The 144,179-nt window shown below is 36.0% G+C and overlaps 4 protein-coding genes and 2 long non-coding RNA genes across 6 annotated transcripts; 3 read left to right on the top strand and 3 right to left on the bottom strand.

Annotated features, from left to right (window-relative positions):
* Positions 1 to 40,793: 40,793 nt before the first annotated feature.
* LOC129267046 (uncharacterized) lies at positions 40,794 to 83,679 on the bottom strand. The gene is made up of 16 exons (XM_064103752.1): positions 83,467 to 83,679; positions 81,736 to 82,146; positions 80,645 to 80,686; positions 80,131 to 80,205; positions 79,448 to 79,687; positions 69,380 to 69,671; positions 68,948 to 69,186; positions 68,324 to 68,578; positions 63,376 to 63,480; positions 60,422 to 60,535; positions 57,782 to 58,054; positions 56,958 to 57,257; positions 51,063 to 51,314; positions 49,705 to 49,956; positions 48,254 to 48,355; positions 40,794 to 44,596 (listed from the first exon to the last, which is right to left on the bottom strand). Exons 5-16 carry the CDS (start codon positions 79,647 to 79,649, stop codon positions 44,445 to 44,447), a joined length of 2,538 nt encoding a protein of 845 aa, XP_063959822.1. The 5' UTR covers positions 79,650 to 79,687; positions 80,131 to 80,205; positions 80,645 to 80,686; positions 81,736 to 82,146; positions 83,467 to 83,679; the 3' UTR covers positions 40,794 to 44,444.
* Positions 83,680 to 84,306: 627 nt separating this feature from the next.
* LOC135155246 (putative nuclease HARBI1) lies at positions 84,307 to 93,896 on the top strand. The gene is made up of 4 exons (XM_064104157.1): positions 84,307 to 84,666; positions 92,157 to 92,423; positions 92,927 to 93,063; positions 93,752 to 93,896. Exons 1-4 carry the CDS (start codon positions 84,307 to 84,309, stop codon positions 93,894 to 93,896), a joined length of 909 nt encoding a protein of 302 aa, XP_063960227.1.
* Positions 92,062 to 98,269, bottom strand: LOC135155245 (uncharacterized). Its single transcript, XM_064104156.1, has 4 exons — positions 98,210 to 98,269; positions 97,892 to 98,039; positions 96,551 to 96,666; positions 92,062 to 95,455 (listed from the first exon to the last, which is right to left on the bottom strand). Exons 1-4 carry the CDS (start codon positions 98,267 to 98,269, stop codon positions 95,051 to 95,053), a joined length of 729 nt encoding a protein of 242 aa, XP_063960226.1. The 3' UTR covers positions 92,062 to 95,050.
* Positions 98,270 to 104,426: 6,157 nt separating this feature from the next.
* LOC135154892 (uncharacterized) lies at positions 104,427 to 110,825 on the bottom strand. The gene is made up of 3 exons (XR_010294304.1): positions 110,708 to 110,825; positions 107,297 to 107,396; positions 104,427 to 104,535 (listed from the first exon to the last, which is right to left on the bottom strand). It is a non-coding gene; the product is annotated as an uncharacterized LOC135154892 (long non-coding RNA).
* Positions 110,826 to 119,526: 8,701 nt separating this feature from the next.
* On the top strand, positions 119,527 to 130,244 carry LOC129267051 (uncharacterized). The gene is made up of 8 exons (XM_064103751.1): positions 119,527 to 119,649; positions 121,501 to 121,634; positions 122,809 to 123,005; positions 123,490 to 123,583; positions 123,940 to 124,117; positions 125,238 to 125,412; positions 126,774 to 126,938; positions 127,642 to 130,244. Exons 1-8 carry the CDS (start codon positions 119,639 to 119,641, stop codon positions 127,978 to 127,980), a joined length of 1,293 nt encoding a protein of 430 aa, XP_063959821.1. The 5' UTR covers positions 119,527 to 119,638; the 3' UTR covers positions 127,981 to 130,244.
* Positions 130,245 to 137,072: 6,828 nt separating this feature from the next.
* LOC129284117 (uncharacterized) lies at positions 137,073 to 141,781 on the top strand. Its single transcript, XR_010294449.1, has 3 exons — positions 137,073 to 137,319; positions 140,759 to 140,861; positions 141,417 to 141,781. It is a non-coding gene; the product is annotated as an uncharacterized LOC129284117 (long non-coding RNA).
* Positions 141,782 to 144,179: the final 2,398 nt, after the last annotated feature.

Here is a 144,179-nt window from a genome sequence, read left to right as displayed (position 1 = left end):
TACGCCTATAGACAGAAATACAATACAAAATACAATACAAAAGAAAGGGCAGAGAAAAGAAGAGAAGGAAATGGAACGAGAGAGGGAGACGTGAGCGGGAGGCCGGCATGAATTACAGTATAAAATAGAATGCTCAACAAATGTATCAGTGGGGGCAAAAATATAAATGCCGCAACAAAACTTGTCCATGGTTCATGTTAACTTAAAGTCAAAAGGAAACGTAAGTTGAAAAATATTCATATATAAAATGACAGAAGAAGTTTTTTCATTTTATACTTAAAGCTACTTGACGATGGAGATTGTTTTATGTAATCCGGTATTTCGTTCCATATTTTGGGGCCAGTATAACGAATGTTGTGTTGAAAGATTATTTTTCTATGTTTGGGAATGAATATTTGATTATTTGAGCGGGTATCAAAATTATGTATGTTGGAAACATGCGTAAACAAATCACGAAATTTGTGTGGAATTTGAGAATTTAAACACCTGTAGAGAAACTGACATTGTCGAAGTTTATTGATGTCGTCTAATTTCAACAATTTTAGGGAATGAAACAAATTTTCAGTATTTGCTAGTGGTATATTGTAATCTGGAGAAATAATACGCACAATTTTATTTTGAAGGGAACATAATTTCTTAAGATGTGTTTGGTATGTGTTCGCCCAGACCAAATTACAGTAATAAAAATATGGCAAGATTAAAGAGCAATATAATGTACGCAATACAGTTTTAGGCAAGTAAAAACTTAGGCGATGTATTATTCCAATATTTTTTGCAACTTTGTTCTCAATTTCATTTATGTGATGTATCCATGTTAAATTACTATCAATAATCACGCCAAGAAACCTTGTATTTTCAACTCTTGGAATAATTTGGTTGTTAAGTTTCACCACTACATGATTAAAATCAATACGCCTTGTGGAGTTACGGAATATAATGTAATTGCATTTTTTATAGTTAATGGTAAGCTTGTTTGCACAAAACCATTTACAAACATTTGTTAGTTCAGTATTTACAGTTTCACACAAGTGATGAAGATTTCTATCAGAATAAACAATATTGGTATCGTCGGCGTACATGATAAAGGAAAGGAGATTAGACGAACGATAAATGTCATTAATAAATATAATAAACAAAAGTGGGCCAAGCAATGACCCTTGTGGTACTCCACATTTAATTGTCTTAAATTCAGACTGAACGGAGTTATAAACGGTGCATTGTTTCCGATTTGAGAGGTAACTAGAAAAAAGGTCGAGGGCAGTTCCACGAATACCATAGTTAGTTAGTTTTGATAAAAGTATATTATGATTAATTGTGTCAAACGCCTTTGACAAGTCAATAAATATCCCTATTGCGAATGAGTCGTGCTCAAAGGAGTCAATTATGGTATTTGTTAATTCGAGAAGAGCTAGTTCTGTTGAGTGGTCACTACGAAATCCGTATTGAGATTCAAAAAGACACTTGTTATTTTCAAGAAAATTATAGGCCCTTTTATAAATAATCTTTTCCAATATTTTAGAAAATATAGAGAGCACTGATATGGGTCTATAATTACCGATCTGCTCTTTGTCACCAGCTTTAAAAATTGGAGAAACTCGCGCAATTTTCATTTTTTCAGGAAACACCCCAGAGGTTAACGATAGATTGAATATATGACATAAAGGTTCGCTAATTAGTTCGATTACAAGTTTAACAATCTTAGGTGAGCATTCATCAAGACCTGGGGCTTTATTGTTATCGAAACGCATGACAATGTTACATATTTCACGTTGGCTTAATAAAAACAAAGATTTTGAATTTGGTTCAGATAGATAAGTTCTGAAATCTGTATTATTTTGAGGAGTGATATTAGCTAGCTTTGGACCGATTTCAACGAAAAAATTATTAAAAGCATTTGCTATTTGGAACGGGTCTGACGACCGACCTTCGTCACAAACTATGGTGTTGGAGGTTGATTTTTTTCTTTTATTTAATATTGATTTGATCATTTGCCATGTACGATTTATATTATTTTTATATTCTTCAAATTTAGATTTATAATAATGTTTTTTAGCCTGCCGTTTCAAACAGTTAACTAGTTTAAGAGAATCTTTGTATTTAAGTTCGTTTCTAACTGTTGGTTTATGGATATATTTTTTATATAGATTGTTTTTATGTCGAATAGATTGAAGCAAACCATCGGTCATCCAGCATTTCAGTTTAATTTTCTTACTAGGTGTTTTTTTTAATGGAAAATTGTTATTATACAATGTAGTAAATTTGGTTATGAATATATCATATGATTCATTAGCATCCTGCATATTAAAAATATCATCCCAATTTGAATTTTCGATTTCGCTTTTAAATTTCGCAATATTTTGTGATGTAAAAGACCTACGGAGTACGTTATGATTTGTCGATTTAATTTTACTAACATTCATGTAAGTTATATGAAATATTGGTAAGTGATCTGACACGTCAGAGTATATCACTCCACCTTTACTATCTAAGTCAAATTGATTTGTCAAAAAATTATCTAAAAGGGTGGCACTTGTCTTAGTAATTCTTGTGGGCCTGTGAATTAAAGGGAGAAAAAAATTACTGAAAAGACAGTTCACAAAGTTCTTACTTTGAGAATTTGAGTTGTGTTTTAAAATATCTATATTTAAGTCGCCCGTCAAAAATACCCTTTTATTTTCCCTGGAAAGACGGATCAAAAGGCTATCAAACTCTTCAATAAATGAATTAATGTCCAACGATGGGGCTCTATACAGGGTTCCTACAATGATATTTTTCCCTGAGCACTGTTCCAGTTCGATGAATAAAGAATCGCATGTTGCTTCGCTTAAATTAAGGTCACTGCGTACTACGAAATTAAAAGAGTCATGGATATACATTCCAACTCCACCACCTCTAGAATATTTCCTATTATTGCAAACAAGCGAGTAGTTAGGCATATAAACAAGGGGACTTTCGAATCTTAGCCAGGTTTCGGATATGGCAATTATATCAAATGTAAATTTCAAAGAGTTAAGACAGCTTGAAATGTCATCAAAAGAATTTAAAAGACTTCTAGCATTAAAGTGAATGCTTGAAAATTTACCGCTGCTCGGGACACCAATATTTTCAAAGTTTGTATTAAATTCTTCATAACAATAGTACCGAGAGTCATTTGAACTCTCAGTATAGAATTGGAAGTCTGGGTCAACATCGTCATTTTGGACAATGCTTTCATGTGCTAAAAAAGGATCAAAATGTAAATGAGAAATTCTATCAAAATTGTCTTCTAAGGGTTCATCAGCCGATATTACATCATCGAGCTCGTTATCATTCAACTGGTTGAAAGGAAATAAGTGTTCAAGACAGTGTTTACAACAAGAAAAATATTCGTTCCAGTCATGGTTCCGACACATTTGCTTACACATGTAACAATATATGCGATTTAGGTCACTGAATTCTTGTATAGGTTCACTCGTCATCAAAGTAAAAATTTGTCGCTTTATCATGTAGGAATTTCAATCCAGACTGATACCTAATTTGACAAATGTCATTAAAATATATTAGGTTACATACTATGTGTATTGTAGCTTTGGCTTTGGGAAAGATAACAAAACCTATGCAAATTGTTGTTGCAAATGGAATGAGTGCGAACCAAATAAATACATATTGAACGTTAATTGCACGTCGTTTGGTATACACGGTAAAGTCATGCCCACAAGAAGGTTGGAGGAAGAGAATAAAGTTAGTAGAAAAGGAAATATGTGAAGAAGAAGAATTTGCCCTTATAATTAAGCTAATTTGGTACAAAATTATAAACATCGTGGATATAAAATCAGTAGAAAAATTCATCGTATAACCACTAATAACCACTATAAGGAGCCAATTATAAGGCAAAAGAATGATTAAGTGGATGCGTCTGCATCAAAAAGTAATATGCATTACGACATGAATTATTCAAAATAAATTGCTATGAATGCTATCATATATCTTTCCTTATACACATTTTGTGAGTAAAAATAAATACCATAAATCTGATTTTTTTTTTTAAATACATTTTTCGTGGTCTTGTCATAATTAAAGACATGAGTTCTTCTTGAGAAATTAAGAATAGTTGTACAAGATAAACTTCAGACAATCAAAACTATAAAAAATAGATTGAATCAAAAGACGAGACTACCTGCATACACCATAGTTTGATGATTTTTTTTTTTAATATATAAAGACAATGAGACAAGTATAAAACGCAAATGCATGCAGTTACCTTTCCATTCATATCTTTTTTTACATAACTGATATGTGCATCTATATTCTGTAATCAAGTAAATTTCCAAAAATCTTGACAGTGCAATGTTGCTATATAGAATTAAATACTTCATATTCTTCAAAATTGTGATAAAGAAACTTCGTCTAATATTAAAATGACCCTTCAGCAGATTCTTGTTTTATCTAATTCTTTTTGTTTACAAGCTATAGGTACATCAATTTGTTTACAATAGTTTTGTTTCATAGATCAAAGTTGCACATCTGAGCAGAAAAAAAAAATCATCAAACTCCGTTTAGTCAGGTGTGTTTACATAAGCCTTTATATATATATATATACATAATTATGTAAATCATTCAAAAACTCATTAGGCCTGAATATTGCTCAAAAACAATATTATAATACATGGGCATTAAATATCAGTCAGTACAGTCAATTAAATATCATTATTAAAGTGGATTGATATGTATTTACAAAAAATGAACCTATAGAAACCATAATAAAATCTTGATCATGGGAATGCATATAGGCCTTTTAATAATAATGTAAACATTTTCATTCAGAGTGATGTAACAAGATTTCTTACATCTAAAAGACAGGGCACACATTGTACATACAATATCTCACTATCTGAGATCAAAGCCAACATCATGATTCGAGACACCCTCAATCTCAATCCTGACAGAATAACAAATAGAGGCCAATGTTCATCACTCGCCAGAATGGAAATGATACTCCAAGTGTCCAAGGTTTACTTAGATGATGTTGTTATGATTATTATCAGCAAGAAATAAATAAACATTGTACAAAGAGGCAGAACCATGGGTACAATTACTAATCACCGTGCTTACTTAATTGACTTAATCAAACAATGGCTTAAGTTATACTTTTTTTTTTTTTAGATACATATTCCTCAGAATTGTTAATCAAAAGGTCATTTTACTATATATAATACAATATAAATCTTACAGGTCAACAATCATGAGAAATAATCACCATAGAGCAACGGCCATAGCTGTACAAGTAGTAAGATTCTGTTCAGATATGTGTATAACATGGAGTTCTACCTGAGATGTACAGTCTTAGCACTAAAGAAAATTGTTCATCCTTATTTCATATAGATGTGATAAATACTGTAATGGTGGTGATCTCTTTTCCTCTTTAAAAAAAATCAGAGGTAATTATCAAGATACAGAAGAGTCATGTCAAGGATTGATCTCAATACCAGGTATTATTCAATGTAAATGCCCAAGGACAGGATGGAGCTGACGTATCAATCAATAAACAAAGATCTTAGTTTAAAAAAAATACTTATTGAAAGACAGTAAAGAGAGCATATAGGCAATGACCTTATATGGTACTTGTTCTATCTTTTCTTGATTATCATATAGAGTCATTAATACAAGACTAAGTAAATATGCGTATTATTATAAAGGTATCATAATATAGGGCAGAGCCCACGCTCTCTGTGCACTTATCTTATTTTTTATTATTTTTAATATAATACTGTGCATTATCGGATCTTACTGAGTAAAGGTTAGAATAAAAATATATCAAAATTGCAAATAGGCAAGTGACAGCCTGACTGATATTGATGTGATGAATTACTAGAATGCATTTACTAGCAACAGACTATAGAGATGATAAAGTTAGTAAATTGCATTAGGACAAGTATTCAACATGTTCAATGAAAGGAATATTTGGACGCCAACGTCAGTAACATGGCCAAAGGGGGGGGGGGGGAAATCAATATTGGGATCAAGTTTTAGGCCTATGCTAAAAAGGTACACCTACTGAAGTGAATCAATTGGAAAAAAATGAGTTCTCACTCATTTGTATAAAATAGATTGGTTTAAGGCAAGCTTCATAGAATGTTGAATAATTATGATAGTCATATAAGCAAAGCCAGTGAGATGTGGTGTAGCTTTTAGCTTTTTAAATGAAAGAATCTCAATTTGATATACCATTTCACATGCTCAAATGAAAACAAATATTATTGACAACTAAAGTCTAGTTGGTGATGCATAATAATTTTAAAAAGCAAAGGTCTAGTGTATAAAGGATGTAGGTTTACCCAGCAAAATGTTGAAGTATCAAAAGTTCTAAAATACAAGAGTGATACATAATTATCATAAGTTAGTGACCAACATCCAAAAAAGGCATGGTCACTGGCGGGGTTGTCACGTACGGTATGTGGTGGGCTAAGAAGTAGAAAAATGTACATTTTCATATGCCGTTACATTGATTAGTGCGTAAATCTACCTTATTAGCAAATTTCATGTAATAACAAGCTGTAAACATGAACGAGACCATTACTACTCCTGAGTCTAAGGTATATTTAATATAATTGTTTAAAGATGCCTATATAAAGTATGTCAACTAGGAGCTTGTTTCGCTTAGTTTGATTTATATCTTTGCTTATTAAAGGGTTTTCTTTAAAATGAAGGAAGAGTTTTCTCATGGACCTAGGTCCATGGTGTTACCCTATTAAATATATTATGCATTGGGTTATTGAAAAAGAAAGCAAAAGTGTATTAATTGGAAAAGACAGATTCAACTCCTGCAATTAGAAGGCCATAACCTTTGACGATCCCATATAGGTGACAGGTCAAGAATCCACTGAATAAATGCAATGCTAAGGAGGTTTGTAATTACCACACATATCATGCATACCATGGTTCAAACATTTTTGTTGAATCAATGCGTTATGCTAAATGGCCAGTATACATCTTTTGAGTTCAGATATTCAGTTTACATAACATCCTATGTTATGAAAAGACTCATCAAAATATAGGCTTAGTGTTTGAAAAATATCACTTGATTAGCTTATGAGAGACTAAGATTGATGACAAAAGGTATTCAAGAGCACCAAATGCACTGATATTGAAAATAACGCAAAAGCACTGATTTAGGCCAACTTATGAATCAGAGATATGTGAAGTAGGGATTCATATTCACTAATTTGGCAAAGAGTCAAATTACAGAGCAAATAAAATGCCATCATGGTATAGTTTATGTTCTGTAAGTAATGTTTTATACATAAAGTGTCATACGGAATATGAAAGTAGATACGTTAATCGGAGAGAAAGCGTTGACTTCTCACCAGTTGTTATTATAAAGCAAAGACAAGTGCCATCATGAAATATTTCTGTACTTTAACTTATAGTTTATACATTTGCAGATGGACACACACGGCATAGTGGTGAGTAAAATACAATATAGTGATTGAAAGCATAGATTTCTCACCAGTTTCACGGGGTTTACTCTGTGTATATGTCCCAGGGAGCTCCGGCTTTACCCTTGTCCCGTGTTTCTAGTTGAAGCTTTGTACCGATGAGGCGAACTCTGGTAGATTTACCCTTGTCTTTACGTAGTGAATAAGCCAATTTCTCAAGTTGAAATCGCTTGGCCTTGAGATGTGGGGGGAGATCCGTGCGGATAGTGAATCCAGGACGAGAATTTTTGTCGCGAACCTTGCTCTCGAAAGCTTGTAGGACTTCGTCGCGGTCAAACATTGATCCAAACCTAGCAATTATCGGGTCCGGCGTTTGGCGTTCTTGGCTGCTTCCTGGGTAGGGCCTGCGTGGGAGCTGATGCGCGTTCACAAAATACATTGCATTCACCTTCTCTGGAGAGAATCCTAGGGTAGAAATGGCGACGCGAATATCCTGTAAAGCATTCTTTGATGTCTTGGGCGCTCCGGGTGTTGATTTGATTCCGTAGAACAACAAGTTGAGTTTCCGCTCATGTATTTCAAGACTAGTAATTGCATCTGTTAGCTTGGTCTCCGACTCATGGGCGTTCTCATCCATTTTAGGTAGCACCACATTCTCCAAATGCGCAATTCGCGCCGTCGTATCCTCTGCAAATTTTTGTAGATCCGTGGTAGTTTTTTCGCACAGCTCCTATTTCTGCTCTCAAGTTAGAAATTCCGTCATTCATAATATTCAATTTTTCCATGATTTTATTCATTGACCCGTCAAAGTCGTTACGTAGCTTATCAATGGACTCCTCTGTTGCATACTCACGACGGCCACTTTGTTCGTTGATTTCATCGTCGGAAGAAGGCTTATTCCGCAAGGAATATGCCTTAGCATTAGTAGATTTGGTGTTATTAGATACTTTGCTCATGATTCTGTTGTGAAAAAGCGTTATTTGAAGAAGATGCAGACGGATTTTGTTGTGTATTTTCTAAGCTCCTAAAATTTCGTGCTACATGCTCAGTGCGCCCTCTCTCTCTTGCAGAAAATGCTCAAGCTTACACGAGTGGCATCATTCAGATTCGGAATCAGCACCCTCGAATTGACAAGAAACCATCAAAAAACATTGTATATATAAAAAAAACAAGGTTCGACCCCTTCTATCCTGGACTAATTTCAGGGAATACTTGCCAAGAGTATCGTTTTGTTTCCAATAATTGTTAAGGGTAGGGTTTCACACGCCAATACGTGTTAAGGGGTGCATTTTCAGAATATGGAAAATACGTGTTTAGGGTGCTTTTTGAGACCCCGCATGGTATCCACTCGCCAATGGAAGTCCCCCCGGGGCAAATACCCTGTTGCAAATTATCATCGATATGTAAATACTGGATTATGCTGCCGTACACGCGATGTTGAAGCTACAGCAAAAGTACACCGCTGATGACACAATTATACCAACCGTAAGAACAACACGCTCACGAATATGGAAAAGAAAATAAAGCGCGCTGCTTTTTGCGCGCTTGAGTATCTCCCGATGGCAAATTATCTAGATAAGTAGTACATGCCCGTTACATTTTATGTAGATTTTATTGAGTTTTTTTTTTCTTTTTTGGGCCTCAACACTCCGATGGATTCCTTCATTCTACATCTTTGACTTCCCAAGCATTGAATATCGAACTAACCACGGAGTAAGCATGGACAGGATAATGCTCGAGAAAGTTATTTCCAGTAAGGAGTCTAATAACATGTAGATATTTACCCAAACAAAGAATTGTATGTCCAATATAGTAAACAAATAAAAACAGCATTTCTACAGAACTTAGTAAACAAATTCAATCAACATAGTAATAAACTGTACAGAGGGAGAGTGTGAATGAGGTGGAATAAGCCAGATAAGAAATTATATAAAAATGGCAGAAATAAAAATCATTTCAATAATCTCAACAGTATATACAACATAGCAAGTTGGGAGCGACATGAATTAAAGTGGTCAGTAATCACGGTAAACTGCCAATTCGTCCACTCACCACATGGTTGACCTTCATTTAGTCTAATGCCATTCTGTCCATCAACATTTTGTCTAACAACCATTTGGTTCAATCATCACCTCGTCTCATAACCACTTGGTCTAATATTCGTTTTATTTTCATTCATTTCGCCCAATAAACACATAATCTAATTAGACCACATGGTTTAAGGACTAAATGTGTATTGGACCAACTGGTTATTAGACGAACTGGGGAGTGGAAGAATGGCAATTAGATCATGTGGATATTGGATGAACTGATGGTAGACCAAATGAAAGCAGATGAGTTGGCATTTGGACGAATTGGCATTCAATTGATTATAAATATGCAACCGATAGTGTGGTATAGTTTACGCAAGTGGTACAATACCTGTTTTTTTTATTATTTGGTTGACTTCAAGAAAATTCAGAGTTCACAAAATCTTTTGTTCTAAATTTAAGAAAGATAGATAAAAGTCTTCTTTATTTCAAAAAAAAGCAGAAAATTCCATTTATCCAGGTCTGTTGCCAGTGCAAATGAAGAAATTCTACTTCTCTGCCAATTGTGCAGGGTTTTACAATGATGATATAAAAATATATATAACTAGACATACATGTATATTTATAAATAGTGATATCAAGGGCTCTGACAAATAAAAAATATGGTATAATTATGGTATTACGGTATGTGTGGATGTCGTGGTTTAGCGGTTACGACTCTCGTTTTCAATTAGAGTGGGGGGGGGGGGGGGTCGAACCCCAGCAATGGCGTGTTTTTCTTCGGCAAGGAATTTACCCACATTGTGCTTAACTCAACTCAGGTGAGGTCAGGGGGTACCCAGCTGGAACAAGTCCTTGAAATGATATCAAGGGCTCTGACAAATAAAAAATACGGTATAACTAATCTCGACGTGCTGCTAAAATAACATTAAAGAGTTTTCACAAGACGAAACAGAACGCTTCCAAGAAGATTTTTAAAAAAATCTACTGTCAAATGCCCTTCATAACAAAGAGTAACCATCAAGATGTTGTCGAAAATTGGTGAATCAAAACAGCCGTTTCGTCCTGGACATGTCAAGCGACAGATTTGCCATTTTTCGTCAGATCTGAAACTTTTTTTGTTTGTTTTTCACCAACCGGTTTTTTTTTCTTTCATAGAAAGATTTTATTCAAAATCAAACACGAAAGCAATTCAATTTACAAACAAAAATCATGAAGCGAACATGTTTACAACAACTATACATGTGTACTATTATCTAATGATAAAACAAAATTATGATGTTTTTGACTGAGAACCTTCTTTAATTTCACAGTAGTGTTTCAATACGTTCTTAAAAGAGCTAAAATACAACCGATCGCCCTTACAACGTGTTGAAAAAATAAAATATTTAGCGTAAAGAATATAACGGTTTACAAAAGAGTATTGAGCGTCAGGGAAACCAAACAAAAATAAATTCTTATTCAAATACACGTCATTGTTCAAATAAGAGGTTTGAAAGTTTTGAATAAATTGTTGAGTTACAGGGCAGTCCCAAAACAGATGTGAAATACTTTCAACAGAGGAAGAACAAAATGTACATAAATTAGATTCAGACAAGCCAATATCGTAAAGATGTTTGTTCACTCCCATTATCCGATTGAAAAGTTTATATTGAAAGTAGCGGAGTTTTGTTGAAAGACAGCATTTAAAGGGAATCATATACAATCTGTTCCAATTATTAACCGGTTCATTTAAAATGGATGCCCATTTTGATTGCGAAGTAGGAGACTTTAAGATTTTATCAAAAGAAATTCTATGGATAAACTTGCATGCCTTAAAAAACATTATTTAAATTATACAACAAATCTTCTTGAGTTGTTCTACTCTCAACAAGATGTTGACTAAAATGTTTCCATTTATTGATTATTGCAGAAATCAATGAATAATATTCAAGAAAATTACAATTAATTTTGTATTTTTTTTTTAAGTTGTATGTGGAAGAAAATTGTTTTGTTCATCCATTAAATGTTTAATACTGATGATCCCATTTTTAAGCAAAATATATATATAATTTATAATTATATAAATATGTAATTTTCCCATCTACTTTGATCAATGAGTTATTCCATAACACTTGATTCTTTATATTTAAATCAGATAAATTAGGAAAGAATGTTAAACAACTCCAAGTAATTAAAATTTCTCGAATGAATTGATTTTTTATTTGTAATATTTTGGGATCATCGTATTTTAAATTACATGTCCAAAACAATTTTCCTCCAAAGGTGACCAAGTTGTGTGCGAAAAAACATTTCCATTTTCCTTTATTTTCTGTGCACATATAACGTTTAACCCATGCTATTTTCAAGCCAGAAATTACAGAAGGTAAATGTAACATTTTTAATCCACCTTGACTATAGTCTCCAATAATTGTAAGACGACTGATTTTATCCGGTTTTTCATTCCAAATAAAAGAGTACATTAAATGTTCTAATTCTTTCAAAAAATCTTCTGGAGGTTTTGGTAATACAGACAATAGAAATATGATTTGAGAAAGGCCGAGTGACTTCAAAATAGTTATCTTTCCTATTGGGGTTAAATTTCTCATTTTCCTTACTCTTAAAATATTCTTTATTTCATTAAGCTTTGGAATAAAATTCAATTCAAATATGTCTTTTGAGTCAGGTGAAAAATATACTCCCAATAATCTAAATGGGCCATTAGAAAATCTTAATCCGGAAAAGGATATGTCTGGAGGATGTGCTTTATAATAACCAAGTGCCACAATTTCAGATTTATTTCGATTAATGCAAAGCCCTGAAAAAACCTTAAATTCATCCAAAATATACATAATGATTTTAAGAGAGGAAGCTAAGACGTTCCTGTCAATCGTTCCTTGTCTGCTCCCGCTCATCTTAAAAGAGAACGATACCCTCTAAACGACCCCAAAGTCTGATGCTGTTCAGCTGGATGAATTCAGCGGGCGAATCAGATCTCATCATTCAATGCATGTTGGTAACCATGATTTACTCCCTTTTCTCATTTTTCATGCCTACTCTCATGTCAAATCATTGTCGATTTTTTCTTTTTTTAATAAAACTATCCATGGAATAAACTATAGAAATAAATCGTACTGTGTAACGACATTTGTTTTTTTTTATTTCCTTTTGTTTCTGGGTATTCCCGACGGGGAATTTGGTGCTGTTGCGAAATACTTGATTGTATGTGGTTTTTGTCATGGCGAAAAAACACCCACGCACACGCACACAAACCCTACAATATCCTCATGCATAGACGATAAAACATTTTTTTACGCCATTATTATTTAGCTGTATGTGTGTTTAATACAGGAAATTCAACTGTTTTCATGGGCCAAATAAAAAAGAGAATGAATTGCGATCATTTCACTATCATAACATATGTATCGCTTGATTACCAGTTCATCAAATGTCTCCTTGGAACATGCATCACCATAAAAATTAGCTCTGAAAATATGGAGCAAAAATACCAGTTCTTCACATGCAATCCAAACACATCGGCCCGTGTTCCAAAGTCCAGTTTATCTTAGGTCACGGTTAGCTTTGTGCTAATTATTGGAAGCCCAAAATGCATAAACTTTGCATCGTATTTACATGTATATTGTGTTTACTATGCTTCCTCCCCACGATTTAATGATAAACAAAACTATTTTAGTCATTATTCTAAGACATTAATTACTCGAGTGAAAAATGATCTGGTTAATTGAACCTGACGTGGTAGAGATTTGTGACACAAGTGGCTATCCATAGTCAAAGTGCAACCTCAGACCAGAATTCGCAATATACAAGAGTTCCGAATACGGGCCATTAGGCACAATTAAGAAGTATGTAAATGACAGAAATACGTCAGGTAATATATCTGCACTTTTATTAGCATTAAAAAATTGCATGATATAATTATCTGTTTTCAAACATGACAGTAAACTATTTTCAATTCTATAGCATTTTCCAGAAGCTCTCTTAATTATAGATCCGGCCCACGTTCAAGGTGTGTCCATTCGAAGCGCAGTAGAAACATCACACCTTCTAATTTCATGAATTTTGCAGTATTTTCTAAAGAACAATAGTATTATTAGCATGATCGTTCACACATACATATATAAGTACGATATCTGGGAAATATCAAAAATAAAAGTTCATACTCAATGTCAGTAAATTACCACAACTTACTTCAACAAAGGAAAAAAAATCAAAGCTATTTACTTGCACATTCTTTTCTAACCAACCAATAACTGTAAACGACTATACAATTTGTTTTACTAAAATTTTCATGCTCGTTGGTCAATGCCCCAAATTTTCTCCCCAGCTTGATCATGGTGCGATCGATACATTCGCAATCAATTTTGCATTGAGCCAGAGTTTTCCCTTCTGACAAAAACCACCAACTACATTGTACTACGCCAACTCGTCTGCAAAGCATTAATTGCATTGTCATTTTATTCTACACGTATATTACTCCAGACCCTCTGAGTGTTAGCAATGCAGACGAATTATCTATTCTATGATTTAAAAAATGTTACCCTTTCTATCTGTCCAACACTGATATTTTAGTTCTTTTCTCACGAGACAAAATTTTCTTATCATATCCATGCACATGTCGGGGCTTTTTTACAATTATTAATTGCATGGGGGGGGGGTTAAGAGAGGTAATCTTTACCTTTGCCATTTTTACCTCTTTTACGTATGCCGTTTTTATCTTTGCCATTATTACCTCTGTCATCATGGTCATTTTTACAGCTGCCATTTTTACCTTGCCATTTATACCTCTGGCATTTTTACCACTGCCATTTTTACCTCTGCCTTTTTTAGCCCTGCCATTTTCACCACTTCCATTTTTACACCAAACCGATAGTACCATAATCCCAGATAACACAATGAAACTCCCCTAAAATACACATTTTGAGATGAATGTGCATGCAAGCAGATGCTGAATACACAAAATATCAAAACATTCGATTTATGTTGCTTGTTATGATTACCACCCATTTAACCCTTTTAAAAGAAGAAATAATACAAAATGCTTAGAAAACTAAACATTAATTAATTTTCATAAATCTAATCTCTTTTGAAATATAAGCAAACCTAACCTTTCCCTAATATATTAATTATCAATTTTCTATATTTATCAATTTCTGTTAAATAAACTCGAAAGAAATCGTGATATGTTGAACCATACAACGGCAAATCGTCTTTTATTTCTTTTGTTCTTTGTGGGGATTTCCAATGGGGAATTCTGCTGACATTGCGAAAGAGTTTTATTTGTACTTGATACGTGCACACGGCACCATCATAACACTGCGAAAAAACTCGTCTAAAACGGAAACTCCTACACATGATCCCTATACCACGCCCACCTTTTGCTGTTTTGAAAGGTATAAAAAGGAGGATTTTCCTTCACTTGTTTATTATGATTGCCACATATATATACGCTGATATTGAAAGCCTGATATGGCCTGGGTTGTGTAAACGTGAATACGCGTGCTTGCTCTCTATTGAACTAAATATATATATATATATATATACATATCTTCCTGATGGACGAACCAATGGATGTAGATTATCCAGATGTATACGTAGCTGAATCTCAAAGCCTCTTGCCTGAACCAATGGAGCTAGAGGAAGAGATAGAGAGAATGGACACATCTACAAACTTTGCAAAGGAGCTCTATCAAGAAACGCAATCTACACCGTGTAGACCATGCATACGCATTTCTGTGACTGTTAAGATATATCGTCGAATAGTTCGTAGAGAGCAAGCGCAAGATCCACGTCGCCCAGACGGCGATTACCCGATCACCGAGCATATTTAGTACGAAAAGAAATTCGCATCCAGAGTTCTGGCATACTCCGTGTTTGTTTCTTTGTTATATCCATATAAAAATTAAATATATACATGCTCAATTAACATCCTATAGAGACATACAGATCATATAGAGGATGGCCCACTTCAGCGGTATTAATAAAATACCACTGTTCTTCCATGTTAATTCTTGAGCAGCAACCGAGCGATAGAGAAAGAGAAAAAAAGACACCAAATAAGAAAGTGTCTGCAACCGAGCTATAGAGAAAGAGAAAAAAACAGACACTGTAGCTGAATATCTCGGTCACCGAGCATATTTAGTACGAAACTAAATTCGCATCCAGAGTTGTGGAACTGATACAAAAAATGGGAATTCATCGGTTGTATAAATATATACATGGGTTATACCGATCGATATAGAGAGGAACAGCTAGATATGTAGCTGAATCACTCCTGTCGCAGAAGGCAGAAGTGATAAAAATGATAGAAATATCGACAAACCTTCAAGAAACTGATACAAAAAATGTAGCTGAATCTCTCGGTCACCGAGCATATTTAGTACGAAACTAAATTCGCATCCAGAGTTGTGGAACTGATACAAAAAATGGGAATTCATCAGTTGTATTAATATATACATGGGTTTTACCGATCGATATAGAGAGGAACAGCTAGATATGTAGCTGAATCACTCCTGTCGCAGAAGGCAGAAGTGATAAAAATGATAGAAATATCGAAAAACCTTCAAGAAACTGATACAAAGAATTTAGCTGAATATGTAGCTGAATCTCTCGGTCACCGAGCATAGTAAGTACGAAACTAAATTCGCATCCAGAGTTGTGGAACTGATACAAAAAATGGGAATTCATCAGTTGTATAAATATATACATGGGTTATACCGATCGATATAGAGAGGAACAGCTAGATATGTAGCTGTATCACTCCTGTCGCAGAAGGCAGAAGTGATAAAAATGATAGAAATATCGACAAACCTTCAAGAAACTGATACAAAAAATGTAGCTGAATCTCTCGGTCACCGAGCATATTTAGTACGAAACTAAATTCGCATCCAGAGTTGTGGAACTGATACAAAAAATGAGAATTCATCAGTTGTATAAATATATACATGGGTTATACCGATCGATATAGAGAGGAAGAGCTAGATATGTAGCTGTATCACTCCTGTCGCAGAAGGCAGAAGTGATCAAAATGATAGAAATATCGACAAACCTTCAAGAAACTGATACAAAAAATGTAGCTGAATCTCTCGGTCACCGAGCATATTTAGTACGAAACTAAATTCGCATCCAGAGTTGTGGAACTGATACAAAAAATGAGAATTCATCAGTTGTATAAATATATACATGGGTTATACCGATCGATATAGAGAGGAACAGCTAGATATGTAGCTGAATCACTCCTGTCGCTGAAGGCAGAAGTGATAAAAATGATAGAAATATCGACAAACCTTCAAGAAAGTGATACAAAAAATGTAGCTGAATATCTCGGTCACCGAGCATATTTAGTACGAAACTAAATTCGCATCCAGAGTTGTGGAACTGATACAAAAAATGGGAATTCATCGGTTGTATAAATATATACATGGGTTATGCCGATCGATATAGAGAGGAACAGCTAGATATGTAGCTGAATCACTCCTGTCGCAGAAGGCAGAAGTGATAAAAATGATAGAAATATCGACAAACCTTCAAGAAACTGATACAAAAAATGTAGCTGAATCTCTCGGTCACCGAGCATATTTAGTACGAAACTAAATTCGCATCCAGAGTTGTGGAACTGATACAAAAAATGAGAATTCATCAGTTGTATAAATATATACATGGGTTATACCGATCGATATAGAGAGGAAGAGCTAGATATGTAGCTGTATCAATCCTGTCGCAGAAGGCAGAAGTGATAAAAATGATAGAAATATCGACAAACCTTCAAGAAACTGATACAAAAAATGTAGCTGAATCTCTCGGTCACCGAGCATATTTAGTACGAAACTAAATTCGCATCCAGAGTTGTGGAACTGATACAAAAAATGAGAATTCATCAGTTGTATAAATATATACATGGGTTATACCGATCGATATAGAGAGGAACAGCTAGATATGTAGCTGAATCACTCCTGTCGCAGAAGGCAGAAGTGATAAAAATGATAGAAATATCGACAAACCTTCAAGAAACTGATACAAAAAATGTAGCTGAATCTCTCGGTCACCGAGCATATTTAGTACGAAACTAAATTCGCATCCAGAGTTGTGGAACTGATACAAAAAATGAGAATTCATCAGTTGTATAAATATATACATGGGTTATACCGATCGATATAGAGAGGAACAGCTAGATATGTAGCTGAATCTCTCCTGTCGCTATAGAAATATCGACAAACCTTCATTAAAATGTATAATTGATAAGCATACCCCACTTAAACGTACTCGAGTAAAGAAGATTGAATCACCGTGGATTAATGAAGATATAATTCAAACTATTCGTAACCGTAATGAAATAAAAAATAAAGCAAAGCATACCAAATCAGAACATGATTGGGCATCGCATCGACGATTGAGAAATAATGTCACAGCAAAGATCCGTAAAGCAAAGAAGGATTATATTTCTACCTCAATTAGTAGTAGCAATGGTCAATCTACAAATGTATGGAAATCTTTAAAGTATCTTATGCCTCAGAAAAAAAAATGGATCTAAAATTGTAGAAATAAAAAATGATGGTATAGAACTTCAAAACAAAACATCAATCTCGGAGGGTTTTAACCACTACTTCTCAAGCATAGGAAAATGCACACAAAATGAGATAACTGTAGATAATACTGGAAACGGTGATTTTGAGTCGAATAATGTATTTCCAAACAACGTAAGTCTTTCAGATTTTAAAATAGTTACTGAAGAAGAAATTAAAAAGGTAATTAATAATCTTGATTGTAAGAAGATGGGGGGACTTGATGACATACCAACATCACTAATCATTACGAACTGGTGAAATACCTCCCCAATTGAAGATTTCTCGGGTCACGCCTGTGTTCAAAGGTGGTGACAAAACTGACATGGGAAACTATAGACCCATCTCTGTATTGTCTGTTTTCGCTAAAATCATAGAGAAGATTGTATTCAGTCATGTATAAATATCATGTTCAGTGGTATGAAAATTTGAATAAGCACTCTCTACTTTGTACACAGCAGTCGGGTTTTCGACCCAAACATTCGACTATGACACCTTTACTCAATGTTACAGAAAGCGTTCTTGATAGACATTAAAAGATTGATAGAAAGAAGAAATGTACGCACCTTACAAACAATGTACAGGATAATGCATGGTATGTTACCAGAGAGCATTCGTAAACAATTTATTTTAAGTGATTGTAATTACATGCTAAGATCATCGTCTCTAAACATCAAATTACCCTTAGTTAAAAGCAATTATAAGAAAAGAAGTCTACAGTACAGGGGGGCCAGAAGCTGGAACGCACTACCTAATGACTTAAAAGTACATGTAACTAGTTTCAACATATTTAGATTGGAAGCCAGAGTGATGTAAACTTGTTTGTTCTGTTTGTTTGTTTTTCTTTGTAATATTGATGATATTCTAATTGTATATTTATTTCGTATTATGTATCTTAATTGTATATACATGTAATGTGATTTTAATATGTACGCACGGACGTTCAGAAGAACAGCCATTGGCTGAAGTTGGTTTACCGTGTTGAAATAAAATAAATGAAATGAAATAACAATGATCATATATATAAAATACTCATTTTACCCCGGCATTTTACGTTTTAAACTCTTGTTTGTATGTGGTTTTTGTCAATAGGTGTGCACACGTCACTATCATGATATGGCGAAAAAACTCCCACGTACACAAACACACATCGTACAATAACCTCATGCTTAGACGACAAAACATTTTTTACGCCATTATTAGCTGTATTTTCGTTTAATACAGGAAATTCAATTGCTTCAATTACCAACTTACCTCATAAAAGGAAAACATACAAAGCTATTTACGTAAATTCACAATAAAGACTTAAATGACACTGGATAACCGAAACACACATTGTCCTCCATCTAAAGTCGCATTCAATGTAAAAAAATAGAAGTCCCTAATATCTTCGAGATATGATGGCAGTAAGAGTAAGCATGGACAGGATAATGCTCGAGAAAGTTATTTCCAGTAAGGAGTCTAATAACATGTAGATATTTACCCAAACAAAGAATTGTATGTACAATATAGTAAACAAGTAAAAACAGCATTTCTACAGAGCATAGTAAACAAATTCAATCAACATAGTAATAAACTGCACAGAGGGAGAGTGTGAATGAGGTGGAATAAGCCAGATAAGAAATTATATAAAAATGGCAGAAATAAAAATCATTTCAATAATCTCAACAGTATATACAACATAGCAAGTTGGGAGCGACATGAATTAAAGTGGTCAGTAATCACGGTAAACTGCCAATTCGTCCACTCACCACATGGTTGACCTTCATTTAGTCTAATGCCATTCTGTCCATCAACATTTTGTCTAACAACCATTTGGTTCAATCATCACCTCGTCTCATAACCACTTGGTCTAATATTCGTTTTATTTTCATTCATTTCGCCCAATAAACACATAATCTAATTAGACCACATGGTTTAAGGACTAAATGTGTATTGGACCAACTGGTTATTAGACGAACTGGGGAGTGGAAGAAATGGCAATTAGATCATGTGGATATTGGATGAACTGATGGTAGACCAAATGAAAGCAGATGAGTTGGCATTTGGACGAATTGGCATTCAATTGATTATAAATATGTAACCGATAGTGTGGTATAGTTTACGCAAGTGGTACAATACCTGTTTATTTTATTATTTGGTTGACTTCAAGAAAATTCAGAGTTCACAAAATCTTTTGTTCTAAATTTAAGAAAGATAGATAAAAGTCTTCTTTATTTAAAAAAAAAGCAGAAAATTCCATTTATCCAGGTCTGTTGCCAGTGCAAATGAAGAAATTCTACTTCTCTGCCAATTGTGCAGGGTTTTACAATGATGATATAAAAATATATATAACTAGACATACATGTATATTTATAAATAGTGATATCAAGGGCTCTGACAAATAAAAAATATGGTATAATTATGGTATTACGGTATGTGGGGATGTCGTGGTTTAGCGGTTACGACTCTCGTTTTCAATTAGAGTGGGGGGGGGGGGGGGGTCGAACCCCAGCAATGGCGTGTTTTTCTTCGGCAAGGAATTTACCCACATTGTGCTTAACTCAACTCAGGTGAGGTCAGGGGGTACCCAGCTGGAACAAGTCCTTGAAATGATATCAAGGGCTCTGACAAATAAAAAATACGGTATAACTAATCTCGACGTGCTGCTAAAATAACATTAAAGAGTTTTCACAAGACGAAACAGAACGCTTCCAAGAAGATTTTAAAAAAAATCTACTGTCAAATGCCCTTCATAACAAAGAGTAACCATCAAGATGTTGTCGAAAATTGGTGAATCAAAACAGCCGTTTCGTCCTGGACATGTCAAGCGACAGATTTGCCATTTTTCGTCAGATCTGAAACTTTTTTTGTTTGTTTTTCACCAACCGGTTTTTTTTTCTTTCATAGAAAGATTTTATTCAAAATCAAACACGAAAGCAATTCAATTTACAAACAAAAATCATGAAGCGAACATGTTTACAACAACTATACATGTGTACTATTATCTAATGATAAAACAAAATTATGATGTTTTTGACTGAGAACCTTCTTTAATTTCACAGTAGTGTTTCAATACGTTCTTAAAAGAGCTAAAATACAACCGATCGCCCTTACAACGTGTTGAAAAAATAAAATATTTAGCGTAAAGAATATAACGGTTTACAAAAGAGTATTGAGCGTCAGGGAAACCAAACAAAAATAAATTCTTATTCAAATACACGTCATTGTTCAAATAAGAGGTTTGAAAGTTTTGAATAAATTGTTGAGTTACAGGGCAGTCCCAAAACAGATGTGAAATACTTTCAACAGAGGAAGAACAAAATGTACATAAATTAGATTCAGACAAGCCAATATCGTAAAGATGTTTGTTCACTCCCATTATCCGATTGAAAAGTTTATATTGAAAGTAGCGGAGTTTTGTTGAAAGACAGCATTTAAAGGGAATCATATACAATCTGTTCCAATTATTAACCGGTTCATTTAAAATGGATGCCCATTTTGATTGCGAAGTAGGAGACTTTAAGATTTTATCAAAAGAAATTCTATGGATAAACTTGCATGCCTTAAAAAACATTATTTAAATTATACAACAAATCTTCTTGAGTTGTTCTACTCTCAACAAGATGTTGACTAAAATGTTTCCATTTATTGATTATTGCAGAAATCAATGAATAATATTCAAGAAAATTACAATTAATTTTGTATTTTTTTTTTAAGTTGTATGTGGAAGAAAATTGTTTTGTTCATCCATTAAATGTTTAATACTGATGATCCCATTTTTAAGCCAAATATATATATAATTTATAATTATATAAATATGTAATTTTCCCATCTACTTTGATCAATGAGTTATTCCATAACACTTGATTCTTTATATTTAAATCAGATAAATTAGGAAAGAATGTTAAACAACTCCAAGTAATTAAAATTTCTCGAATGAATTGATTTTTTATTTGTAATATTTTGGGATCATCGTATTTTAAATTACATGTCCAAAACAATTTTCCTCCAAAGGTGACCAAGTTGTGTGCGAAAAAACATTTCCATTTTCCTTTATTTTCTGTGCACATATAACGTTTAACCCATGCTATTTTCAAGCCAGAAATTACAGAAGGTAAATGTAACATTTTTAATCCACCTTGACTATAGTCTCCAATAATTGTAAGACGACTGATTTTATCCGGTTTTTCATTCCAAATAAAAGAGTACATTAAATGTTCTAATTCTTTCAAAAAATCTTCTGGAGGTTTTGGTAATACAGACAATAGAAATATGATTTGAGAAAGGCCGAGTGACTTCAAAATAGTTATCTTTCCTATTGGGGTTAAATTTCTCATTTTCCTTACTCTTAAAATATTCTTTATTTCATTAAGCTTTGGAATAAAATTCAATTCAAATATGTCTTTTGAGTCAGGTGAAAAATATACTCCCAATAATCTAAATGGGCCATTAGAAAATCTTAATCCGGAAAAGGATATGTCTGGAGGATGTGCTTTATAATAACCAAGTGCCACAATTTCAGATTTATTTCGATTAATGCAAAGCCCTGAAAAAACCTTAAATTCATCCAAAATATACATAATGATTTTAAGAGAGGAAGCTAAGACGTTCCTGTCAATCGTTCCTTGTCTGCTCCCGCTCATCTTAAAAGAGAACGATACCCTCTAAACGACCCCAAAGTCTGATGCTGTTCAGCTGGATGAATTCAGCGGGCGAATCCGATCTCATCATTCAATGCATGTTGGTAACCATGATTTACTCCCTTTTCTCATTTTTCATGCCTACTCTCATGTCAAATCATTGTCGATTTTTTCTTTTTTTAATAAAACTATCCATGGAATAAACTATAGAAATAAATCGTACTGTGTAACGACATTTGTTTTTTTTTTATTTCCTTTTGTTTCTGGGTATTCCCGACGGGGAATTTGGTGCTGTTGCGAAATACTTGATTGTATGTGGTTTTTGTCATGGCGAAAAAACACCCACGCACACGCACACAAACCCTACAATATCCTCATGCATAGACGATAAAACATTTTTTTACGCCATTATTATTTAGCTGTATGTGTGTTTAATACAGGAAATTCAACTGTTTTCATGGGCCAAATAAAAAAGAGAATGAATTGCGATCATTTCACTATCATAACATATGTATCGCTTGATTACCAGTTCATCAAATGTCTCCTTGGAACATGCATCACCATAAAAATTAGCTCTGAAAATATGGAGCAAAAATACCAGTTCTTCACATGCAATCCAAACACATCGGCCCGTGTTCCAAAGTCCAGTTTATCTTAGGTCACGGTTAGCTTTGTGCTAATTATTGGAAGCCCAAAATGCATAAACTTTGCATCGTATTTACATGTATATTGTGTTTACTATGCTTCCTCCCCACGATTTAATGATAAACAAAACTATTTTAGTCATTATTCTAAGACATTAATTACTCGAGTGAAAAATGATCTGGTTAATTGAACCTGACGTGGTAGAGATTTGTGACACAAGTGGCTATCCATAGTCAAAGTGCAACCTCAGACCAGAATTCGCAATATACAAGAGTTCCGAATACGGGCCATTAGGCACAATTAAGAAGTATGTAAATGACAGAAATACGTCAGGTGATATATCTGCACTTTTATTAGCATAAAAAAATTGCATGATATAATTATCTGTTTTCAAACATGACAGTAAACTATTTTCAATTCTATAGCATTTTCCAGAAGCTCTCTTAATTATAGATCCGGCCCACGTTCAAGGTGTGTCCATTCGAAGCGCAGTAGAAACATCACACCTTCTAATTTCATGAATTTTGCAGTATTTTCTAAAGAACAATAGTATTATTAGCATGATCGTTCACACATACATATATAAGTACGATATCTGGGAAATATCAAAAATAAAAGTTCATACTCAATGTCAGTAAATTACCACAACTTACTTCAACAAAGGAAAAAAAATCAAAGCTATTTACTTGCACATTCTTTTCTAACCAACCAATAACTGTAAACGACTATACAATTTGTTTTACTAAAATTTTCATGCTCGTTGGTCAATGCCCCAAATTTTCTCCCCAGCTTGATCATGGTGCGATCGATACATTCGCAATCAATTTTGCATTGAGCCAGAGTTTTCCCTTCTGACAAAAACCACCAACTACATTGTACTACGCCAACTCGTCTGCAAAGCATTAATTGCATTGTCATTTTTATTACTCCAGACCCTCTGAGTGTTAGCAATGCAGACGAATTATCTATTCTATGATTTAAAAAATGTTACCCTTTCTATCTGTCCAACACTGATATTTTAGTTCTTTTCTCACGAGACAAAATTTTCTTATCATATCCATGCACATGTCGGGGCTTTTTTACAATTATTAATTGCATGGGGGGGTTAAGAGAGGTAATCTTTACCTTTGCCATTTTTACCTCTTTTACGTATGCCGTTTTTATCTTTGCCATTATTACCTCTGTCATCATGGTCATTTTTACAGCTGCCATTTTTACCTTGCCATTTATACCTCTGGCATTTTTACCACTGCCATTTTTACCTCTGCCTTTTTTAGCCCTGCCATTTTCACCACTTCCATTTTTACACCAAACCGATAGTACCATAATCCCAGATAACACAATGAAACTCCCCTAAAATACACATTTTGAGATGAATGTGCATGCAAGCAGATGCTGAATACACAAAATATCAAAACATTCGATTTATGTTGCTTGTTATGATTACCACCCATTTAACCCTTTTAAAAGAAGAAATAATACAAAATGCTTAGAAAACTAAACATTAATTAATTTTCATAAATCTAATCTCTTTTGAAATATAAGCAAACCTAACCTTTCCCTAATATATTAATTATCAATTTTCTATATTTATCAATTTCTGTTAAATAAACTCGAAAGAAATCGTGATATGTTGAACCATACAACGGCAAATCGTCTTTTATTTCTTTTGTTCTTTGTGGGGATTTCCAATGGGGAATTCTGCTGACATTGCGAAAGAGTTTTATTTGTACTTGATACGTGCACACGGCACCATCATAACACTGCGAAAAAACTCGTCTAAAACGGAAACTCCTACACATGATCCCTATACCACGCCCACCTTTTGCTGTTTTGAAAGGTATAAAAAGGAGGATTTTCCTTCACTTGTTTATTATGATTGCCACATATATATACGCTGATATTGAAAGCCTGATATGGCCTGGGTTGTGTAAACGTGAATACGCGTGCTTGCTCTCTATTGAACTAAATATATATATATATATATATACATATCTTCCTGATGGACGAACCAATGGATGTAGATTATCCAGATGTATACGTAGCTGAATCTCAAAGCCTCTTGCCTGAACCAATGGAGCTAGAGGAAGAGATAGAGAGAATGGACACATCTACAAACTTTGCAAAGGAGCTCTATCAAGAAACGCAATCTACACCGTGTAGACCATGCATACGCATTTCTGTGACTGTTAAGATATATCGTCGAATAGTTCGTAGAGAGCAAGCGCAAGATCCACGTCGCCCAGACGGCGATTACCCGATCACCGAGCATATTTAGTACGAAAAGAAATTCGCATCCAGAGTTCTGGCATACTCCGTGTTTGTTTCTTTGTTATATCCATATAAAAATTAAATATATACATGCTCAATTAACATCCTATAGAGACATACAGATCATATAGAGGATGGCCCACTTCAGCGGTATTAATAAAATACCACTGTTCTTCCATGTTAATTCTTGAGCAGCAACCGAGCGATAGAGAAAGAGAAAAAAAGACACCAAATAAGAAAGTGTCTGCAACCGAGCTATAGAGAAAGAGAAAAAAACAGACACTGTAGCTGAATATCTCGGTCACCGAGCATATTTAGTACGAAACTAAATTCGCATCCAGAGTTGTGGAACTGATACAAAAAATGGGAATTCATCGGTTGTATAAATATATACATGGGTTATACCGATCGATATAGAGAGGAACAGCTAGATATGTAGCTGAATCACTCCTGTCGCAGAAGGCAGAAGTGATAAAAATGATAGAAATATCGACAAACCTTCAAGAAACTGATACAAAAAATGTAGCTGAATCTCTCGGTCACCGAGCATATTTAGTACGAAACTAAATTCGCATCCAGAGTTGTGGAACTGATACAAAAAATGGGAATTCATCAGTTGTATTAATATATACATGGGTTTTACCGATCGATATAGAGAGGAACAGCTAGATATGTAGCTGAATCACTCCTGTCGCAGAAGGCAGAAGTGATAAAAATGATAGAAATATCGAAAAACCTTCAAGAAACTGATACAAAGAATTTAGCTGAATATGTAGCTGAATCTCTCGGTCACCGAGCATAGTTAGTACGAAACTAAATTCGCATCCAGAGTTGTGGAACTGATACAAAAAATGGGAATTCATCAGTTGTATAAATATATACATGGGTTATACCGATCGATATAGAGAGGAACAGCTAGATATGTAGCTGTATCACTCCTGTCGCAGAAGGCAGAAGTGATAAAAATTATAGAAATATCGACAAACCTTCAAGAAACTGATACAAAAAATGTAGCTGAATCTCTCGGTCACCGAGCATATTTAGTACGAAACTAAATTCGCATCCAGAGTTGTGGAACTGATACAAAAAATGAGAATTCATCAGTTGTATAAATATATACATGGGTTATACCGATCGATATAGAGAGGAAGAGCTAGATATGTAGCTGTATCACTCCTGTCGCAGAAGGCAGAAGTGATCAAAATGATAGAAATATCGACAAACCTTCAAGAAACTGATACAAAAAATGTAGCTGAATCTCTCGGTCACCGAGCATATTTAGTACGAAACTAAATTCGCATCCAGAGTTGTGGAACTGATACAAAAAATGAGAATTCATCAGTTGTATAAATATATACATGGGTTATACCGATCGATATAGAGAGGAACAGCTAGATATGTAGCTGAATCACTCCTGTCGCTGAAGGCAGAAGTGATAAAAATGATAGAAATATCGACAAACCTTCAAGAAAGTGATACAAAAAATGTAGCTGAATATCTCGGTCACCGAGCATATTTAGTACGAAACTAAATTCGCATCCAGAGTTGTGGAACTGATACAAAAAATGGGAATTCATCGGTTGTATAAATATATACATGGGTTATACCGATCGATATAGAGAGGAACAGCTAGATATGTAGCTGAATCACTCCTGTCGCAGAAGGCAGAAGTGATAAAAATGATAGAAATATCGACAAACCTTCAAGAAACTGATACAAAAAATGTAGCTGAATCTCTCGGTCACCGAGCATATTTAGTACGAAACTAAATTCGCATCCAGAGTTGTGGAACTGATACAAAAAATGGGAATTCATCAGTTGTATTAATATATACATGGGTTATACCGATCGATATAGAGAGGAACAGCTAGATATGTAGCTGAATCACTCCTGTCGCAGAAGGCAGAAGTGATAAAAATGATAGAAATATCGAAAAACCTTCAAGAAACTGATACAAAGAATTTAGCTGAATATGTAGCTGAATCTCTCGGTCACCGAGCATAGTTAGTACGAAACTAAATTCGCATCCAGAGTTGTGGAACTGATACAAAAAATGGGAATTCATCAGTTGTATAAATATATACATGGGTTATACCGATCGATATAGAGAGGAACAGCTAGATATGTAGCTGTATCACTCCTGTCGCAGAAGGCAGAAGTGATAAAAATGATAGAAATATCGACAAACCTTCAAGAAACTGATACAAAAAATGTAGCTGAATCTCTCGGTCACCGAGCATATTTAGTACGAAACTAAATTCGCATCCAGAGTTGTGGAACTGATACAAAAAATGAGAATTCATCAGTTGTATAAATATATACATGGGTTATACCGATCGATATAGAGAGGAAGAGCTAGATATGTAGCTGAATCACTCCTGTCGCAGAAGGCAGAAGTGATAAAAATGATAGAAATATCGACAAACCTTCAAGAAACTGATACAAAAAATGTAGCTGAATCTCTCGGTCACCGAGCATATTTAGTACGAAACTAAATTCGCATCCAGAGTTGTGGAACTGATACAAAAAATGAGAATTCATCAGTTGTATTAATATATACATGGGTTATACCGATCGATATAGAGAGGAACAGCTAGATATGTAGCTGAATCACTCCTGTCGCAGAAGGCAGAAGTGATAAAAATGATAGAAATATCGAAAAACCTTCAAGAAACTGATACAAAGAATTTAGCTGAATATGTAGCTGAATCTCTCGGTCACCGAGCATAGTTAGTACGAAACTAAATTCGCATCCAGAGTTGTGGAACTGATACAAAAAATGGGAATTCATCAGTTGTATAAATATATACATGGGTTATACCGATCGATATAGAGAGGAACAGCTAGATATGTAGCTGAATCACTCCTGTCGCAGAAGGCAGAAGTGATAAAAATGATAGAAATATCGACAAACCTTCAAGAAACTGATACAAAAAATGTAGCTGAATCTCTCGGTCACCGAGCATATTTAGTACGAAACTAAATTCGCATCCAGAGTTGTGGAACTGATACAAAAAATGAGAATTCATCAGTTGTATTAATATATACATGGGTTATACCGATCGATATAGAGAGGAACAGCTAGATATGTAGCTGAATCACTCCTGTCGCAGAAGGCAGAAGTGATAAAAATGATAGAAATATCGAAAAACCTTCAAGAAACTGATACAAAGAATTTAGCTGAATATGTAGCTGAATATCTCGGTCACCGAGCATAGTTAGTACGAAACTAAATTCGCATCCAGAGTTGTGGAACTGATACAAAAAATGGGAATTCATCAGTTGTATAAATATATACATGGGTTATACCGATCGATATAGAGAGGAACAGCTAGATATGTAGCTGTATCACTCCTGTCGCAGAAGGCAGAAGTGATAAAAATTATAGAAATATCGACAAACCTTCAAGAAACTGATACAAAAAATGTAGCTGAATCTCTCGGTCACCGAGCATATTTAGTACGAAACTAAATTCGCATCCAGAGTTGTGGAACTGATACAAAAAATGAGAATTCATCAGTTGTATAAATATATACATGGGTTATACCGATCGATATAGAGAGGAAGAGCTAGATATGTAGCTGTATCAATCCTGTCGCAGAAGGCAGAAGTGATAAAAATGATAGAAATATCGACAAACCTTCAAGAAACTGATACAAAAAATGTAGCTGAATCTCTCGGTCACCGAGCATATTTAGTACGAAACTAAATTCGCATCCAGAGTTGTGGAACTGATACAAAAAATGAGAATTCATCAGTTGTATAAATATATACATGGGTTATACCGATCGATATAGAGAGGAACAGCTAGATATGTAGCTGAATCACTCCTGTCGCAGAAGGCAGAAGTGATAAAAATGATAGAAATATCGACAAACCTTCAAGAAACTGATACAAAAAATGTAGCTGAATCTCTCGGTCACCGAGCATATTTAGTACGAAACTAAATTCGCATCCAGAGTTGTGGAACTGATACAAAAAATGAGAATTCATCAGTTGTATAAATATATACATGGGTTATACCGATCGATATAGAGAGGAACAGCTAGATATGTAGCTGAATCTCTCCTGTCGCTATAGAAATATCGACAAACCTTCATTAAAATGTATAATTGATAAGCATACCCCACTTAAACGTACTCGAGTAAAGAAGATTGAATCACCGTGGATTAATGAAGATATAATTCAAACTATTCGTAACCGTAATGAAATAAAAAATAAAGCAAAGCATACCAAATCAGAACATGATTGGGCATCGTATCGACGATTGAGAAATAATGTCACAGCAAAGATCCGTAAAGCAAAGAAGGATTATATTTCTACCTCAATTAGTAGTAGCAATGGTCAATCTACAAATGTATGGAAATCTTTAAAGTATCTTATGCCTCAGAAAAAAAAATGGATCTAAAATTGTAGAAATAAAAAATGATGGTATAGAACTTCAAAACAAAACATCAATCTCGGAGGGTTTTAACCACTACTTCTCAAGCATAGGAAAATGCACACAAAATGAGATAACTGTAGATAATACTGGAAACGGTGATTTTGAGTCGAATAATGTATTTCCAAACAACGTAAGTCTTTCAGATTTTAAAATAGTTACTGAAGAAGAAATTAAAAAGGTAATTAATAATCTTGATTGTAAGAAGATGGGGGGACTTGATGACATACCAACATCACTAATCATTACGAACTGGTGAAATACCTCCCCAATTGAAGATTTCTCGGGTCACGCCTGTGTTCAAAGGTGGTGACAAAACTGACATGGGAAACTATAGACCCATCTCTGTATTGTCTGTTTTCGCTAAAATCATAGAGAAGATTGTATTCAGTCATGTATAAATATCATGTTCAGTGGTATGAAAATTTGAATAAGCACTCTCTACTTTGTACACAGCAGTCGGGTTTTCGACCCAAACATTCGACTATGACACCTTTACTCAATGTTACAGAAAGCGTTCTTGATAGACATTAAAAGATTGATAGAAAGAAGAAATGTACGCACCTTACAAACAATGTACAGGATAATGCATGGTATGTTACCAGAGAGCATTCGTAAACAATTTATTTTAAGTGATTGTAATTACATGCTAAGATCATCGTCTCTAAACATCAAATTACCCTTAGTTAAAAGCAATTATAAGAAAAGAAGTCTACAGTACAGGGGGGCCAGAAGCTGGAACGCACTACCTAATGACTTAAAAGTACATGTAACTAGTTTCAACATATTTAGATTGGAAGCCAGAGTGATGTAAACTTGTTTGTTCTGTTTGTTTGTTTTTCTTTGTAATATTGATGATATTCTAATTGTATATTTATTTCGTATTATGTATCTTAATTGTATATACATGTAATGTGATTTTAATATGTACGCACGGACGTTCAGAAGAACAGCCATTGGCTGAAGTTGGTTTACCGTGTTGAAATAAAATAAATGAAATGAAATAACAATGATCATATATATAAAATACTCATTTTACCCCGGCATTTTACGTTTTAAACTCTTGTTTGTATGTGGTTTTTGTCAATAGGTGTGCACACGTCACTATCATGATATGGCGAAAAAACTCCCACGTACACAAACACACATCGTACAATAACCTCATGCTTAGACGACAAAACATTTTTTACGCCATTATTAGCTGTATTTTCGTTTAATACAGGAAATTCAATTGCTTCAATTACCAACTTACCTCATAAAAGGAAAACATACAAAGCTATTTACGTAAATTCACAATAAAGACTTAAATGACACTGGATAACCGAAACACACATTGTCCTCCATCTAAAGTCGCATTCAATGTAAAAAAATAGAAGTCCCTAATATCTTCGAGATATGATGGCAGTAAGAGTAAGCATGGACAGGATAATGCTCGAGAAAGTTATTTCCAGTAAGGAGTCTAATAACATGTAGATATTTACCCAAACAAAGAATTGTATGTACAATATAGTAAACAAATAATAACAGCATTTCTACAGAACATAGTAAACAAATTCAATCAACATAGTAATAAACTGCACAGAGGGAGAGTGTGAATGAGGTGGAATAAGCCAGATAAGAAATTATATAAAAATGGCAGAAATAAAAATCATTTCAATAATCTCAACAGTATATACAACATAGCAAGTTGGGAGCGACATGAATTAAAGTGGTCAGTAATCACGGTAAACTGCCAATTCGTCCACTCACCACATGGTTGACCTTCATTTAGTCTAATGCCATTCTGTCCATCAACATTTTGTCTAACAACCATTTGGTTCAATCATCACCTCGTCTCATAACCACTTGGTCTAATATTCGTTTTATTTTCATTCATTTCGCCCAATAAACACATAATCTAATTAGACCACATGGTTTAAGGACTAAATGTGTATTGGACCAACTGGTTATTAGACGAACTGGGGAGTGGAAGAAATGGCAATTAGATCATGTGGATATTGGATGAACTGATGGTAGACCAAATGAAAGCAGATGAGTTGGCATTTGGACGAATTGGCATTCAATTGATTATAAATATGTAACCGATAGTGTGGTATAGTTTACGCAAGTGGTACAATACCTGTTTTTTTTATTATTTGGTTGACTTCAAGAAAATTCAGAGTTCACAAAATCTTTTGTTCTAAATTTAAGAAAGATAGATAAAAGTCTTCTTTATTTAAAAAAAAAAGCAGAAAATTCCATTTATCCAGGTCTGTTGCCAGTGCAAATGAAGAAATTCTACTTCTCTGCCAATTGTGCAGGGTTTTACAATGATGATATAAAAATATATATAACTAGACATACATGTATATTTATAAATAGTGATATCAAGGGCTCTGACAAATAAAAAATATGGTATAATTATGGTATTACGGTATGTGTGGATGTCGTGGTTTAGCGGTTACGACTCTCGTTTTCAATTAGAGTGGGGGGGGGGGGGGTCGAACCCCAGCAATGGCGTGTTTTTCTTCGGCAAGGAATTTACCCACATTGTGCTTAACTCAACTCAGGTGAGGTCAGGGGGTACCCAGCTGGAACAAGTCCTTGAAATGATATCAAGGGCTCTGACAAATAAAAAATACGGTATAATTAATCTCGACGTGCTGCTAAAATAACATTAAAGAGTTTTCACAAGAAGAAACAGAACGCTTCCAAGAAGATTTTTAAAAAATCTACTGTCAAATGCCCTTCATAACAAAGAGTAACCATCAAGATGTTGTCGAAAATTGGTGAATCAAAACAGCCGTTTCGTCCTGGACATGTCAAGCGACAGATTTGCCATTTTTCGTCAGATCTGAAACTTTTTTTTTTGTTTTTCACCAACCGGTTTTTTTTTCTTTCATAGAAAGATTTTATTCAAAATCAAACACGAAAGCAATTCAATTTACAAACAAAAATCATGAAGCGAACATGTTTACAACAACTATACATGTGTACTATTATCTAATGATAAAACAAAATTATGATGTTTTTGACTGAGAACCTTCTTTAATTTCACAGTAGTGTTTCAATACGTTCTTAAAAGAGCTAAAATACAACCGATCGCCCTTACAACGTGTTGAAAAAATAAAATATTTAGCGTAAAGAATATAACGGTTTACAAAAGAGTATTGAGCGTCAGGGAAACCAAACAAAAATAAATTCTTATTCAAATACACGTCATTGTTCAAATAAGAGGTTTGAAAGTTTTGAATAAATTGTTGAGTTACAGGGCAGTCCCAAAACAGATGTGAAATACTTTCAACAGAGGAAGAACAAAATGTACATAAATTAGATTCAGACAAGCCAATATCGTAAAGATGTTTGTTCACTCCCATTATCCGATTGAAAAGTTTATATTGAAAGTAGCGGAGTTTTGTTGAAAGACAGCATTTAAAGGGAATCATATACAATCTGTTCCAATTATTAACCGGTTCATTTAAAATGGATGCCCATTTTGATTGCGAAGTAGGAGACTTTAAGATTTTATCAAAAGAAATTCTATGGATAAACTTGCATGCCTTAAAAAACATTATTTAAATTATACAACAAATCTTCTTGAGTTGTTCTACTCTCAACAAGATGTTGACTAAAATGTTTCCATTCATTGATTATTGCAGAAATCAATGAATAATATTCAAGAAAATTACAATTAATTTTGTATTTTTTTTTTAAGTTGTATGTGGAAGAAAATTGTTTTGTTCATCCATTAAATGTTTAATACTGATGATCCCATTTTTAAGCCAAATATATATATAATTTATAATTATATAAATATGTAATTTTCCCATCTACTTTGATCAATGAGTTATTCCATAACACTTGATTATTTATATTTAAATCAGATAAATTAGGAGAGAATGTTAAACAACTCCAAGTAATTAAAATTTCTCGAATGAATTGATTTTTTATTTGTAATATTTTGGGATCATCGTATTTTAAATTACATGTCCAAAACAATTTTCCTCCAAAGGTGACCAAGTTGTGTGCGAAAAAACATTTCCATTTTCCTTTATTTTCTGTGCACATATAACGTTTAACCCACGCTATTTTCAAGCCAGAAATTACAGAAGGTAAATGTAACATTTTTAATCCACCTTGACTATAGTCTCCAATAATTGTAAGACGACTGATTTTATCCGGTTTTTCATTCCAAATAAAAGAGTACATTAAATGTTCTAATTCTTTCAAAAAATCTTCTGGAGGTTTTGGTAATACAGACAATAGAAATATGATTTGAGAAAGGCCGAGTGACTTCAAAATAGTTATCTTTCCTATTGGGGTTAAATTTCTCATTTTCCTTACTCTTAAAATATTCTTTATTTCATTAAGCTTTGGAATAAAATTCAATTCAAATATGTCTTTTGAGTCAGGTGAAAAATATACTCCCAATAATCTAAATGGGCCATTAGAAAATCTTAATCCGGAAAAGGATATGTCTGGAGGATGTGCTTTATAATAACCAAGTGCCACAATTTCAGATTTATTTCGATTAATGCAAAGCCCTGAAAAAACCTTAAATTCATCCAAAATATACATAATGATTTTAAGAGAGGAAGCTAAGACGTTCCTGTCAATCGTTCCTTGTCTGCTCCCGCTCATCTTAAAAGAGAACAATACCCTCTAAACGACCCCAAAGTCTGATGCTGTTCAGCTGGATGAATTCAGCGGGCGAATCCGATCTCATCATTCAATGCATGTTGGTAACCATGATTTACTCCCTTTTCTCATTTTTTCATGCCTACTCTCATGTCAAATCATTGTCGATTTTTTCTTTTTTTAATAAAACTATCCATGGAATAAACTATAAATAAATCGTACTGTGTAACGACATTTGTTTTTTTTTTATTTCCTTTTGTTTCTGGGTATTCCCGACGGGGAATTTGGTGCTGTTGCGAAATACTTGTTTGTATGTGGTTTTTGTCATGGCGAAAAAACACCCACGCACACGCACACAAACCCTACAATATCCTCATGCATAGACGATAAAACATTTTTTTACGCCATTATTATTTAGCTGTATGTGTGTTTAATACAGGAAATTCAACTGTTTTCATGGGCCAAATAAAAAAGAGAATGAATTGCGATCATTTCACTATCATAACATATGTATCGCTTGATTACCAGTTCATCAAATGTCTCCTTGGAACATGCATCACCATAAAAATTAGCTCTGAAAATATGGAGCAAAAATACCAGTTCTTCACATGCAATCCAAACACATCGGCCCGTGTTCCAAAGTCCAGTTTATCTTAGGTCACGGGTTAGCTTTGTGCTAATTATTGGAAGCCCAAAATGCATAAACTTTGCATCGTATTTACATGTATATTGTGTTTACTATGCTTCCTCCCCACGATTTAATGATAAACAAAACTATTTTAGTCATTATTCTAAGACATTAATTACTCGAGTGAAAAATGATCTAGTTAATTGAACCTGACGTGGTAGAGATTTGTGACACAAGTGGCTATCCATAGTCTAAGTGCAACCTCAGACCAGAATTCGCAATATACGAGAGTTCCGAATACGGGCCATTAGGCACAATTAAGAAGTATGTAAATGACAGAAATACGTCAGGAATATATATATATATATCTGCACTTTTATAAGCATTAAAAAAATGCATGATATAATTATCTGTATTCCAACAAGACGGTGAACTTACAATACCATAGCGTTTTCCAGAACCTCTCCTTATATGTGTATACATATATAGGCCCACGTTCAAAGTGTGTCCATTTAAAACGCAGTAAAAACAACCCAAATTCAAATTTTGCAGTATTCTATTAAGTACAATAGTATTATCAACATGATCGTCCAAAAATAAAGTACAATATCTGTTAAAAATAAATGTTCATACTAAAAGTGAGTAAATTACCATCTTGCCTCATAAAAGAAAAACATACAAAGCTATTTACGTAAATTCACAACAAAGACTTAACTGACACTGAATAACCGAAACACACATTGTCTTCCATCTAAAGTCGCATTCAATGTCACAACATTGATGCCCCTAATATCTTCGAGATATGATCGCAGTATGTTTAATTAACTCTTGTAATAAGAATTCGCTGAATTCAAAATTTCATATTATTAATCACTTTAAACCAGCATGGACTTTAGGCAAATGTTGTTGAAACAACGCTGAACAAAGGATTTTTTCACACGAAAGACTGAAATGGGGGCTCTATCATTTTTTTTATCGTGCAGTGTTTCGACATCATGAATCATGAACACTTAAAAATATAGTCCTTATACGAAATGTGTCGCACACGTATAGCATGCTATATCTGTTGACATCTATTTCGTAGCCTTCTGTTTATACACTGTAAAAACTGTGGTGTTAAAATTGACACCAGTTGGTGTTAATAGAGGACCACATCCTGAGGTGTTAAAATTACACCCTAGAGATTGAACATAACACCAGAGAGTGTAAATGTAACAACCAAAGGTGTTGTAATAACACCTATGGGTGTAAAACTAACACCACTCATTCAACACCGGTGTAAAAAAAAACTGGTGTGGTCCTCTATGTACACCAGTTAACACCACAGTTTTTGCTGTGTATGTTACATAAAACAATGATGAGGTTGAAAAAATACATATCAATCATACAAATATTGAAACCTCTTTCCACTAGAGATTTTCGTAATATAAATGTCATTGTGTGACACATTGTGTGACATGAAATGATAAGACATATCTCACATATTGAATAATATGTCAATAATTAATCAATACGTTGAGAAACAGTGAATATATGTTATCTGAACATGCTTATCCTGTATAAAGATTTTTTTTAATGTATAAATATTTCTACGGGTAGTATAATAGGAAACTGTATGTTTCCTATAAAACTCCAATCAAACATTATACATGTATTTTCAAAATCTACAAAAAAATACTATATAAATTTGTGTTTTAAGAATATAATGGTGAAAAAAATTATGCTTACACACCCTACTATGATTATGATAACCATGAGAACCCTCATTATTATTGGCTGTTGAGCCATGTACCATTGTTCCCCGAGTACAACCAATTTCGAGCATGTACGCGGTAACAAGGCTTGATTTCATTGCGCTCTTTACACTGCAAGCTGCCATTGAACTGAATACCACTCTGATTTTAATCATTGGCAAATTACATTACAAAACGAAACAATTCTGATATTTACATAATACATCATGTCGGAAATAAGTATTCAACTCCACTGGTTGCGTGAAATCACTTTTTATGCAAAGAACTAGTTCCCAATCGTATTCTTCTTGGGGTGAGATCAGTGGCGTAGACAGGTTCGTACACATGGGGGGGATGACTGGGCTGCCAAGGCTAGTGAGGGCGCGAAGCGCCCGAGCGAGGGAGCGAAGCGACCGAGCGGGGGGAGGGTGTGGGAGGGGGGTGTCCCCCGTCCCACGGTAGGGAGCTTTTGCAATTTTGAACTTGAAATCGTGCAATCTGATGCATATTTAATGAGGTAAAATAACACACACAAGCGCGCACGCACACACACAATACTCACACACACACACACGGGTGCGCGCACCACACACATACTACGCCTTGAATGGACAGACATACATCGACAAGATCTACACACCGTGGCATACGAATACAGAATGGACTGACACATAGTATTGCATATTGAACCACACTACGTATTTATTTATCTCTGTGAATTTTGCTGTTACACCTCTTCAAAAAAAAACCAATGTCAACTGTGTACACGCAGGTATAGTCTTTGTTGTCTTGATATGGGTATGTGGTTATGAATGAAAACAGCCTCTGTGGCCATTTGTGAATAGAACACATTAACAACAAACAAATAACAATATGTCTGTTCATTATAAAGCATAATGAATACGTACATACTATGCTTTTTTTACCTCAAAGAAACAGGCATAGTATCCATAGATGGTTATTGGCTGGCGGCTCATTAACATACAGATACAAAAACATAAACAGTATCACTATGATCCATGGAGTAACAATACTGCTTTGTAAGTTTGTGAAGAAATCGGAACCATAACGGCATTGCATCGTTTCAAATTAGGGCATTATTTACTTCTATTTGATCTCAGTCTTATAATAGTAATAATAATAATAATAATAATAATAATGATAATAATAATACAAATAAAAAATAATACTAATACCAATAATAATGCTATTAAATACTAATAGGTTCCTTTTATCTCGCATTTCAAGACAGGGTAAATTCACACTGCGCTTTACATGAAACAAACTTCTTTAAACATTTCAAACTTATGTGGTTATCTTGTGATTTCCAAACCACAAGATAACCACAAAATACTTGTACGATTTTCTTTTTCACCGTCTGAATTGGCTTACACCTTGTGAATGCGGCTAATAACAATAAACACAATTACAATAATGATGAGGATTATTATTATCATCATCATAATTATTATTATTATTAATATTATAATTGTTATCATTATTATTACTATTATTATCATCATTATGACTTATTAAGTAACCAAATATCATTCCCAAAACCTGGGGGGATGATTGTACATGCCATCCCCCCACCTTGTGAGGTGGGGGGGATGCATCCCCCTCAGCCCCCCCCCCGTTGTCTACGCCCCTGGGTGACATAATGCATCTTTTGGCAGATAATTTTACCAATTTCTGTGAAAATGTCTAAAGATATACACAATTCATTCCGCGAGGAGTTCAGTTCACTCCGAAGGGATTGGTCCCAGCAAGTATCACTCTGAGAATGATTGTGACTAGAGATTAGATTAGCTCTTTCAGTGAGCAAATACCGGGGAGGGGGGCACTTACATTGACGAGTGGATACCATGCGCGACCAAAAAAGCACATAAAAAAAGATGTCTTTTTCAAGATAGGGCACGTCACGTAGGTATAGTGATAAAGGTGTCAAAAACACAAAAATAATGAAAAAAGGTATCTATTGTGCTAGGAAATTTACGTGATTAGGGTCAAATTTGCGTGGATGATAATACAAAAAATGTTTTTTGTTATAAAGAATGTCATATATTTGCCCCAACGTACACTGCGTGTTTAGAGTCTGATTTGCGCGAGATGTGGAAGCGAGGTGGGGCCGTACTAAAGCAAATGATGTGTTAAGCCTTGTAAAACCGACGCACAGTGGGCCGGGGTGAAACAAAAGTGCGCCAAAATTTTTTGGCAATTTCAGATTTTTAATTTTTGTCATGCCCAGCTGAAAGACAACACTTTGAAGAATACTTCAGCAAAATATTTCATTCTGGAATTTGCATAAAGGTTGTTAATTACCTACCCCAAATCGTAAAATGTGACATTTTGCGAAATGTCGCGTATATGACAACCTAGTTGAAAAACGGGCCATTTCACAGGAGGTTTTTCATGTAGGAATCTGAAAGGGCTCCCACATAATCCTGATATATTAATTTTTAGTGTGAAAGGGTTCAAAGTAGATAAAAGACACATTTCAGGTGGTTAATAGGATGATTATTCATCGAAAGGCTGAAATCCATGTTTTTTAATTTACATTAGAAACGTTTAGATTTCCGTGGATTTCCGTCTAAATTCTATAAGCATCATTTTTCCCGATGTCTAAGCTTTAAATCGATACCAAATTTTGCTGCCCGTTTTTGCCCGTTTTCATGTTAGAGCCGATTTTACCTGACACAACACCCATTTTTATACCGCGCAGTCATCGTAGCGCACCGTATGGGTGTACATTGCCGTTCGCTTTTGCACAGCGAGGACGATTCCCCTTCCATTCCATGAAAATTTCATGAATTCCGAGCATAATGTAAACAAAATAAAGGTTGCCAACGCAAAAAAGGGCTATATCCACAACTCCCCCAGAGGTAAAACTTACTTGTAGAATAATTTCAGCCAAAAACACTCATCATAGTGATACATTCGTGGTGTTACATACTCTGTGTTTTTCACAAGTCAACACAACTCGATACAGCACGGTTGATAGTTTCAGATTTTAAAGATTTTTTTTAATATAAATCTAATTAATTATCGTTTTGATGCCATAAAATTATTTTCGGCATCTCATACACACTTTTTAGGAATGTGAGAAGCATAAACCAACATTCACACTGGTCAATCTTAAAGTAGCACATAACACAAAGTTTATATACTACACATTGTTTAGCGTAATTTGTCTTTTCACAGCTAGGTTTTAAATAGCCAATCAAAATTTGGTATCAAGGTGACGTCATATCGGCTTTAAATTATGTTCAGTCGATTCTACGCCCCAAATTACCCATTATCAACATGTTAAAATAAAAATCTAATACGGAATATAATTTTGGCGCACTTTCAACTCATTCTGGCCCATTCTGGCCCATTCTGCGACGGACCCGTGGCACAACAATAAAATATCGCTGTTCTTGCTTGGGGGTTCATTTCAGGGAATACTTGCCAAGAGTATCGTTTTGTTTCCAATAATTGTTAAGGGTAGGGTTTCACACGCCAATACGTTTTTGAGACCCCATGGTCGCGCATGGTATCCACTCGTCAATGGAAGCCCCCCCCCCCCCCCGGGGCGAATACCCTGTTGCAAATTATCATCGATATGAAAATACTGGATTATGCTGCCGTACACGCGATGTTGAAGCTACAGCAAAAGTACACCGCTGATGACACAATTATACCAACCGTAAGAACAACACGCTCACGAATATGGAAAATAAAATAAAGCGCGCTGCTTTTTGCGCGCTTGAGTATCTCACGATGGCAAATTATCTAGATAAGTAGTACATGCCCGTTACATTTTAGGTAGATTTTATAGAGGTTTTTTTTTTGGCCTCAACACTTCGATGGATTCCTTCATTCTACATCTTTGACTTCCCAAGCATTGAATATCGAACTAACCATGAGTAAGCATGGACAGGATAATGCTTGAGAAATAACATGTAGATATTTACCCAAACAAAGGATTGTATGTACAATATAGTAAACAAATAAAAACAGCATTTCTACAGAACATAGTAAACAAATTCAATCAACATAGTAATAAACTGTACAGAGGGAGAGTGTGAATGAGGTGGAAGAAGCCAGATAAGAAATTATATAAAAATGGCAGAAATAAAAATAATTTCAATAATCTCAACAGTATATACAACATAGCAAGTTGGGAGCGACATGAATTAAAGTGGTCAGTAATCACGGTAAATTGCCAATTCGTCCACTGCCAACTCGTCCACTCACCACATGGTCGACCTTCATTTAGTCTAATGCCATTCTGTCCATCAACATTTTGTCTAGCAACCATTTGGTTCAATCATCACCTCGTCTCATAACCACTTGGTCTAATATTCGTTTTTTTTTTCATTCATTTCGGTATAATAAAATACGGTATAATTATGGTATTACGGTATGTGGGGATGTCGTGGTTTAGCGGTTACGACTCTCGCTTTTCAATTCGAGGGGGGGGGGGGGGCGGGTCGAATCCCAGCAATGGCGTGTTTTTCTTCGGCAAGGAATTTACCCACATTGTGCTTAACTCAACTCAGGTGAGGTGAGGGGTACCCAGCTGGAACAAGTCCTTGAAATGCACTGAGCGCCGAGGTTAGGGCATGGGGAGATGTGACATGGTTTGTAGAATTGAACAGTCAAATTAATGCTGTCATCAGTCATCACTACTTTTCATGTGGAATTTGTATATGCCCATTTCTGTGCAAAACTTGCATGTTTCCTATGTCATGTATGTAGCTTGTAGCCAAGGAGTACATGTAGCTGTTATTTTTACGCAGCTTGTCATGACGATGGTTTCGGCATTATTCCGATTTGAAATTATTCTCATACTTCACAAAATATATATCAACATAATACAAAAAAGTTGATACATTAGATTATCATACAGAATATAGAAGATTATGACAATGGCAATATATACAAACTTAAAAAATGAAGGAACTTGCATAAAAAACAGAACTTGCAAAGTCTGAAGGTTCCTTTAAAAGAATTATGAAATTAGCATTCAAGGAGATCGGACACATACAAAAAAACCCGACAAACAAACAAAGCAGGGGCCCGTTACAGAAAGAGTTGCGGTCAATCTAAAAATGTAAAAATCAAAAAATCATGCGCAACTTGATTTTCAACCAATCAACAGCGCGCATTTGGGACTTGCGATTGATTTTTTGACTTGCGTTTAAACGCAACTCTTTCTGCACCGGACCCCAGAAGAACCAAAGATAAGGTTAACATTTATACACTGTGCGTAACTTACACATATCAATCATATGGGGTGTTGCAAGAAACTTGCGATCAATTGCAAGTCAATTTTTGGTCCCTAAATCAATTATATGTCTTGCAGTTAATTGCAAATTAGTGATTGATTGCTAATTTGCTCCTTGAAACAAGAAGTTTAATCTGATTTGCTACAGCTAACGTTGATCTATCTGTTGTAAAATTGCAACCGAATATTTGCAATTGATTGCAAATATTTTCTTGCAACACCCCCATAGTCACATAAGGAAGTTTTGCAAGGGTTTGGACAAGGACACGTCTAGCAGTCTCGCCTGCATTACGCGATTCGATATAGCATCAGTAATGACTTTGAAAACATTTATTGAATAATTATTCACAAAAGAAAACATTCATATGATAATAAAATAGTATGTCAAATGACCAAAAATGACCTTTGACCGTGATCATGTGATCTAAGATGTGTGTGAAATAATCATTCATACTTGATTACCCTTATGTCTATGTTTCATGAACTAGAACTTATAGACTTTCTAAGTAATGATGCCATTTCAGCAAATATCACCAACATGACCAAAGTTCACTGACCCTAAATAACCTTTGGCCTTAGTCATGTGACTTGAAACTCGCACAGGATGTTAAGTGATACTTGAGTACTCTTATGTCTAATTTGTATGAACTAGATTCATAAAATTTCAAAGTTGTAATGGCAATTGAACAAATACCTAGACCATTGCTAAAGTTCATTGACCCTAAATGACCTTGGTCATGTGACCTGAAACTCGCAAAGGATGTTCAGTGATACTTGATTACTCTGTCCACGTCACTAGTTCAATAAAAAAGTTAAAGTTACGATGGAAATTAAACAAATTCCCCTAACGTGTTCAAAGTTCATTAAACCTAAATGACCTTTGACCTTGGTCATTTGATCTGAAACTCTGGCAGAATGTTTAGTAATACGTCATTATCCTTATTGTGTAAGTTTCATGAACTAGGCCCATATACTACTTTAAGTTATGATGTCATTTTTTTATGTTGACGCCACCGCCGCCGTAGGAAAAGCGGCACCTGTAAACAAAACCTAGATTTATATTTTTCATTCGGTTGCATGTCGCAACAGGCTGCCATTTACTGATCTACGTATATAAGGAAGGGCAAAAGTGACTTTTCGCATTTACTACGGGGATACTCTCTACAACGCATCGACTCCTTTGAAAATGGAAAATAAAATCACAATGAAGAGGTGAGAGGCTTTTGTAGACAATCGGTGAACTGGAGCAGCAGATCATTAGAAGATTTGCATCGGACGAACAATAGCAAATAATGTCGCTCCAGCGTCAAGGGATTCCCATCCTGTCCCCGTCTGCCATCTTTCGGCAAACGTCCCTCAGCTCTCCATTGTGATTTGACTTGCATTTTCAAAGGAACTGGTGCGTTTTAGAGAGTGTTTCCGTAGTAGATGCGAAAGGTCCGAATGCCTGATAAAGGACAGATTATCTATTTTCGTTGACCTTAGCCAACCTTTCTCTGGTTTAATTTGGGATCTCTGCCAGGCAGGGTCATATCGCATTTATTCCGTATATAGGAAAGTCTGTAGGCCGATGAAGTACGGTAGATTCCCCACATTCAGCTTGACTGACAAGAACATCATGGCATTCTGCAGCAGAACAGCAATGCGCAGTGCAAGTGCCGTAAGTGTTCATGCACTGGCTCCCCAGGCATGCCAGGATGAATTTGTCAGTAATTCGGAAGGATGTTGTCATACACCTCACTTTCTCGACGTGCTGCTAAAAATAACATTATAGAGTTTTCACAAGACGAAACAGAACGCTTCCAAGAAGATTAAAAAAAAATATACTGTCAAATGCCCTTCATAACAAAGAGAAACCATCAAGATGTTGTCGAAAATTGGTGAATCAAAACAGCCGTTTCGTCCTGGACATGTCAAGCGACAGATTTGCCATCTTTCGTCAGATCTGAAACTTAGAGAAGAATTGCTGTTCCGGTTCATCAATTTCGACGAAGACATCCCAGTTGTTCATTATCATTTGACGGGCGTTTTCAATACATTTACCTTGTTCTTGAATCCGTTCTGCTTACCGGTGTGACAACACGCTAACGACCGATTAAAGGCTACACCAAGCTAAGTATACCACGTGGTCACAGTGCTAAAGGGCAATGCTCTGCCCTTCCAGTTTCGGAGCATCTACCTGGTCATCCAACATGTCCAACATCTGTCAAATTTAATAGTTAAAATTGAAATTTGCTCTGGCCTCCCAGCAGGCAAACAATTCATCATCTGGGTCTCCGAATGGGTCTAGCGATTCCGAATACGAGAGAGATTGTTCCGAATTCTCCTTTATCCCGTTATCGTCTGTTTCTTTTTGTTCATCACCTGTTGAATGAAAACCATAAAGTTTAAATGGGGGCAATATATTTTGATGTCAGATTGGGATGTCATTATTATCAATATTGCTATTATCTCATTTGCCGAATGATCACATAATATACAAACATCCTAAATCCAGTTGAAATCAACTATAGCGGGTGCATCCTATTGAGCTGACCGGGCATGAAAAATGTTATCCTAATATCTAAGGTCCACATACACCCACTATTAAATAAAACCTTTCTTAAATTCAGCGCCCCCCCCCCCCACAAAAAAGAAATCATTATTACAGTTTATAACTACAACGTAATGTGCCTTGAGTTGTTATCAGTGGCGTAATGATCGAAAATTTATGAGGGGCCAGATATTGCATATCATGTAGAATTTATAAAAAGTTGCGAGCGAGCAAAAATTTCGATTTGTTCATTACAAAATTCAAATTTCGTGAAAGATTTTGATATGATATTCCGTGAAAATTATTAGATTTAATTATATGCCATCTAAAATGCGAATGGTTCCGTACTTTTGCCCCAAACATTCAAAATCAATGTCATTTTCATCATACTCTCTAGATTTGTAGAGGAATTCTGAAGACGTTAAAATGTTAAAAATATGGGGTCCATGTGCTCGTTATCAATCTATCAGTGTCTAAAGTGTTGCGAGTTGGCTTAAAACAGTTTATAATGCACCTAAAATGTCCAAAAGTCTAATACCGCCCAAAATGTCTAAAATACGAATAGTTCCTTATTTCTGTTCCCAAACATTCAAAATCCATGTCATTTTCATCATACTCTCTAGATTTGTAGAGGAATATATTTTGAAGAAGTTAAGACATTTAAAGTATGGGGTCCATATGCTCGTTTTATCCAAAGTATTGCGAGTTGGCTTAAAACAGCCCAAAATGCCCTTAAAACGTGCAAAAGTCTGATGCTACCGTCTAAAATGCGAATGGTTCCATATTCCTGCTCCCGAACTTTGAAAATTCATGTCATTTTCATCATACTTTGCGCGCACGTAGATACTTTAGCACCTGATTATTCCAAATATGCAAAAATTAACATGGGTCCATGTGCTTGAATTTTTGGAATATGAGCTTCAAAGTTAACCCAAAATGGATGATGTTCTCAAGCATGTTAAGAATTGCGCATCTAGAAGAATTTGGCATTTTTAGACTTCACAAGATCACAGATCAAAAACTCAAACTTCCAATAACTTTCTTAATCTCTGATGGGGTTTCCGCAAGCCTTTACCATTATATTTTTTCTGCTATTTTCACAGTAAACCTTTTGTCATGGTGAATTTCCCCTTCAAAACAGGGGTCGATAGAACGGTACCTAAGAAACGCCTATAAATTCAAATCCCTGATTGGCTACACATTTCAAAATTCACGAGTCAACCGTTACCATAGAAACTAGTTAAGGAACCTGGGGACAAATTCTTTCATGAAACGCTACCCTGATATCCATTTGGACTAGTTGCAATAAGGTATTACTCTGAAACACTAGTTGCTATTATTATATCATACATTAAACTATATACGTATCATATCAATATCTATTCGGATCCATTGTGATATTGAAATATGAAAAATTACTTTTATTACAGAACATTTTGTTATTTTTATGTTATCCAAGTTATGTAAGTGGTTCAAAGAAATCCCGAACTCGTCTATTTCAGTGTAGTGTTTACATTACAATTCGTTTGGTATGTATGTGTTGAAGTGCTGTTTTACTATACGGACTAGCCAAGATAAATCCTTTCATCACTCACTAATAGAAATCATTTTGGCATGAAAATGTTTGAGTTTAATCATATCAACGATAAAGTATAGACCTAAATGAAAACAAAACAAAAATCAGTTCATAATTATACTCATTTTGTCGATAGGAGTCCATTCAAGGTCAATAATTATGACTGATATTAACTGGAAAGGCTCTATCTTTTCCTTGCTGATGTAGCATGTCATGATCTTTCACTTTTACTCTGCCATTGTCACCTCCTGCCATTTTTACCTCTGCCATTTTTACCTTTGCCAATTTTACCTCTGCCATTTTTACATCTGCCATCTTTACACCGAGCCTATCCTTCTGCCTGATTTTTACCCGGCATCGTTACTATAAGGCGGCAAAGGGCACATTTGCCATGTTTAATAATGGCGGCCGGTTTACATTGTCGGCATAGCGCAGCTCCGTGCGCGCTATTATGACTCAGCGCTCTAGATACACTTTATCCAAAGTATTGACTTCAAAACTTGAAATTTCGAGCTCCAAATTAGCCTATCCCGATGAACATGCAATGCGAGCGCGAAGCGCGAGCGAAAATTTCTGTTCCTGTTTATGGTAACTCCCGAATCAGTCATAGTGACTGACCTTATGGACGACAGATATAACTCTCGGGCCTTTTTATCAAAGTGGAGACAATGGCAGAGTAGGTATTCGAACTCACAACATCGCGATCCAAAATTTTATGTAGTGACATGAAATAATTTTTTATTTTCCATGTCTTCCCCTCACTTTATATTTTTCACTTGTCTTTCTCTTTTTTCGTCTTCTTTAACCCTTTTTCTTTTTTTCTTTTTTTTCCTCTTTTTTCCTCGCCAATGAAATACAAATGCAAAAAAATTATCAACTCCGGCCTCATTAGTCTACTGTAGTTATATAATTCTGAATGTATACATGAGCGTTTGGCAATAAATTAAGTTGGATTCAAATTGGCTTCCTGATTCCGATCTTAAGGTATTACTTTTCAGTTCTCTTCTTTGTTTCATGCTGTAAAATTATGACATAATTTACAATTATATTTTCATTTGCCAAAAAAAAACCACTATAGATGCCGGAAAAAAAAAGAAGTAAATATCTGGGCCTCGTCTGACAAAGAATTATATTTGATCCACTCAATTTTGACTATGGAAATCCAACAATGTCATATTTCCCATCTAATTGAAATTTGACATTGTCTGTTAATTAAGATATACAAAAACACATATATTAGTATGCATGCAATACTATCATTCCCAGCTATAAGATATTTTAACAGATATGCATTGTAAATGTGGGCGATACTGGCTTGCCATAGGTGTGACTGGACAGATCAATCAGAACTATTTGTAAGACAAAGCCAGCAATGAAATCCATTAGCAATACTGCATTTTGACATACTCTGCCATCTCAATCCAGATCTGTTTACAAACATAGAGCCAGTTTCATTCCTAAGTAAAGTTTACACAATTTTCCGTTTAAAGTGATTGTTTAACATTGGTTTGAATTTTAAAAAATCTGAGTTAGAATGTCGCACATGTCACCAGTGTCTTTCATATGTTACAAAAATGAAGCCCAGAAAAAATTGCATTCGAAAATAATTATTTAGTGCTTCAAAAATTGAAATATAAAATGACCGGAAACACCACCTTAATGTCATCCCATACACTTATGTGTACTATTTAGGTGTCTAGTAGACGCCTATTTACAAAATCGGGGTTTGCCTTGTAGTTTTAGCTTTTCTTTCTCAATAATGGTTGTTTTCAGGGTTTGTTAGTTCTAATAAATGCCCTTGTACACATGTTTTATCTTGGTTTAAGAATTTTTTAAATCGGCTGCTCACATAAGAATTAATTTATCATCCCTGAATATAAAGAGAAAATGATGTAAATCAATTCACGTATACCTTGATCTTCCTGATCACAACTCATGCTGTCGTCATTCTTCTCATCCCCGGCCTCTACTGCCAGAGTTTCTACTCTTATCACTTCCTTTCCTTTCCATCCACCTATAAGGATTATAATATCAGATTAAAGTAAAAATATCAAGTTCGGCCTTTCAGCCCCATCATCTTTCTCGTCGTGTCATTAGGAAATAACTGTTTGGATCTTGATTTTCAGTTTCTTCTTCCGTGTTTTGTTTTATTTTTGTGCGCGTTACTGTAAAAGTATTTTAGAATAATTAAATAATTTAAATGAACAGTCAATGAAAAATGGCATAGTTTATTTATGTATTTGAAGAGCTGGTATAATCAGAATGTCTATTTGTAATAAAATTATTTGCGTTTAAGAAGTACTCCAAGGTGAATCATAATGCGATTTGATTGATAAAGAAAAAAGAAATAAACAAAACATTGTAAATCGGACAAGGAGAAGAAGGTTATGCCATTTTAAAGATTTTCATTATTTGGTGAAATAATGAATATTTTATGGGTGATTTTTAAGTCTGGTGTTGGTGTTAAAAGCACATTTTGGATTGCTTCTGTAACATATTCTGAGTTTGTAAAAAAACTAATTCCAGCTAATATTATTGACATCTCAACAATTAGTGAATGACTTTTCAGGACGATCTTCATTTTACATTTGCTTTTATACTCATGTAAAAACCCAAAACCCAATGTGTTCTTTGGTATTTTATTTTATGATAGTATATTTACATGTAATATTTTTTCCTCCGATAATTAAAAAGATTGGACAAGCATCTAATGCATTCGGTATTGAATTATTCATTGCTTTAACATAGTTCATTATAATGGAGAAATATCATTCAAAAATGTATAGAAATATGAAATTAATATGATATCATGTGATAACATAAGGTAGAGTGCACTGTAAAAACTGTGGTGTTAAAACTGACACCAATTGGTGTTAATAGAGGACCACACCTTGAGGTGTTAAAATAGCACCCTAGAGATTGAACATAACACTGAAGAGTGTAAATGTAACAACCATAGGTGTTGTAATAACACCTATATGTGTAAAACTAACACCACCAATTTAACACCGGTGTAAAATAATTGGTGTGGTCCTCTATGTACACTGGTTAACACCACACTTTTTGCTGTGTGGGAACATGACATCATTAGCGTATAGTCATGACGACGTGCATATAACCGTTTTTCACTAAACGTCGCAAAAGTTCAATAACGCTCACGGCAGCTGAAACGGGGGTTGAGCTGCAAAGGGCTCCAGCCCTCGCCCGTGCACTTTTTTGGGGTAGACATTCCCCCAAAACGTACGAAAACAACAGACAATTTGTCATTTTATGATTGTTCATCTCGCACCCCCTTGTAACATTTAAAAGCATTCATGGTCCCTGACATTCAATTAAAATTCCACGAGATGATTTTAAATTTACCTGTCATAATCTCATGAGCAAATGGATAGAATCCTGCTTTGAGAAGTTCGTTGCTCAATGTTATTGGACTCTTCTGAAGAAACCCGAAATACTTATTTTCAGTCACCCAGGCGTTTATAACATCATAAGGGGTTAGATCTTTTTTCAACTTCTTGCCAAGGACTAAAGCCAGTTTATCCACTTCTCCGTCTGAAATGGTTTGTGCTAGCATTTTTGATACTCGGCTGTTTATGACGTTCTTCCGAAACTTTCCTGACCAAGAAAAATGAGAATAGTGGTTTAAAAAATGCCTTTATTACGAGTGATTGAGTGAGTTATTGATTCATTTATTTATCGATGATTTGAGTAATTAATGCATTAACGGACTGTTTAATTCATTACCTGAATACACTGATTTCTTTGCAGACAATGGAACAAATGGCTAATGTCAACATGTTCAATACAAGTCCTATATTTAATCATTTTTATTCATTTTGCTGTTTAAACAGTTATTAAAAACAGTAAAAATTTACGTTATTCAAAGTTACAATACAACAGAATATTGCACTTGAAGGAAATGGTAAGGGAGTAGGGCTCGTTATACGAAAGGAGATATCACCTCTATCATGTCTCTGAAGTGACATCTCCTTGCTATAAGTAACAAACAAGAAATAATCAAAAAAGTCAATTAGTAAGAGTGTGAACAAATATGTCAAATATGAAAATACAAATCCACTAAATTGCCTTAGAATAAAGAGGAATACGTTAGAAAGAAAGAAATATTTATAGTAAAAGACAGAAAGAAATACGTAGTGAGAATTATGGTTTATATGAAAGAGAATTGTTCGTTCTTTCCTGAATTAAGGATGAAAGAACGCATTTCCAGTAAACACTGATTTCACAAGAAGGTCTGTAAAACTAAAATATAGGTCTCAATATCATCTACGATATCATCTAGATTTATTAAAGTATATTGAACTGAACTTTGTCAAATCATGAAAGCAAAGCCGGAGAAAAGGCACTGTAAATCGCCCAAAACAGATAAGCACATCGCTCGAATCTTGTGCATATTTTCCAAATTTATCAACAATCACACTATTTCTACAACATTACTTTTTCATAATTTTCTTATTTGATAGATTTCTGTACGAACTCACTTTGAAATCGTTACAAGTGGCATTCATCTATAGGGTAATCTAATCATAACAATAATGACTATGACATGAGTCAAACTTTTTTATCAATGTATAACTGAGTTCTCTCATTTTAAGGGGGCTATTTTGGTGATACACTTCAGGGAATTCAACCGTTAACATCTCAATTAAGAATAAGCAAATAATGAGTAAAAACACATAATCATGATTTTGATTCTCTGTTACCTGAGATAATATCGAGTGCAAGTTCCTTCTCGCCGAGATTGTGAAGAGCATCAGCCAAAACTATGCGATGATTGAATGATGTAGGACGGACAATGTTTCTCCATCTTTGAAGTACAGATTGACAGCTCTCTTCTCTTTCATCAGGATCCATTGGCTTGGCATCATCAGAAACACCGAGCTCCTTTGCCAATTTCGCAGGATCGATTCGCTTCTCCTCTATTTTTGCTTGATCTGCTAGGCTGATTTCAAATCCTTTCAAATGAAAATAGGAATAGAGTAAAAAAGAAACGCCTGTTAATAAATGCAATTGTCAATTTACTGTCAGCGGTAGATTTCGCAAGTGATATCATGGGGTGACATCATTGTAGATGGAATCTGTAAAAAAGACTGTTCTTTGCGATTTATCTATATGGAAAAGCGCGAATTTAATGTTTTCCCCAAAGATTTCATGAAAGGGAGGCAGGTTATAACTATTTTTTTTAGTTTGTGAAAAAAATCACTTATTTTGTTTTTGTTAGTGTAAAAATTACTTTGTTTTTGTTTTATAGAAATAATGATGGTAGATGATAAGCTGAGTCTAACCATAGAGCTAATAGCTTTATGGTCTAACTGAACTAAAAGTTTTTGGGCGGGGGGTCGAACGATCGTAGTGTTGAAAATTTAATCGGTAGAAAAACGAGGAGAAAGTGTAAGAGGGGGAGACATTCAATAATAAAGAATGGATTGGAAAGAGAGTTAGAGCCGTACCGGCACACATGTTTATGATAACTGTGTGTGCCGGTACGGAGGTGTTTCCTTATACAACTCATACAAAGAATCTTGTAATTTCATTGGTTGTAAGCCATTCAATATTAATTCCATTTTGTGCTGCATGCAAATTTGATTTTCCAATGCACGACGACCGTGCATTTTTATTTTTCCATTGCACGGTTGAGCTCTCTCCTTCAGAATGTACATGTAACAATTACCGTGTTTACAATTAATCGGCTTTTGCATCGGCTCGCGGTTCTGAACCGATGCAGCATCGGCTTTTTCATAGCGTGTAAACGAGACTAACTTGCATCGGCTCGCAGTTCAGAACCGACAATAGGCCCTTTCGCAATCCTCTACAACGCGAGTTTAGAGTCGGGTAACTCAAAAGTTAACGATTAATCATAGACTCGATTTTCAGATTGATTATACATTACAGTCAATACAATCAACCGTAGAAAACTGTTCTACAATCATTGCTAAGCTTTGTGTTACAGGCCCTATAGATCTTGCTTTTCGTGTGCAAAGCTCTTTCATACGATACCATCATGGAGCTATAATAGCTCTATGATAACAGCATGCCATGCCATGCCATTTGCCTGCCTGAGCTCGCGGCGGGACTGTACCTGTATCATGGCTATGACTCCAGCTGGCTGGAGACATGCGAAATGTCGATTATGACATGGATAAGAAAGTGTTTTTTTCAGACAAATCGAGTACATATTGAGTAAGGAAAAACTTATCGAATTAAGGCTTAGATATAGATCATTACAGTCCATCGAATCGATATTGCATTTAATGTGCATTATTGGTGGATCCCTGGCAATTGATTCCATGAGTCAGATCACCTCTCCAGCCGGAACCATTTTCGCATGCGTTGACATGTACACAGCATGCAATAGGCCATAAACCGTCTGAAAAAAAAAAAACATCTAAATTTGCGGGGTTTTCTTCATTTACCTGCTCCTTATACGCAAACGATATGCCTCTAGCACACAATGTAATGGGCAGTATGTTCTTTCCGCAGAAATGGGGGATTTCCCGGGGGTACACTTCCATTGATGAGTGGATACCAGGTGCGACCATGGGGTTTTGAAAAGCATCCTAAACAAGGGAAATAAGTCTTTTCCAGATTATGAAAATACATCTCTTAAGTATTTGGGTTGTGACACCCTACAAGTATTGGAAATATATCCCGTTTTTCAGTATTTTAATCATCGTTTTTGACACCCTTATAACGCTACATAGGCTTATACGTAACGTACTTACCCACTTGTTCCCTTTTTACGTATGTTCGCGCCTGGTATCCACAATTCAATGGGAGTGGGCCCCCGGGCGGCTTCTCGAGCTCTGGGAGGAACCAAAAGTGGATTTGGAAAGTCGTCCTAAATTGGATAAATCGCTGTTACCATAGTAGCAACCAGAATTTTGCACACGAAACGCATATTGAATGTTTCCGTCGCAGATGCGAAACGGAAAAAAATATCATGTCACACAATTTGCATTGCAGGACAGAATTTTACAACCATAATAACGGGCCCAAAAATTATCTTCCAAAATCAACTACCGTCGTAAATAAGCGTGCGCGTCCTCAAACGAAAGGTCGGGAATTTCGCACCACCAAAGTAGTAGGTTCTGAACCGCGAGCCGATGCAGAGTCGGCCTTTTTACTACGTGTAAACTGAAAGCCGATTCTGCATCGGCAATTTGTGCGCATTTCCTAAACTTTACCATTGTGACGTAATTGTAAGCGCACGGATCCAGCGTTGTCTTTATTAAGATGTATATTGTTGGTGTGCGTATCATTTTAGGTTTTTGCATCAGCTCGCGGTTCTGAACCGCGAGCTGTAACAGCGTGTAAATGCAGTTCAAGATAAACCAAAAGCCGGTTCTGCATCGGTTTTTGGTTCAGAACCAAAAGCCGATCAAGTGTAAACATGGTAACTAATAACATGAATAATGTGTGTATACGTTCATTGAGTATGTGTGTGTGTTTGCACGCATCGAATTAAGCGATTGCGCAGTCAGATCCACTAATCAAAGTGCGTCACATAAGAACAAAAACAATTAACAGCTTTCATATACCAGGGAAATATAATATTTTAAGAGAAAACGAATTGTCAGACAAAGGCAAAATAAGTCTTATTTCCATCTTTTTTCTCTTCTCTAAAATCTAGAAAATTAGTTGTATAAACCAAATAATGCATGTCTTCATTCGTCCATTATGCGACCTACAGAGTATCCACTCTCGTTCAGGCTGTGTTCACACCATTGCACTAGCCACTCAGCCTAACGACTTCGTGCAATGGATTGAGCAGTGCCTCAACTCGCGTGAGGATAGGTCGCCTAATGAGCTCATGTGCATGCATCATTTGTATAATGACTTTAATATGAAATGTGTATGTGCGTGTGCGGGGTGTACCGTATTTATGCCGGTGCGTGTGTAAAATAACATTACATTGAGCATGGTGACAGACATGGGTGGAAATCTCTCCTTGAAGGTAGGGGGACACAATTGAGTTCTCCGTTTTCATGTTCTACAGAATTACTAACTTAAACTCACACTTACACACACACACACACCCACACACCCACACACCCACACACACACACACACACACACACACACACACACACATATATATATATATATATATACATGTATATATATATATATATATATATATCTAAATCATGAACAGAATAGGAATTCAATTAAATAATAGATGCGAGTGCGGGCTGAAATTTTTTGATTTTTCAACCTAAAAAACTGGACATTCTTAACATCTTTATGAAAATTATGAACAGGATAGGAATCTAATAAAATAATGCTAGCGCGAAGCGCGAGCTGAAGGTTTTTGATTTTCCAACCTAAAAACTAGAATTCGTAACATTTTTTCAAATCATGAACAGGATAGGAATTTAACTATATTACAGATGCGAGCTCAAGCTGAAAATTTGTGATTTTCCAACCTAAATACTGGACATTCATAGCACTTTAAAAAGAATATGAACAGGATGTGAATCTAAACAATTAATGCGAGCGTGAAGCGCGAGCTGAAAGTTTTTTATTTTCCAACCTAAAAACTGGACATTCTTAGCACCTTAGAAAGATTATCAACAGGATAGGAATCTAATAAAATAATGCTAGCGCGAAGCGCGAGCTGAAGGTTTTTGATTTTCCAACCTAAAAACTAGAATTCGTAACATTTTTTCAAATCATGAACAGGATAGGAATTTAACTATATTACAGATGCGAGCTCAAGCTGAAAATTTGTGATTTTCCAACCTAAATACTGGACATTCATAGCACTTTAAAAAGAATATGAACAGGATGTGAATCTAAACAATTAATGCGAGCGTGAAGCGCGAGCTGAAAGTTTTTTATTTTCCAACCTAAAAACTGGACATTCTTAGCACCTTAGAAAGATTATCAACAGGATAGGAATCTAAACATTTAAAGCGGGCGCGAAGTGCGAGCTTAAAGTGTTTGATTTTCCAAAATGGTAGGGGGGGACTGTTACACCCGCAAATGTAATAATCGCCCGCAAATGGAATTATAACGTTCACAAATGTAATAACACTTTACCCACAAGTGCAATAACGCCCACAAATGTAATAACTTTACCCACAAATGTAATAATTTCACCCACAAATGTAATAATGCACTTTACCCACAAATGTAATAATTTTTGTTCGCCCACAAATGTAATAATGACTTTACCAACAAATGAAATAAATTTGAAAGGATTTTTGGCGAATCCGTTTTAAACTAAAATCCTGTAGTAATGCGTTCATATAGCGATGGACCTTTTGTAGTAGGTCCATGATATAGCACAAAAGTGCAAAGTCTTTTTTCCAGACCTGGTTAATAAAAAAATATAAAGTAAGTCCAAAGTCTTTTCCAGACCCGGTTGTTTCAAAATTTATAATATAAGTCCAAAGTCTTTTTTCCAGACCCGGTTGATAAATAAATTATAATATAAGTCCAAAGTCTTTTTTTCCAGACCCGGTTATTAAAAAATTATAAAATAAGAAAAAAAGTCTTTTTTCCAGACCTGGTTGTTAAAAAAATTATGATATAAGTCCATAGTCTTATTTCAAAACCCGGTTGTTTTTTAGAAATTATAATATAAGTCCAAAGTCTTTTTTCCAGACCCGGTTATTTCAAAAATGATAATATAAGTCCAAAGTCTTTTTTCCCGGTTGTTTAAAAATTTTTGTTAATGAATAGTTATTCATAATTTTGGAATTACAGGGTTTGAAGACTATGCTCGATTTTCATTTCTTTTCCACTGGAATAACATCATGGTATCTTAGTTTCGACTTAGATCATAATTTCTTAAATAACCGGGTCAGGAAAAAAGAATGGACTTATAGTATAATTTTTGAAACAACCTGGCCTGGAAAAAGACTTTGGACTTACATTATAATTTTTGAAACAACCGGGTATGGAAAAAAGACTGCACTTTTATGTTACATGAACGCATTACTATAGGGTTTTAGTTTTAAGTAACAGGGTCTGGAGAAAAGAATACGCTTGGTTCTGAATTTCCTCTTAGCGAATGTATTCACAATACGCGCCCTATAAGTTGAAACAACAACAAAGACATTTATTCCACCAGCTTTAATTAACTGGGTCTGGAGAAGACAAAGCTCGATCCTCATTTTTATTCCACTGGAATATCATTGTCATATCGTAGTTTGGACTTATATTATAATTTTTGAAATAACCGGGTCTGGAAAATAAATTTGGACTTACATTATAACTTTTTAAACAACCGGGTCTGGTTAAAAGACTTTGCACTTTTGTGCTATATCATGGACATTTTAAAAATAGGTCCATGGCTATATGAACGCTTTACTATAGGATTTTAGTTTGAACGGATTCGCCAAAAACCCCTTCAAATTTATTACATTTGTGGGTAAAGTGCATTATTACATTTGTGGCAGAAATTATTAAATTTGTGAGTAAACTGTTATTACATTTGTGGGTAAAGTGTAATTACATTTGTGGGCGTTATTACATTTGTGGGTGCAACAGGGAGGCGTCCCTCTGCCCCCCCTGTGATTTCCGCCCATGGTGAGAAGAGAGGGAGGTGGGAGAGAAATTAACAATCAAGTTAATAAAAATTCGTGACTCACCAAACACTATCGTCTTCGCTTCTTTAAGATATCCCGCCTGTTTCAAATCATTCACCATTACCAGTCTCTCTTCAATGCCAGTTGCGGATCCGTCTGCATGTTTCATCTCGAGTAGCAACTTTCCTGTACCTTGTTGTATAATTTTAGGTCCAAGTTTATGTTTGTAGCGAGTAAGCTCTTCGTCACTGATGTTGAGTGCTTTGGCAAAGGGATAAACGTCTGATAGGACGAGGCGATAGGCTAATTCAACGAGTTCTACATCGAATATTTTGTCATCTCTCCCTTTTGCAAGAAGACAGGCTAGAAAAGTTTGAGTAAAATTGAACAAGGAAAGAAGAATCGTATTTTAAGTCCGACATAAGTAATTTTATCGAGATCCTCTCATTGTCAATACGAACATGATATGTGACGTAACGCATGTACAACGCTCTCCTTTCGGACACTGAAAATATAACAAAAAGGCAAATGAAGAGTTTTTTTAACAAAGGGTGTTAGGTCCAATTTAATGACCTTGGATCATTCCGAGAAACGATTATTGCAATATTCTTATGAGAAATTAAATTGTCATGATGTACTACCCTATCATGTGAACAAAGAATTAGGTATAAAAGCTATCTACCTGTCTTCATAAAGATTCTTTGTGGACCTAACCCCTTTTGAAAGAAAGTGATATTTCTTTGCCATCTTAGATCACTTTTTAATGGGATTTTCACTTTTTAGAGCTACTAAAAAGCCTATACATTGAGACCCCCCCCCAAAAAAAAAATGATGAAAAATTGACCAAACCCATTTTGCAACTAAGCTTTTCAAATAATGTTCCTTACCATAGCGGGGTGTTTCCTCTTGCAGATACTGTCGTAGAATATTTCTTGGGGTTTGTTTATCCTGTACAAGCTGCTTTATAAACCTTAGGGGGTTTTCATCTCTCTTTATTATAAATTGTTTCAGTAAACAGCTGATTTCGTGGTCGGAAAACTTCTCTCCTTTTAGTTCTTCACATCTTTCATCACTGAATTTCTCAGGCAAATATGCTAAAAGAGCTTCTCTTCCCCCATAACGACAGATACGCTTGAGTTCATCTAGGGAAATATCTGTAACTGTACGAAAATGAAATACATAGACGAAAATTCCGGATAAGTTTCATTGCTCATTGTTTTCCCCGTGCTTTTGTGATATCACTCTTAGTTACTTCTTATCAATGGCTATCACGTGTCTCTTTATTTGGTGGTACTCCTAGATCTGTTGGCCGCGTTTGACACCGTAGACCACGCCTTACTAATCAACACTCTGACTAGATTACGTGTTCAAGGCCCTACAAAGCCTTAAATCTTATCTTTCATTCATTTCAAAGTCAGTCCTTCTAAATGGTGTTACCTCTTCATCCAGGCAATTGGTCTGCTGTGTCCTCTAGGGCTCTGTTGGAGGACCAATTTGTTTTCCATTTTTAAACAGGGCTTCAAGATATTTTCTAACGTCACTCTGTTCACTACAGTGAAATATGAATATCATCTGCATATAAACGATATATCGTTTATATGCAGATGATCTTCAGATTTTTGTTTAATTTTTACCCAAGCATACAAGTGCCACACAAGCTGCTAAATCTTGAAAGGTGAATAATGGACATTGTTACTTAGTTTAAGTCAAACTCGTTATTTCTGAACCATAGTAAATGTATTGTATTGTATTGTATTTATTTTCCATTCATAAAACCATGCAAAATACAAACAAAATACATCAGATATGATTACAAAATAAAATGAATACATATGAATGGCTGGATTGCCCATTCAGAGTGGTAATTTTTACCACTCTGTTCTGCCTAGGGGTCCAGAACATAATAAAATAGATCAGATTGTATTATAAACATCATTAACAATAGAAAAGAACGACATTAAACAAAATGTTATTTTTTTAGTTTTTGGCTCAGTGTCAACAAATTCGACATTGATTCCATTTCTATCGCAGTCAATAACCCTTTGTCAAAATAATGTGGCAATCTTGGAGTTATTTTTATTCCAACATGTCCATGTCCAATAAGATTAGGCCTATATGAATCTACATACAGTGTATCGATCAGTTCGTTATCAATTGCACAATATTAGCTTTAAAAGAAGATATCTCATTCGCACAGCAACAGAGAAACTGGTACATTCACTCATTTCTTATTCAATTTCGGTAATAGCCTTCTTATAAATTACTTGAATCTCACCTGAGGAAATTGGAGAGGTTGCAAAATGCGGCTGTGCGTATTGTAACTCCGTCTAGTAAGCGCAGCAACATTCACCCCGATATTCAAAACTCTTCACTGGTTGCCCCTGAAGGACCGCTTTAAAATCCTTCTTTTGATCTTTCACATAGTCAATGAAACTTCCCCCAGTTAAAATAAGTCTTTGATACATAATTACAAACCCTCAAGAACTTTACGATCCCAATCATCTTACCTCTTACAAATTCCAGTTTTTTTCCCCGAGATTGGGGGGGGGGGGGGGGGGGGCACTCAAATGTATTGCTGTACACATGCGTAACAAAATTATTTCCAAACACCGATAAAAACGAGTTTCTGTTTATGTGCAAAATAACCCCCTAAACAGGTTTTTTTTTGCGGGCTTTATTTATACATTTTTGGGCCCTAAACAAGTTGTCGCCAGAATATGACCACGAGGAAAAAGCTTGGGGGAAAAACATACCCTAAACACGTTTGCCTAGTCTTTAAAAAAGAGCTTTCGAAAAATACATACCCTAAATACGTTTGACCCCGAGATTGACCATTGACCAGTCTTTCAAAACCACCTTTTTTTAAAAAGATCGGTGGTTTTCACGAATACATGCGTCCAAAACTGACAAGAACACCCCTTTAAACGCGGTTATTTTGGGGGGTCACGCATGTGTACAGCGATATGACTGCCCTCCCCAGATCAGTTTTGGGGAAATCAGGGGGAACGAATCTTCGCTAAAGCAGGGCCTAACCTGTGGAAATATCTTCCACAGAGTTTGAAAATCCAGACTTCAGTGACCACCTTCAGGAGCTACCTGAAAATATGCCCGTGTAAGAGTGCTATTTGACGAACATCGACCTATTATTGAATTATATGTAATTTGTCTTTGGTGTTCTGCTCTGAAGCGCTTTGAGCAACTACTCAAGATGGAAAGTGCGCTATACAAGTCGTATAATATTATTATTACCACGTGCTTCTGCGGTATTTACTCCTGTCTCAGAGGGCAAAGGGTTAGAGGGGGTTAGAGGGGGATTGAGGGGGGGGGGGGGGTTATTCAGAATAATATGAAGGGTTACGGCTTCATGTCTTGCTTAACGTGCAGATTTGCCATAGGAGCAAACGTCATGGAAACCTTTCTTACCCATCTTTCTCACATCCCGCTTTTTAAAGCACATTAATTGCGGTCCGCTCCCGTAGTTACGTCATTGCTCTTAGCTGTATAGGTTTTGATGAATTTTCACCTACCAGATTTCTCTGCTGATGTTGTTTCAGGCATTCTTGGCATCCCCTTTGTCCCTCTTGCTAGGTTTTCGTAGTTTGCAGATTGCTGAGCCTGAGGAGTGTCATTTCCAGATTTCTCTTTGATATAGTTAAAGTTGATTAGAAGAGTTAATTACACACATTCATTAAATAAAGCAAATTAAGGTTTGTAACTCTTATTAGGTTCTAAAAAGTCACACAAAAAAACGCTTTTGAGAACGTATGGCCCTTGTCAAATGTCCTTCATGAAAATGAGCAACCAAGAATTCCGTATGGAGCCGGAACATGGTGAATGAAACAAAGGACAACATTTTGCAATTTGAAGTGCTTTCCCGGTTCAACTATTCTCGACAAATGGACCCCCTAGCTGTTCATTGTCATTTGATCGGCATTTTCAATACATTTTCTGTGTTCTAGAATACGTTCTGCGGGCTGTGTGAAAACCCGCTACCTACCTCAAACTTAAAACGTTTTACCAGGAAGCACAACATATGTCAAACGGACGTTGACCAAAATTACGTCATTGATCTACTGAAGTACAGGTGGGGGGTTGGGGTACATGTCCCTCAACTCCCCCCCCCCCAAAAAAAAAAAATCTTGGTTGGAGCCTATATGGGCAGGAATATATACACACAACAAAAAAGTAAGTCCCCCTTTAACAAACATCAATAATTTCCGAACCAATGCGAGTTTTTAATATATTTTACATGAGCTAGCCGTGTAGGTAATTTTATAAGCTACCATGTGAGTAAATGTATGAACGTATTTTACGTCATCCTTCAGTGAAGACCGACAGAAGGCAAAAATGTAACTTTTCAAAAGTCACAAGCCAAATATCATGACTTTGATTTCATTTTATTGGAACTAATTCCACATTCTCATCATGAAAAATAGTCAGAAGGATCGTAAAAGGTACTTTCTAAAAGACGATACAACTTTTTTGGCTAAATTTTACGGTTGAATAAACACAGGTCCAAATTTGCTATAATTGGATTTTCTACACATTTCTATTTATAAAAATGATAGAATATGATGACAGTTATTTTTGGGAAGAGTTTCTTCAACAATATTCATCGTTTCACGGTTAAATGAACATTTATTGAAAACAAAAATACGATTTTCAAATACATGTATCATAGGCAAGCATTGTTTCATTTTGGTAACTGAAAATGATCATTTCTCAACTTTGTCGTTATGTTCATGACCAATCAACATGCTTCAATGATTCAAGGCGTTTAATTAAATATCTACGCTTGAATAAGCATGTGGAATGTGATTAGTTTTTTTTACGTTACTGGAAAAAGTGCAATTTGAAACTATGGATATCTGTCACAAACCTCCTTGCATAGTTGATTTGATTTGATTTTTAAGAAAATCCCGATGTTTAATGCATCAGTGAGCACAGAATATTCGAAAATTATGCAAATGAGAAGAAAGTTCAAGGCCTTGGCCCCACTCTGTGCCGTATCGAATGGTTATTTTGGTGTGCGCGCCTTTTGGATAGTGTTACTCTGAAGCCATGTGCGAAGTTTCATGAAATAACTGTTGGCAAAAGTAACAAAAATCTCCATGAAATAAACCCTCATTTCATATTTGTTAAAATTTTGACTTCGTCTTTCATAGACTTGTGTGCATTATAGGTGCATATGTTTAAGAATAAGTAACCCCTTATTCAATAAATTTTTCAAGTCAAAGTGGGAAAATTGGTATTTCAATGTCACAGACTCATTTAAAATGGTAATAAAGTGAATCTTGGGGGCAAATTCGGTTTCAAATATGACTGAATTGCTGTTGTTTTTATCATCCATCATTTCTATCATCACACACTTTCCGAACTTTAAACATTTTCATGGTTGAGCGAGCACATTCGAAAACTTAGGACAAATCAGTGGTGGATCCAGAAATTTAAAATGGGGGAAGGGCCTATAATCGGAGGAGCCACCAACATTTTCAAATTTTAACATGATCTAACAAGTTGTAGAGGACACTACCATAAACCCCTATGATGATGCATCGCAATACATGGATTGGGGAAGGGTTTTCATAGTGGGGGGGGGGGGGGGCTGAAAAAAAACACAATCGTATGGTCATTTTTACATTTTTGTACATGCTTTTTGAAATAAAGTTGGGGGGACTGAAGCCCCCCCCCCCCCCGCTTCCGCGGCCCCTGCCATACATTGTGCTCACTCAACTATGAATAAACGATATCAAAATTGTGTGTGGAGTGGCTAAATGATGGATAGTAAAACTACTCATGCATGACTCAACCGATCAATCTGATTTTTCCCCAGGAGTTGTTTAATGAGTGTAGAAAACCACCTACGAAATATAATTTCTCAAAATAATTCCGTTCGAAAGTTACAGGAATTTGATTTAGGGGTGACTTACTTTTTTGTTGTGTATAGTTTACCATTTACTCTCTTTTGGGGGAAACTGATAAGGAACCTTGACAAAAATATACAGTCCACGACTCGGTGCAGTGTTTGAAACGAATTATCTTTAGTACGAAAACAATGAGGGAAAAATAAGATCGAGGGTGGGATTGTGATATGTGCGAAAGTTTAAAACAGCAACGAACCAGCATCCCTATTATCGCCACGTCAAGTCTTCAACTACCTGGCTAGCATAATCATGATAATGAAGCATTCTGAGCGGTGTAATCGCGTAATGCAGTATTCACCTAAATGATAACATACCACTCAAAACATTCAAACAACACTAATCGTATGAACAAGTAGCAAAACAATTACTTTCATTTCAAAAACATTATAGTTTCTATAAAATTGTATGCTAACTGATTCTCTGTATTATTTGTTAATCTCAAAATGATTATATATTTCCAAGACTAGTCATGTATAACACATAGTCAATAAGAGACCAAACAAAAAGAGCGTAAGTATACGCACCCCAAAAGTACAAAAATAAGTGTATGTACTTACCACGTTTTGTTTCACTATCACCCTTGCGTTGCTCATTTGTAATTGTCACGGAAGCTTGGAGTGTTGGTGCCATTAATTCGCTCTGTTCTTTGGTTATGAAAATATCTGTGGAAACACGTAAACTTTTTTGTCAAATATTTCATTTATTTCGAGGGAAGCACTACTATTGGCTTTGAAACTTGAAGATCGAATAAATTATTTCAACGTTTCTTATAATGATCATTGATTGTGTGTAGTGGAATGCGTGCACGTGGTTGAGTGAGGTGTGCGCGTATGTGCAGTGATTCTTCTTGGGGAAAAATAACAACTCATTTAACGTCAATCACCCAGGTCATTGTCTTACAATGATAAATAATTTCTTTCACACCGTCAAGGAAAAGATATAATGGAGATTTCAAACATCATAACCCTCTATCAAAAAAAACTGTAGCCTTGCAAGTGGGCGAAGACACTGCTCTGGCTAGTAGGAGATAGGAGGCGTCCTGTATAAAAATAATGTTCAAACTATTACCCTCAATCGTGGTCATGAGACCTTATACATATAAAGTCATAATTCTCAAAGCGGCCTCCCCCAGAGGAGGAATACGCATAAACAAGATAAACAATCAGGGTACTAATGGATAATTCGTTTTTCATTCCCGATTTTCGTAGCGCAAAAACGGAAGTCAACCTCATGGATTGGTCTGTGAAAACACAAAAACGAAATCACAACGAGAAAAACCCCGTTGTGATTTCATTTTTGGAGATCAAAAACAGAAGAATGAAATCAGGAATACTTTTGGTCCTCTCTGATACCTCATTCTATACCTGTGTTTGTTATATATCAAAAACAAAATCAGAACACGCTTTCTACCCCCTGATTCTGTTTGGAAAAACGCAGACAGCGAAAACGAAATCCGGTACCGCTTTCCACTTCCTGCTCTGTGATTTTGTCTTTCGCACAGCCAACAGCCACAACGGCAGGAAGTAGTCTGCTATGCAGACTCTGAACTCGACTCGGGCAATCAGATAAACACGAGCTTGACCCGGCGCATGCACATTTAGGGGGCTCAAATTAACAAAATTAAAGGGAATAAAGGGCTATTTATCGCATTTTTAAAATTAAAATAAAGTAATTTTTCAAGGGGCCCCAGGGATATCCCGACGGCCTATCCGGGGAAACCGCGTATCCAAACTTATGCAACCTGTCTTAGGCAAAAAGATAGCCACTAGCTTGACCCGGTGCATGCACCTTTAGAGGGCTCAAATTAACAAAATTAAATTAATATTGGGCTATTTCAAGCATTTTTCAATTTAAAAAAAAAGTATTTTTAATGGGGCCCCCAGAGATATCCTGACGGCCTAGCCGGGGTAACCACGTATCCTCACTTGTAGTACTCGACTCGGGCAACCAGATACACACTAGCTTGACCCGTTGCATGCAGTGGCGTAACAGGGGTCGGTGGCTGGGGGGGGGGGGGGGGCAAGAACCGAGAATTTCCCGGTCACATCATAAAGCAGGCAATGGAGTCAAAAGGCAAAAATTTTGAGGGGGCGATATTATGGAGTATTGGACAAAAATATATATATGCGAGAGAGCGGAGCGATCGAGCAAAAATTTTTACATTTTAATGGCAAAAATCCAATTTTGTGATAGATTTTGACAAAGTGTTAAAGATAATATAATATATTTTGTACGCCATGGTGAAAAGGATTTTTGTTATGATTGTGCTCATCAGGGCGAAGCCCTAATGCTCGAGAGTGCCCAGTATGGCGCTTATGGCAAGAAGTAGCTTAATATAAGTCCGGAGCGAGCGAAGCGAGCGAGATAGAAAAAATACCTTTTCATGAGAATCTAACATGAAGATAGATTTTGACGTGATATTCAGAAAAATATTAAACACTTTTCCTTTGCTTTTCTTTCTTTCCTCTTTTTTTGTTTGGTTGTAGAACTTCTGGGGGCCATGGTCCAAACTCATACAACAATGCTTTATGAGTGGGGTCCGGGGTGGAGCCCCGGAACCTCTTGATATTAAAGCCATTTTAAACCTTACAGATGGCCACTTGAATTTTAATCAAATTGCGTGTATATTTATACAGCTTTCACACTACACATAAATTCAGTGCTGCAGTTGTGTACCGTAATCATCCAAATATTTTGAGGGGGCCTACCATAGCAAATGTGGGAAATTTTTTAAAAAGTCGCCAGCGAGCGGAACGAGCCAGAAGCCAGAAAAATGGCCTTTTGAAATAAAATTCAATTGTGTGATAGATTTTTACATCATAGCAAATATCATGTCTTATATTTTTTTATTTCATTCATCTCATTTCGCTGCCTCCTTCATATTCTTTTATTTCCCCTTGGCTGTGGAACCAATCCCCGCCCCCGTACGCCAGTGCTTCAACGCAAAGGTTAATGCAGGAAGGGTCCATATAGGGGGCCGTTATAGAGCCCTTTAAAAGTTACAGGTTAAGAGCCTCCACTGCACGGGTCTTGACTCTTGGACAGAGCCCCCGGTAGCTTTGAATATTTAGCAGCTTTATAATAGACTTTCATACGAAATTATGCTATATACCATCCATCTTTTTCCCGCTCGTTATCTTCAATCCTCAGCAGCCCGGTAGTAATATATTGTCTCTTTTTTTTTCAAATTTAGATTTTGCCTCATTCCATTCTACCTTCACTCGCTTTTGTTTGCCTTTTTTAATCTTTAATTTATTTCCCTGTCTTTTAAAATGATTTTGAAATTAAATTATAATTATGTGATAGTCGTTTTGGAAATTTAGTCGATCAATCAATCAATCAATCAATCAATCAATGCAGTTGAGTACCGTAATCATCTAACTATTTTGAGGGGGCACACCATAGCATATGTGGGAAAATTTGTATTAAAAAAAGTCGCCAGCAAGCGAAGCGAGCCAGAAGAAAAATGGCATTTTGAAATAAAATTATAATTATGTGATAGATTTTTACATCATAGCAAATATCATGTCTTTTTTCATGTATCCATGTATTTTAAAAAATATTTTATTCATCTCATTTCGCTGCCTCCTTCATTTTCTTTTATTTCCCCTTGCCCCCCCCCCCCCCGGGAAAAAATCCTAGCTACGCCAATGTCTGTGAAGGTCCGAAAACGCTGGAAAAAGCCATGTTAACGTAAATTTTTGTTGCATCATGCATGCACCATGAAGCTTCATGCATGCAATGTAATGCGTGCACGTGTGTATAACGTATTTCGATATACTTTATTTTAATTTTAAAAATGCGATAAATATCCCTTTATTCCCTTTAATTTTGTTAATTTGAGCCCCCTAAATGTGCATGCACCGGGTCAAGCTAGTGTCTATCTTGTTGCCTAAGACAGGTTCCATAAGTTTGGATACGCGGTTTCCCCGGCGAGGCCGTCGGGATATCCCTGGGGCCCCTTGAAAAATACTTTATTTTACAAATAATTTTAAAAATGCGATAAATAGCCCTTTATTCCCTTTCATTTTGTTAATTTGAGCCCCCCAAATGTGCATGCGCCGGGTCAAGCTAGTGTTTATCTGATTGCCCGAGTCGTATTCTCTACAAGTTAGGATACGCGTGGTTACCCTGGCTAGGCCGTCGGGATATCCCTGGGGCCCCTTGAAAAATTACTTCATTTTAATTTTAAAAATGCGATAAATAGCCCTTTATTCCCTTTAATTTTGTTAATTTGAGCCCCCTAAATGTGCATGCGCCGGGTCAAGCTAGTGTTTATCTGATTGCCCGAGTCGAGTTCAGAGTCTGCATAGCAGACTACTTCCTGCCGTTGTGGCTGTTGGCTGTGCGAAAGACAAAATCACAGAGCAGGAAGTGGAAAGCGGTACCGGATTTCGTTTTCGCTGTCTGCGTTTTTCCAAACAGAATCAGGAGGTAGAAAGCGTGTTCTGATTTTGTTTTTGATATATAACAAACACAGGTATAGAATGAGGTATCAGAGAGGACCAAAAGTATTCCTGATTTCATTCTACTGTTTTTGATCTCCAAAAATGAAATCACAATGGGGTTTTTCTCGTTGTGATTTCGTTTTTGTGTTTTCACAGACCAATCCATGAGGTTGACTTCCGTTTTTGCTCTACGAAAATCGGGAATGAAAAACGAATTATCCATTAGTACCCTGATTATAAACAGAGTTGTCAGAGATCATAGCGGCAGATGACCAACGCATATGCAAGACAATGGCTTCAAAATAGCTCAGATGGCGACGAGTTGACGTCAATGCATAAGCTCTATTTACACCTTCAACACGTGATACCGCAAAAGGAGGGACGGTGTAGAATATCAATCCAGAGTGAAAAAGGCAAGCCGCCCTAAGGTGAAGTCATTTTCTTACTTGAAGAAAAGGCCAAAGGGGAGTACATTGTTACACAAGAATGTCTGAATTTCTGTTTTATCATTTCTTCCATTTGTTTTGCTTCTTTATTTCTTTAACTATTTGAGAATCACACGGGTAGTAGGTAGCCCTGACATAGCGCTCCCCTTGAGAGCAATGAAAGTGAGGCTATACACGATCCGAGCTTGGAAAAAATACATCCTAAGCTTTAAAATGATACAGCAGTTGTCATTTTATCAAATGATATATAAAACCAAACAATATTTTATTGAATGTCGACGAATGCACTGAGAGCTCCTAGGAATAAAGAGAAAACAAGGTTCGTGGTTCGCGGGTTCATTCATGCGTGAGATGAGCACACTGTACAATCTTAACAATCTCAGCGAAACGTCCAAACAGTCAGGGGAAAATGGTGTCTTGGGAAACCCTTCCATCTCAACTTTATTGATCTTATCAACTTCCTTTTTTACCGAATGAAGAACAAACTCTTTCAGATTATCTAATCTTTTCGGGTTTTTTTCTTTTCAAGGCCGAATTGCTTCTTGGGTTATTTAAAAAGAACCTTTCCCTGGCAACTTATGATTGGTTTGGGGATGGCGGGTCAACTGTACCTGCAATGTCTTGACGACTGCATTGTTCTGCTGCTTGCCTCAGTCTACACCTGACTTCGAAATTACTGCATTTTTGCTCCTGTACCCATCCTTCAAGCATAGTGCCTGTTTCGAACACCGCTTTGAGGTCTTCAACATTTCTTTTGGCAATGGAGTCCGCTGCTTTTGCAAGATTCTTGTAGTGTTGTAGGGTGATACTCAGAGCAAACTCCGTGATGACCTCATTGTCCAATTCCCTCTTGTACTCATCTTTAACTGTGCATTTGAATAGAAAAACGCACATGAATCTGTTATACTTCAATATTATAAGAACTGGACATTATATAAAAGTACATAATAATTAAGTTGATCATTTGCCCCGATACATTTCTATCTTTTCACTTCGGTGATAAAGACAGATTTAAATACTACCCTTCAAGGGATTTCTAAATGGTTAAATGTTTGAAAACTATAGTTACCAAGTAATTCAAATGCATCCAAAATCACTGCAATGTAATTTTGGTTTTGCTATTCTTTTAAGATTCCAACAATAAATCCATTTTATAACGCCAATGCCGATACCCATTTAACAACAACCCCACCCCCCCTCCCTTACGACAATGGCTGGTGTACAATTAAACATACTTAGGAAGAAAGTTTTGGCCAGTTGAATATAGACTTCCTTATCAGGTCCATGTACGTCCTTTCCTGCTCTTTCTAACGCTAGGCAAAGTTGAATCATTTGGTTTGGTGACGATCTTTCTACTCCCAGTTCTACCTCTTCGGACTGTGCAGAAAACATCGGATGTTGCTCATTCTTGTCATCACCATGCCGATATTTAGGTTGTTTATGGCAGCAGCAAATCCCTCTGGAAGTTGGTTGTCTGGTAAGAATAATTGTTATAAGTAAATGAATAGTAAAGACACCTCCAATCAAAAGTCATAATGGCTGCAAGGTTTCTCAATTTATATGTATACAAGTGTATATTTTGTTGGAAATTTTGCTTCGAACACTATCGTGGGAGAGATAATATATGGCACACGTAAAAACTTTAACCATGCAATTACAGTTCTTACCTCATATGTACCATTTCCCCTTCTTTGTGATCCTCCATAGGTTCCTGGTATCCAGGTTTCGTTGTCATTGAATGTTCCTTCCATGTCTTCATTAACTGCAGGTCATCGTTGATTTCGGCGTTTCTTGGTTTACCATGATCGCAGGATTCATCTTTGCAGTTTGGGATTCCTTCATGGCGAGGGTATAATGCTCGCAGTATGGGCCTTACTGTCTTCCTGCAGCCGCGGACGTGCCAGCAAATGTGTTCCAGATCTTCAAGAGAGATTTCCTTTGACGTACGATCACGGACATCTGAAAAAGAAAGCGCAACACTCGGGGACGTTTGCTGCACCAGAACATTCTGAACAGGAGTTTGAGGTGGCCGGACCATCGTTTAAGTTACGATAGTTCGGCCCATAAGCTTTGCAAAGGTCCATTAAGATTATCAAATTACTGACGTCAAACAGCACAATCACAAAATGAGTACGTATCTTCGACTTTTTAAATAAGTTATCCTTTTGTTTGCTGACTTTCACACTTGCGTATTTTTACAACACTACGCAGAAGCTTTTTAAAACGCACTAGTGGCTTTGAAAATACCCGTCAAATCACGATGAACAGATCAGATGCCATTGTCGAAAGTTGGTTGACCGGGAGAGCACATCGTCGTATTATTCGAACCGAACGTTATATTGCAAATATGTCATTTGTCTAGAGTCCACGACGGCACTGCTGTTTTGATTCAATGATTAATAAAGGGGTTTTTGGCCAAAGACTCTCTTCGTTATTTAATTTGATTACGAAAATTCCGTCTTACATAAAAGTTGACACGAATCAACCAATTTTAAACGTTGAACAAGTGAAAATTAGTTTTGCGGCCGCTAAACACAGTCCGATGCAGATGTTAATATGCTTTAGGACCTTTTCATCATTGTATTGATGATTGCAATTTGTCCGATCATCGGACCTTTCATACGCTCACTCGAAAACTGTGATTTGAATTCGAATTCCCGAACGAAGGCGGTATGTGTCCTCAGGGCCGTAGCTAGAGGGGGGGTATGGGGGGGTGTGACACCCCCCCAACATTCATGGCAGTCGGCAAAATCATGTACCAGTTGGCAAAATGGAGGATAGGGGAGAAAAAGAAAGGAAGAGAAAAAAGAAAGGAGAGAGGGGGAGAGAAAGAAAGAGAGAGGGGGGGAGAAAGAAAGAAAAAAAAAGGAAAGAAAAATAGGGGTACTAACTTCGAAGAAGGTTACGACTTTTAGAGTAAAGACAACCAGTTGGCAAATCCAAGTCCATGTAGCCAGGCTTAGAACCCCTACTAGTCAGCAAAATACAAAGCCAAAGGACAAAATAGATGGAGCTATAATAACACACAAAGAAAGCCCCCGGTCCTCCCCCAATATAAACAAGCTTGTGAGTTATCAAATATTATTATACCACAATTATTGACGATTTAACAAACACATTAGTTTTGTAAAATTAGAGGCAAGACTAGGTAAATAAATATGGGGCGGGATGAATTTCCAAGGTTTAAGTTGAATAATCAAAGCCAAAGTATAGTTGGCAAATTATAAAGTGGGCCTATTAAAGTGGCAGAACACTATACGCTCTACCAGTCAGCAAAGTGATGTACAAGTACTGCCCCGTTTCAGATCTGAAAAGAACAGAACACAAGACTTAAAAAACTGGTAACTCTGCAGTTGGCAAATTCATGAAGACAAGTCTACAACTTGTAGACTTGTCTACAAGTTTGCAGTTAGCAAAAAACACTAAAATGTTCTAAGTTATTTTTACTAAATTCTGTCGCCGAAGATTTTTTTTAATTTATGGTGTCAGAATATGCTTGGGGTGGGGATGGGTGGGAGTGGGGGCAGGTTGGGGTTGCATCATTCCTGGTGCTCGCATTGTCTGACTAATGAGATATATAGTCCTGTTGTATTTTAAGTCCATAAAGATTATGCACCAAATTATCTCCTCGCACTTCAAGTTATTATTGTTTTATGTAGTGACATATGTTTTTTTCATGACTATATATTTAAAGTGATTGCCCCCTTTTAAGTCCTTAATATAAAACATTTCCAGTCTGTGCTAACGTTCGCATTGGTGTGGACCGATATAGATACCGGGCTGGTGTTAAATCGACACCGGCGTTTTTGCAGTGCACGAATTCCTAAAGACAGTCCTTAAAATGTCCCTTTTCTGATCTAATTATAACAAATTTTCAGCTCGTGCTTCGCGCTCGCATCACTTAATTAGTGAAATAGTAAATTCCTACAAACAAGCCATAGAATGCCCCTCTTCAGGTCCGAATTTCAAAAATTGTCAGCTCGCACTTCTCGCCCGCAATATTTCATTAGTGAAATACGTATCATGTTCATGATACAATGACCACAAAAAGTGCTTCATGTACCAGTGTAATTCTAACAAAATCAGCAAGCGCTTGGCGCTCGCATTAGATGACTATGATGAGATACGTAGGCACTTCATAAATTCCAAAAGATAGTCCTTAAAATGTCCCTTTTTATGGTTAAGTTATACAAAAAATTTCAGCTCGCGCTTTGCGCTCGCATTGTTTGTTTTGTGAGACAGGTACGTATAGTGTATCATGATTACAAAACTTTGCTTATAATGTCCCTTTTTAGGACTGAATATCAAACATTTTCAGCTCGCGCTTCGCGCTCGCATTATTTGATCACTAAGATACATATCCGTTTAATGGCACAGTCCTTAAAATGTCTCTATTAGGTCAGTATACCTGGCAATTGAGCGCGCTTCGCGCGCCCACTTAGTGACTCAAAATTTTTGCTGGTGCCCCCCCCTCCAATGCCGTGACCCACGATACGCCACTGTTAGCAGTAGCACTCTTGAAATTTTAGTTGAGACATCTTGCACAGAAGGTCAATTAAAAATTAACAAATCTTCGATTTTGATATTATTAATGCATATAGGGCATTATACTGCAAGTTAGCAACTATGACACAGTAGCCTTTCTATTTTGATCAAAAATATTTATTTTTACAGTGCAACAAATATCTTTGTATATCTTTGTATAATTTACCTTAAAGTATTCACCAAATGCCACTAATTCAATTCTAAAAATTCAAAATCTTTTAGCATGTGATTATTGTAGGGGGGGGGCACATCCCCCAACAGACTCCCCCTGTGCTCACGTTGGCGCTGTCACGCCAAATTTAGTTGGCAAATTTAGCTGGTACACCCCCCCAACAAAATGCTTCTGGCTACGGCCCTGTGTGTCCTTGACTTGTCAATCAAAGCACTGCGTCGATACGGTGAGTGCATGGCGATTGTTTTATCTACGGAAGTGCTTGAAAGGACACGTAAGCTCCGCCCCCAATTTTTTTTTTCTTTCATAGAAAGATTTATTCAAAATCAAACTGGAAAGCAATTCAACTAACAGAAAAATCATGAAGCGAACGTGTTTACAACTGTACATGCGTACTATTATCTAATGATAAAACAAAATTATGTTTTTGACTGAGAACCCTTTCAATTTCACAATAGCATTTCAATACGCTCTTAAAAGAGCTTAAACATAACCAATCACCCTTACAACGTGTCGAAAAAATAAAATATTTCGCGTAAAGAATATAACGGTTTACAGTAGAGTACTGAGCGTCAGGGCAACCAAACAAACGTATATTTTTATTCAATACACGTCATTGTTCAAATAAGAGGTTTGGAAGTTTTGAATTAATTGTTGAGTTACACGGTAGTCCCAAAACAGATGTGAAATACTTTCAACACAGGAAGTACAAAGTGAACATAAATTAGATTCAGACAAGCCAATATCATAGAGATGTTGTTCATCCCCATTATCCGATTGAAAAGTTTATATTGAAAGTAGCGGAGTTTTGTTGAAAGACAGCATTTAAAGGGAATCATATACAATCTATTTCAATCATTAACCGGATCATTTAAAATGGATGCCCATTTTGTTTGCAAACTCGGGGACTTTAAGACTTTATCAACATAAATTATATAGATAAACTTGTATACCTTAAAAACATTATTTAAAATACACAACAAATCTTCTCGAGTTGTTCTACTCTCAACAAGATGTTGAAGAAAATGTTTCCATTCATTGGGTACGCATACATTCGTAATTCCGAAGCTTCGTTATTCCGAAGGTTCGGATATTCCGAAGGTTCGTTATTCCGAAGGTTCATATTTCCGAAGGTTCGTAATTCCGAAGGTTCGTTAGTCCGAAAACGAAGTGAGGTTCGTAATTCCGAAGGTTCGTTAATCCGAAAACAAAATGAGGTTCGAAATTCCGAAGGTTCGTTAGTCCGATAACGAAATGATTAACAAACCTTATTTCGTTTTCGGACTAACGAACCTTTGGAACAACGAACCTTATTTTGTTTTCGGATTAACAAACCTTCTGAACAACGAACCTTATTTCGTTTTTGGATTATCGAACCTTCGGAATAACGAACCTTCGGAAGAACGCCACAAATGTTCGGATTAACGAGCCCTTTTACGTTTTCGGATTAACGAACATCGAGGTATAGGCAATTTACGTGTTTCGGAATTATGAACCTTCGGAATAAAGAACCTTCGGAATTACGAAGTGTAACCCATTTATATTGCAGTAATCAATGAGTAATAGTCAAGAAAATTACAATTAAGTTGAAAGACAGCATTTAAAGGGAATCATATACAATCTATTTCAATCATTAACCGGATCATTTAAAATGGATGCCCATTTTGTTTGCAAACTCGGGGACTTTAAGACTTTATCAACATAAATTATATAGATAAACTTGTATACCTTAAAAACATTATTTAAAATACACAACAAATCTTCTCGAGTTGTTCTACTCTCAACAAGATGTTGAAGAAAATGTTTCCATTCATTGGGTACGCATACATTCGTAATTCCGAAGCTTCGTTATTCCGAAGGTTCGGATATTCCGAAGGTTCGTTATTCCGAAGGTTCATATTTCCGAAGGTTCGTAATTCCGAAGGTTCGTTAGTCCGAAAACGAAGTGTGGTTCGTAATTCCGAAGGTTCGTTAATCCGAAAACAAAATGAGGTTCGAAATTCCGAAGGTTCGTTAGTCCGATAACGAAATGATTAACAAACCTTATTTCGTTTTCGGACTAACGAACCTTTGGAACAACGAACCTTATTTTGTTTTCGGATTAACAAACCTTCTGAACAACGAACCTTATTTCGTTTTTGGATTATCGAACCTTCGGAATGACGAACCTTCGGAAGAACGCCACAAATGTTCGGATTAACGAGCCCTTTTACGTTTTCTGATTAACGAACATTGAGGTATAGGCAATTTACGTGTTTCGGAATTATGAACCTTCGGAATAAAGAACCTTCGGAATTACGAAGTGTAACCCATTTATATTGCAGTAATCAATGAGTAATAGTCAAGAAAATTACAATTAAGTTGAAAGACAGCATTTAAGGGGAATCATATACAATCTATTTCAATCATTAACCGGATCATTTAAAATGGATGCCCATTTTGTTTGCAAAGTCGGGGACTTTAAGACTTTATCAACATAAATTATATAGATAAACTTGTATACCTTAAAAACATTATTTAAAATACACAACAAATCTTCTCGAGTTGTTCTACTCTCAACAAGATGTTGAAGAAAATGTTTCCATTCATTGGGTACGCATACATTCGTAATTCCGAAGCTTCGTTATTCCGAAGGTTCGGATATTCCGAAGGTTCATATTTCCGAAGGTTCGTAATTCCGAAGGTTCGTTAGTCCGAAAACGAAGTGAGGTTCGTAATTCCGAAGGTTCGTTAATCCGAAAACAAAATGAGGTTCGAAATTCCGAAGGTTCGTTAGTCCGATAACGAAATGATTAACAAACCTTATTTCGTTTTCGGACTAACGAACCTTTGGAACAACGAACCTTATTTTGTTTTCGGATTAACAAACCTTCTGAACAACGAACCTTATTTCGTTTTTGGATTATCGAACCTTCGGAATAACGAACCTTCGGAAGAACGCCACAAATGTTCGGATTAACGAGCCCTTTTACGTTTTCGGATTAACGAACATCGAGGTATAGGCAATTTACGTGTTTCGGAATTATGAACCTTCGGAATAAAGAACCTTCGGAATTACGAAGTGTAACCCATTTATATTGCAGTAATCAATGAGTAATAGTCAAGAAAATTACAATTAAGTTGAAAGACAGCATTTAAAGGGAATCATATACAATCTATTTCAATCATTAACCGGATCATTTAAAATGGATGCCCATTTTGTTTGCAAACTCGGGGACTTTAAGACTTTATCAACATAAATTATATAGATAAACTTGTATACCTTAAAAACATTATTTAAAATACACAACAAATCTTCTCGAGTTGTTCTACTCTCAACAAGATGTTGAAGAAAATGTTTCCATTCATTGGGTACGCATACATTCGTAATTCCGAAGCTTCGTTATTCCGAAGGTTCGGATATTCCGAAGGTTCGTTATTCCGAAGGTTCATATTTCCGAAGGTTCGTAATTCCGAAGGTTCGTTAGTCCGAAAACGAAGTGAGGTTCGTAATTCCGAAGGTTCGTTAATCCGAAAACAAAATGAGGTTCGAAATTCCGAAGGTTCGTTAGTCCGATAACGAAATGATTAACAAACCTTATTTCGTTTTCGGACTAACGAACCTTTGGAACAACGAACCTTATTTTGTTTTCGGATTAACAAACCTTCTGAACAACGAACCTTATTTCGTTTTTGGATTATCGAACCTTCGGAATGACGAACCTTCGGAAGAACGCCACAAATGTTCGGATTAACGAGCCCTTTTACGTTTTCTGATTAACGAACATTGAGGTATAGGCAATTTACGTGTTTCGGAATTATGAACCTTCGGAATAAAGAACCTTCGGAATTACGAAGTGTAACCCATTTATATTGCAGTAATCAATGAGTAATAGTCAAGAAAATTACAATTAAGTTGAAAGACAGCATTTAAGGGGAATCATATACAATCTATTTCAATCATTAACCGGATCATTTAAAATGGATGCCCATTTTGTTTGCAAAGTCGGGGACTTTAAGACTTTATCAACATAAATTATATAGATAAACTTGTATACCTTAAAAACATTATTTAAAATACACAACAAATCTTCTCGAGTTGTTCTACTCTCAACAAGATGTTGAAGAAAATGTTTCCATTCATTGGGTACGCATACATTCGTAATTCCGAAGCTTCGTTATTCCGAAGGTTCGGATATTCCGAAGGTTCATATTTCCGAAGGTTCGTAATTCCGAAGGTTCGTTAGTCCGAAAACGAAGTGAGGTTCGTAATTCCGAAGGTTCGTTAATCCGAAAACAAAATGAGGTTCGAAATTCCGAAGGTTCGTTAGTCCGATAACGAAATGATTAACAAACCTTATTTCGTTTTCGGACTAACGAACCTTTGGAACAACGAACCTTATTTTGTTTTCGGATTAACAAACCTTCTGAACAACGAACCTTATTTCGTTTTTGGATTATCGAACCTTCGGAATAACGAACCTTCGGAAGAACGCCACAAATGTTCGGATTAACGAGCCCTTTTACGTTTTCGGATTAACGAACATCGAGGTATAGGCAATTTACGTGTTTCGGAATTATGAACCTTCGGAATAAAGAACCTTCGGAATTACGAAGTGTAACCCATTTATATTGCAGTAATCAATGAGTAATAGTCAAGAAAATTACAATTAAGTTGAAAGACAGCATTTAAAGGGAATCATATACAATCTATTTCAATCATTAACCGGATCATTTAAAATGGATGCCCATTTTGTTTGCAAACTCGGGGACTTTAAGACTTTATCAACATAAATTATATAGATAAACTTGTATACCTTAAAAACATTATTTAAAATACACAACAAATCTTCTCGAGTTGTTCTACTCTCAACAAGATGTTGAAGAAAATGTTTCCATTCATTGGGTACGCATACATTCGTAATTCCGAAGCTTCGTTATTCCGAAGGTTCGGATATTCCGAAGGTTCGTTATTCCGAAGGTTCATATTTCCGAAGGTTCGTAATTCCGAAGGTTCGTTAGTCCGAAAACGAAGTGAGGTTCGTAATTCCGAAGGTTCGTTAATCCGAAAACAAAATGAGGTTCGAAATTCCGAAGGTTCGTTAGTCCGATAACGAAATGATTAACAAACCTTATTTCGTTTTCGGACTAACGAACCTTTGGAACAACGAACCTTATTTTGTTTTCGGATTAACAAACCTTCTGAACAACGAACCTTATTTCGTTTTTGGATTATCGAACCTTCGGAATGACGAACCTTCGGAAGAACGCCACAAATGTTCGGATTAACGAGCCCTTTTACGTTTTCTGATTAACGAACATTGAGGTATAGGCAATTTACGTGTTTCGGAATTATGAACCTTCGGAATAAAGAACCTTCGGAATTACGAAGTGTAACCCATTTATATTGCAGTAATCAATGAGTAATAGTCAAGAAAATTACAATTAAGTTGAAAGACAGCATTTAAGGGGAATCATATACAATCTATTTCAATCATTAACCGGATCATTTAAAATGGATGCCCATTTTGTTTGCAAAGTCGGGGACTTTAAGACTTTATCAACATAAATTATATAGATAAACTTGTATACCTTAAAAACATTATTTAAAATACACAACAAATCTTCTCGAGTTGTTCTACTCTCAACAAGATGTTGAAGAAAATGTTTCCATTCATTGGGTACGCATACATTCGTAATTCCGAAGCTTCGTTATTCCGAAGGTTCGGATATTCCGAAGGTTCATATTTCCGAAGGTTCGTAATTCCGAAGGTTCGTTAGTCCGAAAACGAAGTGAGGTTCGTAATTCCGAAGGTTCGTTAATCCGAAAACAAAATGAGGTTCGAAATTCCGAAGGTTCGTTAGTCCGATAACGAAATGATTAACAAACCTTATTTCGTTTTCGGACTAACGAACCTTTGGAACAACGAACCTTATTTTGTTTTCGGATTAACAAACCTTCTGAACAACGAACCTTATTTCGTTTTTGGATTATCGAACCTTCGGAATAACGAACCTTCGGAAGAACGCCACAAATGTTCGGATTAACGAGCCCTTTTACGTTTTCGGATTAACGAACATCGAGGTATAGGCAATTTACGTGTTTCGGAATTATGAACCTTCGGAATAAAGAACCTTCGGAATTACGAAGTGTAACCCATTTATATTGCAGTAATCAATGAGTAAAAGTCAAGAAAATTACAATTAAGTTTGTTTTTTGTAAAAAAAAGTTGTATGTGAGAGAAAATTGTTTTGTTTGTCCATTAAATGTTTAATAATGATGATCCCATTTGAAGCCAAAGTTGTTTATGTATAACTTTCCCATCTACTTTGATCAATGAATTATTCCATAACACTTGATTCTTTATATTCAAATCAGATAAATTAGGAGTGAATGTTAAACGACTCCAATCAATTAAAATTTATCGAATGAATGGATTTTTGGAGGTCAAGCCTTTCACACGTAAATTCGTACCGTAATTCGAGTTAAACTTTACTGGAATTCACCTCCGGAGTAGAATTTGAATTCGTCATTGTGTTTAGCGTTCGTGATTCTAGTTTGGTTTCACACGTACATAAAAAAAAAATCGTCATTAGCCTTATTTTTTTATCATTCAATTACGATTTGTTTTAACCGAGTGAAAGGGCGGTTAGATTGTTCCTTTAACGGTAGTGTGTGGTAGATTGTCCATCACGGATCGCCATTCTGCGAAGCTAACATGAAGTTTAATTGTTTATTCATCCACTTATTTTCTTATTCGATTGAACAGAGACGTTCATCAATTCAGATTTTCATTACCAAAAATGTTGAAAGTTGAATTAAACACAATTTTTGACCATTTATCTTTGCGCATACACAGTTCCCTCAACAACCCCATTGGTCGTGTTTAAAATCAATTGAGTAGTTGACATCGACGCTTTGAAAAAAGCAAGGCTATAGATTATGAAATAACATTTGACACATTTTCAACAAATTCAAGTCCACAGAGCTTATTCATACATATCAAATTGGTTACAACAATATCATGAATATATTTACCCTGCATAATTATTTCGGCGTTCGGCCCAACTTCTTCTATGGCTCTGGAGAGAATACTGTAATCTCCTGTTGTTGTCTCCTTCCATTTACAGAGTTCATAGTAGAACTCAGCCTTAGGGGGCACGACGTCGAATCCTGAGTCTGTCTGAAGATTTTCCACCATCCTTTCTACAATCTTCTTCGTGACCAGAGGGTCACACATTCCGACAAACTCCCAAAGCTCCAAATACGAAACAGGGCCTGAAATGAAAATGCAAGTCCCGTTGCAAGTTCCTTTATCGTGGTCCCCTATATAGTAAAACCGTTTTATTTTAATTCTAGACAAAAAACCCAGAATAACCTCGCCTACAAAAATTAATGCTACCACTAATGGTACCATATGAATTCGTGGTATTTGTATGGGAATTCTAAATGCAACAGCATGCTCAATCAAAATCATGAAATAATTTTTTCACCGAAATGGTTGTCAGCTAAAACATGAGCAAGATTCATTCACTTTAGAAGGTCACAAATCAGAAATATGATGGGTACTGGGTCGTAAAATACCCGGGCAAAATATATAATTCAATAATTCCATTCCGTATATATCAAGAGTTTATCCATGGCGGTAAACTGGACGTCCATGATTGATTATCAATCACATACATCATGAGAAAAACTAGAAAGTATAACGGATATATTACCTTTAATGAATTTCTTATCTCCATTTAACGGTTCATAACTCTTCTTTATTCTCCTCCAAATGAAGACGACGATTACTTTGAGATTAAAAGAACACAAATGTGAGTACTTGTGTTATTATTTCGTATGACATGGACACAAGATTGAAAAAGGATACATGTATATTTCTAAAGTTTTAAACATATTAGTTTTACATAGAGTGATAACAAAGCAAATCCGAAAGTTAATGCTTTTAAAGTTTTCATTTATCATATTAAGCTTTGACTTTATCGTGTGCTTGATGATATAACACAAGTTGATGTGTTTTAAACAAACAACTTTCCTTTTTTCTCCCATGAAAGTGACGACATCACAGATCGCCATCAAAGGTTAAAGTGCGCGCGATGGCGTACATCATGTTTTCATTTACTTATTTAGAAAATGGAATCTCCATGAATTACTATGACGTTCGTTGTGACACTATTCTTAAAAACTTTTGGATCTGGAAAGCGTATTAGGCAAGTTATTTCAACTTACTGGAGGCGATGAGTAAGGTGATGACGATAATGGCGATGGCAACTGCAATTAACAAAAATAATTTTAATGATTACTTCGCATGTTAGAAACTGAGGGAAATAAACTGAAACAAATAAAATGGTATGATCATTAGATATCATGACCGTGTTCCAAATATCCCCTACGCTTTTAAGTCAAGGGATTCGTCCAGGCATTTTTTATTTACGTCAGAAACATAATCATAACGGAATAAGAAAGACCGGTGCTACGGAACCGTATATGGTGATTGTGCTCTCTTGTCATTTTAATTTCTTCTATCTTTATAAGAATGACATTTGGTTTGCAAAATTCGTTTACCAAGTGACAAAATATCTTCGTTTGTTAATCATTTTGCCGATAGAAGTCAATATCACGAAGAACATAACACCATCGTGTCACTTGATCAAAAATAATGCTGGATATTCAGTTTCCAAATACTGACGTACAACAAAATTAATATTGATATTAATATATACAAATTTTTAACATTCAGAGAAACGAGGTTTCCTTCTAATAGAAATATAATTGACAGGTACCCAAATCTTAAACTGCAATTTATTTAACGGTGGTCTGAATACTTTGTTGAACTATGGAGTGCCATTTGTAAGTACTTGCCTACAAATCTTTTACAGTGGATGATCAATTCCCCAGCAGCGTGTGCAACATTATCACATAGAGGTTACATCTGTTGGTTTGGTTTTATTCACGATTAAAAATGCACAAAATATAAACAAGATATGCTTTACATGATCAAGTCATTTTATGTAACAAATAGCTATAAGCCTTCATAACAATCAAAGTGATACAATATATTTTAGAACTCGTATTGTAGGGATAACCCGTTTCAGATTGGCTATGAATACCCAATCTGCAATACCCAGGGGACGTTTCATAAAGCTGTTCTTAAGTTAAGAGCGACTTTAAGAACGACTGGTGAACCCTTCTTAAGCGCTAAACCATCGCCAATTCAATACCATGTACCACAAGAAAGGATCACCAGTCGTTCTTAAAGTCGCTCTTAACTTACGCACATCTTTATGAAACACCCACCTGTTCTATATCATAATCCATACCTTTCCCTAAAGATCTATTACCGGGATCTCCATTTGTAGTTATTACAAATTCGGTGGTTGTTATGATTGGTGCTGGTTTCACTATAACGCTGGCGGTCGCATTTTCTCGGGTGGTCGCCGGCAGAATGGCAGCGCAGACGTACGGATCAGTGCTTGGCGCTGCGTCGATTGTAAATTTCAAATCTTCCGTCAGGCCGTCGGGGTTGGCATATCTGTGCGGTTCTTGGCTGGAGATAGTTCTGCCTCTGAGGGTCCAGGATAGCGAGATCACGTCTCTTGGCGCACCCCGAGCATGACATGTCAGTTCAGTCGTGTCACCTATCTCGGTTGTCAGCGTACACGGGTTTTCTCCGCTTCCGGGCGATCCTGATGGGCATTGGTCAATTGCTGGGAATGGTTTCTGGGGTGGAACTACGATTAACAAGTGAAGATCACATAAACTGTAACAATATATATATTATCATGGCACAGTTACATCGGTGAAACATACTCATGGGCCACGTTAAGCACCGGTTAGCGATTAATCGCCAAGGCCCCCATTCCACAGAAGTGAGACCTTCGAAGGACCTTTCAAAGACCAAATATTTGCAAGGTCTTACAGCAGTCTTCAAGATCACTGAAACTTGTCATCCCTGTGGAATGGCTCAAAAAGATCCCTCAAAGAACTCTGATAAAGTGATTGGTACTTTTTGTCTTACTGGGCTTAGACTAGTCTTATAGAGATCTTTTGATGGTCTTTCAGAGATATTTTATGCAACAAGTGATCTTTCAGAATTCTTTCGATGGACTTTGCCTGGTCTTTCAATGATCTTTGAATGAGCTTTCAATGATCTCTCATGAGTCTTACAGTGATCTCCGCAAAAATCTTGAGAGACTGCCGAAAGATCATGGAAAGAATAATAAGAACCTTAAAAGTTCATTGAAAGACCACTGAAAGACCATCAACAGACCATTTTTGCTAAAAGACTGCTGAAAGACTGTTTTGAACCGTTTCAAAAAGTTTTGGAGACCATGAAGACCACTTTAAGATCCACCAGGAATCGTAAAAGACCTCAGATATCTATGAAATTTCGTTGAAAGACCTTTGATTGATCAAGCAAGTTTCATGGTCTTACAGCATTCTTTCAGAGGTCTTGCTCTCTGTGGAATGGGGGTTTAACTGGAATGTCCTATCAAGATTATATGGATATGCAGGTCGTCATGAATATTCATTAGCTGGACTGACGATGCCATAGCCTCACTTTGATTTTTATGTTATTACGGAATCAAAATTAATTCATTTTTCACACAAGTCTGAATAATACGTCTCTCTAAGGATGAATAAATTGCAGCTGAATGAATATCTCATGCATTAAATTCGTTTCAATCCATCTTTTGTTAGTTCTTGGGGGAAAAATTGAATAAATGTAATTTTATATAACAAATACAAAACAACAAGTGGGGATATGACATCATCAGTTTGCTCATTGAATATTCAAGAAGACATGCCTAGAACTGTTTCACCGGAATACTGCAAAGCTTTCAAATGTATTCTTTATCCCATTTTGATGAAATTTTCAGTGTTTTGTTTGAATAATTTGTCTATATCTGTTCAATTCATATTATTTTCAGCCTTTTCATATTTTCGTATACTAATAGCACAGTTTCAATATAATTTTGTTCTCTTATTGATAATTTATATTATGTTTATTAATGAGCATAATGAGAGACACAATTAGCATCGGTTCCTACCTTTAACTGTGGCCACAGTGTGATTGCTGAGCTCATAACCTCTGAAGTCGGATAGTCTACATATGTACCGTCCTGCGTCATCATCCTCGACGTCATGGATCACTAAGGAAAAGTCTTCCGTAAGGTTGTACTTTCCGATCCCATACGACGGCACACGAACTCCTCCCGTAAATGGATGCCACGAGACTAGATTTGTTGCTGATGCCAATTCTGGTCCTTGAATTCGTTGTCATGTAAAGAAAGAAAGAAAGGTAAAGGTTCATTAGCAGTTTGAGAAAATCAACTGAAGAGTTTCCTGCTCAAAAGATAATGAACATTTATGTCATATAATGATGAAGAGCCATCATTCTGTTAACCTTTCTTTGTGAACACAGGTGAATCAGAATAGCGGCTTGAATTTCGTTAAACGATAAGAGCATTGGAGTTTGTAAACTATTCATTTGATCACGTTAGCAACTATATACCAAGGCGTATCTCATTTACAAAGGAACAGTTTTCCTGGACTTGTTTTTTTTTTTTCTGATGCTCTGCATACGCCTAATCAGCAACAACATTCGTAATCAGTCAGAGGTTCATTATAACAACGGATGCGATGAATCGCACCCCGGCTTTAGAGATCAGGGGCCCGTTGCAGAAAGAGTTGCGTTTAAACGCAACTCCAAAAATCAAACGCAAGTCCCCTGAATCTTACGCAACTTTGCGTTAGATCGCAACTCTGTTGCAGAAAAGAGATGCGTTTGATTTCTAACGCAACTATCAAGCGCAACTCTCCTTGATCAAACGCAACTTTGCGTTTGATCAGTGATCATACGCAAGTTGCAGTAAATCCATAGCAACAATATGGCAGCCATACTAGTAGCAGCTGCAGCAGAAGCTGAGGAAGTTCAGCCACATCCTGGCCGTGTATTAAGAGACAGGGAGCAACCCCTTGACTCTCTCACCGAGACACAGTTGCTGAAGAGGTACCGATTCGGTCGCGAGGCAATATTCTTCATAATCAATCTTCTTACCAATCAAATCGCACCACCCACCGAACGCAACCAGGCAATCCACCCGACACTCCAAGTTTTGATCAGCCTCAATTTCTTCGCGACCGGATCGGTATTAGAAAGTGATGCCAACATCCATCGCATTCACCGAAGCACTGTGTCTAGAGTAATCCACAGGGTCTCTCAAGCCTTGTGTGAACACAAGAGCCAGGTAATTATTCTTAACTTTTCTATTTTCATCATCATGATCATCACTATAAAAATAGGGACCCCAATGAAGACAACAAAAAAAAATCTCCTTCGTTTTATAATATTAAAATCACTTACTTGATTAAAATAAGTGGTACTAAACCATTCAGACAAGTCTTGTTATTCCAACATGTAAATGAAATTAGAAAAAAAGGGTTCAAACTTGGCCCAAAACGTTCAATTTCCCCATTGACTCCGTCCGCGCTGCTTTGTGTCAATAAAGCTTTGCGGCCAGTTTTAGACAGTTTGGGACGGAGACAGCTGCGCGAAAATATCAGGTGATCGCGCTGGCGCATCGCGTAAGTCCGATGACCCCAAAATATAGTCTTGTAAAAGACGTCGCTGTCCCGCGCCGTTATTCAATAAATGATCTCGGTCCCGAAATATTTCCACCCAGTTAAAGTCACTTTTAATGTACGTCCATCGAACATTGATAGAACAGAAAGAAAGCGTGAGTGAGTCAAGGAAATGAGAGAAAACAGAGAGGGAAAAGTAGTATTTAAATTGTTTTCAGATATTGCTTGTGTGCCATTTATTTGTGAAGTCATCAAGCTCGAAGAAGAGCAGAATGCAGATATTTTTATTGTTAGATTATTGTTGCATTGTTATGATTTGATTCCTTACTAAGTTACTTTAAATTTGATCTAGAGTATGGTGATATTTGACATCTAATTCATCGAACTGATAATCATGTCATGAGCTCTGTCTCTTAATTTTGGCAACCTACTACCTCGGAACATTTGCTCATGCAAAGGCCGTCCGACGAGTAAAAAAAAAACGCCCGTCTTAACATTTTAAATAGATCCGTGGTTTGAATAAAAATGAATAAAACGGCCGTCGTATAAACAAATGTGACCGAGGTAGAGGCCTGTTGCAGGCTCCAGTGGCGTACGCGGGGGAGGGGGGGGGGGGGGTAACAGGGGCTCAACTCAACCCCCTTAAATTTTTTATACCTACCCCCCCCCCCAAAAAAAAATAGTGATGATTATTTATTTTTCATTTTTCGATCTTAATTACCGCCCCCCAGAAAAAACCACACCTAGCTGTCCTTACCAGATCATTCTCCCACGAGAATATGTTCACCTTTATTGTTCCCACTGAATGTCGACCTTACTCGATCATGTTCTCATATTTCTTTTTCTCCCCCCCCCCCCCCTCTTCGTACGTAACAAAGAAATACGCTATGGGAGAATGCTCTGGACAGGGAGCTCTGTCTTGGGAGTGGGGGCGTTGAGGGACATTATGGAGAAAAAGAGTCAGTTGTTTGGATTTATATAGGTTATTTTTGTTCCTCTTCCTTTTCTGTTATTTTCTGTAAATGTTTCCTTTTTATATCAGATACACTACAGTCACATTTGCTCTATGGTGGCAGAACGGTGAATAAAAAAAACAGCCGTTTTAAAGATTTTAAAAAATAGCTATATCATACTAGGTGGGTTGGTTACTAATAGTTTGAATAGAAATGAATAAAACGGCTGTGTTCGACCACCGTACGGCCGCCGTAAATCAGATCAAAATGTGACTGAGGTGTTACACGCTCGTAAAAATAAGGAAAGAGGGGGGGGGGGGGTGGTAGAGACAGTTATGATATTTTTATCGATCTGATTACGGTCGCCTTACCTCCCCCCCCAAGAAAAATAAAACTACCTCCCAGTCTCTACCATTAGCATTCTCCCGTGAAATTGTTCCCACTTACGAAGAGGACGGGATGTCGACCTTGCTCATGAATGTTTTTTTCCTCGGTAACTGCTATCTTTTTTTTGGGGGGGGGGGGGAGTGGGGAGGGGGTGTTGAGTGACATCATGCAGGGTTGAAGGAAAAGTTTAAGTTAATTGTTGGGATTTTGGGTTCGGCGCCCCCCTATATATTCTTTTTTATTTTATATACGTACATGATTTAAAAAAAATCTCAGATAACGGTAAAAGCCATTGATCTTATCTCTGTATGCCTATATATAACGACGTAAACCGGGACGTATCTTCCCTTTTTTTTTTTTTTGAAAGAGTGGGTCAGTGTATGAAAAAAAAATGTTTTCATGGAAAAGAATCAAGTTATTAAGAACATTTAAAATTAATATTTGTATATACTGCAATTTAAAATAATTTAAGTGAGGTTTAGGGATGTTTATTTCGATTTCTCTCTCTATAACATAAAAATACATTAGGTTTGAACATTTCCGCAGTGGAAAATAACATTTGAATTACATATTAATAATTATGAATTGTAATGGATGATTCTTACCTGATGTGGTAAATGCCCTCGTCCATCTGGAGTATTCCCTGGAACGGAAAGGCAGGGGTACAACCAGCTCGGGGATCCCTGGGGGTATTCTCGTGTTATATAATTCAGGCTAGAACACACTAACCCATCATGGGATCATTCAAAAGATCAATGGAAAGGGGTGCTTTTCACTGGTCAGCACATGAATGCTTTGACCCAATCAGAAGTGAAAACGCAAAAAAAAAACATGACTCATTTTATCTCATGAAATGTTCCTACCGAAGACGACGGAATGTCTGGCTTCCAAGATCTTATCGGACAGGCTGTTTCATGTCTGTCAACACCGCGGCAACTTCACAGAAACAAATTCTTTCACACCCTCCTTATTCCGAAAAATCCATGTAAATTACTTTCTTTTTGTTGTCAACACCCTTTTTCATTGATCTTTTGAAGTATACACCGCGGCAACTTCACAGAAACAACTTATTTTTTCACACCCTCCTTATTCCGAAAAAGTCCATGTAAATTACTTTCTTTACAGTTGTGATATTTTTGGCATTTCTTTACGTAATCAAATTATCATTTTTATTGTGCTGTCCTGCATGAAGAGTTCATATTTTTTTGGATCCTGCAGACTGAAGAAATAAAACGTTGCTTTTTAATGCAGGTTCCCTCATGTTTCTATTCGCCGTATTATTCAATTTAAATAAATGATGCCATGTCTGATTTGTACGTCATGTTAATTCTTCTGATGTAATATTTGTTTGTATTATGTTCATGATTATGACTTGTGAAATAAGTGAAATAATGTCATATCTCAAAATTGACGAAGAGTTCCCCATAGCAAACTTCAGAATATTTTTCTTTTGGAAAACTCACCGGCACCGACCAGGGACACCGAAGGAGGGGGCAACTCTTTTCATATAATAATTAACAAGTGAGTATTCTCGTCTGATCGTTGTTACATGATGATACCCTTACCCCCACCCTAATTCAGAATCCAACCCCTGACCTCTACTGGGATAGCTATATAAAAGGGGTAATTAAGGGCCACCCCATCGATCCTCCATAATATCCCATGTAGGAAGTTGAGACTCATGGCGGAAAAAGGAGTCAAATCGAGAAATGTAAACGAGCTATGTAGGCCCCCTCCCCGTGTAAAAAAAATCAATATAGACCTATGGCACATCGATCCCTTGAAATCAGATGTAAATTCAATTTGACAGTCGCATTGGATACCTAATTTATTTACATGTATATCGGGTTACATTGGTATAAAAGCCCCATAATAGCGTGACTTTTTTGTCACTTTTTGTCAACGCTTTAAAAGGTCCATATGTTTGAACCAGGGATATTGTATATCCCTGTTTGAACTATATTTTCACTCATGACAGGGCATGATAGACGAAGTGTTAGAAAAATGTTCCCATAAAAAAGCAGATTACGGATGTAAAAGTCACTCAATCATATAAATGGCCTCCAATTTTCAGGGTTTTTTTTGGGGGGGGGGGTGTAAACGGATTCTTTGCAGGTATTGGCAGAAATTATTATTGTAATTCAGGAGATAGGAGATACGTACGTTTTGGGGAAAATTTTCTCCAATTAGGATTTTTTTTTTTTTTATATCCATTTATTTATTTTTGCTAAGAGCAAGGGCGCGCAGGACCGAGGGAACCCACCCGCCCCCCTCCGCCTATACATTAGAAAATAAAAAAATAACTGACATCTCGTAGAGTAATTTTTGTATCCTAATTTTACAACAATCAGTATGTTACTGTTAAAAATAAAATCTTAAATGTGTGTGATTGTGAGAGGGCATATATACATATATTGTGCGTAAACATTGCAAATTAAAACATTGATTTCTTAGATTTTTTAATAAACAAAATATACTTTAGTAGGCCTTAACAATTGATTACTAATCAAGCTATACACACCGGGGATTCCCCTATTTTAATTTAGCCCCGGGATTTAGCCCCCAGAGCGAATGTACAGTTGCAACGTACAGGTCCATGCTTTACACACGTAGTTTTTTAATCCACTCTAACTCCATTATTCCCATGCCACCATCTCGGTCACAGACCTTCTCACACACAAGTGTAAACATCCTTGTACAGAATTCCCTGTATCACACGTATATGCCGCCATTATGCCATGTGCAATATCTCACACACACATGACCTTCCAAAACATCTCTCCTTGTATCACGGCGATTACACGTGATTAACATTTGTAACTGAGGAGGGGGGGGGGGGGGCTGAATGTTCCTAAGAGAAAGATTGTGCTAGCCTTCATCCTTTCACATTTTAAAATTATTTTCATTTATTTTATTTGGATGATATCCGTTCACAACGTTACAGAGTTTCAACGAACTTTACAAATCATAAAAATTGCCTGAATCAAGACTAATACATGGTCTACGTTCGCGATAGGCCCCTCCCACCACTTCGCGCGATCTTCAACTTCATGACGATAATTACGTCACGTACACGTCATATGGAGGTTTTTGCTTTGCATTTTAAAATTTAACAATAAATTCACTAATTTTTTTTTCTTAAATTAATCTAGATATAAGACTTGGTCTCAAAACCATCTTTTTTAAGAATGAAAAGTCCCAAAACGGGCCCCAAGATGTTTTAATTGAATATCTTTAAGTAGAATAGGGTGGGTCCTTCAAAAAGATTATACAGCTCAGCACGCACTTCCAAGACGGTCCCTGAGACATGAATTTAGGGAAAATCCCAAAAGATGCAGCAAATGCAGAATTTTTATTGGTTAAATTTTGGAGGGCGCCGCCCCCAAATCAAACTTAGCTCGCTCACACGCAATCCTGGTGACGTCATGGTGACGGGTCGCGTGTGCAAAAGTTTGAATTTCCCCATTGACTTTATACACATACAAACTCTGCAGTTCATGTGGAATACAAGGACAAAGTACGATATTTTCCCATTCAAAGAACAAGTAGAGGTAAGCCATTCGAAAATATAGAATACTAAATAATTACTGACAAATAATTACCGATCCTTTTAATGCCAAATATATCATAGCTACCTGAAATAACTCAATTTAGGGTGAAATTATCAGTCAAGAGGGATGCATTATTGGGGCTTCGTAGGATCAACGGACGCGCTCGACGCACTCGCAATGGTATGTAGGGATTTTGATAGAGCAAATACCGAATGTACCGTTGTCCCTAATAAAAACTTAGATTTCTAATTCTAGTTTAAAATTGTATGTTTCAGAGTTTGTCAACTGAAATGCAGAAATAAATGAGGGAATTCTAGATTTACATGTCATAGATCAAGACTCAATAGAGTCTAGTTAGAGAAGATGCTAATGCACGAAACTTTTAAAGAACGTAAATGGATATTACTTAGACCCCTATCCCTACCGATAGCCGTAATCCAGCCGGCCCGACGGGGCAGAGCGAGCGGGCGGGCACGGCCGGGGCTGTACCGCAGGATGCGCTGAGCATGCCTGGTGAGCGCTTCTGAAGTTCTGCTAGTGATTTATCAATCTAATTATTCGGAACAACTGGGAGTATTATTTATTACCGTAAACCAAAATATGAATGCAGATGTTTGACATGATATACTCACCATTAAATGATTCTCTTTTTTTTGTAATTCTATTATTGATTTATAACTTCTAAAGCCAACCCTTTTTGAAGAAGTGAGGTTTTCGAGTCGACATCCAATTTGCTTTTGGCGTTTGTTTACAATTGTTGAAGATAGGAGCTAGCTTATCGATCGTGCTCGCCCTGATACTAAAAATACAATGAAGTCGATATACTATGGTCTCTTCAAATCAATTTAAGTGTTCCAACTAAAAGCTAAATTAAATTATTAGGAATTTTACTTCAATTAAAATATTTTAAAATCATGCTAGTTTCATGCATGCCTAGAATACTTATAGTATCTAACCAATCTCTTGGCAAATTTCTTTATTTATTTTGATTTTAGGTAATTCACCAAAGCATGAAACAATCAGGGGCCACAGAACCGGGGGGGGGGGCTTGGGGGATTCAGCCCCCACTTTTTTCCAAAACCATGTATAAAAACGCAAAAATGACCATACAATTGTGATTTTTTGGCATGGTCAGCCCCCCTCCCCCCACTTTTGGCTTAGCCCTCCCACTTTGAAAACTGTTCCGCTGCCCCTGACTATAGTAATAAAACAGGAACATGCACTATCAGAGATAGCCCTAAACCCCTCATCATGCACTACCTTCTCCTATTACTAATTAGTAACCTTTATCTATATACTGTTATGCTATATGAAAATAATTACATTAATATTTGTAGTATAATTCGGCCATCTTTATGATAAGAATGGGCCTGGTTAAATAATAGATAATAAAGATAATCATAATAACATTAATGGTAGTAATAAAATAAAAATGATGATAGTAATTAATGATAAAATAATTATAAATTAAATGAAAATGAATTTGTGAGCTTTATACCTGTCTTTGAACAGACATCTCTGCCTCAATCATAATCAAGGCCTATATTAATGCCAGTGTATATGCAGTAGTCATGTGATTATAATTATAACCTTTGATGATTCAGGTGAGAGCATTTACACCCAACTTTATCAATAACATTTTTCAAAAATATAAGATAACAATCTTATTGCAACCTTTTTATTGTCAGCCTTCCCCCCCCCCCCCACCAAAAAAAAAAAAAAAAATTAAATTCCAAAAGCTATGAAATACTGTCTTTTACCAAATGTAATGGATTCAGACACCAATTTTCCATAATGTTTATGCTCATGGTACCTGTTTTGATACAGGGCATATAATTTCAAAGGCATCCCAAATTTAATACATACAAACATTAAGTTTGATTGCCAACTTTGTTGTAAACATTGCCTCATATTGTTGCTCCCTTTTATCTTGCTTGAGGAAAATCCTTTTAGAAAACATTTTTGGGGTTGTTGCTACTTCTCTTCTCATTGCCTCTGAACTCACCGACTTTTCAAGCTGTATTTTCACTGCTCATACAACATCATTCATCCCTTTCTTTGTGGATTATCATACTCTCATAAACACGTAAGGGAAATGTTGATTTAATTTGATTTATTTATTTCTACATTCCAATAACAAAAGTATATACAAGTGTAATATTTTTTTTTCTCAGCATAACAGTGCAATAAAAGAGATTTATCTTTAATTCCACAAAATAATGTTAAATATTCTTTTTGTTTTCTTTATCCTGTATGTGTTGACAGTTCATCAAGTTCCCAAGGACCGATGAAGAAACAGCTGCCAACATTCAGGATTTTTATAGAATTGCAAGATTTCCGAGAGTGGTAGGGGCTGTTGATGGTACCCATGTGTGCCTTCATGGCTGCCCATTAGGCCCCGACGAATACGTTTACACCAATAGGAAGGGCAGGTCTTCCATCAATGTCCAATTAGCTTGCAATACAAAATTCCAGATAATCAATGTCGTTGCAAGATGGCCGGGGAGTACCCACGACTCCAGAGTTCTTCAGGTAATTATTACAGACTTATGTTGGAGGCAAACAACATACTAGTAGTCAGATCTTTGTAACGTACAAGAGACATATATTAGGTTAGCTGCAACAACATCACTGTGACCATCTTTGTAGGAGCCAGCTCCTAGTGGTCATGTGAAATAACATAGTATAGTCTACGCTTGCAGACCTTTATCAGTTATCACCACGGTAATAATTATTCTTTGGGGGTAAAATAATCAGCATCATTTGCATCTTAGATTTGTACAATTGTATTCTTGAAGTGTATTATTGTACTTAATGTCAAATACTATATACATTGCTGTGGACTTAAATTGCCACTTTGCATATGATCATAGATCCTAAGCGATACATTACAAATCCTTGCTAAAAGAAATCATTATGGAAAGGAAAATCCAAATCTTCACAAGATTAAGCGAACTTAATTGTTAGAAAAGCATCACCATAAACCTGAGATATCTTAGTAACTTTGATTTATTCATCTATTAATTTGTTAACAGAATAGCAGACCGTACCGCAAGTACAATAATGGAGAACTGAAAGGGATCATCCTCGGCGACTCTGGTTATCCCTTGATGACATGGTTAATGACCCCCATCCTTAATCCACAGACACCAGAGGAACAAGCCTACAACAAGTGAGCAATTCAACTTTTCCTTGTAAAAAAAGAAAATTTTTGAAATTGCTTGAATGAGCGATTTCTGTACCATGTAATAAATGCTACACATCACAGTCGACACTCGCTTTATGATCCACCGTGCAACTAATCGTATATCAATAGTGTCTGCATAAGTCTACCTTCTCAAGTCATAACTGCCATGTAGTGAAAAGTAATTCTTATATTTGATTTTGGCAGACTCATATGTGATTACAAGAAATCCTGGAAAATTTACAACTAGACATGTACTCTGTAATGTTTTCTATACTTCATGTATCCACTAACAATGATATTGTTTGCTTTGAGATATATCCGCTTATCCTCAGCCTTCGTAGTCTTAAAATGCCAAAATATTGATACCTTTTGTGGCTTCTTTTCAAACCAAATGTTTTCCTAATTTCTTTTTTTCTCATCACAAAGCTATCTTGAACATTTTTGTCCATACAGATTGCCTTTAAATATCATTTTGCTTGAGATGAAATTATTTTGATAATCAAACATTATCTACTTTATTCCACAGTGCACAGTGCAAGACGAGATCAATTATCGAACAATTGAATGGACAGTTGAAAAATAAATTTAGATGTCTGCTCGGTCATGGCCTACAAATTCGACCAAATAGGGCCTGCAGTATCATCACAGCATGTTGCATATTATTTAACATTAGTAAAAGATTCAGACAGCCAGCAGGAGACGATAACGAAGATGACCACATGATCGATGACAACATGGAAGGAGAAATCAACAGGGAAAGGGGAGATGCAGCAGCCATCGCTGTCCGGGCCCAGATCGTACAGTCTTTTGTTGTGTAGTACATCATTTTTCATTATATCAATGCTGGGATTTATGTAATGCTGTAAGCACTAATAATTTACACCGCCCCCCTTTTTCATAAGGATAACAAGTTGATTAAAATGTAATACTTGGAGCTGGCAATTACGTATAACCTTCTACACACTTGTTGGTCAAATTTCTTTTGGTTGGAGTCCCTTTTAAAAATACTAAACAACATGGTCATACCGTTTTCAAATTATATACGCTGATGCTCTTCCATTATGAATAAATATTTACTGTTCACTACATGAAACTGTGATTTGCTATAGCACAGTAAACACTTCATGTTGTAAAAGCCAAGTAAAAAATTGACATTCATATTAAATAATGAGCTTCACTCTCTTCTCCTTCTGTTAACTTGTACTTTTGAAATGCATTTTAAATATGCATTAAATGGCACACACTCTGTTTTTGTGGTGAAGATTTTAAGAACACAATTTTAAATAATGTTCCTACTATGGCAAGACATTCACATACTACTGTACAGAAAACATACTGAGTATTTTAAAATGTTCCTATTATGGCAAGACATATGTAAAACATACTGAGTTGTAATGTTATTATTCTCATATACAACAATGCAAGGGAATCTACCATTGTTTAAAAAGCAAGTGTCTCGAGAAAGGGAATGATTTGGTTTTTTTATTCTTTACATAATCTAACGCATCTGTCAAAGTGATTGAGTTAAAACTCCCTCTGATGTCAGACATCGATATTAAATCTCAACCTCAGCAAGTGTTGATAATCAGCACAACATTGAAATGTTGTAACAGGGTGAGCATCAATATACCCTTGATGTGCTGGATTTTTATACCATAAAAAACACTACCTTGAAGGTTATTAGACTTTTAATCTACATTGAATTTACATGTACATCAATGTAATTATATTTTAGTTATTCAAGTTGTCATTTTTTCCATGGCCAAAAACTCTTGTTCCTTTTTTCAAAGGAATGTATGCTCTGTAGAATAAGTCTCCTGTATAATGGATCTCTTTCTTTGGTAAGTTTGATTTTACTGTCAATGCAAACTTTTCTAGCAAATGCAGCAGTTGTTAAGTTATATAGCTATCCTGAAGTTTCAGCTTGTTGTTATCAAGGTGGACATCACATGAAATACACATTGCAAATGCCTTAAAGTTCAATCATTCCCAATGACTGAATGCCATTTTTTTCCATGACCTCTAAGGCATTTGCAATTCTACTGAGAAACAAGTTTCGCTCTGCAGAGAGCGAAACTTGTTTCTCAAGCAGTCGAATCCTCTCCCTCTCCAGCTCTACAAGCTGGTCAGTTGGGGACAATTTTCTTGGAGGGGTCTTGGTGGTGGAGGCGGAGGTGGTTGCAGCAGCTATTGCAGTTGTGGTAGTGGTTGTGGTAGCAGTGGTGGTGTTGACGGCAGCGGTGGTGGTGTTGACGGAAATGGTGGTGGTGTTGACTGCAGCGGAGGTAGTGTTGACAGGAACAGGGGTGCATGAACATGCTCCTGCTGCCATGCTGCTAAACAGTAGGCAAGCCTCATTGTCTCCATCTATTGTGTCCTAAGCAAAAATGAACATTGTCATTTGATTAAATGCATGAATAAAAGAAACCTGTAAATTGATTATAAGACTATTAGATAGCAGTCTAAGTGCAAAATCAACTTGTACCTTATTTTAAGTGAAATTTCATCTATCTTCAGACAGTTTTTTATTTTAAACCCTGGTTAACTTAGACCACTCAATTCAGAAGTTATGGAGTGGCAGTTTTAATATCTTCAGCAAATTGAGACATTAATTCCATGAATAGGAATATGGATTTAATTGTCAGAATACAACACTTATATATCATTATGGTTGAACAATTGCTATCAACATAATAGTAGAGTGCATAATGAATTTATTGTTTTGCATTTAGTCTTAAATGATGATTAAATATTTTCACACATAAGTATTTGTATTATCTCAATTAACCTAATATTGTGGTTTAACAATAAAATGAAGTAATTTTAACTTCACACTACTGACTTTATACCACAAAACAATGATTTCTATTTGTTTTTATTTGACTCTCATGAAAATAAATGCAAAGGAATGCAAGTATACATCACTGCATGATAAATCAAGAAATGTATGTGTACAATGGGTAGAAATGGTGGAGATGAGATGGATATAGGAGATGACAAAGGAAATGTAAAAATGAAAAGGATCATTTGAAAAAAAACCCATTAAATTGCATATTACTGGCAAAAAGAACAATCGTTACATCTAACTTTAAAGGAGAGAGTTTGCTTGTACATGTTGTATGAAAACGGAACAATCAAATTATAAGATCAATGACAGTTTGAGAACAATTGGAACAGCAATAAGAAGATGGTCATAACTTATTATTTGTTCAATTTTTCTCACTTTCATTGGATCTTTTCTTTGGTTTTTCTGTTTTCACACAAGCTAACTTGTTCCCAGAAACATTGAAACACTACAGATATGTTGATGTGTTTTGCTTAATATGAATGAGGAATTAATAACAGAAAGTGCAGAATATTCTTTGAGCAAATTTCTTTTACATATTTCCAAAACATGGAGAGCAAAATTCCAAGTAATTGCAGTTGAGCATAATTTTGTAATATCCGTTTCAAAATTGAAATAGTTTCTTACTTGGGACGAGCTGAAGCCTGCTTCGTCGGAGGACCCGACTACCCCCTCCACCGTTTCTCTTGCGAGAATCTCCAGAACAGCCTCTAACGTGGGCCGAATTTCAAGGCTGCCCCCACCTGTTTTTTTTTCAATACACAAAAAATGAAGTCATCAATATCTCAAAGCAAGAGCATTAGTAGCAATAACAATAACAGTCAAAGTTTAAATCTCAAACTGATATCCATTATAAATTGCTCATTACCTTGATGAAAATGAAATTTGGGTTTTTTTTTTTCCAAGGATAAAAAAACAAATCCAATATAAGAAAATTGACTGATGAAAGAAGACCATTAAAATATTAGCATTTATATATTTATGCCAACCAGTAAACACACCACAATAATTTGCAAACTCCTTTGAGCATAGCATCCCTCCAGCAATAAAATATTTCACTCAAGAATTTATTAGGGAGGTTAAAATCAAAATCAGAGAAGAATTGATTCATACAGTATATCCAGTTCATGCATACATTATGATAAAAAAGTTAACTGATAATATTGATAAAATATCTACAAATAACAAGTATAATACCAATGAGGTTTACCTGTGTATCTATACAAACAGATTGCTTAACATGTATTTCTTAAACTACATCATAATATATATATACCAGGGTATATTATAAAGTAATAATGAAGATACAAATTTTCAATTAAAGATACTCCTACATTAGAGAGTTATCAGTTCATCACGTACGGACATTTGATAGATTTTGAAAATTTTGAAGGCTTGTATTGAGAAATTAGGAATAAGATGAGCACGGTTCCTTTGTATATTATAGTTAAGGGTACATGTAGGACAAAGTATGCTGAAAACAAGTTTGTTGCCATGGTAACCTACAAACACAAGTATCAAATAAACGTGCCATATCAGGGATGGACAAGATAGAAAGTGGTTTTCAAAAATTTGGTAATGTTTATCAATTCCATCAAAATATCAAAATATCAGCACCTACCAAAAAAATTTACTTCCTAAAATTTTTGTTCTACTAGTTTATGTTTGATGATGGATTAATGTTCAGAATGCAAGAATATCAAAATAAAATAGGAGTTACTTTGAAAACAATAAAACTAGAGTGAATTGAATTTGAGTAGAAATGTCTATCCGTGTTGAGAGGTAACATCAACCTCATGAACAAAATGGTCTATTCCAGTACTTTCAAAATCATCAATCTTTATAAAACTGAAATTTTTGAAACCAGAGATATCAAAGATTACTTTAATAGCAATTTTTATAAAAAAATCTTTTAAAAATTTCCAACAAGGTGTTAACCCTTAACTGATCATCGATCATGCTCATTACCTGTCATGTTTCGCTGAGCCTTGTACTTCAAAGCTCTCTGCTTCAGGTCGGCCCACTTCCGGATGATCTCTTCCTCCTCCCGCTGGTAGCCGTTAGCCCGGAGTATCGCTGTTGCCTTTCTCCAGTACTTTTTTTTTCTTTTTTCCACCTGAACATGAAAAAAATATACATTTTAATTTTTAACAAACCTTATTTCATTTTCAGACTAACGAATCTTTGAATTAACAAACCTTATTGCATTTTTGGACCAACGAACCTTAAGAATTACAAATGTTATTGTGTTTTTGGACTAACGAACCTTCGGAATGACGACTGTACCCCTATTCTGGCAATTTTGTATCCGATACCAGCTTGCTCTAATTCGAGGCTAAGACCCATGCTCGCAAATCTGAGGACAAAGCCAAGTCCAATACTTAGAAGACTAAAAAAGTTTGACCCCCCAAAAAAACCCACAAACTATATTTAATGGGTGAATGAAAAATGAACACATACATTATGTATTCCAGAGAAAAATTGGGATTTTAACATAAACAGAAATCAAACTGATTTTTCTTTAAATCAAATATATTATCATTCTCAATTTTAACAGAGTTGTTTCAAGTCTCATAGGTTTAATCTCCAGGGCTCTGTAACACAAAGATTAGCGATCAATCGCTAAATGAACTGACCAATCAATGTCAATGTTACACGCGCATTAGGTTTAAAATACTGACCAAGGACCAATCAGTGCGGTTGTTTCATATTTGCAATCCATCGCAAACTGCAATCAATCGCTAAATACCAATGACCAAGCAAGAACATCATTGCATGCACGCTCTGTTTAAAATACTGATCGGGAACCAATCGGTGCGCTTCTTTCATTTTTGCAATTCATCGCAAACCTTTGTGTTACGGATCGCAGAACTAAAAGAAACAAATAATTTACAAATTGAAATCCATTGAGATATTATGACCACCTTGGAATAAAGTTACAATCTTTACTGTGAAAATGATGATAGCTAATAAGGAAGATCTTTCTTACCGGAACGCTAGCATGGCCAGCCTTGCCAAAAAGCACATATTTGTGCTTTTGCACAAATTGGCACAGGCAGTGTACCTCCCCATCATGCCAATTTCTTCGTCTTTTTTTCTTGTCACCTTCCTATATAAAAAAATTATGTAACAAATTAGACAAGGAAAAATATGGATCCATTAAAATTGTAAGTTTCTCAACCATGTACTGGCAATTAGGATGATGTGATTGCACAGAGAACTGGCATTCTAACTTTCCATGCCATTTCATAATAATGCATTCACTCAATATCTCACACAAATTAATTTTTAAGGTTGCTTCGGCTTTAACGTGGAGTCATGGTAACACTTGAGAAGAGTTGTTTAATTTGATACACAAATTAATGTGAATTACGATCACTTGTACATGTACATAAACACTATTCTAAATCTCTAAGCAAATTGAGACATCATAAAAAATGTTTTGACAAAGTCTATAAAAATACCAATGTCTATCCAAAGAGAGGAAGGAAATTGCAATGCTTGGTGAGCTGGTGCATATAGAATATACCGTATTAGATCACATTCTAAAACAAAGATGTAAACATTTCATATATTGGGAGGCTGGCACTAATTCTTACCATTGTTGTATTGGCTTGAAACTTGTGAAATCTGCAACAAAATGAAAAAGGAAACAGTTATAAAATTTAATGTTAGACCTAATTAGTTTCAAAATTACGTTTAGACAGCTGGCAGCCATCTGTTTCAAGGATTTTTTCAAGTTATATTTTTACTTTTTTCTCACCGTACATAGCCACAGACGGCTTGCTATCGTGCAGCCACCATGAGGGGGTTAACAATGCAAAATCCCCCCGACGGGGCTCATCGATTTTTGTCTTTATTTTATAAAAATATATTATAAGAAAAGAACTGGACCAAAATGAATTTCCTGGTTGATCCGAACTTAATAATACATAGACAAACATATGGCCATTGAGTCCCTGTACAGACCGAGTTAGAGACTTCGGTCTCTAATAAGTGGAGCCAACAACGGAGTTCAGCGGAAATAACAGTCATCGAAGCTTTTGGTCTCAATTCTGTGTAGCTTTGAATCCCCAACCTACTGTAGACCTAGTGCTATCTATCATCAAGATCTAGATCTAAAAGCAAACAGCATGAACTGAATTGAAATCGAACTTGAAATGACGAAGAACAAGCATTTTGAAATTGTCCACAGGTGCCGGATGCCACGCCACAAGAAGCTCATCCATCCCAAAAGGCCGGATGAGCTACATGTACTGCCTACTATTATAGCATAGACTACAGATCTAGCTCTAGATTTAAATCTAGGCCTACTATATGCTATGGCCTTACCCTTGATCTATACGGTGCATATCAAAAAAAGCTTACACTTTGAAAAAAAAAAACCTGTAAAATTATACATTTGTAATATTTTAACATTGGTACAGATCCATTTAAAGCAAATGACGATATAACTGTCAAAAAATATTTCTGCTTGAGTGATCACCACTTACTTTTGAAAAGTTAGTGAAAAATGATTTGCGATGCCTGGTGATTTACTTATTTTACATAACAAAAATGAAGTGATATTCAAGACAAAAGGGTTGTAGATTAAATGGAACAAACATCATGCACTCGGATGTGGGGAGGGGTAAATCTGAGAAAAGTTATTTGTACTTTTTCAAGATCCACCCCTCTGGGATTTACGTCCATGGGGTTTCTTTTTCCCGTTTATCTTGCCACCCTTTTACTCCCGTTTATTTTTCCACCCTTTTGAATTAATTGATTTATTAAAATTTATTTATTCACCACTGGTGGGATGGAACACCCTATCAGTATCAACAAAAGTTGTTTTTTGTCGGGGTCCTTTTATGTCATTCATGTGTTAAAAAATATCATGTACATAAACATTTCATTCTTTTTCATCTTGAACCTCCACCCATCTGTTTAAAAAAGTCCTGGAAAAGAATGTTTTATTTAATAATAATAATAACAATATACACGAATTGCAAGGGAAACAAACTGATTGATGGCATAATCACTAGTATTATAGTATAATCATCATGATCAAACTTTTCATTTTTTCATCATTATAATTTTTCTACCCTATTGGGGGACATTACAGGCCACCCCCCCCCCCCCCCACTTGAAATACAATGGAGGGGGAGACACCCATGCCCAAACCCAAGCAAGATTATATGTGAAAAAATTACAGACAAATGTACATTTTTATTATTCCCAGGGCTTTTTCAAAGTGTAATGTAAACCTTTTTTTGATACGCAAGTGCAAGTTAACAACAGTTAACTTAGACCAAACTTAGTCTTAGTTAGATGTGGACCTAGTATAGTCACGTATTGTATTACCGGACACTATTATGATTCCGGACGCGCATATTACTGCGTTCTAAAACAAATTCGTACCACAAGACTTCCGCAATTCAATTTCACAGACCAATACATAGAACAAGATTGCAAAAACAAGGCGAAAAATCCATTTTCTACCTAATTATCTCTAAAAATGACAGAAAATGCTTAAAATATCATATAACATAGTTTTGTATTAACAATTGATATATTTTCTAACGGAAATATGGCATGATTTGCCGAATTTCAATCTCGTCCACTCCTTCGATCGAATGATGAGGTGTGGTGTATTGTGGGTGATCGTCGACGGCTAGTTCTCAAGGTACCCGTGCGCGAGGTTTACCGTGAGTAGAGCCGTCGATCGGCAGTGCATCGATAGAACTTGATGAGCGTCTCGATACGAACGCGAACATATTATTATTGGAAAGTGCCATGGAACATGCAGCTAACAAGACAAAATAAAATAAGTTATCAAACACGAATTTATTCCTACTAACATCTGCTCAGATTCGATATAAAAAAAGCAAATAATATTTAGAATTTACTCATGATATGATATAAGAAGAAAAAAAATCACAAAAATTTGTTCTTACATCATATAATCAAGGATATCTTTACCCGTCCGGCGCGCGTCCGGAATCATGATGTAATTTGTCGCGCACGAAAATAATTGTTTTTCGTGGAGGGGTATGCAGCAAGTGCGATGGCCGATGCAAAGAAAACAGTTGGTAAATATAAAATAATTGTAGGCCTAGGCCTATCATATTCATAATTTTCATAATATTTGGAATAGCAAGTGTGAATTTTTCTTGATTGTATTTCCTCTAGTTGTCATTTTTAAAGCACTGAAATAAAGGTGTCCGGCAATAGGATACACTGCCATGACTGCCATACTTAGAGTTAGTACCGGTACTAGTACTACTAGTACTACTAGGTAGGCCTAGTACAATCAGACATTGTCATTGAGAATTGCTCGAATCTAACGTGTGTCTATAGGTAGGGCCTATAGTGTATTAGGTACCGGTAGGCCTTCTTTAATTAACAAAAGTATCTGACATTTAATAAAATATTACCGGGAGTCGGTAATGGGGCCGCACAAACACCATCATTAACGTTAGACATTACACATGCAACGCCCAACAGCCACAGGTCACCACCATGACCACACGACAACACAGCCACAACTCCGGGGAAGCTAGGCGATCGCATGTGTCACTCGGTCTGTGCGAGAATTTCAACGATGCCAAGACGGGAAATGTACATTAAATTTCGCAATTTCACATCATCATTTCGAATGGTCAAACGATATTTAGCATCTTTATACTTGAAATATCAATTCATGCTAAAATTACATGGTTTACATAAGTATTAATGACATAATTTAGAAAGTACGGGCGAAATTCATTGTCTTACCTTTGCAGAAAATTCCGGTGCAGGCAGTGAATTTCTGTAACATTTTCGCGGGTTAAACAGCGCGCGATCATATCAGGCTCGTTCACGAAGATTTTTTATTTTTTCTCACACCCGAATCAAACGCAAGTTGCAATCGATCGCAACTTGTTTTCTGCAACGGAGATTTGCGATAGATTGCAAGTTGCGTAAGATATCACCCGCAAAGTTGCGGTTGATCTGAGTTGCGTTCGATTGCAACTTTTGCTTTCTGCAACAGGCCCCAGAACTGATGTTTCATGTCGTCAGCGACCCTACAAGACATATGACAATACTAGCATTATTTGAAATTTAGTGTTGTACAACGCCTACTTAGCTTGTTGTACGCGAGCAAATTGGAGGCTGAATGTCAAACATTCGTACCGTTGCACAAAAGACGTACCATCCAAAATGTACCGTTGCACGGCTTAGGAGGTGACGTCACAATACGATTCAATTTATTGCGCTCAGTAAAAATGCAGGTGCAATACGCGTATAGCCTGCTGGCTAAATGCGCAATGCTGCCCGAAGTGTTCGCTTGTGGGATTTTGCTTTTCGCTTTCCATATTTTTGCTCCCTTTTCATAGATTACTGCAGGAAAAACTCTTTGTTTTTACATATTTTCGCTAACTTAATTCCGAGGCGTTGTACAACACAAATAGCGAATATTCTTATTCGTGCAATGGTGCGAGATTTCGCATTCGGTGAAAGAAAGAAACACTCTATTCAACTCGGCTAAAGCCTCGTTGAATAGAGCATCTTTTTTTCACCGAATGCGAAATCTCGCACCATCGCACTCATGCCTATTCGCTATTTGTATATTATATAAAACGCTTGACCTAAATAGTATTATTTGCACTACTCTATTAAACTCTGTTAATCACGATTTGAATTTCATGGAAGAAATATATATTTTAATCAGTTCCTCGCTTTTCAATGGGCTCCCCTTTTCCATTGCTATGTTTTATATTTAGCTTTACATTATAAATTTTGATGAAGTTAAATTGAAAGAGCATTAAATGCAATCAAACAATCAATAAATTAAACAATCATTCAAAGACAGTATGGCAGTGAGTCCAAACTTCGCGCGTGTCCATACTTCGCGGACGGTCATTATCTAAAAAACTAGCCAATATCCTTAAAATCTGACATCATCAACGTGAAAAGCGACCTAAAATTATCATTTGGTGTAAGTTTCTTTGGGATGAGTTCAGTATTCATGAAAATATTGGCAAAAGATCGGCAAATTTGTCACCGTTAGCGCCCGTTTTGAAGAAATCAGATATTCTCAACAAGCATCACGATATCACCATTTTGCAAGCAGAAATCATCAAAAATGTGAGTTAAATGTGGTACTAACCGATTCTATAGCATTTTGCCATCAAACTGATATAAATATTTCACTTTTTGAGCTTGAGTTTTTGTTTAAATGTCCACGAAAACTTTGGTCCGCGAAGTTAGGTCACACTTTTTCTGAACCTTTTCCACCACAGCGCGCATTCCCCGATCGGAATAGAATTTTGAGATCGCGATACCGGCGAATCCCCTTGACCTACTTTACATTTTCGTCCATAATTTTATAGTTTACGATCTTGCCGTCAATGTGGTAACTATTTCTTGAATTGGTTTTGTATAAATTATGAATATTTTGTGAAAAAATTTAAGCCTGATGAATATTTTTGAAAAGTGCGCGAAGTTTGGACACCCCATCATACCACTGCCCTTACCTTTTTCCCAGAAGACAGCCAATGGTTCACCTCTAACTCGACATTGCAGTATACCGTCATATCCTCGTAGAATGACAGGCCTGTCATCCATGAGTACCTCACCCACAGGAATATCTATAAAAAAAAATAATAAAACAAAACATATGAACCTGGCTATTTTCCCACCAGAAAACAATTCTTAAAACTAACTTTACCCTCGACTTAAATCTAAATTTGAATTGTGTTGCAAACCGACAGATAAACCGAGAGTGGTTTTGAATATCGGTTCTCTTTTTAATCATTGTTATTATCCACTTTGTCTATTCTGAATGCCATAGGTACCTCACATTGCGCACAGTAAAAATTGAATTATTCAAATTGAAAGCAGAGTACATAATGAGCCACAAATTTTGAGTTGGGTATGGAACGAAATCTTTATAAAACTCATATAAAATTTACACATTTTTGAAGAAAAAAAATTACGACGCGACGATTGTATATGATCATGTTTGACCGAGGTTTTATCTAGGTTTGACTCCGTCGTGAAAAAACAAGTAATATACGTTTTTTGCTTGTTTTTTTTTAATTAAAATTGTATGACAATTTCAACGTGATACATGCCTAACCCACAGTATACTCGAGTATTTCACTCCATCAAATACGTTTACGCCATTCTTCTTCTTCTTCAAGCTACACTGCCTCCTTCAATCCTGAAGATTCTTGCAGTATTGTAGTACCGGGGACCGGCAGGTGCAATACACCGGGTGAACACCCTACTCTTTGACGAATAGTGTATTTGTTTTAACGTGCATAGGTTGTGACTCTCCTATACACGGGACCAACATTTGCGTCCTTTCCGATGGACGGAGTGTTTTCCAACTGCATTCACACCCGCACTGAACACAGCGGTGAGGCACGTTAACACACAACGCTAGCATCAGTTTTTTTGTTAGACGTCTTCCGGCATGCTGCGGGACTCGAACCCACGCACGTTGAGATCTACGATCTTTTCCGGAACAGGCGCTCTAACCGACTGAGCTACACTGCCTCCTCATTCTATTATAGTCTTCTTATTATTATTCGTTTGGCCATAAAAACACACCAAATTTTACAATGTAAAGACCAAAATACAATCTGAATTTTAATAATTCAACATAAATAAGTGAAAATTAAGGAAAAGAAGAAAGAGAGTAAGATTTGTTTTTCCATGGGCCAGGGATCACAAAAGTAAAATTCAGAGTATTATTGCCCAGAGGCATGCGAGCCCTCACAGAAAATCCATTGAGAAAGTATTTTTAATCCCGGTATATACAATTACATGTAATTAAATTTCAATGAAAACATATTTATACAAAAATTATTGACAATTGTGTAACGCCAGGCAAAATAAAAGAAGGGGAATTATATACCCATGCCGGACTGACTTTAAAGGATATGTGTAATGCTAAACAAACATAGCATGAACTTTGTGTAAGGTACTGGAGCCTGAAAAGCAACAAGGAAGCTTAGGAGAAATGGGCTAGATAACAGCATTAGCATGCCTCCACATTCTTAAATGTTTACTCACAAGGCTCCAACACCCAACATATAACACAATTACAGGAAACCTCGCCCCCTTCGATGAAAGACAAAGAATAGTAATGATATTTAGATTTTTATGTGCCCCCATCAGTTTTGTTAAAAGAAAGACTTTTAAAAAAATAAACAAATAAACTTAAACTGTACCGAGACGGTCATAACAACTCATACAACATGTACTAATATTAAACATTATTTTTGAGTATCAATTAGATAAAAAGATAAAAATCTTGTTTCGTAACAAATGTTTACTGATATATAATTGAATCAAATTAGCATACAGGAAACACAATTGTTGGATGCACATCTTAAAATGAAATATGCAAAGTACTTGAAATTATTTAAGTTATATCTATATATGGCGGGCATATTAAATTTGAATAAAAAGTGCAATGGCAAATATTTGAAATTTGGTACAGATGTTCTGGAGGTACAGCCCAGCTAAAATGAGGGAAAAAGAGGGGGAAGGGATTCATGCTCCGTATATTGCACAATACAAAATTAATTCTTTAAAAAATGTCATTATAGAAATCATACCACAAATAATGAGGTGATGAATAACAAGGTAATAAAGAATAAAATGGAAAGAAAATGAAGGTATTTATGAGTTAGACAGGAGTGCTCCCTTTAAAGAAGAGAAAAAAGAATAGGGGGAAGTTGAAACAGCATTATATCTTGCACTTAAAGGAAGAGTGTCCCAAATTCTTGGAAGGAAGGTAGAGGGTGAACAGAAAAAAAAACATGAGTTCTGGAGGGCAGATGGCGGAAAGAAAGTGTTTCAGGATGGCGGGGTTGATATAGATACATGTATTTGCACTGAGCTCTTCACAGTTGCAAATTCCATGAAGAAACTAAAATGCAAAGGAACATAGGAGGTTATCTCGTCAGGAGGCAAGTGAGGACCAGTCAAGAAGTTTAAGCCTATCTTCGTAGGACATCTTCCCACGACGTTGTTTTAGTGCAAGTTTAGTGGCTGTCCTCTGAACACGCTCAAGTTTATCCACCTGTTTTGAGGTTGTGGGATGCCGTACAGGCATACCACACTCTAAGATTGGTATTAATACTATTGAATTGTATAAACATAATACGGAGGACGCAGAGTATTATGAATCCCAATAGACGATTAGCACGTGATAAAACTGAGTCAATGTGGGTTTTCCAGGAGAGATGATCAGTCCCAGGTATCTGGTGGAAGAATCAGAACTTAGTGTAGTATTGACTACATAATAGATAGAGTAATGATATGCCTTATCACTGATTACTTGAATAATGCACAATTTGGTTTAGACCATCTTCTGGGCCATATGTGTTGTCTTACCATCCTCTGTGGTGACCACCATGATCATTGTTGTCATAAATGCGATGAAAGCGTAGATCTCTAAACTTGCAATTGTCCGAACAGTCATTATTCTTGAAATCTGTGGGGAAAAGTGTAAAATTAAAGTGTGAGATTGAAAAGTTTTGCCATTATTACAAATAAAATCCTGGTAAGAAATGATGATCCAGTTTGGCCTTCAGGTCCGCGCAGCAATTTTTTCTGTCAGTAGTTTTGCACTCGACGCAAGAGGGCGCTTTTGGAGGCTTTGAAGCAGACTGCAAATCTCAGACTTGTATTAATTCAGAGTCTTGCCTCAAATTTAAATAAAAAAGGTCTTTGAAAAACCTTTCTAGGCAAACATTAAACATGCGTCAATAAAACTAACTGATTTTTTTTTCTTCACGGCCTGAACACGGAATAGTCTAAGCACTTTTTGTAATCATGAACAGGATAGGTATCTGATTAAATAAATGATTCTAGCGCGAAGTGCGAGCCGCTGTTGCCATTCCAACCAGACCGAATAACTAAAAGCTTATTTAGAGGTCAAGACCTACCAACAAAATCGTTGCTTTGAGAAAAAAAAATATCATACTAGTATCAACCTGATTTAAAAAAATGAAAATCTGAGATAAAATATCTGAGATAAAATATGATATAACAAGATAAAACATTATACTTATGTACCATCATCTTTTTCCATGTATTCACTTCTGATTATTTTGCATATTCTATTTGTTTTCCTTATGTAATTTGCTTGTTTGTTATTTTGTAAATATTTTTTTACAGGGCCCCCTGGAAAACAGTACATGACTACTGATGGGGCTACCCTGTATAAATAAAACGAAATGAATAAATATAAATAAATAATTAAAATAAAAACGTCATGACATTTGATAATTTCGCTCTTTTTTTACAAAATAGTTCCATGTACAACACAGTGAGATGTAAGTGAGCGACTTGATGTTATCACTCATTTATCTTATTATATGAATACAATATTCAATTTTCACGTGAAAATTACGAGACTGTATATCAAAACAATATAGGTTACAATGACAATTCCACGTGTTCAGGGAGGATTAAAACCTTGTTTCAAATTTTAGTTATAATGAGTAGAAAATCTAAACATTTCATATTTCATGTAACTTGTATGATAACATGAAAATAAATGGAGAGTGGGCGTCGTCATAAGTTTCCTTATTAGCATACTACCAGGATGGGCATGTACCTGTTTTTTTTTTTAATTAAAGCCGAAATTTACTTCCATAACCGCCTTTATTACTATTTATTTCCATAACCGCCTTTATTACTTTAGATGACATCTTCATAATTAAGCTTGTTGAATATTTCTCTTTTTATTCAATTCAATCTTTCATAGAGAGTTAGTTATACGATCAAGGAGGGTGAACTTCATTTATTTTAACCATTTAGACATGAAATAGGACTGTTTTCAGTGACATCATGACGAGCATATTGTTACTAATCTATTGATGCAAGCGCGGAGCGCAAGCTTTTTGCTATTCCGACCTGAAAGCATTCCAAGCACTTTTTGCAATCGTGACAAGGGAATGTATCGAAGGATACGAGTAAAAAAAGCTCCAAATGAAATTGAAATATGCCTGAAACAGTTCATCCCTCCGGCAGCAAACGTGGCTTTTAATAAAATGATTGAAAATGTAGTCCCGGTTTTTTACCTCCACATTTTGTTCTTTTGTTCCCTTTTTTCTTTGTCTGCGTTTCGTCATGCCTCGGTGTGTTCTGTTCTTTGTAGGGCAATCACAATTTTACTCGTGTAAACACCTGACGCCACGCACTGTATTCAAGTGGGGTGCAGCAACGGGTAGTATTCACCCGGTATAATAGATTCGCTGCTTGAATGTACGTCACTGAAACATTCATATCATAATGTACGCAGGTAGACGGTCTCATAAGCCACGTAGACCTGGAAAAGTTTTTAAGTACAATATTTTGGTTGATTCATGTTCTAGATGAGTATTGAAGTAAATTCAGCTTGATTGCCACCTTGGCATCCTTGAGCAATTTTCTTAAATATTATCTCAATTAGCGTAATCATCATAATCATCTAATTAGCATATAATAATAGCTACTAGTCTTAAATTATGAAAACATAAACGATACCTTTTTTCTGAGGAATCCATTCATGACAATAGTTTTCATTTTATTTAAGTAATGCAATAAAATAATGTCATAAATTAATTCCTCGTACTGTATTATTCAAGGCATGTTTTCTGACTTTCTCGATATAAAATGACAAAGGATATATAATTACACCTAAATATTACTTAGTGCATTCTGCTATTTTCTAATATTTTAAAAATCATCTTAAATTTCTTCTCACCAATATACATGTATGACATATGAAGATAATAAATAACGTGAAATCATTAACATAGTTGAATCATAATACATACATAAACAATTTAAATTCATTATTTCAACAGTAAACTTAGAATCAATTGTACATATATCTTTTACAATTCATAATCAGAATATTAATTCAGAATAAAATCTTCCACATGCTCTAGAAATATCTCTGAATATTAGAAAACACAAACATACTCATAATCTACAAATAAATCTCAAGTTGAACATTTGTTTTCCTTTACGAATTTGACGAAGTTATAATGATAAAAAACACAAAACACACACTCAGCCACGCTTCCCCACCCAACCCCCCACCCCACTCCCTTGATAAACAATGCATAAGAAGTAGAAAAATGAGAAAGAATAAAAAAGACAAAACACACACACACACAAAGCAAACAAAAAAAAAATAAAATAAAAAATAAATCAAGAAAAAAAATAATACACTCTAAAAAACGAAGTGCTAATTCAGCTCTTAAAGAGCGTGTATAGTGACTGCACTTCGGAGTGCTGATTTTTTAGTTACACTCATGCATATTAGGTCATTATGCTAATTATGTTTATTACGATAGCACAGACTTTTTTAGGGGAATAAGTGAGGACTGATTTGGTAGTGAACCTTTTTTTGTTTGGGCATGTCAATTTTTTTCTGGAACAAAATGACCTCGATTGGTAATGAAAACCATTTTATTTACTTGTCAAACTTTTCCTGTACACAAACGCCCCCACTTTTGGTAAATCCTACATCCATCACTGCAGGTAACAACAAAAATCACAATCGGTTGTGAATATCAGGAGCATCTGTTCATGTTAACGCCAGTTTAGTTAGATATGAGGATTATTCAATCTTCTGAATAAAAGAACCCTAACATGTAGCATGTCGCCTGTTGCAATGCGCATAATACTGCAGTGCAATGTGATATCTCCTTCCGATTTGCATACGTAAAACATGTAACAAATTGGCATATTTATCTAAGTTTCAATTTCAAGCGAACGATGATGCCTACTTTAGGAATCGCAACTTACCGACTCACACAATAATGATTCCCTGTACTTATGGATGAGACATGATTTTCCTCTAAATTTAGATAGTTGATGGTAGCCTGCGTTCAATCGTCGCAGAAATGCGTTTACTCTACATCAATAAGTCTCCATGATTACGTACCAACTACGATATTCCATGGGAATTCATTTCATCATGTACATCAACTGTCAGCGGGGAATCCCCAGAAGTCGTTTGACATTGACTCGGAACGGAGAGCCATTTGTGTCACATAAACATGATAAAGTCGATAATATAAGTTTCTTGTCGATATACACTGGTTTCTTTTTTTATCCCGGATTTATCATCAGAAAACTTGGTTAATCGTAACCGAAAAAATATTAGTTCTTTGCCGACAAATAACTAAGTTTATCGAAATAAAAAAAAGGATAGTTCTTCGCCGAAAAAAAATTAGTTTATCGAAATTGATTTTTTTTTAAATATCGGACATATGGTTAGCCATTTGTCCCATAAAGGCGATAGACTCGGTAAAGTAGGTATAGTTACATCGTTGTGGTTCTACATCTGCGCCATTGTAATTATTCGATAAATATTCAACTCTTTCGACCTTTCTCTCATTAACGCTATCCACTTATATTTTTCTCATGGCCATTTTCTCCTCCGTTTCCACTCACCCTTCTCTTTCGAATAATGTGCTATAATGTGCTTTGAAACAGAGGGTCGTGGGTTCGAATCGTAGCCATGGCGTATTTTCCTTCAGCAAGAAATGTATCCATACTGTGCTACACTCGACCCAGGTGAGGTTAATGGGTACCCGGCATGAGTAATTCCTTGCATGCACTGAGTGCCGGTGATGGTAGCTCGAGCTAAAGCCGGGATAATGATAGCAGCACTTTGTATCCTCTGGCAAAAAGCGCTTTATAAATCCAGCTATTATTATTATTATATTAATGTAATAAATCACAAATTTATATTTTTCAGAAATTATTTAAACTCATATGACTGAAAAGAGGAAATATCACAGAATTCATGCCGTTTGAGACAAATGATAGCTCTAACCATTTCCACTCACGGATCAGAGACAAAAAGACTTGCAGTTTCAAGAGGTGAATTTTTACATAATTACGCTGCAGTTTCTGCCAAATCCTAACCAGAAGTGTTTTAAAATCCCCCAAAATGGCGGATTTATATTTTCTTCAAAATTATTCATATTCAAAAGACTAAAGAGAGCGATTATCAAATAATACAAAGCTGTTTTTTAGACTACGTTTTGCAGTGCTCACAATCAAAGCTAACATGAAATAACCCTGCAAGAGTCATAGCTTCGTTTTTTCGCGGCCTATAGGTGGGAGAACGCTTAATACCCGTCCGACCTTTTAGAGATGTGACCGCGTAAATTTATTTATAAACAAAATTAAAAGAAACTTACCTTCGTTCTTTCACAATGAACTATTGAACTGTAGCATGGATATGGTATGTCTGGTCGAAAAGCAAGATTGCAAAGTTGAAGTACAGAGTTAGTCAGAAAAAACATATCCCATCAAATTGGCGTTGTCTTGTCTAAACTATGAACAGTTATTGATATAGAGTTATTCCCACTCTCATTTTGATACCATATTCATACTGATATTTGCCTGCATGACTGACTACAAAGCAATCTCCAGAAGGTCGTAAAATCTTAGTTGCGCCAAGTCATTAGTTGAAGAATGAAAAAAGGTGCACGCATGCAGATAGATACCGACACCTAGCCGGCATTCCACACACAGACACACCCACATATTCCACCAAACTCACCCCTACACAGACCCACACATAAACAACAAATCACCCGTTCCACACTCACCACCACCCACACACCCTCAGATATCCACACATTTGTGAAGGGCCAAACATACGTGTTTCCAAATCAGGCAAACAATTTTGAAGATTAACAGTGGAATAGAGTGGCCACTTTTTATCAGGACATGATCAATCAGATACGAATATGAGGAATTGTAATCACTACTTAAAGATCCAGACCGGACCCGAAAATGAAATTGATAAATTATATACCAATCGAAAGATTATAAGCTACTAAATACAGCAAGGTATGCTTTATGCATTTTCACCGCTTCCTAGCTGAGTATTTTGCTTAAGAATATTCCAATTATCGGGCTTCGAACCCCGCTTAGAAAATAGACTTTATTGTGCTTTTCACCTGCCTCGCGACCGTGACGTCACGTTGTGTAAGAAGCGTCGTGATTCCATAGGTTTGAACACAGAAAAACTGGGTGATTTTTTTGCTTTCCAGATAACGCATTTCATTAATTTCTTTACTTTTATCACAGAGGGATATCACATATATTTTTACCCACAAGCTTGAATTTATGAATCTACAGTTTGAACTAGTTTTGCCATATTTTATTTCCTGCTTATTTGGCGCAGATTTAAATTCCATCTGCATTTAGATTATGTATAACAACTTTTCCTGACATAGCAATTTAAGCCCAATAAGAGCCAAACAAAGAAATCACAAAAAAGGTAGTAAATAGTTGTAGGTTTACAACAATTTGAACAGTGAATAATTTTGAGTGCTATTTTCATCTGAAAACGAAAAAAAAATGGATTCATAACATGGAAATGGAAGAAAATACCCAATGCTCTTGTACACAAACCTATGGAATCACAACCCTCCTGACACAACGTGACGTCATCATTTTCAAGCGACGTTGGGGTGCTCAATCGAAGCGTACTTTGGAGAAGCAGTTTTTTTTTATTTTTATTTAATATTTATAACTATTGGAAGGAGATATATGTAATATTTTTGGTATATTTGAATTGTATGAATCATTACCTTTATTTTTATATATGATTGTTTTTACACCGGTCAGGGTCTTTAATGAGGGGTTTATGAAGTTTTTTCTAAGAAGCGCGTGTTTTGGTGGCGGTGGGTGGATGTGTGTGTGGCCAAGAAAAGAGGTGTGTGGGTGAACAATGGGTTGGTGTCTTTTAGTGTGCACACAATTATCCTTTTCAGACTTTGTTTGATTCTTCACCCAGCATCTCGGCGCAACTGAGATTTAACGACAGACTTTCCGGAGATTGCGTCTTATATCTTGGTCACATTTGCTCTACGGCGAGTCGAAAACAGCAATTTTATTCATTTTTATTCAAACCACCTATACCTGGTACCAAACAAATGTTAAAACGGCGGTTTTCGACTCGGCGTAGAGCGAATGTGACCGAGGTATTAGTCAGTCATGAATACCATTCCGTTCGAAAATAGCATCAAAATTATATCAGGACATATCAATAAATCTATGATTAAAATTTCATCCTTTAGACAAGACCACTTCAAACTAATGGGACATATTTTTCTGACCCACTCTGTATTTCTTGATATTGCTGTACATTATAATGCGAACATTGCGAAGTGGCAGTTTTGGTTCCTTATTTCGTCATAGGCATATATATTACCTTGGACTAAATTCCAGTAAATATATATGTGGAACTAATAAAATGGCTGTGGCAACCTGAATGTTCTAATGGGGTTATGTGATCGTTCTAAGCAAATTTGTGTTGCTCTTTATGGATACCGGGATGGCAAAATCATTCGGGGTTCTTATTCCGACCATGGCCGAACGTCTCGACTCTTGTTACGGTACTGTTCGGTTGATATGCAGTATGCCATCAGCGATTACTCATCTACTGTGTAAGATGGGTTTTGTTATCTTTCACACCATTTTTAAGAACCGACAGTGTTGTTAGACTTGAAAGAGCAAACAAATATTGGAAAATCACTTCAAGCTTACGGATTCTTGGAGGCGTTACTATGAACGCAATGGAGCAAAGATCTACCATGTTAGAAGAAGTACAGGAACAGAATGATGACCGGAAGTGTTACTCAGGAACAGAATCCTCCCAAAGTAAGACAATGTTGTGTGGTAAAGCGGATGATGGACAAGGAACTGAAGGAGTGACAGAGCGAAGGCGTTTGATTCAGTTGGATAGGTTTAGGATTGATAAGCAGGAGATGTCATCGGACCCACAATCCACCCTGAAAGGGTCATTCATTCAATCCTGCAAACGATCTTGCGGATTGTTAAACGAGCCGCTCTACCCTTTCTCCACCCCGATCCTTGTCATAGAATCTCACACTGTTTATTATTGGATTTTTTTTTTGGTTCCCCATACTGAACAACTTGGTATCCAATCTTCTAATGCTGTCTACCTCTCAACAATCGGTGGTGTCGGCGGCATTATTGGGAGAACCGTCTCCATCCTCCTCCTCTATAAAAGAGTCAATGCTTGTGCTGTGTACATCCCGGTATCTTGTATCTGCGTCGTATCATTTCTGCTGGACGTCACCAGTTCTGATTACCAGTCACGTGCTGATTTAGCATTTATTTGAGGGTTCTGCTTCTTCATCGTGGATGCCTTTTGCAGCAGCATAATCGAGGATGCTGTCTTTGACGATAGTAATTGTGACATGGCCCTCGCTCTTTCTAGTTTCTGTTATGGATTGGGGGCAACGATGGCAGGAACATTCTCAGGTAGGCTATATTAAGGAACCCTCATTTTGAAATTCATTTAGAGCGAACTTCATTTCAAGAACGAATGCTTCCCTTGAAACACTAGCGTACCTACGGGGGGGGGGGGCAGTGTGCCCCCTGATGAGCCACAACCCATGCAAAGGACGTATCCCTGCCCCCATGACGAGCTTGAAAGACCTTTCCCCCCCCCCCCCCCTGACGAGCTTGAAGACCTTTATTGCCCCCCTGACTAGCTTGAAGACCTTTTTTTTTTGCTTGTCAATTTTTTTTCTGGTACGAAATCCGTTATTTGTGATTGAAGACCTTTTTTTGTTTTGCTTGTCAAATTTTTGGGCGGGCGGTTTTGCCTCCCTTCTCCTGTGGAAAATCCTGGGTACGCCACTGCCTTGAAAAATAACTTATTAAGAAGATAGAATTTCACTCAACAAGAAATCGATTTTATTTTGGTGGGGAGTATTTTTCGTTGACTATATGTACCATTTTTTTTACGGGGGCATCAAATTTATTAAGCCTCATTGGCTTTAGAAGCACCTTTTACATCACTGATTTAAACTCTATTTTCTTTTGACTTAATATCTTGGCTTTTACAATGTCTTATTAGTTTGTTATGTAGCGTTTTTTTTTTTTTTGTAATGCATACTTTGTCCTATGTTAATTGATAAATCTAATTGGTACTTCTATTTTATAAACCAACACATGATATATTTATCAGTAATGCAATAAAAAATATGAATAGAATTTATTAAAAGTGTCTTTTAGTAAAGAGATTTTCGTAAGTTAAGGACGACCGTTTGACTGGATTATGTGTGTGTGTGTGTGTGTGTGTGAGGGTGTGTGTGTGTGTGCGCTTGCGCGCGCGCGTGTGTGTGTGTACACTGAGATAAATGTATTTATCATAATAAAATTCAATTCGCAGCCAAAGGTCGAATACATGAAGTTGTAGAAAGAAAACAAAATCAATATACGTATAGAAACAGATAAACAAAATCTGTATATCAATGCATAATATACAGTCCTCAACTACACATACATGGCCAGTTTCCTGACCCATAATGCTAGTGTAGTCTACAAAATAGACCCACTTGAATAATAACTGCCTCCCCCCCCCCCCCATTGGAGGAGAAAAATAAAGGGCGGAAAGAAAAAAAAAAGGGGAAGAAAGAAGGAAAAAAAAGAGTAAGAAGACGAGTGAATGAAATAAGATAAGGAGAAGACTTGGTAAAAACAAATTCATGCAACTGTATAAATTTTTCGCTCGCGCTTCGCCATGGCGTTGTATATTCAATGAGATACATATCTTGCTCAATAAATAGGCTGATATGGAGCTTAAAATATCAAGTTTTGAAGTAAATTCAAAACCTATTTCAGCACGGACATCAAGCATTCCTTATTTTGTTTGATTTACAAATTGATTTTCACAAAGTGTTCGGTATGTCCGTTTTATTGTCTAAGTATCAACATTTACAGCCCGCACTGCGCGCTCGCAGAATTTGATTTGTCAAGTACCTATAAGGTTATCAAAATATCCCTTTCAGGGTTGATTGTCAAAACCTATCAGCCAGCGCAGCGCACTCACATTTTGATTGGTGAATGTCTACCTTCTTAGTATCTTTAAAACTCTCTTTTCAGGACTTAATATTAACAAGTTTCGCGCTCTCATTAGGTTTATTGGTTTATTACATCAATGAATAAGATAACATTTTCATGAATTCATAAAAATGTCCCTTTTTCACAAGGTAATATCGACAAGCATCCCGCGCTAAGGAAGAGGAATAAAAAGACAGTTATCATTTTTCATAAGATGACAAAATGTCCTTAGAATGTCCCGGACATATGTCAAAATAATAAGAGGTCTAATAAAAATATCAGCTCGCGCTTTGCGTTCGCACAAATTATTAGGTGCGATCAATATCCACTTCAAAATTGTCCTACACAGTGCTTAACTCAGTGCATAAATTACCAATTTTCAGATCACAATATCAAACATTTTCTGCTCGCGCTTCGTGCTCGCATTGATACGGAGTTTTTGCAAACCTCGGGGACGCATCATTCGGTCCGGTAACACAAAAGTTAACGATTAATCATACACTCGATTTTCAAGATTGATTGTACATTATAGTCAATAGAATCAAAGGTAGAATACTGCTCTACAATCATTGCTAAGCTTTGTGTTACAGGCCCTATAGATGCCCCCTGAGCCGGCTGCGAGCATCTACTATGACAACTGGCTGGAGATATTCGAAATGCTGGGCCTACAATAGATCATGACATGGATAAGAAAGTGGTTTTTCAAACAAATCGAGTGCATATTGAGTGAGGAAAAACTTACTGAATTCAGACTTAGATATAGATCATTACTGTCCATCGAATCGATATTGCATCTAATGTGGATTATTGGTGGATCACTGGCAATTGATTCCATGGGTCAGATCACCTCTTCAGCCGAAACCATTTCGCATGCGTTGATATGTACATGGTATATGCACGGCATATGCAATAAGCCTAACCGTCTGAACACCATCCGAATTTGCGGGGTTTTTTCTTTTGCTTGCTCCTACGAAAACGATATGCCTCTAGCACACAATGTAATGGGCATTATGTTTTACTTTCCCAAGAAATTGGGGATAAGATTCAAATTCCCGGGGGGGGGGGGCGCACTTCCATTGACGAGAGGATACCAGGCGCGACCATAGGGTTTCGAAAAGCACCCTAAACAAGCGAAGCAAGTCTTTTCCAGATTATGAAAATGCATCCCTTAACAAGTATTTGGCTTGTGAAACCCTAAACATATTGGAAATGTATCCCTTTTTTCAGTATTTTTAACATCGCTTTTGACACCCTTATAACGTTACATAGGCCTATATTACGTACTTGCCCACTCTTTCCCTTTTTTACGCGTGGTCGCGCCTGGTATCCACTCGTCAATGGAAGTGCCCCCCCCCCCCCGAGCGGCCTCTCGAGCTCTAGGAGGAACCAAACGTGGCTCTGGAAAGTCGTCCTAAATCGGATATATCGCTGTTACCATAGAAGCAACCAGAATGTTGCACACGAAACGCAGATTGAATGTTTCCGTTGCAACATGTCACACAATTTGCATTGCAGGATAGAGTTTTAGGACCATGACGACGGGCCCAAAAGTCTACTCCAAAACCAATATACCGTCGTAAAGTCCGTCTGCGTTGCACAGGCGAAAAGTGGGGATTGATATAGGAACATACGCAATTACCCATCCTTTACATGGCTTACAAAACACGAATAGAGTGTCCAGTTATTAGTTCTAACTCTATTCTTTTTCTGCTCGCGCTTCCCGCTCGCATTGTTTAGTTATATACCTGTCCTGTTCATGATTGCAAAAAGTGCTTTAAATGTCATGTTTTTTTAGGTCTGAATGTCATTTTTTCTGCTCGCGCTTTGCACTCACATTATTAATGTAGGAATATACCCATTTACCCTTCTTTTTCATGATTTACAAAACATGAATAGACTGCCCCGCTTGTAGGTCTAACTCATTTTTTCCGCCCGTGCTTCGCGCTCGCATTATTTAGTTATATACCTATCCTGTTCATGATTGCAAAAAGTGCTTTGAATGTCAATTTTTTAGGTCTGAATGTCATTTTTTCTGCTCGCGCTTTGCACTCACATTATTAATGTAGGAATATACCCATTTAACCTTCTTTTTCATGATTTAAAAAACATGAATAGACTGTCCCGCTTGTAGGTCTAGCTCATTCTTTTTCCGCTCGTGCTTCGCGCTCGCATTATTTAGTTATATACCTATCCTGTTCATTATTGCAATAAGTGCTTAGAATGTCCTATTTTAGGACAGAATGTCAAAACTTGTCTCCTTTTTCTGGACTTTAATCCAGGGAATCTTTGCCAGCTAATTTTTATATTATTTGGAATTAACACAGGATCATGAAAGCTAAAACTGAATCTACAAGATATTTAAGATTTGTTATTTTCTTTACCTTTGTTTTATACCTGTAATAAATAAAATAATCAAATTTAGAATTGATCTAACTAGTTATTTGTTGGATATTTGTCTCACATTGTAACAACATAAAGTCATTTAGTTTAATTTCTTGACGATTTGGATGGATGGTGACATTGAACACACACCCTCTCTCTCTCTCTCTCTCTTTCCCTCTTTCACACACACTCACCATATGCACACTCACTCGCTCTCGAGTTTGGCCATTCTATAAACATGACAGTGGGCATGATATTGATGTTCACCCAAACATGCAGACAATGAAACTGTATTGTAATAATAGAATCTTCTTTACATAGCCGTTCTGCTCTCATGCTTTGTATCAAGCCATGGATGTACAACAAACGGGCCTCCTATGTTCAATATACCCTACCTTATTCATAGTACAGCTTATTATTTCTTTTTTTTTGGGCTGTGGATAAAGCTGAGCAATGGCAGACAGGTATGTTGTACATGTTTGTTTAAGTTCTTCCACCGAGGTAATAGACCGGGGGCTCAGGGAGTTTATTCAGCTGATCGGGTACATAAGGTTTGATGCTCCCAACATGTTGGCATGAGATCAGTGGTCAAGCAAGTGTGCTGCTGCCGGGTCATATCCTGTATGGAAAGCCCAGAGGACCTCATTTTTGTCGGCCTTCTTGGATTTTTCATGAAAATCAATTAAATTCATATTTTTGCACAAAAACAATGATTTTTTTTAAATAAATACGTATTTTACAGTGATTTAGATAGAAGAAATCGATTGCAATCGTTTTCTGGACAGTCCGGTTAAAATAATGTTTTTTGAAAAATATAAGAATTTATGCCAAAATTTCCATGTTTTTAGGCAAAAAATTGCATGTGCATTGTTATCTTTCTGTATAATTCAATATAATACTACTAATGCAAAATATCTGCATTCAACAGGAAAGAGGATATATTAACAAGAACATTTATATGCTTCATGACAGTATAAATGTCTTAACTTGCTTAGATATAGGGAAAATACCTCCAAATGTATTCCCCGATATTGAGATTAAATGACACCCTAAAAAGCAACCTCCGTCACTCCGTCACACTAGTGATACCGACTTCTATGTGCTCGCTGGCATGTCTTTTTAAAAGGTATGGACTCAATCGGTCTTGCCTTTGTTGGTGTATATTACATATATGGGTAGGAGAGCAAAAGGCGATTTTTTTTACACATCAAAGCAACTTTTATGTTAATGAAACCTCTTGGAAAAGTTAGAGGCATTGTTCTGCATGTCGCAATTACATTCGGGCACCTTAAAACATAATCCCGCAAGAGCCTGTCGAAGGTACCCAACCCTTATCCGAAGCTTGACTATTAAAATATCCTGCCTTTTGGAGCCCTCAATGTGGCAAAATGGAAAAATATCCTCTTTCCTGTTGAATGCTTATATTTTGCATTAGTTGTATATATCAATGACAAAACAGAAAGATATTAATGCACATGCAATTTTTTGCCTAAAAACATGGACATTTTGGCATAAATTATTATATTTTTCAAAAAACATTATTTTAACCGGACTGTCCAGAAAACGATTGCAATCGATTTCTTCTATCTAAATCATTGTGAAATGCGTATTTATTTAATATTTTCCATTGTTTGTCCAAAGATATGAAAATAATTGATTTTCATGAAAAATCCAAGATGGTCGACAAAAATGGGGTCCTCTGGGCTTTCCGTACAGGATATGACCCGGCAGCAACACATTTGCTTGACCACTGATATCATCCCAACATGTTGGGAGCATCAAACCTTATGTACCCGATCAGCTAAATAAACTCCCTGAGTCCCCGGTTTATAATGATAGTAAGAACTCGAAGGTACTGCAGTATCAAGTCAAAGGGGATCTGGTAGTAGTTATTTCTGTAAAACAACTGCATATAAAAAAAACATTTTAAAGTTAACGTGTAAAACACCGCGGTCCTTAATATTGATCATGGTGATCAACGTGGGCAAGAAAAAAATATATTTCTCAATATCCTGTTTTCTTTAGTTGCAAGTATGCCGAGTAATTATGGCTTGACCTTCGAAAAACATGTATTTCTGCATTAGCTTTGGTCTTGTTAGTCTTTATCGCATTGCGTTTTATCTCTACAGTCACTAATATGGCCTTAACGGGTCTAGACGGCATCAAAGGCAACCACATTTCGAGAACGAAAAGTAAAACGAATATTTCACTCGACATCCCGTTCACTACAAACATGACAATTAGGCTAAAAGGGTACTATTGCTTCTCCTTTATTAAAAAAAACATGCTTAGTCTTTTCTATTTCGTCTCTTTAGACATCATCGCGAGTCTGTCATCCCTGTTGTGAAGTCGCAAGGGACGCCGCCGTCGGTAATTTGTGTCGTAGTCGCGATCGTCTTTTTGGTCATTGGTGGCCTCGTTGGTATAGCGATTCATATCTTTACATCAGGTAACATCTTTTAAAGATAATGGAGTTTTTTCTTCCACAACAGTCGACGCCTTTAAGAACATAAAAAATATATTGTTGAGTGCCCTTAATGACAAAGAACAACCAAGACGTCTTTGTCAAAAATAGGTGAATCAGAAAATTAAATATTTTTCACATTTTCTTGTCAACTCTAAAATTTTGGACAAAACGGCCGTTCTGGTTTAATTTTCGTTAAAGACGTCCTAGCTGTTCTTTGTCACTTGACGAGTATTTTCAATACATTTACTATGCTCTTAAATCCTTCCCCGCTGTAGTTGCAAAACTCACGATTGGTAGGGACGAAGAAGAATAATAAGACAGAGGTACAGCAAGAGAAAGGGAGAGAGGGTGGGCGGGCGGGGTAGGTGGAAGGCTGGTAATGATTTTTTTTCATGGCTAGAAAGAATCACATTGAGCTTTCATGTTTTTTATACGATTAATTTTGGGAAATGTGTTGACATTACAAAAGTCCTGAACAAAATTATTGCCCTTAAAGGACCCCGGCATCCAATATATGACAAACCATTCATGGTGCAAGTTTGAATAAACTGTAAACATACATCTCCAATTTTACAAAACACCCAGTCTAAAACCAGCCGTTTTTGCCTTTAATCCGATTTATTATTACCAAATATTCCGTTCTTACTATCACGTATGGCATTTTCTTAACAACGCAAATATCAAGAATTAAAAAAAAAAATCAGTTGTAATATTAGCCTAAGGCAATTCTTTTTATTAAGGGTCATTATTCACAATAGTGCTTGCCATTAATGTCTTACGTCAGCATAAGCTCGCTATAATTTTCTGGCTTTCACTTGTGAACATTTCAATTGTCTTCCTAAAAAAAATTATTGCGTAGCATTCATATGAGAAACAAACAAAAAACAGGAAAAAATGCGCATACACTTTCAATATGTCTCTAAAAATATTCATAGTAATAAAATAATTGTTCTTTCGACAAATGGAATTGCAACACGTGTAATATATGGAATTAAATTGGGATGGTGTTTCCGGTCACTTTGTTTTTCACGTATTTGTTGCAATAAATAAAGATTTTCAAGGACAATATTTCCATGGCTTCATTACCATGATTACTAGAAATTGTATCTGAGATAAATTCCAATTAAACGTTAACCAATGGCTTACTCGTCCCTAGTCCACGTCCCATCAACAGTGATCGTCGAACCCGTACGCGACCACGGAGTAGAGGCAGCATTGGTAGTGATTCCAGGAGCAGAGATCCGTGGGGAAGCATACCTTCCTCTTACGGAGAGGATCCAGCGTCAGTCTCCGTTAAGGCTGTGGGTCGCTCTGACGACAGACTACTTGGAGAATCGGCCGTTCCTTCCTGAGGTAAATCTGTGATTCCATTCATCAAATTAGATTACATGTAATTCCGATCTTCTTTGCCATAATTCCCTGAATTCTTTGTATAATGATCTACGCTTTATCTTTTTCCACATTCAGTTCATTATGTTCTGCTCCTATTATTACGATGTTTCGCGGAAATGAAATACCTGCAATACACAATGTTGAATATAAGCCGTATGAAGTGGTTCGATTAAAATGGTTTTAATATTCAAATAAATTAGGTGTGAGTAATTGAAATAACATCAATAATTGTAATATGGTGATATCATGTTTTCACAGCAACATTCACGAGATTATCATTTAAATTCATTTACTTTGCACTAGTTAGCGCAGATCGGCTCTGCGATTTGAAAATATTTTAAAACATTATTTTCAAAGAAGGGTTCGCTTTTTTGTGGTATTCAATATGTTTTGGGGGCGTCGATACCCTTTTTTAATCACAAAATCACTGGTTTATTTTATGCAGATTTCTCTCAAGATAAACAATTCCATAGTCGATCTTGTAAGGTCTGGTATGCCGGCTAACACACCGATGTTTTTCGCAGGCCATTCCCTTGGAGGTAAGACTTGTCTCAAAGCACGTTTTTAGACTGACACGACTTATGCTCCATTTTGTTTATTTCGAGTTATACGACATAATTATTATCGGAACTGACGGAGCTATCCCGAATCGATATGACGTTGATATGCATTATTATTATTAGTTTATTACTATTTTATTATTATTATTTTCATCATTGATAATATCATTATTGTTGTTATTATTATCACCTTCATTTTTATTACTATTATTATTATCATTATCATCAACATTATTAATATTGTTGTTATTATTTTTATAATAATAACAATCATCGTTATCGCTGTTATTACAATTATTAAATCTTACGCCCTATTCTGTCATATCCTTGGACAGGTGTGTTTTTGCAGAGCTATGTCAACAGTAATCCGTCTGCTGCACAAGGCTTAATGTTATGGGGTTCATACCTAACCGGGGCTTCGGCTGATCTGGCTGCATTCCCAACCCCTATCATGCATCTGAGTGGGGATCTAGATGGTCAAGTTAGGATCACGAGATTGGAAAAACCATTCAGGTATGGTCTGCGTAACAGGAGGTGTGAACGATAGCCCCATACATCCCCCGATTTTTTTTTCAAAGAGTGTAGGGGGAAAACAATGAAACTAAGGAAGAACAAAGAAAAGCATCATAAAAGTGGGCTCCATGGTGTCTATAGTATTATATTCAGAAAAAAATGCCTTACCTTTGTTTTATTTAGGTATGCCCCCTCTCCTCCCCCACGCCCCATAAAGGTTCTCCCTAGAACAACCCAAGGTACTATAAAAGATGGGCCCCCAATTTCCATATCCGTTTATTACAAAACAGTAAATTGATGGCCATAGAAATAATATCACTTGATCATTGTAACGGATTTTCATTTTAATAATACACTGATCATCTTCTACATCATCTCCGACTACTATTGTTCTGAAAATAAAGTTTAAAATTTTCCACTTGAATGAGAAATACGTTATACCAAACTAATATTTCAACAAAGGGAAGTCAAAAGAAATGACGAAATATATATATATCCCGTTGCCCTCGGCAAGACCATAGTAGCATTTCCCCTCGTTTTCGCGCAGGGTGCTGGCTTTGTAGACGAGGGCCGCTTTTCTATACATATCCCTTGCTGTTAGCACTGCGTTTTTATACGGCAATAACATTTTCTGAATATTTACGTATATATATATATATATATATATATATATATATATATATATATATATATATATATGCAGTTATGTCCGTTATTTATTGCATTTATCTATAGAAATTATGATTATAATAATAACAATAATTATAATTATTGAAAGTCTATAATCTGAAAATTTTTATTTATAGGCCTTTAATTACAAATTAACTTGATGATTAACAGTTTATTATACTTTCACCGAATGTTCCATCTTATTTGGTAGTTTAACTATGTAACTATAACATTATGTTAATCTGCCCTGCTTGTGTCAGTAATGTGTAAATGTATATGTATTGTCATTCTTACACTGTTCCTTTATTGCTTTTCGCACAATAAAGTGATGCAGAACAACATGAAAAGTGGCGATGTCGTACCTTTTATATGTATACAATATTTATCCCCTCCCCCTAAAAAAGAAAGAAAAATGGGCATGCTGTAAAACTTTATTTTGTTTTACTGACAGGGAATTAGAAACACTGCAGACCGAGGACCCAGCAGCTCTTGCAACTAAACCAGTAATTGTCATGGAGGGAGTTAATCACTTTCAGTTCGCTTCCGGAGAAGTTCCCCCAGAGGTTGTTGAGAGGGATATTCCCTCTGAGCTTACTGCTACTGAAGCCTGGTCATTGTTGGCAGAGGTGAGAAAATTATCATGAAGAATATTTACTGTAAAGATGATTCAAAGAAAGATAATTCGTCTCCAAGGAAAAGTATATCATTAATTGCATTGAGCGATAACCAAAAGGAGAATTATAGTCTTCGGGTTTTTTTCTATTGAAGTATTATAAATTTGTCCTTATGTATTTTTGACCCTTCAAACCATGGTTTAGACACAAAAATCATATATCCAGGCAGATATTGAATGTACTGTGTCCATTTGTAAGTAATATCAGTCATTTTAGACCCCGTTTTTTGGAAGTAATCTTGGATATTTGAACATACTTGACCACTGACTGTCATTGTAACTTGTCCAAATGTACTACTTAACCCTTAAAAGTATTGAATAGAAACAAAATTAAATATACTAACATAAGTATTTGATGAATTGTGGAGTTTTAGGCTTTGGCGGGCATTTTAGACGCCATCTTGTATTTTTAGGTATACTGGTCTGCTTATGTTTACTCTTACCTTTATCAATAACTCTTTTTTACTCCTTTAAACCATGAAATATGCACAAAAATTTGATGTCTAGGGTGGATAATGAGTGAGTTAATAATATATGTCGATTTTGTGTGAATGGCGGCCATTTTGGACGCCATCTTGAATAACGGAAAACCCTCTAGGAGGATAAATGAGGACTTTAGTATATTATCATAGGCATAGTTCTGGACCTATCCTGAAAAAAAAAAAGCTTGTTAACTGAAATTTCCTATCTTAAGCCTATTTTGGCCTAATGCTCTTGGCCAATGTGGACATTGTAGCAAAACAGTGGATTTCTTAAGCTTCGTAACAACTCTTCAGTTACAAAACTTAAGATAGTATTTCCCATAATTAGAGTATAGTGCCATCAATTTACTTAATTCATTTGTATTGTATGGAGGGGTCATAGCAGGGGCCGTAGAACGGTTGTGAAAGTGAACGGGTGGGGGGGGGGGCTGGCCATTAAAAAATCATAATTTGATGGTCATTTTTACGTTTATGTACACGGTTTTGGAAAAACAAGTGCGGCAGCCCCCCTTCCCCTTTCCGCGGCTCCTGATAGTGTAGTGGTTCTGGCTCCCGTTTGTTTAATATTCAGAGGGCAATGGGTTCAAATCTTGCTTTGGGCGTCTATTTTATCCGGCAAGAAATTTAACCATATTCTGCTGCGATCATCTCAGGTGAGGTAAATGACAACTTCATTCCTTGAAACGCGGTGTGGTAGAACGAGTGAAATTATGCACTTTTATATAGGGACTTTTGTTCAGCAGGATTTAAGTATAGTAATCGTAATTATAACCACCATTTCTATCAATATTAATACTATTGTTATCATCTTGTATTGCTTATCATCTAATAGGTAATAAGTGACTTCATGTCGTATAACATGGATTTGAACAAGGGCACAGCGTTTCAGAACTTAGAAGCTCGCCATTTTGAAACAAAATTGAAGATGGCGCCACTTTCTACATTCAAGGATATCGAATGGAACGGGGAAGCTTCACCGTGGATCACAGATGCACAGGTAAATGTTTGACATACCGTGTATGTGTGAGGGGGTATGTGTGTGTGTGGAGGGGGGTGTAAGTAGGGTCTAGTTAATATGTATAAATTATGGAGCTTTGTGAGTGCAAATTAGCAAATGCGAAATCGTCCCATTCGTTGTTCGCCGGTATATACGCGAATAGAATCGGAGTCGTCGATCGAAGCACGGGAGTCTGATTCGCTCAATTATCTGCACAAATAAGACGAAAACGAGGTAATACTGATAAATATTTTCGCAGATACGATGCTTAGAAAAGTAGGTGGTCGATAAGGGGTAGTTCCGGCAAAAACGAATTCCTGAAAAGCTGCGAGCATCTGAATCGGTAGACTAACATGGTCGGGGTAATCTTGGTAATAGAGGAACGCTTTTAGCACCTTCAGCATCAATGTGCGCTATATAAATGCCCTATTTTCAATTATATCGTAATATCATCAACATTTGGAGGTGTCGTGGCTGAGTGGTCTAAGGCGCCTGCCTATACATGGAAAGTCCGGGTTCCATCCCCGGTTGTGCACCTATGCCCGTTAGAAAGGCATTTAATCGACAATGCTCTTTTAACCTGCATGCATTCAGATAAATGGAAATGATTTATGCATTATTGGTAACTAGGTGTTCACTTGTTAAAAAAATATATCGTAATATCAAAGAGCCTGTCTCAACTTTCGGAATTTCAATTTTTCAGGAACTTGTTGCTGCCTTCCCCAAGAACCTTACAACATCAGTGACTGTCTACAACATAGGATATACCGACCAAGGTCCATTTGAAAACTCCACGCCTTCTGTGGTAATATACGCCGAGGGAATGGTCAACATAACAACAACGTCTCATGTCGAATTTCCATTTAACCCTGTCGACATCTCGGCCTTCATGAACTCGGCCAACGAGATCGCTGGGCAGATGATAAATCAGGAGGCAATCATGCGGATTGTTAAAAGAGATGGATATGGGGACAGCGCCACCTGTCGGGTGATCAATGAAGTAAGTCCGAAATGGTGGTCACACAGGCCTAACTACAACTGACAGGCCAAAGATATTCATTCGAGCCAAACCATAGCTCAATTTTTTAATTTGATATTGCTGATTGACAAAAATGAATGAATATGACCGACAATCTAACACTGATTCTCGGGAGGGTACCTACTAAACTTCCTCTTTTCCAAATTAAAAAGATATATCACCACTTTGAAACTATATTTTAACTGGCGGAAGAATCAGGGCCATTTTACTCTCTCAAGTGGTGAATTTGATCCACTCAGGTGTAGTCTTTCTAAATGCTGATTCATTTTTAAAATGAGCCGGTCGAGATACACTTTTCTTGGCAGATATGAAATGTCAAGACATTTATCCTATCCACTGGTAGTAAACATTCAACCCTCGAATTTTTCCTTATTTTTTTATGAATTCTTTTAAGAGCCACTTTAACTTATGAGTTATGGAAAATGAATTAGGCCTGTGAGATCTGATGGAACTCTTTTCTAATAGTACTTGCGCAGAGAATGACGTCACTGCTTTGCGTTAATCCTCAGCTGAGTATATAAACGATGAATTCATGATGAGAGTGGGACGAAATGATTTAGAAAAACAGCAAAACCTGTTATAGATTGCATCAATACATGAAATGACAATGTACGGAGCCCGCCAGGTGACATGAGGAGAAAAAATCTCCGTCATTATTTCGTTCCCACGAAATATTATTTCGTGGCCACGCAATAATATTTCGTTCCCACGAAATACTATTTCGTGGCCACGCAATATTATTTCGTTCCCACGAAATATTATTTCTCATCTCTCCGATCTGTACTATTTCGTGGCCACGCAATACTATTTCGTGGCCACGCAATATTATTTCGTTCCCTCGAAATACTATTTCGTGGCCACGCAATATTATTTCGTTCCCTCGAAATACTATTTCGTGGCCACGCAATATTATTTCGTTCCCTCGAAATACTATTAAGCTTAAGGTTAAGCTTAAGGTTAAGCTTAGCTAAAAATCTGCATCATTATTTGCATAAAACAAAAACAAAGTAATTTTTTTACTAACCAAAACAAAATAAGTGCAGAACTCCCTTATGTGACTATGATTGATATGTGTAAGTTACGCACAGTGTAATGCCAACCTTATCTTTGCTGGGGTCCAGTGCAGAAAGAGTTGCGTTTAAACGCAAGTCAAAAAATCAGTCGCAAGCCCCAAATGCGCGCTGTTGATTGGTTGAAAATCAAGTTGCGCATGATTTTTTTAGAGTTGCGATTGACCGCAACGGGCCCCTGCTCTGTTTGTTTGTTTGATTGGTTTTTTTTGCGTGTATGTGTCCGATCTCCTTGAATGAATGCTAATTTCATAATCCTTTCTCGTCTTTTTCTTATTGGAGAAACACGGATTCTTTTACGTATTAATTATTGCATGTAAGGTAGACCTATGCACAATTTTAAATCCTTATCGTTTTTTTTTATACTTCGTTTCCAAGCCAATAAACTGATAATTTGTTTTATTCAATTCAATTCTTTTTTTTATTTCATTTCCATTCAAAACATAATACAACGTAATATAAAGTAATACAAATCAAGTACAATTTTACAGAAGGGCATTCTTACTTCGTAAAAAAAAACTGAAAAAAACCCAGTATAATATAGAGCATAAATGGAAATGAGGGGATCCACTAAAAAGCAAAGCTTGTAAAGTGTGGATCCCCCTTGGAAATAAAGAAAGTATAGTAGACTTATTCTGATATGCGTACATATATGTATTACAGGAAAGAAAAAGAGAACAAAAATCATACGGCATCTGCTGGCATGCAAAAGGAATATGTAAAGGCGGCAACTGCACAAATCTTCTTCAATCTATGAGAAAATGTGTAGTATAGGGAAGTTTCATTACGTTATCTGGGATTATGGTACTATTGATATAAAAATGGCAGGGCTAAAAATGGCAGAGATATACATAGGAAAGGTTAAAATGACGGAGGTAAAGATTACCGCTCTTTAACCCCCATGCAATAAATAATTGTCAAAATGCCCCAACATGTGCATAAATTAAATAAGAAAATTGTATCTCATGAGTGAGAGAAATAAAATTTCAGTGTTAGACTAATGGAAAGGGTAACTTTTTTTTAATCATAGAAGAGAAAATTCGTCTGCACCAAACTGCTAAACCTTAATCAGGATGGTACTTTTTTGTAAGGACTTACGTATTCAGCCTATATTCACGTCAAATCGCTCTACTAATATTCAAATCTGACGCACAATTCGGAAAGTTCACCCTGGCATAATGTTTATTGGTAAACTAGAAAAAAAAAATTAAAAGTGATTTTCCCATGTATCATGTGTTAAAACAAAAACAATGAAATGTCTTTTTTTCTTATAAAAAATGAAAAACAGTTTTCATTGTATCTTTAATCACAGATTATTCATGAACATGTAAACAAAATTTGTAATTTAATTACTGGTTAATTTCTGCTTCCATTTCACTGAAAGTTTAAAAAACACAATGCAGAATGTAAAAAAGGGGGGTAGCCGGTATCATGACATTTGCTCTGGCAAAGATTATTCCAATGGGAAACCCTATTTAAATTAGGCTTATTCTTAACAAATAGCGGGTTGTAATCCCATTGAATGATTGATTTTATTCGTCAGGAATATCACAGGAGATTAAAATAATATTGAAGAATACCTTGACAGGATAGCCCATGAAAGCCGAAAGGCTATCCCAACTCTAACCCTACACCCAATAAGACAGGGACAAATGTCGCATGGACATGAGTCGCACATCCCATCAAATTTGTTTTTGTTTGTTTTAATCATTATTTATTTGATATCCTCCAGTAACCTTTACACAACAGCAATGAACTACTTTTACGACTGATCACAGCTGACAAATAATTTCACAACATCAAGGTACAAGTAAAATAGATAATTCATTTTCACGAAATGCATAAGTCTTGCGGCTGATCCATAATATGTTTCAACTTCGCTGGAAATGAAATGGAACCTTAGTTCTTCACCTTCCCGGCCGAGAAAAATACTGTCTAGACCTTTTTTTCATTTGGGTATTATTATTAGACGATCATGACGAACATGTAGTAATGAGCATTTAAAATCCCCGAATGATACAATGTACAGTGTTGTTTGCCCATAGACATGATAGAAATGAACATATTGTTCGTATTTGATTAATGAAAGGCAACTTCAATTTTGCAATTCATGAAAATTGTATTCAAGTCAAATGGACATCATTGCTTCCCGTTTGTATTTTGGATCCAAAGAACCATTAAAAAAGACAATATCAAATAATTTTTATTCGCCTCTTATCAGTTTATTTCATGAAATGCATAAATTAATGCAGCTGGTCCATTTATGTTTCAATTTGACTGGAAGAGGTACCCCTGTTCTTCACCTTCTCGGCCAAGAGAAATACTGTCTACACCTCTTTTAGTTGGGTATAATTATCAGACGATCATGACGAACATAATATAGAGATGATTAAACACAACTGAGGAAGCATTGAAAATCCCCGAATGGTACAATGTACAGTGTTTGCCCATAGAGAGGAAAATAATGTTCTTATGTGATTATTGTAAGGCATCTTCAGTTTTGCAATTCATGAAAATTGTATTCAAGTCAAATATACATCTTTGCTGCCTGTTTGTATTTCGGATCCAAAGAACCATTAAAAAAGATAATATCAAATAATTTTTATTCGCATCTTATCAGTTTATTTCATGAAATGCATAAATTAATGCAGCCGGTCCATTTATGTTTCAATTTGACTGGAAGAGGTACCCCTGTTCTTCACCTTCTCGGCAATGAGAAATACTGTCTAGGCCTCTTTCATTTGGATATTATTATCAGACGATCATGACGAACATAATATAGCGATGATTAAACACAACTGAGGAAGCATTGAAAATCCCAAAATGCTACAATGTACAGTGTTTGCCCATAGAGAGGAAAATAATGTTCTTATGTGATTATTGTAAGGCATCTTCAGTTTTGCAATTCATGAAAATTGTATTCAAGTCAAATAGACACCATTGCTGCCTGTTTGTAATTCGGATCCAAACAACCATTCAAAAAGACAATATAAAACCATATTTTTCGCCTTTTACCAGTTCATTTTGTTAAAGTGTTAATTACGTTGGTTGATGGTAGTAGTCTTGAGAATGTTAATCAGTGATGATGGAAGTATACTGCATCCCCGAAAACTTCCGGGTTGGGGATGTTGAAAACAATTACCACCCCCCCCCCCTCCTTTAGTTTCATGGTGCAAATGTATATATATATTTTTTTATTCAATGGAATTCTTTTTAAGTACATAGACTAACAGTAAGCGTGATCATCATCCACTTTCATGTCGTTATCGTAATCATCATCATTATAGTTATACATTATACATGAAATCAAGTAGGAGCAATCAAGTAATATCTTTTTACAATCGAGTACACCTCTGCACAAGCAAACACATAACAAACATACATTCATGGTTATTTAAAAGCACGACTGAAACCATCTTATCTCACGGCAGATCTCCATGTTAATTTTTATGTTAAGGTGCATAAAAAGATAAGAAACCGCTGTGAAACACACTCATCACCACGGAAAAAGAACAGTGACTTCAATATTGTATCATTTTGCAACTTTTGAATTTTGACCTTGCCCCTACATTTCAATGCACTGCACCTCCATGTGAACCATAATCATATCATGTAGGGTATCATTTTAAAGAGAAATAAATGATATATTCATTGGTATCAATCGCTCATTAGTATTCGTTAAAACCCAGGAGGGATTACCGATCAAAGTTAGATTTCCAAACTTTTTTTGAGGGGTCTATATACAGTGTGTCCCACAAAAAACGAAACCGAGATTTATCGATAATTTGTCATCACTTAACCACAAATAGAATAGACAAATTACCTACCATTGTAAAGCTAGAATCTTCTCTTTCATCTGAAATTACTTGAATTATTTCTCATTCACGCATGAGTGAGCAAAACCGATTTGAAGAGGGGATGCCAAAAAATCACTTGGCGGGCTGTATCTGGGTTTCAAAAAGAAAGCCACATTTTTAAAAAGTTCAATATCTCTTTTTTGATTTGGTACCTCAATTACAGAAAATTATGAAGAAATAAAAAGCTCAGGTGATTTGAAATAAGGCTTGACTTTTTACAAGCTAGCGTTCAGACACTCCGTTTTGTCGACCAGCCATGCATTAAGCCTTTTGTTAACGGTGCTATAGCTTCTGAGGGAAACCGGTGAAACACGTTTATTTTAATGAAATTATGGAAGTACAAGCATTTTTTCAAGGGAACAGAACTTTTTTACTTCCTGAGCATTTTCTGTTTCTGTGATTAAGGTGTCAAATAAAAGAGCAGATATTGAACTTTTCAGGCAAGTTATTTTCTTTTTGAACTTCAGACACCCCCGCCAAATGTGTTTTTGGTATTCGTTCTTCAAATTGTTTTGGCTCACTCATGCGTGAATGAGGAACAATCTAAGTGAATTTAGATGAAAGAGGATATTCTAAGTTTTACATTGGTAGGTCATTCGTTTTTTGTGGGACGCACTGTATAGTGTATATACGGTTTATACATTCTCTTAACGTGTCTCTTTCTATCTCTCTATCTCTCTCTCTTCCTCTTTAAAAAGGGTTGTGCTCTGTCAATGTCTTTCAAAAGAGGTTTACGGATTACAGCGATAGGTATCAAATCATTTATTTCCACAATAATATAAAAACAATACAAATATGTACAAAACAGGAAATAAACATAAATATATATAGATCAATAAATATATGCACATATATTTACAATATTTTATTAAATCACCTTGACTTTAGCTAAGCTAGTTTGATGATACACGCATGGTTATTAATATCTCCACCCAAGACTGCCTCTATTCATTCTGTTTCATTGCATTATATCAGACGATCATGACGAATGTGTTAGCCTTGGATGGTAGCAAACTGAGGGCGCGCGGGTAAAAAAAACATGATACGAAGCATCAGTGTTTTTTTTATATTGAGTTGTTTTATAGGAGGAAGTTATTGGTGTTTTTTTCTTGTGGTCGATATATTGCAGTGCTCATTTTGCAAGAAATTAATAACTTTAAAAAAAATAGCCATCATTGCCACTATCGTGTATTTAGAAAGAATCATTTAGAACTGACTTTAATAATTTATTTGTTCAATTTGTATATGTTCATTCTTTTAAAGTTATTTCCTTATCTTTATCTTATTTCCGGTTGACTTTATTGTTTAATGGTAGTGGTATGTGCATGCTGCTTGCTTCAAAAAATTGTGTGCTTCAAAGATCAATGCCTATTCTTTTTCTAAAAAGAAATACTAACATGATAATACAACAAGTTGATAATAGTAAAACAGTATTTCAAAAGGCTATTTTGTGGAAAAGACGGTAATCAGGCGCCATTATATGTTCCGTTTATGGTCGGCTATCGTCAGGCATGTTCAGCCTGAGCTCCTAATATTAAAAACAAATAATAAAAAATTCACGCAATGTCCGATATGTTTAATTTCTTCTGCTCTGACGAAGCCATTTCCCTTACTAAAGACTGCTCTTTTATGACATTTACGAAACTGAGAGTATTATGACAAAATATTATCATGTTAAAACCACTTGGGGTCCAAAACACAGTTGGAGTCACTTAATCAAGTATCTGAAATAAGCCCTTCATCAGCAGAAAAACCAAATGAATTAATTGGCATAATTAAGATTTGAAACATAGGTTATGCATGTATCTGTATGAGCAACCAATACGCTTGTAATTACCTTCAGCTTCCAACCTGCACAGATATAAGAATAGTGTTAATTCATAAATCTATGATTATGTTGTATATATATTATATTATGTCTTGTAGTATTTTCGACCTTGTTATGCTATGTTTATCATATTATGTACAATTGTAAAACGGAAATCAATAAATCAAATCAAATCAAATATTTATCAGCTCGATGTAAATCCTTGTACTTTTGATTCATTTTTTTCTTACTTGGCAGTCATCGTGGTCATGGGCCACTTTTCATCATTTCACGATTGCAACATCAGGCCCAAAGAACAATCTAAAAAGAATGTTCGTTTTGAAATGAAGGCTCTTAATTAATACCGAGCTACATATATCTTTAATGCCTTTGTTGGTTCTGTGGTTCTGAAACAGCACTGATATTTTACTAGGACGAAAGACAGACGTAGAGAAAGAAGAACAACGATGAAATGGTTACGAAGCTAATTGCTTCATTATACATCAATGCCTACGAATCAAATATCATTTCTGCAGAAACCTATATGGTTGTGTGAGCATGTGTGTGCATTTAATGCATGTTTTCGTATTTTTGTATGTGTTTCGCGTGTGTTTGTGAATGTGTGTGTCCCTGTATATGAGTGTATTGTTTTTATGCATGAGTTAGTAAAATGATGTTAATACTGACAATAATAATTTTGCTAAACATCGCTTTAACGCTTACTGTATCAGACGTCCCTTATTAAGCGTGTGTATGTATGTATGCACGTGTACATGTGTGTACATGTTAGAGTGTGTGTGCATATTAGGGTGTTGTTTGTTTGCATGTGTATATGAATGCGTATGTTGAAGCGTGTGTATGTGTGTGGGTGTTGCGATGGTGTGTGTCTGTATGCTTGCTGTTATGGGTGTGAGATATGTTTCTAAGAGAGAAGGTGAGATCGTGTCTATGTACGTGTCACAGCACAGGAAAAGCGGGGGAAAGAGAGAGAGAGAGAGGGGGGGGGGGATAAATACACGAGTTGTGTGAGTGGATGTGTTAGTCTTCATGTACATCAAAATGATTGCCCTGAGTGTGATTTACCCCAAAATCACACCCGATTTATGATCCGGGAACGATTGATGGGGGTCAACGCTGAAGGATCATTGCTTCGGGTGGCTGCTCTGATCTACAGCTGAAATCGGAATCGCGACTTGAAGCTTTACACATCCAAGCTCCAACTGCAATATAATGTGAGTACTTTGGGCATCTTTCTCAGTGCCCACATCCATATTGGTTCATCACCAACAACAGCATCGTCCATGTTTGCACACTCTGGAGGATCTATTTCCATGGCTTCGTCAGACCGAAGCGTACGTACCTGGTATGCCTCCATTTTCTGTTCGACCGATTTCTACTTCTTTTACAAACAAAATCAATTTTATCGAGTATCAATTACGCTTACGCTTTTTTGTAAGGCGCTTGGATAAAGTCAACGTTAAGATCGTAATACAAGTACCAATAATGTATTGTAAAAGAAAGATCTCACTATGCAAATCACTGAAAGTTCACGCATAGATCAGAGCAGCTAAGACCGTGAGAGCAAAGAATTTTCAACGAAGGGAGCATGGACCATAAATCCACCTTTTCCAATGGGCGCCTCAACATTTATACCCTAGCTACCAACAATATCAGTATGGTAGTCGTGCGTGATGCAACAAATGGGCGTAGCAAACGTAAATTCACCGTGTGCAAAAATATTGACACGCTTCACGGTGATACAATTAAGGGTACGGAAGCTTTAAAGCGCAATCGGATTGTAGAGATGGCAGGATAATCTCGCTCATTCGACATAACAACGTTTCAAGTTTCAATATTTCTATATTTCATTTCGACTCAACATAACAACATTACAAATTTTTCATTTCATTTATTGGTTTCTGCAACACTTTTTTTTATAAACACATTGACAAAGAAAATACAATAATAAAATACGTATAACTGACAAGCAAAACATTGAACAAAATTGCATTTTCTATTAATACATATCGAATTTTAGAAGGTTGTATAGGGGTTTCCACTATAAGCTAAGCTTGACTGCATGGCAACCCCAGAAAACAATGACAATTATTATTCATCCTACATATCTTAACGTAAGGGTGCAGGTGCATAATGGCGGGGGTACGCTTGTTCCTCATAATGTATGTTTTATTTTCAATTTGGTTGTTTTTGTCTGTTTTTGAAATTATGTGTTTCATAAGATATAGAGAAAGAACGAGAAAGAACAATTTCCATTTAACTTTATGAATATTTATTCAATAAGAAATGAATCTTAACTGTTTGAGTGAATTTGGCAAAGTATTCCATATGTCAGGCCCATGATGTCTAATGGGGCGTTGCAAGAAAGTTACGTTGCAATTGATTGCAAATCGACTGCAACTTTGCAGCCGATTCCGATCGACTGCAACTAGCAATCAATCGCCAATTTGCGTTGCAAGAAAAAGGCTTGCGATTGAACGCAAGTTGCAGCTGATCTGCAGACGATTTGCAGCTGTAAACAGGGTCTGCAGCACAAGACTAGCCGAAAAAGCAAAATAATGGCTTACAACAATCCTGTTTGTGGAAGAGAGTAAGTAGAAAATATTCATTTTTCAGACAATTCTTTCTCCATTATGTATGTTTTTAGATAATTTATATATTTTAGACCTATGCCAGGGAAAAAATTATTTTGGGAAAAGTGAAAATAAATCTTAATCGCTGGTCGAAATTTCACCTTCAACAAATTTTCTACCGTACAATTTCAATCCCAGTCCCACACTTGACTTTTTGTGTCGGTAATGCACGGTTGTATCAACAACACGGCAGGTCATTGCCGGTGCAGTGCTGTTAAAAATCACCCAGAAGCTAGTAAATGTGTAGGCTCTTATTATGTATGAAACATCGAAAATGACCTTTAAAGATTATTTTTTGTTCCTATTTGAAATGATTTTTTAAGTTATATCGGTTTCAACGGCGAATAGCAATCCAGATTTCAGTAAATAGAAATTAAAGACTTCCATTTGGCATTACAGTCTAGGGGCCTAGAAATTTCACCAAAAAAATATTCCTCTCCATTTGTCTCTCTTTTTTTAAGAGTCTGTCTAACGTTACCTTGAGCGAAGTTCATGCAGGCCCTACTCCACTTCACTACCGCTACACTACGCTCCACCTACCCGAAATTCGAGACTGAACTCTATCTGATATTCCGAGTGACAAAGGTGGGATTTTATGGGGGGAAAATATAAAAGTCATGCAACATCACGATCTTTAAAAACAATTAGACCTAACTAATATTCTTACACCAAGTTTCACTTTTCCATGCTTCTATCAGTCTCAAAATTGGTGATTTAGAGCCAACATGCAGTTCCTCACACAAATAAATAATTCGCTGCCGTATCGCGCGTGCATGCAATGTTTTGAAATCGGCAGCGAATTATTTATACGTGTGAGGAACTTCATGTTGACTCTAAATCACCAATATTGAGACTGATAGAAGTATGGAAAAGAAGTGAAACTTGGTGTAAAGTAAGAATATTAAATTCAATTGTTTTTAAAGGTCGTGATGTTGCATGAATTTTATATTTTCCCCCATAAAATCCCACCTTTGTCTCTCGGAATATCAGATAGAGTTCACGGTCTCGAAGTTTGTGTAGGTGGAGCGTAGTGTAGCGGTAGTGAAGTGGAGTGGAGACTGCACGAACTTCGCTCGAGGTAGTCTACCGTTAACCTCCCTTTTTATGACTTTCCTTGGCCTGGCCTGGGATAAAGTGAAAATTTTGCTGTTTCGACTTTTGTCTTTGGAGGATAAAAAAATTAATCATTTATTATTATTATTTTTTTATTTTGGGGGGAGGGTTCTCCAGACTCCGTATATCTCGCCAGACAAGAAAAGGAAACAAAGGTATAGGGGGTCTACATGTATTGGGCTACTTTTCAGAATCTATTGTCCACATCTGCCACATTCTTGGGGAAGTTTTGACATTGAATAGGATGTTGCCTGCCCAGGGCTCTTTTTAAATTTCTTACGGGCAGATTGCACAAGAGGTTCTTTGCAAGGACAGTATTTGTGTCGTTGATTTGTAATGATGTGCCGTATGAGTCACATTTTTAATATTCATCTCATATAAATATAAAAAATATACATGTAAATACATTTATTTTTTAGATTCAATATGTAGATCTACTATGCCGGGGGGAGGTACTTAGATTTGGTTTGGACAAAGGTGTGTGGCTGTAAGTTCGAAACCCGTACCCATATTTACAGGTCATTTTGTCTAAAAAGGTATCCATTATTAGGGATTCATTACAGGGGCGGATCCAGGATTTCCAAAAGGGGGGGGGCACATTTTCGCCTGGAAAAACTTGACAAGTGTGGTAAAATGTACCACAGTCTGGGGCACGCGCGACTGCTCCCTACATACATGTACTACTGTGGGATGGGTTGGAGCAACTACCTCCTTGGTTGGAGCATAGAATACACATATACTATGGGCTAGAGGCTGTGTGCACACAACAATAGACCCAAGCCCTGTGCATTCATCCATGCTTGGGTGCACAACTCAGGTCTCAGCATAGCTGCATAGTCAGGCCAGCCAAGTGATCTGATGATCACTTGGAGAGTCGACCGGTGCGAGACGAGGACGTCTGTGTTTCTACACAAATCTACCTTTTGCTTCGCCCTTTCGCCCTTCGAGTTTTATCTACATCTACACCAAGAATACGTCACACCAATATCAACTATCTACAGCAAATATATATCACAGCAACATCATTCTTTGAGCCTGCTTTTTGGTTTATCATTATTTTCAACGTGCCTTGCACCAACTTCTGACTGGTGAGTATATCTGTGATTCCTTCTGCTAATCCCACTTTCCCCCTTTTCCCTCACAGGTTATACTTATACCATTACCTATAATTTTACCACACAAGCAAAAAAAAAAAGGTTATCGCCCAAAATGTAAGGTCATTTTGTATTTGCACCTAAGACATTGGAGTAGAATATGGACCCATATTTAAGGACATTAACTAAAAATTGGGCCATACTTAGGGATTTTCCAGCATAAAACCATACGCCATGTTTAGGGATTTCTTCAAAAAAGGCGACCCATTCCTGCGGCATATCCCCATATGCCTTATCTCGTGAGTACCCCCCCCCCCCCTGGGCTACTATGTAGCTGACTCTTGATTTTCATGCAAGCACATGAGGTGCTATATAGATGACAATTTTTTTTTCACTTTAAATTGTTAAATGGATGATTACAATGCTTTACCAGGTGCTTTCAGTTAAAGGGTGTCTCATATGGTGCATCATTATTAATATTGAATGCATAATCATGTTTTTTTTTACATCCTTTTACATCAAGCACAATACTCGGGGGGGGGGGGCATATGGCATATGGTCCCCCTTGACATTTTTCAGAATAAATCTGCCACTCAAAATTTTATTCCCGCACCGCTGACTGACGTTTTACTTTCAAGTCTCACACAACTTTTGATACTAAATTTGCCATTCCCAGGTACAGGGTCAGGAAATTTTGCAACATTATGTTTCTTTAAGTACATGTCAGACAAAAACATGATAACATGTAAAAAGTCAATATTCATAACTGGGTAATTTTGTAATTTAATGTCACTGATGAACTTTGTCTTGAAAATAACAATAAAAAAAATTAAAGAAGTTAAGAAAAAATATTAAAAAAAAACATGAATTGAAAGGAATTTATTTTGATACCAGATTTTTTAAAGTAAAGTTGTTAGGATTGCTCTAGAAAGGAATATGTACACCAAAGTTTGGCATTCTATTACGAGCTTTTTTAGTAAATTTAAAGCAAAAGGTATGATTTCATATTTTTTTTAATTGCGCCGCCCATGGCTGAGGAACCATAGTGCCCCTCCCCAGGCCAGAAGTGACTTTAATCAAAACACCCTTGGAATGCTATAATGATTAACACACTGGCAACTGAGCTTGTATATTCATTTCATGAATATGTTTTATCTCTTTGCTTTTTGCTTTTAATTGCTTACTACAGTTATGACAAAGAAGTCTGGAACCTCAGAACCACCATAACTGTGTCTGCTACAATGTGTGTTCTTGCAACCAGCTGATTGATTCATTTTATCAACTCTTGAATGGTAGGTTACATGTAAACTGTATTATTATTAATAATTCACCATGATCGTAATGCGGATGGGGGTGAAATCTGTACACATTGACCCAAGGATAATGCAAAATGAAAAAGGTTAACACAAATCTCTATCTTGACTGGACTTCTCAGCAATGAAGACATCCCATTGATGGGGGGAGGGGAGGGGGTGGTTGTGCTCATCCAAGGTGTACTGTATGAAAGTGTGTATTTTGCTTTCGTTGATTTAATTTATTGAATATTTTAATTTCCGTGATTCTTTTATTTGGGGAAAAACAATCAGTTCACACTTTTTTAGATTACATCATGGCAAATTGCCAATTACTATGGTCTCAGGAGTAAGCCACTATCCCTCTATCATATCATCATTTGGGTGCAAACAAGGCCCTTACCAGCAGACATCGGGGCATTTCTGCACCGATGGGTGCACAAAAATGTTTTGCTAAGGGCGTTCTTGCACTGAAAGGACAAAATTTGAACTAACCCGAGCTATGTATAGTTATGGGCTTGCATTATTTCCCATATTATTATTTTTTATGAACAGGTTGATTATCAGAACTGAATTCAGAGCTGCTCCTGTCTGTAGTAACATCATTATAAGAGTGGACTTCAGAATGAGGGCGTTGCTTGTTTAAAAACTTCACTCCATGGAGCTCTCCAAATTTATCTCAAATTAGACTGCTTCTGGAAACCAGATTTGTTCCTTCAAGCAGAGACGATTGGGGCTTTCCTGACTGGACTTCTATGGATTCTTCATGCCAACTTTAAGGACTGTGGTCTTCTGCATGAGACACATCAATTTCAAACAAGACATTCTGTGGTGAAACACTTGATTAAGATGATATGAAATTTTTATTTCATATAACTGAATCTCAGAAGTAATTCCTCGAGAGCAAGAAACATTGAAAATGAAAATAAAAGGTCCATCAATAATGAATGTCTTGAGCAGTGTTCTTTTTTGTGCACAGATCAATGGATCTTTTCAAGTCCAAGCAGGGATGTAGTCAATGCTGACCTCGAGGCAACATTTTGCTGGCCTTGGTCCGAGTCACTGTACATAATCTATGGGAAGTTCTCTCAAGCTGCCTCATGACTCGGAAGAATCAGCCTCGACCTCATCCCTGTATGCAAGTGTGATGTATATCTACGATGCAATCTCATGATTAAAGAGAGAGAAACAAGAGAGCTTCAGATTTTGAAGTGTAGCAATCTCCTGAAATGTATGTTTTATTTGAAAATCAAACTAAAATAACTTAATTGGGCATGTTATTCATTATGATATGTATGAATGAAAGCATTTAAGCAATTTAGTGCCATTGCAAAACATATTCTGAGTTGTATTTACTGCAAATGCTCAGAAATATTGATAAGCATTTGCCAGTGCATGAAGTGTTTCTAATAAAGAGTGGCTTTTGTGCCTATGGAGAGTTATTATTTCTTCAACATTTTTATACAAATTATTTCAGAAATCACAATTTGAATATTCCATGACCTCTGATAACAAGAGTAGAATATTTTTGGTTATTGACACACTTTAAAATGATATTAGGAGAGAATGTACTGAAATTGTGTGAAAATAATGGCATAATTGCTGAAGAGGCCTATAAAGATTGAAAATAACATTATTTCAAGTTTTTCTTGAAAAAAACCCATGGAAAATTGAAAATGGCATAATTTACACAAGTTTTCAAAACAAAATACAAAAAAAAAATTTGCAGAATTTTTAGTACACAAGCCTATGGACAATCAATTGAACGTAAATCGAACGCAAATTTTGCGCATCCTACAAAATCTTACATAAGTTACGTTCGATTTGCAATCAATTGCAAAGCTTGCGCTTGATCTACGTTCAATTGATCAAACGCAACTTCTTCTTGCAACAGGATTGAACGTAACGTGCGTTCAATTGCAGATTTGCGTTTAATCGGAGGACTTACGCTCAATTTTGGGAGTTGCGTTCGATTTGCGTTCAATTGCAAGTTTCTTGCAACACCCCATAAGTGTTGTAAGTGCTAATAGTGTTCTAGGATTGCCTAAGTGAATATTCTGACAAGTCCGTGTTGGATATGAATGTAAGTTGTTATTATATGAAAAGAAATCGGTAAATACAAGAGGAAAGAGTTTGTAATGATATTTATACATAAGAATAGCTATTTGTAAAGTATTTATATCATTTATTATACGTTTTTAGACGATAAAAAAGAGGATCAGTGTGTGAAAGATATGTTGATTTTGTGCAGATCCTTGCATCTTTCTTTTGTTATAAAAGTAAATGTTCAATGCTAGTTTTACTACAGTTTCCCCAAATAAGGTTACAATAATTAATATATGGTAGTACCAAAGCATTGTATATTATTAAAAGGGAATGTTCCGGCAAAAAATACTTTTAATATTCTAATTCCTTTAGCCATTGATGAGGATATATTGCTTACATGTTGGTTCCATGATAAATGTTTGTCTATTGTAATACCAAGAAATTTCACATATTTTTCTTTGTCTATGGGCTCATTGTCAATTAGAATGTCTTGGGGAAAATCATCATTCCTATGAGTAGTTTGAAAATTGAACAAAATGGGTTTTACTTATGTTTAAGGATAACTTGTTACATTCAAAACATGACGAAACATTTTTTAAATTCCAAATTCATTCTATTTATCAATTCATCGAAGTTTCTGTGAGATAACAAAATGTTGGTGTCGTCAGCATATAAAATAAACGAAAGAATTTACTATATCATTGGTATATATTAAAAACAGAAGTGGTCCCAAAATCGAACCTTGTGGCACTCCACAATTAAGAGAGGACAGCGGAGATTTGATATCATTAATAGAGACGAACTGTTGTCGATTTGAAAGATAACTTTTTATCCATGACCAGGCAACTCCACGTATTCCGTAATTACAAATGAAGTAAAGTTTTCGGTAAGCAATAAACTATAATGATAATCATCTACACCTATGATATATACAATGTTGTTAAATAAAGATCTAGAACAATCTCGATTAAACATTTGCAGGCTATTTTTATTAATCTTTATTAATAAAATAGAAGTTGAGAAAAGCAGGGCTTGTTAAATGTGGATCCCTCAATGAATTCGATAAAATATAGATTTTTAGGTATAAGTATAACATACGAAAATGAATAAAGTTGATTTAACATTTGCAATATGGAATATGCAATAAATGGAAGGAGAATGAAAAGTAACCCAGCGGATAGAGTGATGCATAGCTGTTGGTGAAAGAGGAAGAGAGGAAGGAGACAGAGAGAAGAAGAAAAATAAGGTGGAGAGTATAAGTAGGACAAAGTT

The sequence above is a fragment of the Lytechinus pictus genome, chromosome 8 (genome assembly GCF_037042905.1).
Source record: "Lytechinus pictus isolate F3 Inbred chromosome 8, Lp3.0, whole genome shotgun sequence".
NCBI lineage: Eukaryota > Metazoa > Echinodermata > Echinoidea > Temnopleuroida > Toxopneustidae > Lytechinus > Lytechinus pictus.
This window is presented reverse-complemented; position numbering and strand designations above follow the sequence as displayed.

Excerpts from the sequence above, each read along its gene's own strand:
- LOC129267046 (XM_064103752.1), bottom strand. The coding sequence starts at position 79,649 with ATGTGTGACCCTCTGGTCACGAAGAAGATTGTAGAAAGGATGGTGGAA. Across the intron at positions 57,258-57,781 it reads AGAGGAAACACCCCGCTATG|CCTGTCTTCTTGCAAAAGGG; the intron begins GTAAGGAACATT and ends AAACTTTTCTAG. Across the intron at positions 48,356-49,704 it reads TGCTCATGAGATTATGACAG|GTGGATGGAAAGGAAAGGAA; the intron begins GTAAATTTAAAA and ends TAATCCTTATAG.
- LOC135155246 (XM_064104157.1), top strand. The coding sequence starts at position 84,307 with ATGGCAGCCATACTAGTAGCAGCTGCAGCAGAAGCTGAGGAAGTTCAG. Across the intron at positions 84,667-92,156 it reads TGTGTGAACACAAGAGCCAG|TTCATCAAGTTCCCAAGGAC; the intron begins GTAATTATTCTT and ends ATGTGTTGACAG. Across the intron at positions 93,064-93,751 it reads GAGGAACAAGCCTACAACAA|TAAAAGATTCAGACAGCCAG; the intron begins GTGAGCAATTCA and ends ATTTAACATTAG.
- LOC135155245 (XM_064104156.1), bottom strand. The coding sequence starts at position 98,269 with ATGGGTCTTAGCCTCGAATTAGAGCAAGCTGGTATCGGATACAAAATT. Across the intron at positions 98,040-98,209 it reads ACAAAATTGCCAGAATAGGG|GTGGAAAAAAGAAAAAAAAA; the intron begins GTACAGTCGTCA and ends TTTCATGTTCAG. Across the intron at positions 95,456-96,550 it reads CAGGCTTCAGCTCGTCCCAA|GACACAATAGATGGAGACAA; the intron begins GTAAGAAACTAT and ends ATTTTTGCTTAG.
- LOC129267051 (XM_064103751.1), top strand. Across the intron at positions 124,118-125,237 it reads AGATTGGAAAAACCATTCAG|GGAATTAGAAACACTGCAGA; the intron begins GTATGGTCTGCG and ends TTTTACTGACAG. Across the intron at positions 125,413-126,773 it reads CCTGGTCATTGTTGGCAGAG|GTAATAAGTGACTTCATGTC; the intron begins GTGAGAAAATTA and ends ATCATCTAATAG.